Source organism: Hirundo rustica, chromosome 17, assembly GCF_015227805.2.
Source record: "Hirundo rustica isolate bHirRus1 chromosome 17, bHirRus1.pri.v3, whole genome shotgun sequence".
NCBI classification, from domain to species: Eukaryota; Metazoa; Chordata; class Aves; order Passeriformes; family Hirundinidae; genus Hirundo; species Hirundo rustica.
Window position 1 is genome coordinate 9477284 of NC_053466.1, and position 139984 is coordinate 9617267.

The window sequence follows — 139984 nt, forward strand, 5'->3', positions numbered from 1 at the left end:
GGGAATCCTGCGGCTGCTCTCTCACCGCTCTCGTCTCGACACCTCGTGGAGCTAATGAAGCCTTTATTTATTCGTGTGGTTTCTGTTTGTTTTGGAGGGTGTCGGAGCAGAGAAAAGCAGACAGGGGTTAACAGAGGAAAGCGTTATTTACTAATCCCCTCGCAGCGTCTGCTCGAGGTAGCTAAAACATCATAAAAGGAGTAATTAGGAGGGCACTGAAGTATTTGCTCAACTCTTGTCTTCAAGAGATTGGTGTGGGGATCTCAACCAGCCTGTCTGTTTTACCACAACGTGGCCGTGGTCCCCTCCTGCTCCTCGGGCTGTGAAATGGGGAGGAAGGCTGCCCACACCTCCGTCCCCTGTAAAACCAAGCCTTTCCTGGTTTTACAGTGCTGCTTATCAGTCCTCCCTCTCAATTTATGTCCTGCAAACTCATCTATGAGCCCAGCCGTCATTTTTCCTCCCTCCACCCCTTTTTTTGATTTTGATTGTAGCCGCTACATTAATTCAAGAGGAACACATGGACTGGGAAAGGGTCCTTAGGCAGCTTTGGAAGCAGCCCTCAGTGAGGGGAAGCTGAGACAGGTCTGGGTAGGAGAGACTGGAAGAGCAGCTGGATTTTACATAAGGATGTGGGAGAGCTGGGACTGAATAGTGGGAACGGGGAAAGAGGCCATGTCAGCAGGGAACAGGAGGAGAAACCTCCTCCATGAGCTCCATTCCTCCTCTAGGGAAGCCCTGCACAGATGCAGGAATTGCTGAGGGGGTTCTTCGCTCATTCAGTGAGGTTTGCTAGCTGAAATGCCTTTGAAGGACAAGCGGATTTGCAAATAAGGGACTGTCAAACCCCGCTCTTCGGTTCAGCTTCCCGTCCTCTTGACACGGGATGGGAGTCCAAAGAGGCTGGCTGCTGAACGGAAAAGTGCCTGATGTGATGCGGGGAGAGCTTATGCACTCAACAGTTGTACTCTCAGTGCAAAGAGGGGCCTTTTGTGCTGCTCGATATTTCAGCAAAAGCTGAAGAGGAAATGAAGCAAACCCGTCTGCGTTTCCAGAGGGAATTCTGCAGTGTGCAGGCTGGAAATATCTCCCTCTTTTCCCTTGGACTCCGTGGCTATTTTTATGTTACTTTAGATCATGATCCTGGGTTCTTGGACTGCTTCTTCTGGGGTGCTAGTCTTTCTAGAAATAGAAAGACATTTCTATCCCTAGAAGTATTTTCTTTCTATTTTTGGCTGTTGGCTTCTTATTTTTAATGAGGCTCTTTTTTTGGGTGGGGGGTTTTTTTTGTTGTTGTTGTTTCTTTGGGGTTTTTTAATTTTTTTTTTGAGGTAATGAGGTCACTTTTTCTCCTTTGCTGTGGGGAAGGAGACCTTTGCATAAACGCCTATACTTTGCCTCGGTGCTTATCTCAACCATACATAACTCTCCCTGCGCTGCCCTGATTTCATTCCTCGGCGGGGAGGACCAGGTCCGCGTGTTTGGAAACACCAGGACAGGCGGGCAGGCAGGAGCTATCAAGTGTGAGGGTGATTAACTGGATGGAGGCCTCCAGGCTGGAGCAGCACGAGTACAGGGCTGTGAGGACGGAAGAAGACAAGTGTCAAGCGCTGGCTCTCAGCTGTGCAGGGAGCTGGTGTTATTATTCCATGATCTAACGCCCGGCCACCCCCAGCGCTGGGCTTGCGTGTCCCCCGGCTAACCAACTAAACAAAGCCAAGGTGCCAGCTGAAGCCTCCAGCTAAAATTGTCCTGTTAGAGCCTTTACTGCACTGGTGTGGGGAATCTTCCTGACTGATGGGAAGAGTGCAAAAGGCAGGTTGTGCGAGGGAGGCAGCGATAAAACGGGATTTATCCAGAGGGAGGGAGATCCTGCCTTGCTACCGAGCAGCTCTGAGCTGCTGCTGCTGAATCCAGTGCCTTGGACTGTTGCCTGTGCTCTCTGCTTCCCTGGGCTGCTCCTTCTCCTGCAGACAGATCCGTCAGGCTCTGGCTGTTGCCACTCCTGGCCCATCCACCTCACGCTCCAGAAGAAGAAGAAGAAGGTCCCGTAGCTCAGGGATGGTTTCTCTCCTGTGCCCTCTGCCTTGGAAGCTGCTGCTCTGTGGTCACGTCGTTCACTTTTTCTGCCACGCTTGGTGGGTTCAGGGTGTCTCAGCCCCACGTCTGTTGCCACAGCAGAAGTTTTTTGCTTCCATGGTTCCTGCCCAGTTGAGGTGGGCGCGGAGGGATGTGAGATTTGCCATCCCAGAGCAAACCCAGTGTGGCCACTGACACAAACCAGCACGAGCGCTGTAAATACAAGTGTGTGTACACCAGTACAGGTATTCACCACATATTTTACCCCTAAAAATGCCTCAGCCTGTTGTACTGACCCTGATCTCGGTGGAAATGAGCAATGCATCTCTCTCCTGTCTGCTGCTGTGCCTCCGGTTCCTCTCGCAGCCACTTGGGACCCGACATCCATTTCAGACCCAAAGACAGAAAAGACTGAAGGGTTTTATTGTGTGATACATGAGGGACGGATTGAGAATTCCCAGCCAAGGATCAGCAGAGGTGAAAATGAAGGAAAACCGAAGCAGAGGAGGGATTGATACTGGTGGGATATCAGTGGCGGTGGAACTGGCTTTTCCATCTGAAAGGAAGAGCAAGGATGTGGGAAGGGAAGAGGTCCCCGAGTCCACCGAGGGAGAGCAGAGGCTGAAAGGAGGCCCCAGCACGAATTCTTCCCTTCCCACTAACTTGGAGCGTTCTCTCTATCCTGTACAGAACGTGATACTCTCTCAGGAGTGACCCTGCTGACCTCCCGCCTCCTGATAGGATGGCGAGTAAGTGAGCGCAAAATAAATGGCACCAAATAGACCTTTTCAAAGAGAATGAGGGAAATAAATCAGGTTATTCTGGTGCGGCATTGACAGCATGTCAAAACAACTCCCCAAAGCGTGAAACTTGGCTGGGGAACGGTAATTCCACTGCCATGATCCTCACATGCCAGATGTATGGCTTATCATCGTGTCTGTCTGTCTGTCTACCTGGCTGCCTACCTGCTGTTCCAGCAGGATCCAGTCTTGGAGCACGCTCGAGATTTTTATGAGCTTTTCTCCCATTCTGGAGCAGAAAGTGGGGTCTAAATGGGCGAGGATTACTCAGGGAGGAAGGTCTGTTGGGATGCAATAGCTGGGGACTCAGTGAGGCCGGATGAACCGCTGGGCAGTGCCACGTCAGATGGGTGGTTATATTTGATTTATATTTTATTTACAGAAGCCCCGTTGTCTTGCTGAGACCCATCGGGCAGGTGGGTGATCGCAAACCCTGATGGATGCTGTACTCCCAGCCTGGTGAATCACTGAATTGTCCAGGCTTGTGTTACCCAGAGCACCTTCCCAGCTTTGCAAAGAGCGGTGACAAACACATCTAGAGCCCAAAAAACCCCCACATTGCGTTGTGTTCTGGGGAGAGCCAGCCCTCAGGATGCACACAGAGAATCACGGCTTGCCAGTTCCACCAGGAAACCGGGACACGAAATCCAAAGGCGAGGAGCCCCTGGTAGGCCCTCACCATCGATCTGTGCTGATCAGGAAGAGCTGATGGACCAGGTGGAAGCACCAGGCAGAGAGCTCCACGTCCTCTCCTCTGTGCTTCTCGGGGCACACATCCCTGGGTTTGTACAGGAGTCTTTGAGAGGGAAGGCAGTTGTGGATTTCGTGCCTGCGAGCTTCACGGTTACCCCAGCAGGAGCAGAATAAAGGAGGCTTAGAAATGCTGCTGAAGTTAGTTAGTATATTGGAACATTCCTGGAGATTTCTGTAAGTCCAGAGAAACTGTAGAAAATTATCCTTCCCAGTAATTTCCAGGGCTAAAGGCTGAGCTCACTTCCAGTAGTGCAGCTGCTGTAAATTTCTACTAATTAGCAGAAGGCTGAGTAATTTGGGGAGTAGTTAACGTTTTGGCATTTGTGTGCTTGTTTGTTTTTCTCTTTGGAGGATTGGGGGAAATGGATCTGAGCAGCACGTTGGATCTGGTGGCAGGGGGCTCTTTCTGGTGCCCGTTTGGAGCAGATTCCTTGGCTCTGCAGAGCCTGTTCGAGCACCGGAGCTCAGGACACGGCCAAGGTCCTGAGCACGCAGCCTTTGATCCCAGGCAGACCCAGCAGCAATCCTGCCCAAAGTCCATCGGGAATTTTGTGTTTCTGGAGGTGATCTTGGAGCTGTAGCTTCCCGAGGTGAGGGACTGTAGGGATCTGAAGGAGCTTTAGACAGAATTGCTGCTGTTGGTGAGGTGTAAATGGAACACAACCAGCAGAAGGACTCAGAGCAGGCAGGTCTGAGCTTCAGAACGATGCCTCATCCCTAAAGTCTCCCCGATCCACCGGCATTGGTTTTGCCTGGGCTGAAACGTAGCGATTTAGGACCGAGCTATGCAGGATTATCTCTTCCAAAAGTAGATAAAAGCCCTTTATTCGGGCTTCAGGTGAGCTTGGAGTAACCAGTGTGGTCTGGCAGAGGAGGAGTGAAGAGGGAAGTGTCCTGCAAGGCAGGAGCAGAGCCCAGGTTCCGTAATCTCCCAGGACCTCCACCTTGTTTATGGTACCAACCCTCACCTTGGTGCATGAGCGTCACACTCAGCTGAGAGCAGGGGGAGATGTCCCACCTGACCGTGCTGGGGGTGCAATTCCTGCAGCCAGACGTCAGAGCCCCGCTGCTGCTGCGGGCCGGGGAGGGCTGACAGAGCCCACCTGCCTCGTGGAGCACAGGCTCTCGCAATTACAGGTGACCACGGAAGAGCTGCTTAATGCAGAGGGGTCCCCAGCACATCCACCGCATGCTGCAGGCTGTAAAACACTTCCCAACACCCTATAACAAATTTAAGACCCTTAGTACAAAAGACCAAAAGCCACAAAACCTTGAACACGCAGGAGAGATCAAGGGCGGTGCCAGTGTCCTGGGTCCCAGCAGTAGCAGGGAAATTGTGAGGTGAAAATGTCCAGACGATCTTAGGAAGTGGACCGTGGCCCACCCTACAGAGGAAAAGCAAGAAAACCCCATCAGCCCCTGCCAAATCTGACCCGAGGGGAAATTCTTTCCTGAATACAGGCCAAAACCCAAAGTAATTGCATATGTACTCTTTAAAAATGGATTTTATTTAGGAGAAACACATTGTCATCATCATCCTGTAAACTGCGCCAAATGTGTGCCGAGGACTTTCCGTAGAAGGAGAACTGGAAGGGCTGCGGAGCTGTGCCGAGGGGCTGGGATGAGCGAGGGACCCCCATCCCACAGAGCCCTGCTGGTGCCAGAGGGAGGAGCCCCTGGGACACCCCAGATTTCCCGGGAAACGAGGTTTGACTTGGCTGGAGCTGCTTTGCTTTCTCTTGCAGGAGTGCCCTGCTGGCTGTGGTGCATTGGATCGATGGCTTAGACCCAATGCCAGCCTTCTGAAAGCCAGACAAAGCTTTGTGACGGGGTTCCTCGAGGTCCTGGCCTGAGGAACCTCTCCCAGGGTTGGAGCATCCATCGTGGCTGGCTGAGCACAAAGCAGCCGCTCTGTGCCTCTGCTGAAACCCTCTCTGCTGCACAGGGCTTGTAAAAGTCCCAAGCACCACTCCAACCTGGCTGAGGAGAGTGAAGAGCTTGTTCTTAAGGGGAATTTGCTCCTGTTTCCTGCAGTCCCAGCCCCGTTTCTCTCTTTTCCTGTCTCTGTTCCCTTTGCTCCCACAGCAGTCGCAGTCAGAGCTCTCTCAGGCTGCAGTTCCGCCGTGTCTCTGGAAGCAGATGGATTTTAGAGCGCTTGCCAGAAAGATTTATCCAAATTAGAGCTTCCAGCCTTGCTAAAGCAGCCGGTTCTGTGCTCTGGATCAAATTCAGTCTGGACTGGGCGGGAATGAGTAGAGGTTGTTTTGCTCTCTTCCCATCCTTTTGCAGAGCTGTGTGATCCTGAAATTCCTTATTTTCGTAGAGGATGAGCCCACCACGAACTCTCACAGCACTGGTCCTGCCCGAATGGCATCACAAAAGACATCACACTGCTCTGTCGTTTCACAGAGGGGTTCACAAATGTTTAAAAAAGGGGCCAAAATCACACAGAGGTGTTGGAACTTTGTGTCAGAGACCCTGAAATTTGGCCTTTCCTAGGAGGGGATCAGGGCTCCCATGACTGGGTACTGATTTGGGAAACTCTGGAGGTGTGGGACGTGCTGCTGGCCCTGAGGGCACACGTGTAATAAGGACACTCATGCACTAGGGACTGCACAGACACCACCAATCCATCTGGGAATCTGCTGGCCAAGATGAGCAGCAGCTCTTCCACCCAAACTCTGAAACGTGGGGATTTGCATCCCACTGAAATTGAACCGGACACCAAATCCACTTGACGTTTCCTCACCGTTGTGTCGTGACACTGGTGACGCATGCAGAGAACTGATGCTTTCAGGTCTGTAGGTGAAGCCATGGATGAAAATTTGGGGCAGGATGATCCTGGCTGGAGAGTTCCTCGGGGCGAGGTCTTGTCCGTGGTGTTTGCCATGGGCAGATCTGTCCTTCCTGCTCCATCCCAGTGCCTGGGCTCTGCTGAGGAGCCCCTCTGGCCACAGGAGGTGTCTCACAGGCAGCTGGGGCAGCGGCTGCGCTCTGGAATCCCATCTCCACTGAAAGCTGGTGGCAGGAAAGCTTTGGCACAGGGAGGGCTGTGACCAGCACGGTGTTTCCGGCACCCCTGACCGTCCAGCAGTGACATCCAAGGCCTCAAGCAGCTGCAGCTTCACAGCCCTGCCTGGCCCCAGATGTGCCCCGGGTGGCCATCCCCGCGCTGAATCCCCCTCAGGCTGATCTCGGAGCGTGCTGAGCTGTCAGGCAGCTCGGCTTTGATGGGAACCTCGCTGCAGGCTCCCTTCTTGTGCCTGGAGAAACCCAGGAGGAGCAGCAGAGGGTCCGGCAGGCCCAGCTCTCACCGGGGATTCCCAAACGAGCCCTCTCCCGCCCAGCAGCTGCAGAAAATACAGCAGCAAGGTTTAATGCCAGCTCACCTGGTGAAGCTGGACAGCCGAGTGTTGTGGAGACGCTGCTGGAATCTATTTTTTTTTTTTTTTTTTTTTTTTTTTAATAGGAAGATTTCGTTTCTATATATTTGGAAAGAGCAGGTTAAAGAACGAGTCAGTGTTAAGTTAAAGCTTGCATGCAAAGAATAAAAATAGCCCGTGCTGGGCTTGGTGGAGGGAAGGGGAGCTTGCACCCTTTCCATTAAAGATGGCATTTAAATGGAAGGTGAACTCGAAAGTTTGACAGGACCACGTCCATGCCCTTTGGAGCCTGCTCCTGCAGAGCCAGGGTACAACAGCTTTCCCTGCTGATGAGCCCTCGCTGATTTTTGTGTCCCTTTTGGGTGTGGGTAAGGTCCACTGAAAAGAAAAATAACCAGATTTTTTTTTTTTTCCTGAAGTACCCCTGTCAAAATCAGCTCCTACAGACGAACCACTCTCCTGCTGGAGATCTCATTTAGGAATAATTGATGTGCTCTTCTTTCCTCCTTCCTGTGATGGGAAAAGGACATTATAGGGCATGCTCAGGTGCCATCCTGTGTCTGAAGATGACACGGGGCATTTGGACTTTAGTAGAGCTCAGTTCATGCATTTTCCAGCGCCTGCTGAGCCTCGAGGCTGGATGTGGAGACTTGGCTGGGATATGAGTCCCAAGTCCCCAGGGTGGGACTGAGCTTCTGGCCATTCCCCATGGGGCTGGGCTGTGCCGAGCTGCTCCTCCCAAACCTGCTGAAGGGAAATCAAACCAAAAAAGCCATGGAAAGGAAAAAGGCATGAGAAGAAAAACAAAGAAACAAAAAAACCCACCAAAATCACTGAAAAACCCCCAAAGCCCACTCCTCCCTTCCTCTTCTCCACGGCTTGGGGCGGATGGCTCCAGGGGGAGATCTGTTTTCACTCAACAGCGGGGCCATCCTGCCGTGGTGGGGCAGAGCTGGGTCTGTCCCCTCGGGCCCTGCACCCCGCCGGCCTGAGGTGGCTGCAAGCCCAAGCTGGGCCTGGCAGAGCCCTGGGCTGGCACCAATCACCCTGGGCAGGGTTCAGGCTGCCCTGGCCAGAACCGGCCCCGCCGAGCCCCGAGCCCGAGCCAGTTGTAGGGGTCAAGCTAATGCTGACACCGGGGCCTTTGATTGTGTTTGATTCATGTCCCAGCACCACCGGTAGGTCAGATGGGCCGTTAATCCCAGAGTCCCTTCCCCCTTCCACAGAGGAATTAAAAAAAAAAAAAAAAAAAAAAAGGAAAATGAGAAATAAGTTTAGTGGGCGACTTCTCGGCTCACTTCAAGGCTTGTGGTGCCAGTTGGCTGCAAGCTCTGGGTGTTCAGAAATACATTTCCTCCTTCTCGTTCTGATTTTTTGGGGAGTTTTTATCTCTCTCTCTTATTTTTGTTTGTTTGTTTGTTTGTTTGTTTGGAATTTTTATTTTTTATTTAAGTAGCCTGGCTACTAAGATGCACTGGAAGGGGGGGAAAAGATAAACCTCGGCTGCTGTGTGGAGCGGAGCGTGGCGGTGAGGTGGCTGTAGCCTGTTTCAGGGGGACCTGGGCTGCCAGGGAAGCTGTGCTGGAGAGGGGGAGTCTCTCCGCTTTGCCGTTTGCGTTTAATCCCAGGGATTCCATGTCCAGCTAATCTCGGCAGCCGGAGGCTGGAGGAGGAAGGTTCGGTGTAGAGCTCAGCATCACCACCCGCTTTTTGTCTGCTCCCATGTGCCTTTGCCTGCGATAGGGGATTTTTTTTCCCCCCCAGCTGATAAAATGTATTTGGTGTCGCTAAAAGGCCGAGCAATCAGATTGTGGCTGCGCTCAGAGGGTGGTCGGGGGGGACAAGCCACCCTCGGCGGGCACTCCCTGGGGAACGCCGCTGCCATCCCTCGGGATGCGGGACTTCCCCGGCTTGGGAAGTGAGTGGGAGAGAGGAGGAGCCGCCACCGTGGATTTGGGAAGGGAAGAGGCCGGGAAGCAGCAGCCGTGGGGGTCCCGGGGGCGCGACACCCCCTTTGGAGGCTGAAAATAGCGTCAGGCGGGCCCTGGGCTGGGGAAGGCTGCTGCGGGCAAATGACCAATTAGGGAATCTTTGTCAGATTCGGGAAAGCCGAGATAAGTCCCTTTTATCAGCCTATAAAAATACCACTTTCACTTATCTGGAGCTACCTACGCCGCCCAGCTGCGGGAGCCGGGAGGGGGGAGCGGAGCCGCTCCGCAGACAGAGGAGGAGTTTCGGACGGGCTTGACAGCCGGAGGGGTTTGGAAAACCCTTTTCTGCCCTGTCCCCTCAGCTCTCTTCCCCCCGGAGCCCACCAGCGCTCCTAGCCTCACTCTGCCCGCGTGGGGAAATCCAAATCTTCCCTTTTCCTCTCCTTTTCACCCGTTTTTTCCCCGTGTGACGCGGCGGGGGGCTCGGCCAGGAGGCAGAGAGGCCGAGTGGGGAAGGGGCACCCAGGGGCGCCGAGGGAGGCCCGGGCCGCAGGGTGGGAAGGAGCTGGCTCCTCTCCCCTTTGTGCGCCGACATTCCCGTATTTACACGGAAAAGCTCAGATCCACGCGGATCCATCCTCCCCCCCGAGGCCGCGGGCGGACCCGTGCGTGGGGCTGGGTGTTTTTTGGACACCCCAAAATCTCTTCCCGCCTCTGTGCCTGTGCATCTCAAGGCGTCTCCGCCCGCATCCCCACACGCGAACGGAGGATCAAGACGTGGAGAGAGTGCTAACACGAATTCCTACTGTGGGAAAACATGCTGCACTTTGATTATTTTTTCTGTGGTTTCCAGGCTGTTTGGGCTGTAGGAGAAGGAGCAGATAGAGCGCGGAGGGGGGAAAAGGAAGCCATCAGGCAACCCGAGTCACAGCCGCTGCTTTCTAGGTTTTCGAGAGGCTGTTGGGGAAGAGAAAAATGCGGGGGAAATATGGTTTTCGTTAAAAAAAAATATCGCCAAGCAGTTTTGTTGGGTTGGAAAGAGGGCAGAGAGGCAGCCGCTCCCCCCTCGCCCTTCAACCCCCGAGATCCAGGCCCACAGGACTCCCTCCTGCTATTATTATTATTATTATTATTATTATTATTATTATTATTATTTAGGGCAGAACAAGCAAATCTGGCTGGCACAAAGTGAGAGCCTCGGCTGGCGTGGGGTGAAGTCGCCTCTCTCGGGGCTTGGGCAGGCGAAGCTCGGAGCTGGGGGGTTTGTGGAGTCTCCTTTCTCTTTCGAGGAATAAACAGGAGGATGGAGAGGAGCAGGACGCTGCCAGCAGCGGTGCCACGGGCCGTGGGGCGACCCTCGTGGGGCTCGGGGAAGGGGCCCGGTACCTTTGGCACAGATTTGCTGGAAGGGCTTCCAAATTCTTTTCCAAATATAGCCCCGGGGCGGCCGCCCTGCTCGCGGCTCCTCCGGTGCCCTTCACGGAGCCCGGGGGGACGAGAGCGACCCCGGCAGCCGGGAGGAACCGGGGACCGGGTGGGTCCCACGGAAACACGCGTGGAAGCTGCAGGGCCGATCCGCGTCGCTCTGCGTTTTCCCTGGACTCCGAGCAGGCTCTTTTTTTGGGGGGAGGGGGAAGCGAACGGGTTATTTCGGTCCCTTCTGCCCCGCTGTCACCTCCGCTCCCTCCCCGAGGATGGCACCTCGGGCCAGCAGGGAGGGCTAAGGATTCCTTCTCCTATGCTAACCCAAACCTGGGGATTCTCACCCCAAAATGCCGCGGCAGGAGGGTGTGCGTGGGGAGAACACCGCTGAGAGCAGCAGCGCCTGCAGCTCCCGGGGGGACACGGAGCTTTGGGGACAGACACCCCCCTTCCCCTCCTGGAGTGAGACCTGGCCTGGGGGAAGGAGGCAGAGCCTGGGGGGCATCTGGGGTGAGGGGACCCCTCCCCGCCAGGCCTGGGAGCCTTCAAAGATCATTTCCCCGGCGATAAACGAGATTTCCACCCGCACCCCCCGGCCCACACCCCCCGGTTCCATTATTAAAGGCTCCGCTCGGGATATTTCTCCCCCATCACGTTTTTTATAGCGAGATCAAGGAAAAACTTGTTGCGGGTCTTTGGGATTTTTGTTTCCTGTAGTTTGGGGGTTTTTATTTTTTTTTTATTTTATTTTTTTTCCCTCCCCTCCAAATTCTTTACGGGGTAAAGCTCGGAGAAATTTGCGGTTCTCCCGCCGCAATTAAGAGGGAGAGGGAGCGCGATCTTGATTGCTCCTGCTCGTTCTGCTCGCTTCGGAGGTGGGGAAGGGGAGGGGGAGACGGGACGACGGGAGGGAATTGATTTTAGATTTCTCTTTTATGTCGGGTCTGGTTTCTGGTGATTAAATTTCTCTCTTCTGTGGACTGAACCTCGGGATAACTGATTAATAACATGCCACTTGGCGCCAACACGGGGTCTCGAGGCCTTTAATCGGCAAGATGCACAAGAGAACAGAGAGAAACACAGAGCAGGACAAAACTCCACCGACTATTTCAGCCTGCCGCTGCTCTCTGCCTCGGCGGATTTATTTTTTCTTTTTTTTTTTTTTTTTTTTCCTTTCCCTCCCCCTCATCTTTTCAGTATTTCCTGCTAAACTCGTAAACTTTATTTGATTTACAGCTATTTCATGAACCTGCTTAAACTAACATGTGTTCCGTCTTGTCCGACTGAATCATAAAAACAATCTTGGATCCAAACGAGATTTTTTTTTTTTTTTTTTTAAAGGAAGAAACGAGTTATTAATGACAGAAAATAGACATTGTCTTGAACGGCGGCTCCTCGGGCCCCCAGGGTGGGGAGGTTGGTGGCTCCTGTGCCCGCAGCTTTGTGGGGACCCGGGCTCTGCTCTGCAGGTCCCACCCGGAATCCGGGGGAGCTTTTTTTGGGCAGAGGTTCGAGCGCTTCTTTCCCCTCGGAAGAATTTTTCCTTGGAAATGAACGATTTTCAACCCAAAACGAGTTGGCAAAAGCACTAAGCCCCGGCCCCTGTGGTGGCAGCCGGGCAGACACGCGCGGGGCAGGTAAACACGGCTGGCTGGCCCCCAGAAATCCCAGACAGGAACGAAACGAGCTCCTAAAATTTTCTCCAGTGGGGTGAAAGCAGGATTTTTATTTATTTATTTATTCATTTATTTATTTTCCCCAAAACCTCAGGGCAGAGAAGCCCGTATCCAACGGGAGCTGCTGATATCCACGGAGCGTACAATCCATAGGATTGTACGGATGGAGGCACACGTGGGCTTATAAAAAATTCGGGTTTAGCACACCGAGTACCGACACCACCCAAATATTCAGCCCCGATCCCCAGCTCTGTTTGTGTGGAGATAACTCCCCAGGGAAGATACCCGCTCCCCTCAGAACGAAGCCTCTGACTCCTCGAGAAGCAGGATAGGGCATCCCGCTGCTCCCGAATATCGCTGATAACCCTCCAAAACCGATTTCTCTTCCGCACTCGGGTAGCTCAGGGCCCTGAAGTTACAGTTTGGGACCTCACCCAGGCCTGGAACGAGAGGGGAAATGCTCATTAATTTTTTTTCTTTTCTATCCCTCCTGTGATTTTTTTTTTTTTTTTAATTTGTATTTAACGTTTTCTGAAGACCCACGTGAAAGAAATCTCAAGAACTCTTTGGGTTATGGATGTAATCTGTATTTTTCCCGCACAGATAAAAATGGGGTTTTAGGATGCCCGTGACACCCGTCCAAAGCCGAGTTAACGCAGTTCCCGTGCTGGGGGCCCACAGCCGTTCCCCCGCCTCCCTGGGAGCGTCTCCTGCTCCCGAAATTCGTGGATAGCCGGGAATACAAAGGAAAATCTGGGTGTAAAAGAGCTGCCGAGCTGCGCTGTCGCTCGGCGTTATTCGGGCAGGGGAAGAAGAGCGACCGGGCGCGAGAAAACGGGGCGAGAAACGGAAAATGGGGAAGAAAAGAGGAGAGAGGGCTTGGAAAGGGAAAAGAAGGAAAGAAGAGTTGGAGAGAAATGTAGGATGAGAGCGGGCCGGGGTGACCCGGTGCGGGGTGCCCGGGTGACAGAGCTCCTGTCCCCGGGAGAGCCGGGGCTCCGGGCAGGAGCCAGGGAAGGGAGAACACCCGCAGGTGCTGCTGGTGAGGCCCTCGAGCAGCGCCCGATCCAAGCCCCGGGCATCGCGCTCCTCCTGCCAGCCCCGCTTCCCCTCCGGGGCGTCGGCAGGGTCTGTCGGAGGGGAGGCAGGGGCGCTGAGGATTTCCCCTCTCGCCCCCGGTGGGTTTCTTCCCAGGGAGAGGAGAGAGCGAAGGCTTTATCTGCTTTTATTTTCTCCTCGGGGCCCAGATAAGGCCCTGACGCCCCGGTGGGGAAGAGCGGATTAGCGCGGCCCCGCTTCTCCGCTAGGAGCCCCGGGATAGATGGGGAACGGAGCGGGGATCCCACGGGCACCCCGTGCCAAAAAATCACCCGCTGATCACGGAGAGAGAAATTCGGCCCAGGTCCCTCTTTTCCTGGGCAGCACCGGGGAAAAATTGGGGAGGGAGGGGATGTCTGTGTCCCTGGGCTCCCCCCCGAGAGATGCCTTGTGGAGGGAACAGGGAAAACAGAATGGATCCCTTTTCCTCCAGGGGTGCTCCGAGGTTAATTTTGGGCTCCTCACGCTCGGTTTGGCAGCCGGGAGGAAAAGGGATCTTCACCCCCACGCGTGGGAGGTGCGGCAGGGCAGCGCCGTGCCCGCGCCTCGCCAAGCCCTGCCTCCGCTCTGCCCGGCTCCTTCTTTTTCATTTTCGTCACTATTTTAGAGCCTGCAGTTCGCCTGGGAAATTAATGGGCTGCAGGGAGGGGGGAAAAGGGGTTTAATTGAGAACTTTTTTTTATTTCTTTTTTTTTTTTTTTTCCCTTAAGGTAGCCAGAAAGGCAGGGAAAAAAAACCCCAACAAACTAACAAAAACCAAATCTAAAACACTTAAACTTTAAAAGAAAAACGCTATTCACCTGTAATTAAAAAAAAATTAAAAAGAAAGAAAGAAAAAAAAAAAGAAAAAAGCTCGAGCCAGGTATCTACCCTCGAAGGTTCGTCTAAAGCAATTCTCCAGCACTGAGTGCAGGATTTTGTAATGGAAATAATGACAAGACAGGACTGTGTTGGCGGGAGTTTTATACAAATATTTTGTTGATATCAGCTCTCAGATCAATGCAGTCCGTCCCTGCCCCCAAGACTGAGGGGGGAAAAAAATAGGAAACAATTGGGAGAAAAAAAAAAACAACACACACACAAAAAAAACCCCCAATAAGTGAATGGACAAAAATGCTTCCAGAGAGGAGGATTATTTTAAACACTTGTTTGCTCCCAGGTGCGTATTTCGCCAAAGCGAAAAGCGGCCAACAAAAGGGAAATAAAAGCAAAGAGAGAACTGGTCCGAGAGGGGAAGTAAATTATCTAAAAATGGAAAGGAAAAATAATAATCCCTGCTAGGAGGGAGGTGATTTTCTCTGAAATTATGGGAAGGAGGAAGAAAAGAGCGTTGGGAAGCCACAAGTGCTGATGTATCTGTATTTTACAAGGCGGGCGGCCGCGCTGCCCCGGCCCTGGGCAGGGCGGCTGCCGAGGAGCCGCGAGACAAACGCAAAAACCTCCTCGGTTTGGTTAAGCCGACCCAAAAAGTGATTTTAAAGGGGTGTGGAGGGCGGGCCGGGGGAGAGCGAGTTCACGCTCGGCACTATTTCTTACTGCTGACACCTCGACCCCACTGCGAGCCGGCACCCCGGCCATCCCCCTCCCTGCCGCTCTCCCGGGGAAATCCCGCAAGGAGAAAGCTCCAGGGACACCCTGCACAGGCGGCGGGAGGGCAGCGGGGCAGCGCAGGGCTCCGGCCATGCGGGGCCCTAAAGCCGGGGCTCCCCGCGGCCGGGGCCGGGCGCTGCTCGGGCCGGGGGCTGCGCGCCGGGAGCCGCCGGCGAGGAGCTGAAAAACCGGGATGGAGCCCGGCAGGGAACTCGGGGAGGGGACACCACGCACCCGCCACCCCCACGGAGGTGAGTGCTCCACGGCGTGGCTGGCGGAGAAGGCGCGAGGGGGGGATTTATATTTATGTAGAATATATAAATATATGTATATATAGGGAGAGTGCGGGGCATAGGCGGTGCGTCCACGCTGATCCACTCGCCCGCCTTCTGCGGGTGCGCGGGTTTGCACCCGCTCCCACTGAGCTGCGAGGAGGGTGGGGGCACGCTACGGGTTGGGGGCACCCAAAAATCCGTCTCTGAACGGCGGGTAAAACGTAAATATCCAGATAAAACCTGCAGCGGATGTGGCAGCGATGGCTCGAGCTGCTGGGCGAGTGTTTGTGAAGATCTCACCACCTGCACAGCCACGCACACGCGATTTCTGTGCAGCGCCCGTGGGCATTTCCGTGCGCGCAGAGCCGCGTGTATTCACGTGGGTCTCAGCGGCTCCGCTGCGCGTTTAGCCTGAGGATATGGAATAAATAATACACGGGATACAGGGGATGTAAAAATTGCTTAAAGGCTCGAGCGAGGAGGCAGCGTGCGTGGGGGCGCGTTTGCAATCGGGGTGTCCGCGCTCCCGTGTGCACCTCTGGACCCAAATGTGTGTATTGACGTGTGTCCCCGGCTGCGTTCCTGCCCTCCCGTGCCGCTTCCCCGAGCCCCCGTCGCTGCCCGCTGCCGGGCTGCTCCCGCGTTCCCCGGAGCAGCAGCAGCAGCAGGATCCGCGCTGCTCCGGGCTCGGAGGCCGAGAGCTGGAGGTCCCCGAGCGGAGAGTGAGGAGCGATTCCCATCCCCTGGCTGGGGGGAGGACCTCGGGGGACACCAGGAGATGGTGCTGGGTGCGGGGGGGAATATTTTAGCTCTCATTTGGGGTGAGGTCCCATCCGGGCCCGGCAGCGCCAGCGCTTCGGGCGGTCGGTGCCAGCTGGAGAATCACCCTCGATGGGATTTTTCCTCTCTCTCGGGGTTTTTTCCCCTCCATCCCGGATATTTGGGAGGACTCCGAGCTGACAAGCCCGGCCAGATCCAGCTAATGGGGCGCATCAGGGTCCGGGGGGGTTTTCCCTCCCTAACCCCCTTCCATTTAATTTTTTTGCGCCATCATTGCTGGTGCTTTTCCTGCGGGCCTGGCTCCCCGGGAGCCCGCAGAGCTCAGCCCGGGAGGTCAGGGCAGTGCAGGCAGGCCCTGGGCTCTGGGCTTGCTGGCTCAGCCCCTCGGCCCGAGCAGGGGTTGGTGCCCGCTGGGAACACTCACCTCGGCAGCCTTCAGCTCCCGCACGGTCTCCTGGCTCTTCCTTAGGTGTTCCCCTTTATTTCCTCGCTCCCTCTTTCTGCTCCTCCTCTTTTTCTGTTGGAGGAAAAAAAAAAAACCGCTTTAACATCTTTTGGCCTCTGTGTGTATATTATTTCTTCCTTTTATTTCTTTTATTTTCTTTCCTTTTATTTGTCTTTGTCTTTATTTTTGCCTTTTTTTTTTTTTTTTTTTTTTTTTTTTTTTAAATTTGGGTGAAACCTTCCTGCAGTGACCGCGTGTGCATCCCAAAATTCCTCCAGATTAAGGGAGAGCTGGGGCACGGGGCAGCGCCAGCGGCATCTCTGCAGCCACTGTTGCATTTGGAGGGATCCGGAGGGTTTTGATTTATTTTTTTTTTTCCCTTTGTCAATCTCATTTGACAAATAATCGCCTGCACTCAGTAATTTTTCTTTCTTTCTTTTTTACCTTTTTTTTTTTTTTTTTTTTTTTTTTTAAATATAACCATGGCAAATAATTGGTTCCCGAAGCACGCTTGAATCCGTGCGAATAACCAGGTTATCATTTACTATATTTAGCCCGGCGTGTTTGCTTCCAGAGGCGCCTGAGCCTTCGTTGGACAAGCTTCCTTCTCACCCTCACAGAATTATTGCTTTAGAAAAAGAAATTCGGCTGAATAATGCCAATCCCGTTGGATTATTTAACTCGTGGCGAAGCGGGAGTTTTGCTTCTGCTTTCCCCTTTTCCTGCTCCGAGGATGAGCGGGTTCTCCTGAAGTTTCCTGCGGCTCCGTGCCTGCTCGTTTACGCTATAAACCCCCTCACACCCGCGTGTGTAACTCTGCCTTGCGAATATCTATATTTAAATGTATACACATACATCACACAGAGGCCGCGCACACCCAGCCACGGTTGCATTTCACCGAATGGATTTCTTTTGGGGGGAGAAAATAAAATAAAATAAAATAAAATTAAATAAAAAAAAAAAAAAGGCAGGAATCTCCCTGATAGAGCTTTAAAAAAAGGAGGAGAATAATACAAATTAACCTTCCATTACTGCTGCAGTCAACCATGACAGAGCAGGCCAGTTGCGTGGTTGGTGACGTCTCCGTGTCCTATAGGAGCAAAGCTCGTGAGATAGCAGCTATCGCCTTGAACTCTCTTTATTTTATCCGAGTATGGCTGGTAATAAACAGTAATATTTAATTTGTCTGAGACCACAAACGGGCTTGGAGCTGGAAGGCTCCTCGCCTCACCCTTCCAGTCCTGGGGGAGCCTGAATTTGCCATCTTTTTTTTTTTTTTTTTTTTAAGTGGTTTTTTTTTTTTTTTTCCTTTCCCTCCTTATCCACTCCTCCCCCCTCCCCAACCTGCAGACGGAAATAAATTCGATTTATTTGCATCGTTTTCAACTTGTCTTCAAGGTGTTTGAGAGCTAGTTTGGCACTGGAGAGGTGAGTGCTTTTCTAGGCAGCGGCCGTGCTCGCGTTCGCTCTTCCCAACTTCAGGGATTTTCACTTCTCCCTTTCTTTCCGCCGAGGGGAGGGAAGCTCCAGCTCTCTCTCGCTCGCGGCCGCCAGAAACCTTTCTCCTCGTCGCTTTTGCTTCTTTTTTTTAAGGACAAACGCGCTCTCCTTTCGGGGATGCTCGCGGCACACGTGCGGCCGCACCCCCCGCCCGCTCCATTTCCTTTTCCCCCCGCTTTTCCCCGCTTTTCCCCCCGGGTTTGCACCTTTCGGAGCGCAGCCCAGGCCAGGGGAAGGGCTCCGCGGAGCCGCCGCTGCCCGCTCGCCCCAGGCCGGGGCCGCTCCTGCGGCCGCCGCCTTCCCCGCGGGGGGATGGAGCGCCCGCTCCTCCGCCTCGTTTATTTGTGTTTGGAAAGGCTCCACGGCTCCTTTCCCCTCGAAAAATAATGAGATATGGCACAGGCTTCGCTCTGTTTGTTTAAGTAGCGTTCTCTGGCTTATTCTCCGCGGCTACAAGTGCAGATATTTTATTATTTTATTATTTTATTTGCGAGGGTTTACTGTTGGCTGTTTCTCCTCAAGTGGCTGTTGGGACTGGCGCGCACATGGGAAGGGTTTGGGAGATGCCGAGCTACACCCGCAGGCGCACCCCCCTCCCCGAGAGCCGCTGGCCCCCAGACTTTCCCCTTCCTCACCTCGAACTTTCAGAGGGCTCCGGTGTTATCGCGCCCTGCGAGAGCTGGGAGCGAGGGTGGATTTGCTGAAAACTTCCTCGAAAAGCCAAAAAAAAAAAAAAAAAAATTGACAGAGAGGCAGAAAAGAGTGAGGGGATTTTTTTTTTTTTTGATGGGTGGGGGGACGGGACAGAGCGGAGAGCAGAGGGTGGGGGCAGCGGCAGCAGCAGGAGGAGGAGGAGGGTGGGCAGAGCAGATCTGAACCATGCCATTTATTCCGAGTCTTATCAAAAATCCGCCTCGCCAATCTGGTTCTCTTCAGCCTGCAGAATGCGACAGGGAGGCTGTTTACCCTGCGCTGACCTATTCAACTTTACCCTCCCAATAATACATTAAAAAAAAAAAAAAAAAAAGGAAAAAAAGAAAAAAAGACAAAAAAAAAAAAAAAAAAAAAAAAAAAAGAGAGGGAGAGCGAAGGAAGATGCAGATAAACCCCCAGCCCCTCTCCTCGCTGACGGCTTGATTATTTGAGCTCCGGGGGGCTGCGGCCCTCGGCCGTGGCAGCGCGGCGAGGGGTGAGGAAGAGGATGGGAAAGGGCAGGGGAAGGAGCCTGGATGCGGGGACAAGGCCACAGCACCGCGCACACTCCCCGCGGGTTTCGGTCCCACTCCCCCGAGTGGGTTTTTTTTTTTTGGGGGGGGGGGGGGGGTTGTACTCATTAGGAAAATCTATTTTAGGGGAACATCTCCCACCCCCCAGTGAAAGGCCTCTGTGAGCAGCAGCAGATTTCGAGCTGGGTTTAAATCCACACCTCTGGGCTGCCTGTGAGGGCGGGAGGGGGAGACCGGGGGTGGTGCGAAGTTCGAGCAGCCAGCGATTTATTTTAGAGGGGGGGGGCAGGATATTCCCAGCCGCTGAATTTTCTCTTTGGCTGGGAGAGATGGATGGAGGAGGGAGGGAAGGAGGGAGGGAGGGAGCGGGGAAGGAGGTAAAGGAGAGGGGGAGGGTTGCTGGGGAGTTTGATGATTGTCTTTGTGCCTTGTTCTTGTTTGCCGGCCAGAAAAATAGGCTGGAAAAGGAGGTTTGGGGGGGAGGGGGCGGGAGGGAGGGCTGTGGGAGAGGGAGTCTCTCCGGAGCAGGATCCCAGCTGGTTGGACAGTGGGTCCCGGCACTTGGCGAACGGAGCTGGACGAGCCCACGTCACCTCCGCGCTCCGCTCGGCTCCTCCGCGCTGCGCGCCCGGCTCCGCGCACAGCGGCAGCGCCGCGAACCTGCCCGGAGGAGCGGGGCTTACCAGCCGGCCGAAACTTTTTTTTTTTCCCTTCTTCCTCTTTATTTTTTTTTCCAAGAGGGTGCTGTTTTCTTTTTCCTCTCTTTCGCCCTCTCGCTTTTTTTTTTTAATTGCTATTTTTAATTTTTATATTATTTTTAGGTGGGCAGCAGCGAGAGTGGGCTGGGGAAGAACTGCATCAGATCAGGCTGAGAAAAGGGTGGGGGTGGGGGCTTTATCTTGGTCTCAGGATCCTTTCTAGCGCGTCTGACAACCTGGAAGTGTTTGGAGAGAGCAGGAGAGAGAGACAGAGACAGAGAGACAGAGACAGAGAGAAGCAGGCTCGCATTGGATAGATTTTTTTCTTCCAGGCTGGGTTTTCACACGCTGATCCGCAAATATAAATAAATAAAAGGAAATATGCACACGAGAAGCCTGATCCCATTGTAATTTCCATTGCAAACGGGGGAAATAGAGCCACACATTTATATATGTGGAGATGCATTGATTGCATGGAATTCACCGAGCAAGGTAACGGCTCTTCCATTGCCATGTCTGTCCGTCGGGGTCTGTCCTCTCCGTGTGTGCGGGTGCGTGAGCGAGGCGGAGCGGGCGGCGCTGCCCGCGGCTCCGGGAGCTCCTCGGGGAGCGGGGCGAGGAGAGGCGGCCGCTCCGCCCGCCGCTCCCTCCGCGCTCTGCGGGGCCGCGCTGGGGGGGGAAAGCCGGAACAAAAGCAGAGGGTGGTGATTTTATTTGATTTTGTTTGATTTTCTTTCGTTTTTCCCCCCCGTGTGGGTTTTGGTGTTTTTTTTTTTTTTTTTTCCCCTCCCGCAAACCCACTCGGTGCTACTTTAGCAAAGCGAGATGCATTTCTCATCCAGCCACCGCGGCCTGGTTCTGTCAAGCTCCATTTCTTCTCAGAAGCTCTTTTAAGGGGAAAAAAAAAAAAAAAAAAAATGAAAAAGAAATTAGAAGCTACGGATCTCCAAATGCTCTTAGTTGCGGGGTTATTTTTTGTCGTCACACCCTCTGTTTTTAAAATTATAATTATTTTTATATCTGCTTAATTATGTCTGGGCGCAGAGAGCATCGAGGAGGCTTCGCTGGGCTGGGCTGGGCTGCGCTGCCATGGCTGGGTCCCTCTTTGTTTTAATAAACACGCTTTAGGGGTTTTTTTATTATTATTTTCCCTCCCTCTACCCCCTAATCTCGTCAGCTCCGGGGGAATCATAGCTCCAAGCTGGAGGGAAATCGATTAAAAAAAAAAAAGCATAAGCGGCACTTCCCAAGGAAAAAAAAAACAAACCCAAACAAACAAGACACCACAACAGTCCGGGGACCAAAAAAAAAAAAAAAAAAAAAAAAAAAAAAAAGGAGGAGGAGGAGGAGGGGAAGAGAAAAGCCTTAAATGGTCCCTGGAGCTGCGGCTCTGCCCCCACGGGCTGGGCCCGGGCCCGGCCCGGCGGCTCCCGCAGCGCCCCGCGCACTTTCCGCGCTCACAGCGCTCTCGCTCGGCCCTGGGCTCTGCGGGAAGAACCTTTGGGAAGGGAGGGAAGGAGGGAGAGATCGGGCACGGGCCGTGCCTGCGGGAGCTGCCGAGGTGCGGACCGGGAGTCCCCTCGCGTTTTGTACTTTTAAATTATATATCCGTCCGTGTGCGCCTTACCCACCACCGGCGGGGAAGGTCGTTTTCTCCCCACTCCTTTCCACTCACAATTTTCCTTCGTTTTTAAAGGAGAATTAAAGGAGAATTGTTTTTTTTTTTTTTTTTTTTTTTTTTTTTTTTTTTTTTTTTTCGCTCTCTCTGCTTGATTTTTAACGGCTTTCAAATATCATCGCGGGGCGAAGAACTCATTTAAAAACATTCTCATGTATTTAAATCCAATATTGCCTCCATATGGCTGGCCTTTCAAAACTGAATCCCCTTCTTTGAAACATGCAAGAACTATTTTGTTTTTAAAAAGCAGCTAGAACTCCGAACTCCTTAAGAACAATAAAAACATAACAGATAGTTCAATTGCTTTTATAATTTGGGATTTGGGTGTGTTGGTTTTTTTTTTTTAAACGTTGCTATGAAACTTTTACCATTCCTTATAGAGCCTTCAAAGCTAACTCAAAATACAGCTTTTAAAACTCGCTGCGGTTACTCGCATCAGATATAAACCGTGTAATTTTTAAGCTCGTTTTGTCTGCTGGTGCAGTCTCATCCTAAATGTTGTGGCTTAGTTCACCCCGGCCCTTACTCCAGCCCTTGTTCCCCGGCCCGAGCCCTCGTTACCTCGCACAGCGTTTGTCCGGTTGATTTATTTGCACTTTTATATTTTAATTTTCTCCTCCACCCTTTTGCTTCCCTTGTAACTGCCCAGATTGAGAGAAGAACAGGCTTTTAAAATCTTTCATTTTCTGTAAGAGGTGCAAGAAGTTGAATTTTCCTTGGGAGCCGGGTGCTAGAAGTGGCCTCGTGTGTCAGTGGTGTTTTCCTGCTCGAAACTGCGGCGGGGTGAACGCTTCCACTTCCCTGGGAGCAAAGTTGGGGCTTTAAACCCCCCGGGCTGCAGCGAGCCCGGAGGAATTGGATGTGGCCAAGCCTCTGGAGCCCCCACCTCGGATCCCCGCAGCTCCAAAGCCGTTTGAGCCATGAGCTGCTCGTCCCGCAGCCCCTCGGGTGCTGCCAGGCCGCCCTAGAACGCGCTGTTTACCTTTTCCAAAAGATGCATTCAATAATACCGCCTCCCCCCTTCCCCTCCCTCCCCCCCACCCCCCCCCCCAGCCCCCCCCCCAAATCCTATCATCCCTTGCGGGCTGCGATAATAAATAAAACTCTTTATTTCTCCCTCTCCCAAAGTTCCAGGGCCTCGCTCCCTCCCCGGGCGGCTGGAAGTGAGTGCGGGGATGGTCGGGGCAGCCCCGGCGGGCGCTGCGCTCGCTCGGAGCCGCCCCGCTCCGTGAATATCTTCGATTTTATTAAACACCGGCACTGACTCGTGCGTCTCTTATCTCTGCTCTCTCCCGACGTGCGCCTGCAGCGGGGGATTCGGCGAAGGAAGCGCGTAACATGGCGGATAGCGAGGAAGGCTTCGGGCTGCCCAGCACGCCGGCGGATCCGGAGGCCAAGGAGCTGCAGGCTGAGGCCAAGCAGGACGCGCAGCTGGGGGCCACCAGCAAGTCGCCCACCTCGCCCCAAGCAGCCTTCACCCAGCAGGTAAGCGCCCGAGCTCCTCTCCTTCGAGCCCGTCGCTCTTTCGCTCGCTCATTTCCCCCCTTTTCCTGCGGGCTTTGCCCCCACCCAGCTGCGTGGCCGGGTTGTTTCAGGCCCCACGCGAGGGCGAAGCCTCACCTGGCCGTGGGCGCCGCGCTGCTCTAGCGGTGTTTAAGGTGCGGGGATGTGCCCGCCAGAGTTTTGGGGCCGAGGAGGAGCAGGCAGGGCACAGGACCCGAGATAACAGCGAGGGGAACCCGCCCTGCAGCGGCACCCCCACACCCACGAGTGCCCGCGCCCGAGCACCCACGGAGTGGAGATACTTTTAGCTGTACATAAATGTATATATTTTATACATCCCCGCATCCAGCTGCGCCCCTCGGACACCCAGGCCGGGCACAGCTGCACCCCACACGCCCAGCGGGCACTCGGGGCTGTCACGCGTGGGCACCCCCAGGGCCACACGGGGAGCTTGGGGTGCCCCTCAGCCCCTCCCTCAGCCCTCGTCCCCCCGGCTCTGAGTGTGCAGGACACGCGTGGGCTCCGTGCGGGGCCTCCGAGCCATCCCTCGGCTCCTTGCCGTGCTGGGAGCGGAGGGGGAGGAATGCGGGGACAGGGGACTCCCACCGCGATCCCCGCCCTCTGTGGGGTCCCCCCACGCTTGTCCCCCGGCAGGTACCCCGCGATGGACCCTGCTGCCCAGGGGGTGCGGGCAAGGCTCGGCAGGGCCTCGGTGGGCACCGGGGGCTCGGGGCCACCGGGGATGTTTGGAAAGAGACCCCCACGGCTGACGGGGCGCTTCGGCTGCGTTTGTAGCGAGGGGGAGAAGCGCTCGGTTCGCCTGGGGGTGCCCCCCGTGCCTCCCGGCCCGGGTGGAGGGAGGTGGTGTCCCCACGGTGGCATCTGCCCCAAGCCTAGGGCTCGCAGCTCTTGGGTGCGAAAGAGAAAATCGGGCGGCGAGGGGAGCGGGGTGACGCCGCTCTCCTGTCCTGCCTGCAGAGCGCAGCCGGGGGGTGTAAATCACTCGTGGGAGGGTGTAAATCCCCTCCGGTCGGCTCTGGGAGCAGCCGGGCCGGAGCTCCGGAGGATTTCTCCGGGAGGATGCAGTCGGAGCCGCCTCCGGGGTTCCTTCCCATCGCCTCCGCGGCCGGCAGGACCCCGCTGCAGGCCTGCCCTGAGCAGCATCCCCGCGCTCCGGCCCTCAGAGCCCGGCCTGTCCCCTGCCGGCTTCTCGGCGGGGCCGTGAGGGGCCCGGCCGCCCCCCCGGGGCTGTCCGGGGTCTGTCCCCGCTCCCCCCGGGGCTGACGCTCTGTGCCTCCCCGCTCCGCAGGGCATGGAGGGCATCAAGGTGTTTTTGCACGAACGCGAGCTGTGGCTGAAGTTCCACGAGGTGGGCACGGAGATGATCATAACCAAGGCCGGGAGGTAAGAGCAGGGGGCTCTCCGTGTTTGCGGGGACGGGGGGACACACACCTGCCCGGACGGGGGGCAGTGGGCACCTCCCTGGCACGGGTTCGGTCACTCCTGTCTCGTGTGTGTGTATGTGTGTGTGTGTCACTGCCCGGCCGGGGAGAGCCCTCCCTGCCTGGACAGACCCGGCAGAAGTTGTTCCTGCTGGCTTCTTCCTTCACCAGAGCAGTCGGATCATTAATTCCGACTTCAGGCCTTTGGAAACTTTCCAGGCGAGAGCGAGTTGCGACCACTTGGCCAAAAAGCAAACCTTGTTTAGAGCAGCTCTGTGGGCCATTATTATTATTATTATTATTATTATTATTATTATTATTATTATTACTATTATTATAGCAGTTTGGCTCTTCTGCTTACCCCCCACCCCCCCAAAGTTTTGTGCCATTTTACAGAGATTTTTATTTACTTTTTGCTCACTCTGGGGCGAGTATTCCCAGCCCGGCCAGGTCACACCCTTTAAAAGTCTATGAGGTCCCAAGCTACCGTTTATAGAGAGATAACGAAGCTGTTTAGATGCAGAGAGATAGACGCGTCCGCAAATAAATATCATGTGGGTGTGCTTCCATGCGGGTGTTTATCAGCGTGGGCGTGCGGGGAAATGCGCAGCCTTGCAAATCCAACTTTATTGGGGTTCTAATCGATTCCATGACCGGCTGTGTAAACCTGATCCGCGGATATTTATATGCGGACGCGGGTATTTTCGAGGGGATTTAACATTATCCTGGATATTAATGCGGTGGAGGGTTGTTAAATTGAAGAGCGGCCAGCGAGACGCAGTAAAAGAGTCTCTCCAGTCCTATCAACAAATTGGGGGCAGCCCGAGGGAGGATTTTTCGTTGCGATTTTTGATTGGAATCCTCGGAGAAAAGGGGAAAATGCCTCCACGTGCAGGAATAGTTTTAGGTTCTGGGGACACAACCAACAAGGCAAACTTTCATTTTGCTCTGTCATCTGGTATTTGTTGTGGTCTTCCAAAATTTGCCTGAAGATGGAGGGGAAATATAAATACCGAGCTGGTTGGATAAAGTTTTAGCGAATGGATCTCGCCTTCCCCACGAACCTCGCTGCTGCAAAAATGGGTTTGAAAGGGGTTTGTGTCCAAGGGATGATGTGTGGGGGGTGAAGTCGGTGTTGGGATCTCCCGAAAAAAAAAACCCTGTTCACAGGGACAAAGGAAAAAAAAAAAAAAAATCCAACTCTCGAAGGGAGACAGAAACCACCTTGCAGAAATTTCAAACAAAAACCTCTGTGGACAGAGGTCTCATCTGGAGAGCAATAAAATGGACATTTACAGGGCAGGGGCTGGAGGGGATGTGCGGGCTAGGTTTCCTCATTTATGTCGCTGCCTGCGTTTATTGTTGGAGAAGTCCCTGCTCCTGCTGCTCAGGTGTTTTCCACGGACATACAGATTAATCTCCTGGTGGAATTTGGTTTCTTCTCCCTTAAAACCTGAAAGTTCAACGCCCGCTTCCTTCGCTGGGCGTTTTTCGCCCCCCCTTCAACTTTTTTTTCCGAATTAAAGCCCAGCCCAGGTGCCCCACGGCAGCGATAAGAGCCTCGGAGAAGAGCGCGGTATTTTTAGAGGTGTAGGGCTTTTTAATTTTTATACATATATATATATATATATATATATAAAATTTTTTTTTTTTCTGTTTATGCATGTTTGAAGTCCGGGGCTCCATTTTCATCTGCTTTATTTTTAAATATTTGGAAAGCTCGAACTAAAATAACAGCAGTGGTTTAAGTGCCTGCCTTGCAGTAATGGAAAATATTTCGAAAAGCCCCTGCCTTGTGCGATAGTATCCCGGGGTTTCCAAGGATTTGTCAGGTGTGTTTGCCGCGGTCTCGGGGTGATCGCTCGGCTCTTCGTGGATTTTCTCTCACACCTGAGTGCGTGCAGGGTTTTTTCCTCTGTGTCTGTCTCATGGAACCTCGAGGTGTTCATATAAATGCATTTTAAAACGTTTCTATTTCTATATATGTAATGTATGAGAACGTATTTCTATAAACATATACTTTTATAGAAAGATATATAAATATATATTTTTTATAGAAGTATCTATATTATAACTTTTAAAATAAAACTTTTTTTTTTTTTTTTTTTTTTTTGGCAAATTTCCTGTCCTGTTCCACGGGTTTATGGAGGGAGGGAAGTGAATTGCCCCCAAAAGTTCTCACGCTCAGATTTGTTCGAAAAATCGGAAACTCAAAACCTCGGTGAAAGAAATAATTAGTAAAAATACGAATAGACGAGCAGGCACCCGAGGAGGCAAATAAACAAACCCGCCAGCCTCGAAATTCCGATTTTGCATTGATAAATCCCCCGGTTCGCCTCGGATGGGACCCAGCACCGCCCGAACTTGTCCCGCATCCCAAAGGTTTCGGGAAGATCCATCTGGGAACGCGGCTTTATCCTTTTATTAAATGACCCCCCCCACGTCTCCTCGAAACCTCCCGGGCGAACTCCCTCTGCTTTTACACTTTTGTTTATATATTTGTTTATTCAACAGGCGAATGTTCCCCAGTTACAAAGTGAAGGTCACTGGGCTCAATCCCAAAACCAAGTACATCCTGTTGATGGATATTGTCCCGGCCGATGACCACAGATACAAATTCGCGGATAATAAATGGTAGGCACGCGTGGGGGAGAGGGACCAGACCTCTGCGCTGCCCGGGTGGGGGAAATCCTTCCGCCGGCGGCTCGTCCTTCTTCATCCGTGCAAAACGCCGGGCGGCAGGAGCCTCACCTGAGCGCAGTGGGATGTTCCCACAGCTCCTGGGAGAGAAACGCCTCCAAAAAGAGGGAAAAAGCACACAAATTCTGTCGCAATTAACGAGACCTTTTTGAGGATGAGATTATTTGTTATTGTCGAGCTGGTGGCTTAATTATATTGAGGAAGGGAATATCTCGGGGCAGGAAGAACTTTAAGGACCGGTCCTTTTGCTCCTGGCTCGAGGGCCGTTAATTAGGGAAAGGGGGAAGGATGGGGTTAAACGGAGAGCCATCTCCGACGGGAAGGGTGCCAAAGCTCGGGAACTCCCCGGGCCAGCGGCGCTGGAAATGCCTCTTCTGCCCAGCACGGGGTACCTGAGTGGGAGGGATGGACGGGCAGCAGGAGCCCACGGGAGGGGATGGCCGGGGGAGCAGGAGCCCACGGGAGGGGATGGAAGGATGGACGGGCAGTAGGAGCCCACGGGAGGGGATGGGAGAGGATCAGGAGCCCACGGGAGGGGATGGACGGGGGAGCAGGAGTCCACGGGAGGGGATGGGAGAGGATCAGGAGCCCACGGGAAGGGATGGAAGGGGAGCAGGAGCCCACGGGAGGGGATGGGAGAGGATCAGGAGCCCACGGGAGGGGATGGAAGGGGATCAGGAGCCCACGGGAGGGGATGGAAGGGGATCAGGAGCCCACGGGAGGGGATGGAAGGGGAGCAGGAGCCCACGGGAGGGGATTGAAGGGGATCAGGAGCCCACGGGCCGTCCCCAGCGGCCGGAGCTCAGCCCCGTGTCCCCACGCAGGTCGGTGACGGGCAAGGCAGAGCCGGCCATGCCCGGCAGGCTGTACGTGCACCCCGACTCCCCCGCTACCGGTGCCCACTGGATGAGGCAGCTGGTTTCCTTCCAGAAGCTCAAACTCACCAACAACCACCTCGATCCCTTCGGACATGTAAGTACCGGGGCTGGGACGGGCACCGCGCGTGTCCGGCACCCACGGGGGGTGTCCCCTGCCACCGGGGGGGTGCCGGTGTCACCCACCCTCAAATCCAGGGGTGCTGGGGCGTTATTTTCACTGCTGAGAGAGCGGGGTCAACCCCACTGAGGACTCCCCAAAGATAGAAGCATAAACCTTAAGGTGGGATTGTTTGGTGGGAGTGGATTACAGACCCCCGGGCCGGGAGTTCGCGAGTGGGTGAAACTCTCCTGGCCTGGCTGAGCGTTTGGTGCCTGGGTTTAATCGCGTGGGGAGTTAAAATCCGCCCGCTGCCTCTGGGAATTTGCCTAAGAGGTAAAATCAATCAGGCATAATTAGCGGAGGAAATAACGATGTGGATTCCTTGATAAGGAGAGGGGGAAAAAAAAAAAAAAAAAAGAAGTAATAATTAAAGACAATTAGAAAAAAATTGAGTCCCGCCAGAACTTCTTGGGCATTAAAAATGTCTTTGCGAGGCTCGTGGGGCAGTGAAAATTCGTGTGAATTCTGCAGCCAGGAACAGCCCTCCTTCGAAGGTCTCCAAAGATGCGAGTTCCTCTGAGCAAATATATATGTGCATGTATGAATAGTATATATATATATAAAAATATATATATAATTGAGCGAATTTGTGAACCCAAATCCCGCCAGCCCTTTCCAAGAGCGGATTTTTCTCAGTCTCGTTTCAACACTTCAGTTTCATTTTTTCCAAGCTGTTGTTTTTGTTTTTTGTTTTTTTTTTTTTCCCCCCCTTTTTTTCCCTTCGCTTTTTAATGATAAATTTAGTGCCATTAAATCCTCGCCCACGTGGTAGCCAAGAAGTGAGAGGGGTTTAGGGGAGAGCAGCCAGCAGAGTCCCGAGCCCACCCCAACGCTGAGCATCCTTCTACCACCTCTCCTTCGCACTTCCATTTGCGGGGGTTGATTTCCTTTTTCTTTTCAGAATTCGAGTTTTGTTTTAATTCCACCTTGAGCTGGCGGCAAAGGGCCGCTTCCCAGGGATCAGGAACTTTCCTGAAAGGAAGAGGGAGGGGAGCAGCGCCCATCCCACGCCCGGGGTGCTTTTGGGGAGAAGGGGGGGATCCGGCCCGGGGGGAAGGGGCCAGGCATCCCCGCTGGGAACAGGCGGCTCTGGGGAAAAAGTCCCTCCAAACAAACCGAAGACGCTGAGGGGACAATGAGGGACTTCAGAGGAGGAGCTGCGCCAGGAGCCTCTCAATTAGAGTCGCTGTAATGAAATTAAAAACCATTAGATCGTTCACCGTTGATGTCTACGACTTTCCTGGATGTCAAAGCAATTTGCTTAAACCCCCGGGACGGGGAAGGCGGCGGCGGGACGCGCTGCGTCTCTCTGTCGCCAGGGTCCGGCAGTCATTATCGGGCCCGAGCGGCCCCCCGCCGCCCCCCAGCTCCCCCCGAGATTAACCCGGTACCGAGCAGGGCAGGACCCGCTTTTTATCTGGAGCGCAGCGCGTCAGCCCCTCCCGGCTCCGCCACCGTCCTCTCCTTCCCGTGCGGCTGGCGGCAGGGATGGCCCTAAATCCCCAAATCCTTCCAGCTCTCTTCCATCGCCCTTTCTTCGCTCTTTACCCCCCGGGGATGGGATGGGGGTGTTGAGATGCTCGGGCCCTCCATTTTCCCCAGCAGCTCTTGCTCCTCAAGGGTTTGTGCGGGGAGGGGGGAGCAGGTGAGGAACCTCCTCTGACAGCTCCTCCCGGCCCTGCTGGGCTCCTGGCTGAGCTCCTGGCTGGGCTCCGTGCCCCTACCCCCTACCCCCCTACCCTCGATCTGCCCCTCGAGGGGAATCCTGAGTAGGGCGAGGATGTTGGGGAAGGGGCTGTGGGTTCCTGGTCGTCTCTGTCCTTCCCCTGCCCTGGGAAGCGGGGGGATGCGCCGTGCTGTGCCCCCTCCATTCCCACGGGACGTGCTCTCCTTCTCCCCTGGCCCAGATCATCCTGAACTCCATGCACAAATACCAGCCCCGGCTTCACATCGTGAAAGCGGACGAGAACAACGGCTTCGGCTCCAAGAACACCGCCTTCTGCACCCACGTCTTCCCGGAGACCGCCTTCATCGCCGTCACCTCCTACCAAAACCACAAGGTGAGGGGCTGGGCCGGCCCCGCCCGGCAAACCGCACCCCGCTCCTTCCCTCTTCCTGCTGCTCTTCCTGGGGGACTCAGCCCCACTTCCCGCCCTGCTTCTTCTTTCCTTCCTTCTCCTTTTTCTTTCCTTCCTTCTCCTTTCCCTCTCCTTTTTCCTCTGCTTTCCCCTTCCTTTCTCCTCTTCCTTCCCCCCTTTTTCTTTTCCTTGTCCCCTTCCTTCTCTTCTTTTCCCTTGTCCTTTCTTCTTTCCCCTCTTTCCCCTCTTCCCCCTCTTCCCCCTCTTTTCCCCTTCTTTTTCTTCTCCCTTCTCCCCCTCTCCTCTCCTCTCCTCCCCATCCCATCCCATCCCATCCCATCCCATCCCATCCCATCCCATCCCATCCCATCCCATCCCATCCCATCCCATCCCATCCCATCCCATCCCATCCCATCCCATCCCATCCCATCCCATCCCCTCTGTTATTCCTGGCCATACAAAGCACCCAGAGCCAGCTCGGGGCGAGCCGGGGAGGGGGAATGAGCTCACCAGGACTCTTTGCTCACACGGAGACGACCAACCGAGGAAGTTTGCTTTATCTTCCCCCGGTCCCCGCGGGTCAAAGGCTCCTAATCTGGAGGAGGGAGCCGGGCGCTCCCCTCCGCGGCCGGGCGCTGATAACCCGGCTGCCCACGGGGGGCTGCGGGCTCGGCAGCCGGGAGGCCCGGGCAGAAAAGGGAGGCTCGTCTCCCGACATCAGCAAACAAAGCTCGAAAATAACGGGACGGGTTTGTCTTCTGCTGGAATAGAAAAGGGCTGGGTGGAATAAGGGGTTTCTTGGCCGTCGCTGCCCCTCTGTGAGAGGAGCCCGCTGCTCCCGCTCCTTCCCCGCTTGGTTTTGGGCTTCCCCACGCGGCAGGGGAGGAAGAGGAGGGGGGAGGTTGAGGGTGGAGGTCAGGGTGGCTCTCCGCAGATGAATCAGGGATGTCTGTCACCAGCTGTCCCTTGCCACTGCCTACAGACCTTCTCTAGGGCACAGCCCCGTGAAAACTCAGTTTCGGAAAAGCAAATCCCTCTCTTAATGGCACAAAAAGCACTTTCTACAAACTTGTACTCACAGGCAGGTAGGATGGCTCCTTTGTACCCCATAGAATAACTGTTTCTCCAACGGAGAAAAGCCATTTAAGCACCCCAAAGAAATCCTGGATGCTTTCCTGGAAATGCAGGTTCCTAAACCTGTGTGAAACAATTGCATTTCCTCCACTCTTCAGCTGGCCAGCAAGATGCAGAGAGCAGAGCAGGGCTGGAGAAGAAAGAGTGTTCCACCATAACTAGGGAGAAAGGAAAATACTTCTCTGGCCTTTAAAATAGGAGCTGCTGGCACGGCCGGGAGAAGCAAACCGAATCCAAACTGAGTCCTTGCCAAATTATGCCTTAAATTATAACTCCACTGTGGATGCTATAAAATCAAGTTTAACTTCTGCTTGATGGATTTGGAGAAAGGATATAATATTAATAGAAGTGGGAGTTAATAAAACAGGACACACTGCCTGCTTTAAAGGCATTTCCCGAGGAGAAAGCACGTGAATGGAACTGCTCTCCTTTGAAGAGGAACGGGGCTGTTTTTATAGGAAAAGAAATGATCATGCAAATAAAATGAAAGCAAAGTAGGAACATGTAAGTACAGTAGTTTGGGAAAATTGCCATGCTAGGAGGAGCAGGAATATCTGATTGTAAATCAGCAACATCTGTGTGATAAGAAATGACATCTGCACGTCTGACACAGGCAGGAATCCCCACAGACACACACACTCCCAGCCCAGCAGACACTTGCACCCACCAGGACACATTTTACACACCCCTGACACGTTTTACAGGCTCTGACATCCCCTGCCCCCTGACACACACATTCTTCCCCTGCTGCTTGGGATCAGGGAGGAGGGAACGGAGGAAGAGTGGCTGCAGCCCCAAGACAAAATCTCAGTCGGGAAAGATAGAGTCATAAAAACAAACCAGGGGATGATCTTCCCTCAATGGCATCTCCCTGCAGGGAAGGGAATAAAATTTGCAGCTCACCCCAGTGCAGATGGGGAATGATGTTGGGGATGGGGTAAATGCATCAGCATTTCTCCTCAGCCAACGCTGAGGGGAAATATCCTCCAGCTGAGGTTGGTGAAACTGGGTTGGGGTCTTTGCCACCAGCAGAAACCTGAGCTCAGCTTTCACAGCTGAGAGTTTGCTCAGAACACCAGATTTTCCTCTTGCAGTGCAGGCTGCATTTCCCCCTGCCATAAAGGCTGGCAGCTCCCCGTGTGTGGGGCGTCCCCAGCTCTTCCTGCCCACGCACTTCTGATTTTCCCCCATTTTTCTCTCTCACCTTCACCCCTCACCTGTGGCTCACCCCTCATGCAGTCTTCCCATCCACCCCACCCAGCCTCTGACATATTTTACACAGAGTTTTACACACCCATGCATTTTACACACACACACACGCACAAATCCATCCCTGCATGGGGTTTAGGTTTCAAGAGCTCTGTAATAGCTGAATTCTGTGACAGAATTAATTGTGTGACTCAGCCCAAAATGCATTTGAGTCCACGCTTACGCAGCTTATAGAAATACCTGCCTGCTTCCAGATAGGGCAATTTATTTCAAGAGCACAGCTGCAATCCCAGTGTAGGGCTTGTGCTTATTTCCCCTGATATTTTAGGCAGCCTGAAAAGACATTTAAGCACCCTGGGCTCTCCCTCTCCTCTGCCCTACTCCCCAAAAAGAGGCTTAAGCTATGAGGAGAGTTTTGGTGAGGTTTTTCAGGGCGGTTGTCAGCAGCTCCATTGGTCACCTCCCCCCTCTCTGCTACCCTTAAAAACACCCCAGAAAAACCGAGGTGTTAAAAAAGGTCACATGCACATTTCATTTCCTCGCCATTTACACAATGGGTGCTTGCAAGCGGGTTGATTCCCAAATATTAACTTCCCCTGCAGTCAAGCACCGTTTTGCTGTAGCTTAAAGCATTGTGTTACTGGCTCGTATTTATTAGGTACGAGCTCTCTGCTTAGGACCAGGAAATGAACCTAATAGACAGAAATAATTAAGGTTCTGCCCTCATGAGGGTTCTTTCAAAAGCAAGAATTCACAACAATTATTCTCATTAATTTTTACAACCTACTTTCCCCCTTAGCTGGACTTGGGCTTTATATTGGTTCCCCCCCTCAGGATATCCGGTTTTATGATGATTTTTTTCCCCCCCATCCTAAATTATTTAACATTCTTGGTAGCCAAAATTCTTTTAAGGAAATGTTAGCCCCAGGTGGGATGCTACAGGCACCCAGAAATGCTGTGTGCACCAGAGGAGCATGGCTGAAGACTGGATTGACTCCCAGATATCTGGTGGGATTTCTGGATAGAGAAGCTCATCCTTCCCCTGAAAAGACCCAGTGCTAAAATCACGCTAGTGAGTCATTCTGGGGAATTCTGGAGAGCTGCTGTCCCCTCTGAGCCTCTGGACTCTTGTCACTGTGTTTGAGGGCTGGAGGTGGGCAGGTCCTTGGGCCTGGGCGTTTTCTCCTGAGAGCTCCATTCTCCTTGTTTTAGGTTGTAGGTGGCCACCTCTGCCACTTCAGTGGCCGCCGGTGCTGCGGCCGGGCTGGCATCTCACGGGATTCCCGTGTGCAGCCCTGCTCTCAGCCAGCCCTGAGCCCCTGGACCCCCAAAGCAGCCCCTCTCCTCAAGCTTGGCAAAGTCACCCTCTGGCTCCAGCGTCCTTCCCCCTGCACGCCCATCTCCTTCCCCCACAACTCCGTGCCAGGTCTCTCTTCCCATCCCTCGTCCTTGTGTCCTCGTGAGCCAGCAGCCTCCTCAATGAGCCCCTCTGTCTCACCCCAGTACCTCCAAGCAGCCTCCCAGTCCCTCCCATTTCCTTCACTGGCTTTGGGTCCGGCATCTTCTCTCCTCTGCCAGCAACTCCCCCCTCTCCTCCCTTCTCCTGGCCTTTGCCTCGGGCTCCGAGTCCCAGCTCCTCATCCAGCTGCTCCGCTTGGCCCAGATGTCCGTGGGCTCAGCAGGCACCTTGCCTTCATCTATTTCTCTCCTTCCCGCTCCTCTGGTTTGGCTTCCTCCTCCGTCCTGCCTTGGTTTCCACCTGGGCTACGCGAGAGCACGGAGATAAAAGTCTCTGCGCTCTCCACCCCTGGCCAGCCCCTCCTGGCTTCCAGCACTGCCAGCTCCAGCGGTGGCACAGCTGGTCCCGCTCCCTCTGTGCCACCCTGGGCAGGCCGGGGAGAGCACAGATCCCCACGGGGAGGTCCACGAGTGCTCTGCACCTCTCAAGGGTGGGCACCTGCACCTCTTCATCACTAAATGGTGATTTTTTTTTTTTTTTTCCCCCAGTCAGTTTTAAGTTCTCCAAGTGGCAGAGATCTGAGAAAGAACTCAGAAACTGAGGATCCGCATTCCCTTGCAGAGCATGAAGTCCTTTTGCAGAATGCGCAAACTTTTCTTAGTTTCAGAAGTGCCCAAAGGGATCAGGGTGTGGTGCTTTCCCTTAAACACTTAAAAAAACTATGCTGATAGCAAAATAAGTAAATAAAACAGGGCCCAGAGCACCTGGTGTGGAGCACATCACCCCTAACAAAGTTTTAACTTTGTTCCAAATTCTAAAGTGAGAAGCAATCGAGAAAAAGCTTACCATGGCAAGTTCTTGATAAAAAATAATACAAAATGGTAGTTTTGATTTCGGTCCTAGTGATATTCATGAGCCCTTGGGCACAAATCCCATATAAATACACGTCTGTGGAAAAGGAAAAAGAAGTAAAGCATCTTTCCTCGATGCAAAGCTGAATTTTGTCATGCTGCAGCTAATGATGCTGTTGGGAAGGTCTCAGCAGAAGGGCTTTGTGGCCAATTAGCCCAGAGAAAGGAGTGCAGGGGAGCAGCCCAGGGATTCCTTTGGGATTCCCAATTCCACTGGGAACTGTCACTCCCCGTTAAAGCGAGGATGAACCCATAGGTCAGACAAGCCCTGAGAAGTGGAAGCGTGGGAGGCTCCGTCCTACAAAGCTCTGGTCTCCGAGGGTCTGTGGCAGACTCAGGAACGGGTGAAGCTTTGCCGTCGGTTCCCCTCAGTAACAAATATGCCAACAAAGCCCTTCAGTTTTATTGAACCTGTGCTGTACAATTCAGCCCTGGGCACTCTGTCTTAATGACCTCGCAGGACGTTGTATTTTGGTTTATTTTTCATGAGGTAATTGTCATCTGACTTTCTGACAGCTTTTCTTTCCCCCGTGCCCCCCCCCCCCCCCCCATGGGTTGTAGTCAATTAAACTCAGTTTTGCTGTGGCAAAACTGATCCAGAAGAAGGTTATTTACCCCTGTGTTTGCTTTTCCACCTCTGAAAGAGTTTGGAAGTCAGGCAAAATGGTGGCCAAGCGAAATATCTTCCACAGGTTGTTTGCTAAAGCAGGGATTCACCAACTTTTTCTCTGTTTTCTGGTTTGTTGTGTACAGTTTTGTTCAGTCTGGCTTGGGCTCTCCTGGCTTTGTGGTGGCTGATGCCATGAGTTGTCTCCTAGGGAAACTTTGTTCTGGAAGCTCCAATCCATCTGAAGTACGGCAAAGGTCTGAGGATTAATTCTAATCCTGTAGTCCCTGTTTTTTAGGTGCCTTCAACCCAGCAGATCCTTAATTTTAAGGAGGTTGAAGTTTCTCTTCAGCCTGTGATTCTTTGGGGCTTTCGGCCACCAGCATCAACATCTTTGCTTGTAAGTGTGTTCCTCATGTGGGTTAGGGGACTCCTCTACTCCCAAATCAACGGATCTGCAATATTGAGGTCCCATTTTGATATTTTGGCTGCTATTTCGTGGGTGATTAAAAGCTTGAGGAATCAAACGGGGCATTCAGCTGAGGGGCTGGAGCACTGCTGGCTCCTCCTCCAGTGACCAGAGTGCTCTGGGGACCTGTGAAGGCCCTGCCACCCACCCCAGAGCCCTCTGGCAGTCCCCATCTCCCTCCCTTGATTCCAGCAGGGAGCCGAGGCTCCCAGAGCAGGCGCCTTGGTTAAAATGCCTTCGGTCAGGTTGGGATGAATCCGGCCCTTTGTGCCTTTGTGTGCCGGTGCCAATCCTGTAAATCCTCACTCACTGAAGGACTTCACTTATGCGAGCAAATATTGCCATTGGGGTCGGCGAGGGAGGACAACTCCTACATTTACAGGGCTTCAGGAACATTCAAATTGTTGAATAATGCCTATTATTCATTCTAGAAGAGTCACCACCTTCAAACCGATAGGCTTTGCGAAATACACAGCTGGTTCTGTAATAATTCGGGGCTTTTAATTACAAAATGCGCCTCTGTTTTATTGCTAGAGAATGGCTCAACCGGCAAACTGACCCCAAAAGATTGTTTGTTTGCCCTTCTGTTTGAAATATGAAATGAGGGACAAAAAAAAAAGTGTCAAGGGCTTGTTTATGTGCTGAAGTATGGTCCTGATTTAATGGGAATGCCTGTGGAGATAAGTGTAAGTGTGGTGGGGGGCTCTGTGAGAAATTTGGGGCTGAATGAGGCAAAAATGGCAAACACACAAACGGCCCTTGGAAAAAAAATATGCAAAGAAAGACAAGAAAAGAGCAAAATAATCTGGTTGTGCATACACCTGGCGAGGCTTGCTATTGACTCTGGGCGAGCCAGATTTTCCTCTTTGGATTTTGGCAGGGAGCTGGGCCCGGTTGTTTGTGCTCGACTCGGTGAACATGAACCTCTCTCTGTTCTCCCTCTGCTGATCCTGAGCTCTTTCCTTCCCCTTGGCCAGCTCGCAATAGGAAGGAAGGACGGGGTTTCCATAAAACGCGGTGAGAGCGTGAAGTTCCTCCCGTGGCAAACACGAGGTTGTCTTTGTTCCTGGGCAAGTGTCTCTGCTGATCCCTTGCTGAGAGCTCAGACTGCCAGGCAGTGATGGAGAAAAGAGAAAAAAGGGGACTTCTCCCACTTCTGCCCAAATTATGGGGCTTTGCAGCAGTAACACACCCGATCCAGGCTCAGTCCTGCTCTGCCAAGGCACCAAAACATTTGGTGCGTCAGATTCGGCATGGCAAAGTGAGTTCTTACAAATTCATGGGGCAGCTGAGGGTGCTGCTGGTCCACAATTAATATTGGCTTAAAAGACAAGCCCTGCTCACCAAAACCCTGAGGAAAAGTAGTGCAGGAGGGGATTGGACCTCTGGGAACAGCACAGTCCCTTTGGGTAAGGGCATGGTCTGTCCAGCAGCTGCTTTAAATGTTAAATGTAGATGTTTTAAGAGAGCCAGCGTTGAGTCTGAGGGGATTAATCCAGCTAAACTTTAGATTCTCAAGGTAGTGAGCAAACTGGGATTGATGGGGAGACAAAAAAAATCCTCCAGCGTTTGATGGTCACAGGTGAAGTTGTCCTCAAAGTAATTTAGGTAATTAGTCCCTGCAGTGCTGCCAGGTGTGGGGCAGAATGGCAAACGCAGGGCACCTGGAGCATATTTAGGTGGTCTGAAACAGCCAGAGGGTGAGGTTCACTGGGCTGGAGAGGGGGTGCAGGGTCTGAGAGATGAAGTTTTGGTCTTGCCTGTGTGCTGATGAGAAAATACTTGTTGGGATTTGTTCAGAGCCAACTTACATCCCTGGTCCTCTGAGCAGTGAAGCTTTTTCTGTCCCAACAGCAAAGTGAAAGTAAGAACTCTGAGAAAGCAGATTTTCTCCAGAGAAAAACGTGTGTGAGCAGTCCCACATGTTAGTTCTGGGACAAGGCTGGGAGAAGCGAGAGGCTGTTGACAGGAGATATTTCTCCTGTGGAGCATTCTAGGGAAAGGCCCATCTGGAGTGGTCAGTGCCTGAGCTGAGGGACGGCTGGAGTTCCTGCAAGCTGTATTTTCCCTCCCATCCCGCCTGCCCTGGGTTTAATAACAGCTATCCCCTCTCTCCCAGGCCATGCCTTGGACTGGCGATGACCCCGTTGCGTTTCCTCCCTTTCAGATCACCCAGCTGAAGATCGAGAACAACCCCTTCGCCAAGGGCTTCCGCGGCAGCGACGACATGGAGCTCCACAGGATGTCCAGGATGCAGAGGTAACGCGTGTCGCCCTCGTGGGGACCCTCCCAGGGCCACCAGAGCCACCTGGGCTGTGCTTGGCGCGTCCCTCGTGGCTTGGCCTGAGGCGGGACACGGCGCCGCTCCCTGCCTCGGCACTGCAGGGGTGTTCTACTTCAGGCTGTTGAAATATTCCCGGGATGTGGGGCCAAAATCCTGCACTTTCTGCTCCCAGGGGAATTCCTCAATTGCTGGGTGGCAGAGGCAGGCCCTCAGCTGAGGGGTGCTGTCTTGGCCACAGGGGCTTTGCGTTTCTCTCAATCTTTACCTTTGTACCAAGCTCTCACCTCTGAGGCTGCCCGTGGACTTAGCCTATTAAAAACTTGGACTAGCTGGGAGAAGCTCTGGCCACCAGGCTAGTGTGGAAGAATTCCCGAGTGTTCCCTTCTCCCAGGTGACAGCACTTGAGAGGCAAAGCTCCCATCCTTGTTTCGGGAGAAGTTTTTTGAAGCCCGCTCCGGCTGTCTCTGGAGATGGGGGTGGAGAGCCCTGTGCTCTGTTGCTGCTGGCTCTGGAGGGGCTTTGGCAGGAGGGGAGTGTTTGCCTGCTCCGTTCTGGATGTGCAGAGCAGGAGCAGAGGTGTGGCGGTTTCAGGCTGAAGAAGGAAAGGTTAGAAAATATTGGGATCTCCAGGGCCAGGTGGCTGAAGAGACCTTTTGGAATCTCGGTTTTGGCTGCAAGTACTTAAGCTGAAAAGCAAGCCTAAATCTTGTTTGAAAATCCTGTTTAATGTCCTTTTCTAAATGTCAGGTCCTGCTGGTAATTACCTTCATGCTTTCCCCTTCGCTTGGAGCTTTCTCCGTGTGTCAAGCTGCTTCCTGGTGCAAATGTTTTGCAGGAATGGTGCCATACCCACGATTCTGACTAAGACAGATGGAGATTCTCAACAGAGCATTCTCCAGGAGGGGAGGAGCCACTCGGATCCGAGATCCTCTGGCTCCTGCTGGAGGGACCTGCTTTGGGGCCTTCAGATGGGAGGGTTTTTCCCACTGCCCACCCAGGAGCCAGCTGTAGGTGGTCACTTCTGGTTGTTGTGGTTGATGCCCCGAGCGTGGCTCTCCGTAGCCAGGAAAGTTGTGCTGTCAGGCACCAAATAATTCCTGCAGCCCTGCAAACCCACCTCAAACCGGGCAAATGTCCTCCTGTGTACAAACATGCCCAGGCTCAGCCCCAGAAAAGCCAAGGCAGACGTATAAAAAAGGTATATGTATGTAACGCTCAGTCTGCTCCATCGAAATCATCCCCGTGGTCTCCTGAATGTGCCCTGTGTTCCCTGCCTGCCCTTTCCAGCAGATCCTGGCAGGATCTGTCAATATTTATTTATTTATGGTGGCAGTACCCCTTGAAATAGCTCCCCCCACCCCGTGCCAGCCTCCCAGCTTCTACTGGAACTTGAGTGATGATGTGTCCCCCCCACCAGTATTTTTTTTTTATTATTTTTTTTTTTTTGCTGCCAAACCACCCTTTCATTACAGCCACTGGAAAGATTTGAAGGTTTGGATTCACGGGGTTTTATTTTATTTTATTTTTTTGGAGCAGGAGGGAGGAGGTGGAACAGGGAGGACTCTTAGGAAGGGCTCGGTGCCATATGAAGAGCATGGCATCAAGCCACGCTGAGCCCGTGCTAAAAATTGATTGGCATTTTTATGCGGGGGCTGCGGTCGACGATCCGGGGAACAGAAACACTTGGAATATATAAATACACCCACTCAGGCCTGGCAGGGCTGGAAGGGTTAACATCGTTGCCTTTACTGGATAATTTCTGATGTTCATTTTAATAACTTAGCAGAGGAATGGCTGTGTGCTTTTACAAAGGTGGCATTTTTTTTAAGGGAGGGCAGGATGAGATGATTATAGTAAAATAAAGACCCATTCAAGGTTGCAAATATGTGCCCACCTTTGTGGGTTTTTTATGTAGATATATGAATATATCCAAAATTATATATGAAAATATATAAAACCATATATAAAATCAGTTATATATATAAATAAATGGTAGCTATAAAAAATAGGTTGTGTCTATGAGATAAAGAGCCATTCAGGATTGAGAATGTTGCAGAACTATGCCCTGCCTTTTGTGGGTTTATATAGATTTAACATATAAATACATATTAAAATGCAATTAAATTAATATATTTTATATTTTAATATATAAATGTATGTTTATGACGTTGTTTCCTAGTGATGGACCAGTCAGTCTATCCTGGTTTTAGGGGAGTGATGTCTATGTGTGCCCCTGGAGAATATATTGAGATGCATTTTTAGTTCTATTATTTTGTTAGGAAAAAAGTAGCTGGAAACCACCCCCCCACACACACATTTTTATAACAGTGCACAGCCTTTTGTGCCAGAAACTGCTGAGCTGACATTCACCATGGCTTTGAGTCCATCCCTCTCCATGGCTTCCTCCTTTCCAGGGCCTCCCATATTGCTGTTTTCCCCTCTTATTTCCCAGAAAAAAGAGTTTATAAGTCTGTCCAGGTAGAACTTTGTTCAGGAGTGATGTGAAGCCTTTCAGCAGCAGAGGATTTCACTGAAAAAGAGGAGCCACGAGCTCCACGAGATCCGAATTCCAGTGCGTGTTCCTTTTCCTCCCACTGCCTTTCTTCCCTGAAGCACAAGAGGTGCCTTCAGCAGCTTCTGTGGTAGGATGGACCCTCTGGTTTTTCAAAGAGGTTTTTCAAAGCTTTCAAGTCTGTGAGCTTGAGATTGAGCTTTTCACTTTATTGAATATGGCAAACCCCCCAAAAACCATTAAAAAGAAAGGAAAATGCATGGAGGGATGTGAGTTTTATTACATTTGTGGATCTGGAGCACTCTGAGGGAGCAATTCTGGTCAACCCTGTAACCAATTCTTGCCGCTCCTCTGCAGCTCCCATTGTCTGTGGTGGTTCTTGTGGGGGCTGAGGAGCTTCTGGAAGTCTGGAAGGCCATGGTTATTTTGTAATTTAATTAATTTTGTAAATTAATGCAGTTCAGCCCTCGGAGCTTCTGTTGGGAAGGCTTTTGAGGGGGATCATGATGCCATGAAATGGTGGCTCTTGGCTCCCTCGATGGGTACTCTGAGCCCTTGAAAAGTGACCAAAAAATCCAGAATGATCCCCGTGACAGGGGAGAGTGAGAGTGCAGTCTGACGCTGTGGCTGTGTTCTCTCCGTCAAGGATCACGAGCCAGTTTGCTGCCTTTGGCATTAATCCACAGCAATCTTCTTGGCTCCGAAGGAACTATTCCAAAGATTCCCATGTGTCATTGAGAACAGAGACAGGGCCAGATATAGGGGACACACAATCAGTTCCACGAGTCAGAGCCAGCGTGACAGAGATGACAGTGCATTCTGGGGTGCCAGCAGAAGAGATGGAAGAGCCTCTGGTGCTCCCTGGCATTCCCAGGTCCTGTTGGACTGATAGGCACCAGGCTGGCTCGTGCTCGTTGTTTTTAGTCTGCTGCAAACAACCTCGTTCTTGTGTCTTCTCACTGCATCTTTAATCCACTTCCATTTCCCAGGTTCTGTCACTGAAGTCTCGCAGTGTTTCTGTCTGAAACATTTTCAGTGTGAGATTTGACATTGTACCATCTGCTGCGGAGAGGATGCTTTCCTCCAGCACACATCCCCCAGGAAATTTTCCTGGTCCCGGTTGAAACTGCAGGCTTGAGATGTGTTCTGCAGAATTTGACAGCATTCAGATGAAATCCAAGAGGAAGCTGGGCAGACCTCACTTGTTCACAGCTTTTGTGAAGTGAGAAAGCCACTCAAGAAACACAGGGTAGCTGCAGTTTGTCATTGACCTTCCTTTGCGGGATCTGATTCTGAATCAGCAGGATTCCATCAGCAGAAGCTCAGCCCAGCACGAAGGGATGAGGGGCTGCCTCTGGCCCACATCCATTCTCCAGCTCCTCTTGTGTTCCTCTTACTCCAACACCTTTTTCTGGAGAAATTTATCTTTTTATTTGCCTGCTAATGAGATCTCTTGGTCTCTACCTGGTCCATTCCATTGCTGGCTCTTGGGCTGGTTGTGGTGATGGCTTTGGGCTGTGCTGCTCAGAGGAGCTGCTAACAGACCACAGGATCATCATGGAGCGGGTTGGGTGGAAGGGACCTTAAAGCCCATCTCATTCCACCCCCTGCCATGGCAGGGACACCTTCCACTGTCCCAGGCTGCTCCCAGCCCCACCCAGCCTGGCCTTGGGCACTGCCAGGGATCCAGGGACAGCTTCTCTGGACACCCTGTGCCAGGGCCTCACCACCTTCACAGGGATGGATTTTTTTTCTAATTTCCAATCTAAACCTGTTCTGTCAGTGTGAAGCCCTTTCCCCTTTTCCTGTCACTCCAGGCCTTTGTAAATTCTCTGTCCAACTTTCTTGTAGGTCACCCTGAGGCCTTCTCTTTTCAAGAGACAAATTCCAATCCCAGTTCTGTTAACCTTTCCTCCCAGCAGAGCTGCTCCACCTCTGACCATCCTGGTGCCTCCTCTGGGAGAGAGACAAATTCCAATCCCAGTTCTGTTAACCTTTCCTCCCAGCAGAGCTGCTCCACCTCTGACCATCCTGGTGCCTCCTCTGGGATGGCTCCAGCAGCTCCAGGTCCTTGCTGTGCTGGCCCAGGGCTGGGGCAGCTCTGCAGGTGGGGTCTCACCTGAGTGGGCAGAGAGGCAGAACCCTCCCTTGCCCTGCTGCCCATGATGCTGGAGAGGCAGCCCAGGACGTGGGAGGTTTTTTGGGTGCTGGGGCACGTCCTGTTCTCACCCAGCAGCACCCTCAATCCCTTCTCCCCAGGGCTCCTCCGTCATTTCATCCCCAGCCCGGATTGATCCTTATCCCAATGCAGCACCAGCACTTGGCCTTGTTCAACTGCCTGAGCTCCCTGTGCACGCACCCAATCCAGGGATTTTGGACCCCCTGGCAGGAAGGTCAGGACATTCTGTGTTGGAGGAGAACGGGGCAGTGAACAGACTCCCACACGCCTCAGTGGACATTTGGGTTTGTGTTGCTGCACATCCAGTCTCGGGTGTTACTCTCTGTGGGGCTGCTCCGCGGTCCCCACGCAGAGAGGGGTCGTGTTTAATCAGAGGCTGAGACTGCAGGAAGTACTCAGTAATTCCTCTCCTACCACCTCCTTTCCTGCTGTAGTTTATCCGCTTCCAGACAGCCTCTTGAGAGGGGTTCAACTTTATTTCAATATGCTGGAAATCAGCTGAAATGAATGCGCAATGACAATGGGGTTTGGTTTATTTATTTATTTATTTATTTTCTGGGAGATGATCTGTTTACTCCAGGCTCTTTTTAAAAAAAAAAATTTATTATTTTTTTTAAATGTATTCCTCCCCCCCGCCCTTCTTCCTTTTGTTGTGTCTGTTATGGCTGTCTTCCACTTCATCCCTCCCCCTGAGCCTCAGCAGGAAGGACAACAATTGGTGGCCTGGGAACTATAAACCCCAAAGCCACAGGGTTGTGTTTGCACATCTGGAACAGGGGGTTGATTCTGCGCTGGGTAGAGGGGACAGCACTGATAGGGTGACAAATTTTTGTCCTTTCGTTGGGACTGCCCAAGGAGGAGTTAAAATTGCCTGGAAATTTGGAAAGAGTGGAGTGGAATCCCTGTGTTTAACCTTGGCTCAGGTTAGACTGAGATTTGCTATTGTGAACGAAATTGAGGCAGTTCAGAGATTTCCAAGGCTGCTGTGAAAATATGGAAAGGAAATCCTTTCCCATGTCATGCTTCACCTTGGCCTCCAACAGATCCTTGGGATCTGATATTTAATGAGTCTTCTGAAGCCTTGTTGCCATGAGCTACAGCAGCTCTGGAAAGCCTCAAGTTATCCCAAGTTTTGTTGCAGAAATATCAGGAACATCTTCTAAAGTGACTTGTTTAGGGCCAGTAGGGGTTGAGTGCTCCAATGCAGGAGCTTCCTGATTCTAAACTGTGGAGTTTTGAAGAGGTTTTCAAGCAGGTTTTTGTCTGGCAGCTGCATTTAATATGCCTTGGCTGGTACATCAGGAAAAGTCAGGTCTGCACATGAAAATATATGGAAAATTATTTTCTTAGAGTGTAGTAATAAGCAAGAACCTGAAGTAGATGCTGCTCTGTGCATGTCTCTATTTATTATTCTCCCAGTTATTATTAATTTGCAGTGGCCAACAAGGTTTCTGGTTCTGAGACTGCAAAATCCTCCTGAATTTGCTCCTTTGAATTCTTTGCTGGCCACGAGTTTGTGGCAGAAGCGATCTTAGAAAACTCTTGAGTCTGTTGTGGTGAGAGTATCACTTGGCCAGGAGAAGGGGGAGTTGTCATGAGAGAAAATGAGACTGAGATTCCAATCCCACCTGGCAGAGGTGGGAGCTGGGATCTGGAATTGCAGGAGGGAGTCACTTGCCAGGCCGGATCTGTAGGGTGGGAGTTGTGTGATGAATTTGCAGTGGAATGTGGGTGCTGTTGGGAAAGTTCTGCAGAGCTGCTGTCCAGCCCTGTGGATTTGGGAAACCTCTGGCCAGGTGGGAGGCAAGAGCAGAGTCCAGACTTCAGCACCGATGGTCTTGGACATCATCCATGATTTCTTTTCCCAAGTTTTAAAAAAAATCACAATATTACACAGCTCCTTGTGCTGCTCCTCCCTGTCCTCCTCTGCTACTTTAATACAGGAATTAAATATTCGTTATTAGGCTCCAACAGATTTTAAACAGACCAGGGACAGGTTTTTCCTTGTAAATTCTTTTCCCAATCAACTTCTTAACAATATTTCTTTTACTTTTGCAGTTTTTAATGCAAAAATGAAAGTAGCCTATTGTCACCCCACATAAAACTAATGTTCTGGCCCAGAAGCATCAATAACCTTGTCCTTGCTATGAGGACAATTTCCTACATTGCTTGCGTCTAGCTTTAACACATTTTTTCCCCTTCTTACTTTGCTACAGGAGTTTTTTGGAAAACAGAATTTCTGGATATGACAGAAACCTTTCATCCTATTAAACTATAGCCCAGGATTACAACCACTACTTTGGGAATAGCGACTTAGAGGGGGGAAAAAAAAAATAACTTGATCCATTTTAGTTTGTCCTTCAGTCTTTAAAAATGATAGGTGTGCACTTTATATATTGAGTGGGCTCAGGAAAAAATAGAAATATTTTGAGATGATTGTTGTTTTAGAAGGTACCAAACATTTATTTCAGCTCGGCTCCTACAAGGAGGAATATGTAGAATTACAGAGATTTGTGAACTGAAAAACATCAAAGTGAAAGAAAGAGAACATTTTAGGTATTTAGTGAGAAAATACTTTTCTTCATTTCCCTCCTCCAAGAGCTGATTTTTTGGCAAAAATAGCACCCACCATGTTTTGACTGAAATGGAAATATTTCAGTCTGGAGAGAAGTTACTGCGGTACCTCCGGGAATTGCTGTTTGGAAACTTGGTGACTCCAACCTGTTCCCTCTCCTGCGTGATTCCCAGTTCCTGCTGTGTCCCCCAGAGCACCACAGTCCTCTCTTACGGCCATGGAGATCGTCATATTCCATGGGAAATGCAGTCTGGAAGGAATTTGGAACGCAACACCCCTGCGCTCTGTCACTTGGGGTGAAAGCATTGCTGTTGCAGACAAACAGCTCCTTCTTGGCCAGAAAGGAGCTGAGCTTCCCTTTGGCCACCAGGAGGAATTCCTTCACTGGAATGATGGTCAGGCACTGGAATGGGCTGCCCGCGGGGGTGGTGGAGTCTCCATCCCTGGAGGTGTCCGAGGAATGACTGGACGTGGCACTCAGCGCTCTGGTTTAGTTGGCAATGTGTTGATCGAAGGTTGGGCTCGACCTTGGAGGTCTCTTCTCATCCTTCATGATTCTAGGAGGATATTTTTTCATCAAGACATAAAGTCCCTAATCAGGTTGTTCATTCTTTCCTGCTCTCAGCTCTCTGTTGAAAGAGAGAAAAGTGCTGGTTTGGGTGAGAAGTACCTGGGGTGGGGATGGCCCCTCAGTGTTTGCGTGGGGCTTGGCACAGCGAGGGTCTGACCTTTGTGGGGTCCCACTGAGGATTCATGGTAAGAAACCCCCACGGAGATCATGTTCCAAAGAGACATTCTTTGAAAAGGGTCATGGAATCACTGAGGTTGGAAAACACCTCTGGGATTTCATCCAAGGTTTACCCACTATGGCCACATCTACCAGTGACAGGCGTGTCACGTGGCCTGGCATCGTGCCACGAGCTGTCCCTCTTCCTCCTCCACCACAGCTCCCAGGTACCCACTGGGAAACAAAACGAGGCTTTGCCATTTGGGGGGAGTTGGATGTTGGTTGATTGGATGAACCCAGCCGATCCATGCAGCCCCTCTCTCCTCAGGAAGGAGAGCTAAGGGCACACCCAGGAGTCACCTGCTGGCAGATGTTCTCCTTGGAAGGGAAACAAGGTGGGCACGCAGCTTAGGGCTGTCGTGTTGGTACAATTGTCATTGAGGATCGCGGCGTGGAGGTGGAACAGGCAGCTCAAAACGATGACCTGGGGGGCTGGGAGATCCCACAGAACCCAGAAGCTTTGAGGGTCATCCCTGAGGTTTGATGGCCACAGCTCTTGACCTCCCCCAGAATCCACCAAAGCTCCAGCTAAATCTTCTGGTGGACTTAATTGCTGGGTGTCCACAGACAGGTCCTCTGAGTCCCACCACACAGCCTGGCATCCCTGCTGCCCCGAATATCCAGTATTATATTTGATATATATCCAATATCATGAACATCCAATATGTTTCCTCCTGGTCCATCTATCTTTTGTTCCTCATGAACAGCCTGGATTTCAGTTCTGAGCAAATGCTGCTCCCAGGGGATGAAACCCCACCTTTGGAACAGGCTTTCCTTGGCAAGCCCCCAGTTCCCGGGGTTGGGAAAACTTTCATGGCCCAACCAGAGCCACATTTCTTTGGGTTTTAGCTCCTGGGTGAATTTCCCTACCATTCCAGCTCGGTTGCTGATGTTTCTGGCAGCCACCACCGCAGTGGTTGGGATGAAAGCTCCCTGCTGGGGTAGGTTATATGATTGCTATTGTTAAATTTTGTAAATAAGTTCTGAGTTCCACGGTGATTGGTCTTCCCTGAGGGGTGTCACTGAAGGTTTAGGGCTCCTCCTCTGCATGGAACTGGCCAGGTGAGCCTGGGGATGGCATTTAAGGAGCTGTCCTTGCTCCAGCACGATGATTTTGGACAGGTCAGGGGGGTACCCCAAAGCCAGCCTGGTCCAATGGTTACAGACTCAGAGGAGAAAACTTGTGTTGGAATCCACACTTTGTGGCTGCTCTGAGCCTGGGGACACTTTGGGGTGCTGTACTACCTGATCTTTATGCATTTTAACAAGTCTTTGGGTCCAGGAGGAGACTTTTGCCTCACCTGAAGGGCCTGAGACCCCCTATTCAGCTTCAGCTCTCCCTGCAGAGCAGGAATCATCTTTGTGGTTGCCACATTGCCAATGTGTTTGGAGAAACTTCTCCAAAAAACACCATAGGGTCTTTGAGGAGAGGGGATTTCCAGCCCGTGTCAGCAAAGTGTCCCGGCTTCAAACCAGATTTGGGGCAAGGGAACGACCCAGGCTTTCCTTCCCATCCTGGCTCTGCTGAGGCTCTGGAGTGCATCAAATCTCGGTGATTTATTTATTTCTCTATTCTGAGCTTGGTCTGTGGGGCAAGGATCCCCCATCCAGGACAAACAGGCTGACAGACTCCAGGCAAAAGGAATGAGGACAACTCCTATAAGGGAAAAACAAGTAGAGCTAAATATTTAATTAATTTCCAAGTCAGCTTGGCAGTAATGATGTTTTTATTTACATGCATGTGCATATTGCAAATACATTACAAACAGTATACAGCCTATAAATGCTACAATATGTAAAAGAAATCTTGTTTATTTTGCTGAAACTATTTTATGGGTGGGTATAAAATAATGGTGGTGGAAAAGGCATTAATTTAAGGGGACCAAAGGAAAGGGAATAATGAATTCTGCATGGACAAAGTGTGTCAGGGCTGCAGCCTCCTGGGAGGGATATCTCCATTTCCCTGAAAGCCTAAACAAACTCCACGACACTAATGTGCTGCCTTCATTTATTAACCCTCTGATCTATTTATTAATTGATTGCTTTGCTGACTTGTTTCCCTTCTGTTTCTCTGCCTGTAGTAAAGAGTACCCGGTTGTTCCCAGGAGCACAGTGAGACAAAAAGTGTCCTCGAACCACAGCCCCTTCAGCGGCGAGACCAGGGTCCTTTCTGCCTCCTCCAACCTGGGCTCCCAGTACCAGTGTGAGAACGGGGTGTCCAGCACCTCCCAGGACCTGCTGCCTCCTGCCAACCCCTACCCCATCTCCCAGGAGCACGGCCAGATCTACCACTGCACCAAGAGAAAAGGTCAGAGCTCGGCTGCTCCCCGTGTTGTGTTTTCCCCCTCCTAACGTGACTGTCAGCATTGTTTCCTGATGTTCCCCCTTGGACAGCTCCAAGGATAATGGCCCTTGTGGACAGAAAAACATCAAAGTGAAAGAAAGAGTATATTTTAGATAGTCAGTGAGAAAATACTTTTCTTTGTCTCCCTCCTCCAACAGTTGTTTTTTTGGCTAAAATAGCACACAACACGTGATGCTGGAGGATGAGCGAGGCATGAGGGTTGTGGGAAGCTCCCCCAGGCTGGGCTGGGAAACTCTAAAATCCCATTTCTGCTGGGTTGGGAATGAGCTCTTTGGAGGGCTGGCAGTGCCTTTCACCCACCGTGAATCCACATTTGGAAAGATAGCTGGTGCTGGAGATAAAGATGACTTATCTGCAGCCCCTCAGACAGGGTTAATCTCCAAGTGGAGATACCTTGACAGTTTGCATTTTGCCCAGTTTTCAGCTCCAGGCTGTCTCACAGCTGGGAGACAGTTTTCTGTCTGCAGAAATGCTCGGGCTAATGAAGGGTGCCTGGGATTGAAACCCATGATATCCATGTTCTTTCCCTTCTGCTTCCACTGACTTGCTTTGACAGAGCTTTAGGAATCAAGCTGAGAGGGCTTTCCACCGACTGCTCAGCTCGTCCTGGCGTGAAGAGCCCCCTGATAGCCATGGGATAATTGTTTTGGGCAGGAGCGAGGGGTTTGTGGGCTCTGCCCTCTTCTCCCAAAGCAACGGGAATGCTCCAATGCAGCACCGCTTGTAGGACTGAGAGAACAAAAGTTTTAGATCAGTTTTACTTGGAAAAAAGTAGGGGATTTCTAGGGCTGGATGCAAGAAGGGGTGGGCAGGGGCTGGTTTCTGCCAAGCCTGTTGCCTTTCTCGGGATTTACTCTATGGAAAAGCTACCGGAAAGCAGCAAGCACCACGGCATTGAGTGCAGCAGGAATTTCTCCCCACAGCAGATCCCTTCCCGCTTCCCTGCACGGCCCTATCAGTCAGACACATGTCATTATTTTTAGCAACATAACCCCTGGAGCACTGGGATGTGCAGACACACAGTCTAAGGTAGGGAAGTGCTGGCAGAGGAGGCAAGAGGGCAGTGGAAATCTCTCCCACGTCCTTGGTGAATCCCCCGGATATTGCAGGAGCATGTGGGTTGTGTGCAGGCATGCAAAGGAAAATAACCTGAGACATCCTAATATTTTCCTGAGATTGAGGTAAACAGTGGAGAACAGGTGGCATTTTCTGTCCCCTCCAGCTGGCCAGGTGGCTGTGCTCATGTAGGATGTGTCAGAGCAGGGATTGGAAATGGGGGTGCTGGCTGTGAGGCAGGGAATAAGGAGATGCCCAAAGTGTCCCCCAGGGCAGAGGTGGGGTGCGCGGCGTGTTTTACCCCCGTGCTGCTGTGGGTGTGAGGTGCTGGTGATGGAAGGTCCCAGCCTGTGATCCCTCCTCAGCGCTGGGAGCTACAGCTCCTCCGTCCTGGGAGCTGTGCTCTCACCTCTCCTCTTCCCCCTTTTCCAGAGCTAACTGAAACAAGCCGGCCCAAATGGCAACCAGGCCTTGGGACAACCCCCGACTGCTGCGTGTCCCTGCCCCGCGGGGCAATTCATCATTCTCCTCCGCATTGTAACGCGATAAGGAATCAGCAGAGGTTTCCTTCCAGTTTTGGGATTCCCGCTAAGTGGTGTCTCCATGGGTGGTTTCCCTCAATCCCCCAATTATCTCACTTCCTCTTATTGTCACAAAAGACACGGCTATCTGCCCTGGAATAAAGCTCCCCGGCCCCTCTTGGCCTGCGTGGCCCTGGCCGCGGCGCAGGGGACGGGCCGAGGGAGCCTGGTCTGCAGGGCCCATGGCCCCTCCTTATCTCTGCCGTGGCTTGAGTGGCACAAGCAGTTAAGGGCCTTTTATCAAAGCCGCCAAACGCTTTAATCAAAGAGGAGCGGCGTCCTGCCCGATACCACCGGCTTCTTCCGCGAGGTTGGGGTGTCCCGGCAGCCTGAGCCTCCGCTCTCCTCCCTGCGCCTTTTTCTCTCCCCTCCCCGCGCCTTTGGTAAATCGAAAACAGCCACCAGGGTTTAGAGGAAAGAAACACAAAGTTAATGGGAACCAGAGAGCCAGCCTGAGCTGCCAAGCAGCTCTTTGCGAAGTGAAATTAATTAAAAGGGGGAAAAAAAAAATTTCGCTAGAGATGAGCGAATCGGGTCGGATAAATCGGAGCGTGATCCATGGTTTCTTGTCGCTGAGCATGGAACTTCCCTCCAGCACCAGCAAGGGTCTTTGTTGGACATGGGGAAATAATCCTATGTGTGATATTCCTCTTTTTTTTGCTGTCCCAGCCTCTCATTTCTGAGTCTTCCCTCATAGTTCTCCTGCTTTCCTACATTTCTGCTTAACAGTTATCAAGCCTCACCACCTCAGAAAACTCAAAAGCAAGTGTTTGTTCGCCCCTACTGTCCCTCTGTCCATTTTCTGGACTGGAAATCTTATTGATTGTATTGGATTATCGACTCCCCAAGCACTGACTCCTCCTCAGGCAGTTTAGGATTTATCTCAAGCGGATTATTTCCTTTCCCAAGGCTGTGGTTACGGGTAAGTGCTCTCAGGGGCAGAGGACAGTTCGGCTGAGTTTGAGACCAGCTGCGGTCTGCATCTTCTGGGGTGAATTCCACCACTCTTTTACAAGCCTGTCTCCTTGCAACTTTGACATCTCCTGATGTTTCTCTGCATCCTTCTCGATCAGAGCCAAGCCTTGGCTTAGGCTCAGCTGGGGACAGGTCTGTGTTCACCCAACTCAAAGGAACCTTGTTCGACTTCTGCTTTCCTGGTGACCTAAAACAGGGATTATTCTCTGTGGTTGGCAGTGTTGTTCTTAGCTGTCAAGGCAAGATGGATTCACTGTGGGGATCTGATATGGAATTACATTAGGGGGGGAGCAGCAGGGCTGCCAGGGGATGTTATCTCCCCTGCTTCAGGGAGGTGATGCTCTCCTGGCTGAGGAAGGAAGGAAGGACACATCCCAGAGCTCCTAATCTGGCAATTCCTGGTGTGCAGGTGGGAGGGCAGGGTCACAGCATTGGGAGTGACCCCGCTGTGCTGCAATGGGGTCGCTGGTCCAGGAATGGGGAATGGCAAGGATCATCCCGCCTTGTGTCTCACTCCACACTGGGATTGCTGATGGCACGTGGCAAAGTCACTGGTCTTGAGAGCTGAACTTCCTCCAGCCCTGTATCTCATCAAGGAATGGCCTCAGCTCTTGGTGGGGATTTTTAGGCTGACACAAAGAGCAGTTGGAGCTTTGTCTTTTTTCTGGTTGCTCTCCACCTCTCCCTCTCCCATTGTTGTGCTTGGAGAAGCCCAAAAGGCCTCACCAGCAGGCAGTTCGCCTTGTGTCTTTCACTTAGCCCCACGTCTCAGTTAGGATACTGGGCCTTGTTTTCCCTTGTATTATCTTTCCTCTCAGATATCCTGTGGACTAAACAGCCATCCCTCTAAACCTCTGCTCCCTCCCAGCCTTACACAATCCCAACCACTTGGCAGATTTCTGGGATGCTTGCGATGCTGAACAGGAGGCAACTGGAACAGCCTCTCCCTGGGGAGGTTATAAAAGTTGTCAAGTTGGCACTCTGAGGGAGAAGAGGGATGTGGCAGAATCCACTGGCTCCAACCAGCAAGGACCGTGTCCTTCAGCCCCTGAACTTGGACATAACCCTGGGGAAGGATTTCTCTTTCATCTCCTTCCTGCTCCGATGAGGTCGGTGCTGGTACAGCAATGCCTTTCCACATTCTCCTCAGGAACTGCACTGTCTGTGTGGACAGGCCTCTGTTGACTGAACCAACTTCTCCCACATCCCACCCAAAGAATCTGTAGGACAAAAAAAATCCAGGGACAGGACGTCCTGTCTCCCTTGGAGAACACGCTGCTCATCTTGCTGATGTCTGGAGGTGCGATGGGCTGGCCAAGGCTTGGGCTGTGCTGCAGCTGGAGAGGTGCAGGGGAGGGCAGAGCAGGGTGGCGGTGGGACACTGGGGATGAGGAAGGGACTCCCTGCGTGGGGAGGAGGTGTTCAGGGAGCTGGGGTGCACCCAGCTCTTGCTGTGCAGCCACACTCTTGTGGCATTGTAGTTTCATATCCCTGATGAGGAAAGGCTGAGGGAGCTGGGCCAGCCTTGACTGAGAGGGGACCCCGTAGGTGTCTGTTGGTCTGCAGGGTGGTCCAGGGGATGGACCAGGATCTGCTCTGTGGTGTCCAGCAACAGCACAACAGGCAGGAACTGATGCTTGGGAGATTCCACCTGAACACAAGGAAGGATTTCTTTCCTGTGGCCAAGCACCAGTCAGGCTGCCCAGGAGGGTGTGGAGTCTCCTCACTAGAGATATTCCAGAATTTTCTGGACACAATTCTGTGCCCTGTGCTCTGGGATGGCCCTGCTGGAGCAGGGAGTTTGGAGCAGACACCCCACTGTGCTCCCTTCCATCCTGACCCATTCTCTGACCCCCCTGTCCTGTCAGAGGTGCCTCCTGTGCCTCTGCAGCGAGTGCTGGCAGCTTGCTGCCTCTGGAGAAGATTCCAGCTTTTGGGAGTTGGATTGTCCCTGTCCCACAACCAACCCCGTGGTGTTCAGTACAACACAGCCGTATCACAAGGTGTGCAATCTCTGGAACGACTGGTGTGTCTCAGGTTCCTAGGATTTAGGACTTATTTGCCCTTTAGAGATGTTCATTATGATCAAATCTGCCTCGTTCTTTGCTCCTTGGACAACCTTTGTCACTCTTGCACCCTGGCTCTTCAGGCTCATGCCAGCTCCATGCTGGAATCCAGACTGGATAAAACAACAGTCAGTGGTAATCACTCATTGTGTGTCCCTCACAAAGCCAGGATGAACCTCCTGTAACACCCTGGAAGTGTGGGTGAGCTCTGAAAACCAAATGAGTTGTGTCCCATTCTTCATTGTCTTCCATCCTGGGGGGCTGAGTGTCATGTATAAGGCAGGAGCTCTCCTGATTTACACCAGCGGGGAGAGGGAGGCCCAGTGCACCCTGAAGCCCAAAGGCTTTCCATGTTTGCATTTCGTTCTACGTGGCCCGAATCTTGGAATTGGGAAAATTCCGTTTAAAAAGCCATTTGCGTGGTATTTACAACCCAGCTGGAAGTAGTAAATACCGGAAATCTTGGAAGCGCTCACGCTCTCGCTCAAGCTCCTTCATTAGATAGATCATCAAATTCCTTGTGAGGGAGCCAGTTTCCACCCCATTCTCCAGGCTCCGCTTTCCTTGGATTGGCTTCGGAGCAGCTTCTCCCTGGCGCTGGCAGCTCCCCCCGCTTGGCAGCTCCTCCTGCTTTTTGAGGTTTGTGCAGCATCGAGGGGCTGCTCCCTAGAGCTGATCACCACCCCTGGCTTCCAAGAACAGCAACAACAGCGGGGGATGGCTGGGGTATCTCCCAGGACAGCCAACAACTCCTCCGAGGGCTCGGGGGCACCTGGAAAAGGACAAGGAGCTGCTATCAGGGAACAAACATCAGGAGTCAAACCCTGAGCAGGCAGCTCCGTATCTCCCATGTCCTGCTTACATTGATAGAGGAGTTAAGAGGACCTTCAGGGACAGGATTATGGCCTTGGGCTGTGCTGCCCAGGCTCCAGAGGCCACGAGGATGAATTGAAACTGCAGCCTTTGGCGTTGCATTGGTGACCTGTTTGTCTTGTGCTCCTTTTGTCATTGAAGGTGGTGTCCCTTTCCACCATAAAGCTGCTCCACACACCCCGGGGATGCCCTCCAGCTGCTCTGTGCTGGCTCTGATCTCCTCTGTGAGGGGCAGTGGGACAAGACCAGAGAGCCTGGGCAGCTGTAAATCCCTCAGGCAGCACTGGCTGGGGCTCTCTGGTCTGCACCATCCCACATCAGGATGCATGTGGACCATTCTCTTTCCTCTCTAGCCCCTTGAGTCTCCGTAGATGGGAAAATCACTGGGAAGTGGGGCAGGAGGACAGGCAGAAACTGTTAGGGCAGGCTGGAATCTTTTGTTTGTACCTAGGTCCTGTTTGGAGATGGGAACAAGGTCCTTACACACCTTAAAATCCCTTTACATATAAAACATCAGCGAACCTGGTTCAGGAGGGACCAGCAGAGTGATCCTGAGATCTTACAGAAGGACAGAGGGCACGTATGGGGTTTCCACTGAAATCCTGGTTGGCTTTGTTTTTTCCTCTTCACCTGTGATGGATTCTGGAAGTGGTTCTGTGACGCTGTGGCTCTGCCCAGCTGGGCTGTGGCGGGCAGTGAAATGTCCGGGCTAAATGGAAAAATCAGCAAGCTCAGGTTTAAGTCAGGCAGTTTCACACCACGGAAAAACAGAGTTTGACTGGTTTGTGTTGTATATTTAAAAAAATCAAAATAAAATAAACAGTCAAACCCCAAGCCAATGATTTCTGGTGCCAGCAGAGTGATGCGGTTTAATGCTGAAAACTTTATTAGCAGAACAATGCTGCATTTTACAAGACATTGTTTTTCCACCCCAGTGTTCTTATTACTCAGCGGTGGGTCAGGAATCCAAACTTTTTACACTGTCCATAAAAGCTCCAGCTCTGGCTGTTCCTCCTCCTGTCATGGAGCTGGGATCAGGAGAGAGGTTAGACCTGTGCCTCCAGCTTTTGGCTTTCAGGGGACTCCGTCCTTTCCCCTGCTCCTACAGAAACTGGACCTGAGCTGGGTGAAGGAGGATCACACATTCCTGCATCTCCCTGCTCATTGTTTCAGCTGGTTTTAAAAATGGGGTGGAATTGCTCATTTATCTCATCCTGCTTTCCACCCCAATTCACAGGGAAGGCAGAGGAGAAACTTGATTATCAGGGCACTGCACTGCTGAGGTGAAGGAGCCAGGCTTTGATGTTGTCAGGAAGAAGGAAATGGGACTGTGGCTTTGCAGCTGAATTTGTGCTATTACAGAGCCAAAGGCCCCTGTGGGGAATGTCCCCACCATGTCCCTCAGTACCTGCTCCTTGTGGGACTGTTGGATCAAGATGAACAGCAGTAGTTGTTGGAAAACCCCTGGGTGGGAAAAAGGGGTTATTTTTCATGAAAAGAGGGCGCAGCTTCCAGGAGAGCCCTCATGGCTGTTTGGAGCAATAAGGATTACATGTATGGGTGTGTTTAGAGGAAACAAAAGATGCCTGCACTGCCCACCTGCCCCTCCTGGAGGTGTGACACGAGCATTCCCCTCGGAGCATTCCCTCTTGTGGGGCAGATGCTCTCAGTCCTCCTTTCTGTGCAACTGGTTGGGGTTTGTTTCCCCACTGCATTTTGGGGGTGAAAAAAAATTACAGCTCAAACCATGTTGGTTGAGAAAAATTGTAAAGGGAAACTCATTCCAAATTTCTTTCAAATCTGACCCCTGTTCAAAGGGTGCAGCCAGGAGAGCTCTAACCAAGTGGGATGTTTTCCTGCCTGCACCAGAAATCTTATTTTTGAAGCAGCAGCAAAGTTAATCCATGTCAGAACAGCTCCCCTTCCCTTGCCACGCTGTCCTTAAAATCTCTTGGTGGAATGCTCATCCCTGGGAATTTTGCCATCCATTCCAGTGGAGCTGGATTTCATTTGGTGACCCTGTGAATGAATAAATAACTGCACATTCATTTATTCATTTGGCCTCACCCTGGAGATTTCACCTAAATTGTTTATCTCCTTCCTTCTGCTGGCTTGGGATGCTGCAGGAAACAAAGGGCTCTGCAAGATGTGCCTTGTTGTTTCTAGCTGTGAAATTTACTTTTCTCCTTTGTTCCCTTGGCTCCAGCACACGGCCCTGTGTGGATTTATGTGCCCAGCTGCCTTGGCACAGCTGAAGGCCGGGGCTGTCAAACTCCAAATCTGATTGTCCCAACTGTGCCGTCGCTGGTGCTCTCTTGGGAGGCTTTTTATTGTGATCTCCTTTTTTTGTCTCTTTTCATCATGGGAATGTTTTTTTGTAAAGGATTTGAGTTGACAGCATCAGCTCTGAGCCTCCTGCAGGGGAGTGGGGACCCTGGTAGGTGCAGAGGTCACAGGCAGATGTTATTCCTCAGGTAAAAGCGGCAGCAGGAAGGGGATGGGGAGCATGTGGGGGGATCACCAAGCAAGATAAACCTCAGGATCCCTCCAGCATCTCGATTTTCCTCCCAGAGCTGCCCGGCTAATCCCTTCCCCTGCTCCAGCAGAGAGGGCCAAGTATAAGGCTCAGTTTCCAGGGGATGGATTGAGATCAGTTCCAGGGCAATGACAGGGATTTACACCGAGGGAAGTGTCAGATCTCCCTCGGTAAAACCAGCAGCGCAGAGGGGGCCGTTCAGCTGCCGGGCGCATTATCGTTGGTGGCTACCGGCGCTTTTCTCTCCCAACAGATGAGGAATGTTCCACCACCGAGCATCCCTACAAGAAGCCCTACATGGAAACCTCTCCAGCAGACGAGGACCCTTTCTACAGGTCCAGCTACCCGCAGCAGCAGGGACTGAACACGTCGTACAGGACTGAGTCGGCGCAGCGCCAGGCCTGCATGTACGCCAGCTCGGCGCCGCCCACGGAGCCCGTGCCCAGCCTGGAGGACATCAGCTGTAACACGTGGCCCAGCGTGCCCTCGTACAGCAGTTGCACAGTGTCTGCCATGCAGCCCATGGACAGGTTACCCTACCAGCATTTCTCCGCCCACTTCACCTCGGGGCCGCTCATGCCCCGCCTGGGCAGCGTGGCCAACCACACGTCGCCCCAAATCGCCGACACCCACAGCATGTTCCAGCACCAAAGCTCTCACCAGCCCATCGTGAGGCAGTGTGGACCTCAAACGGGCATCCAGTCCCCTCCCAGCAGCCTCCAGCCGGCGGAATTCCTGTATTCCCACGGCGTGCCTCGAACCCTGTCGCCCCACCAGTACCACTCAGTGCACGGCGTGGGGATGGTGCCAGAGTGGAGCGAGAACAGCTAACCAGGGGGGCAGGGAAGCGCCAGAGCCATGGGGAATTCCGAGGAAACGGGAGAAGGAAAAGGAAAATAACCCCCCTGTTGATAACAAAGCGTTTTTGCGAGACTCCTTGAAGCGAATGTTCACCGCTAGCACTCGAGAGGGACGGACACTGACTGAAACCACGGCTGGAAGTCATCGGCCTCGGTGTGACTTGCCCTGACCCCCCTTTTGTTTTCTTTGGTTTCAAAAGAAAAGCCAACAGCCCAGCACACTTCTGTCCCTCCACGGTCCCACCCAGTTTGTGTTGCTGCCACCACCCTCGTCCCCCCCCTGCCCTTCTGCTCTTTTTTCTTCTCCAAGGGACACCAAACTCCTGCTGCCTTTCTCACCACGGTCAGAATGCTTGAACGAGAACAATTAGGATGTTACTTCTTTTTTTTTTTTTTTTTTTTTTTTTGGTGGTGTTGATGTTGACAATGTTATATAATAAATAATAATATATATTTTTTTCTTTCCTTTTTCTCAGAAAAAAAAAAAAAAGAAAAAGAAAAAGACACCGGCCCTTTATACCAAGGGTGGATTTTGGAGTGGTGTTGTTTCATTTTTGTTTTTTTTCATTAGTGTTATCTTTTCTTTTCAACAGAAGGAGGTACTGAGAACCCCCAAATAAATAAATCCAGTACCTACCGCACTCAGGCATTGTACCAAGAGTGAAATTACTCCCACAGGGAGCTGTGTTTCCTTACAAATTCCCCAAAATTCTCTCCAGGAACCATTCCATAAACCATCCCCTCATCTCCTTTTCCACTTGTAATTCTCTCACTCCTCTTCCCTTCCCATCTCCTGGTCCTTCCCGGTCCCTCAGCCGTCTCTGACGGAAGCGTGGGGTTATTTCCAAGCTTGCAAACATCCCCAGCTTGAGTCCTGCTGGATTTTTAGCAGCGTGCGGAAAGCCAGGCTCTGAGCCAGCTGCCACAGGGGGAGAGGGGGGAGAGGATGCAGACACTGAAGGGAAAATGTTTGCTCACCAAAATGATGATGACGCTTGTTTGCAATCCCGGGCTTTCATTTTCTCCCGTGTTCCTTCGCTTCCTCTCCAAAAGAAAGAGAAAGGAAAAAAAAAAAAAAAAAAACAAACCACAAAGGGATATCAGTCTGGGTGCGTGAAGTGAGATATTAAATAAATGTGTTTAAAAGGGGCAGAAAGTGATCACGAAAGGCTGGGAGTGGTGGAGGCAAAAAGAGAAGGAAAAGCAAATATGTGCAAGGAAAAATGTCTACTGCAGAATATTTCAGGTGTAAAATTTCCTGGTCCTATTTATTTATACGTGGGAGTTCCAACAACTCCAAGGATGTCACAAAAGCAGCTGATTCCAAGAGGTTCAAATTTTTATTGAAATGGAAGTTTGCTTTCTTTTCTTCTTTTTTTTTTTTTTTTTCCTCTCCAAGCTGTGCACACTCTATATAATTTACATATATTTTTAATTAAAAGTAATTCTAATTAACTGAAGAGGTATAACTGCGTGTCAGCCACTGGGAACGTGGGTGGGAATGTGTGGGAATTCTGATGTGGGAGGGGATATAAACAAATATATAAAAAAGCCATGGAGCTAAGGGAAAAAAAAATCCCTACCTAGCTCTGATCTCTCATTTTTGTGTTCCAATTTATGGCTGATAAATACCACACACTCTCAATGGCAAGGGAGCGCCCGCCTATTTTTAATGTATTTTTGGGGTTGGGGTGGTTTTACTCGATTTTTTTTTTTTTTTTCCCCTTCTACTTGATGCCTACAACTGAATTTTTTATTCATTTTTGCTGCAGCAGAGGAGGTGCAACATCACAGGGATGGGCTGAGCTTGAGCTGAGTTTGGGGCCGTGGCACAGCTGCCTGGCTCCCCCAGGGCCGTGCTCTCCTGGCGTCACTTTCCCATCGAGGCAGATTTAAAAGTGACCTTGGTGGGTGCTGGGGTGGCATTGGGAGGCCCCAGTGAGGTGGAACTCCACCCTGTTCCCAGGGAAGAGAGGTTGGTGGGAAGTGTTGGGCCTAGGGGATGTGTGGCGTTGTGTCCCAGCCTCGGTGAAGGAGGGGAGCTGGAAACCAGGTGGGAAAATCAGCCACAGAGCAACGGAGAGGTGGCAGTTGGGAAGCCCAAGAGAAAGGTTGGCTCTGCGGGGCTGCCGAGGCAGGATCACCTCAGGAAGAGCACGGAGGGAGCCAAGGAGGTGTCCCCAGCCTGTCCCACACGGCAGGGACACCGAGGGACGCCCTGCAAAGGCACAGGAAGGATCACTAGGGCCACTCCACAGAGATATTCCCACCTTGGGATGTGGGGCACGGGGCCTTCCGGGCCTCTCCCAGCACTGCCTCCGATAAAACTTTCTTCTTTGGGATGTCTGCTTTTACTGCCTCACGCTTACAAAACATTTCGTGATTCACAGCCAAAATGTGATGCCGGAGCTCACTCTGGGCATCAACAACGTTTGTGGGCAGAAGGAGACGCGGGCACCGCATGTGGGGCAGGGCTGGGACCTCAATTCTTGTACAGCTTTTTGTCTGCATGGAGCCACCCCCAGGGAGCCACCCAAACGTTGCATTAAATCACACAGAACATGCAGCGCTCCGAGATTGATGAGTACATTGCATTCTGAGTTAAAGGAGCACAACAATTACACTCTGTTTAGCTGTCATCCGCGTTGTGCTTTCCCAGCTTCGTTATCCCACTGTCACAATCCAACCCCCGGCGGGTGATTCCCACGTAATTACGTGGGCAGTGGTTACCCTGTGAGTAAAGAGGTCTCCCCAGAAACGCCTGCCAGGCAGCTCAAAGAGGATTAAGGAAAACTAAACTCCCACGGAAAATTACTTCTTAAGCGTTGGGAGGGAAGCCTCAAGCTTCCAACTCCTCCCATTTCCTCAGAGCTCCTCGGGTTTGGTTTTTGGCTCTTTGGGGTTATGCTGAGATTCTGTGATGGGTTTTGGGGCTGGAAAAGCAGGCAGATCCCTGAGGATACAGCCTTGTGGAGCCACACTGGTATGAGGAGCAGGGAGGCCAGCAGTGGCAGAATCATCATTTGTCACAGCAGTAAAATCTGGGATGAAGGCGGTGGAGGATCCAATACAGCCTTTTCCTCCTCTTTCGAAGGAGTTTGTCAGCGTGGCATTTCCATATGGCAATTCCATTTCCATGGGTAGGACTGGGAGGAGTCAGGATGCGGAAGGAAAACGTGATCCCAGGCTGGATGTGGATGTGCATGTTCTACCTCGAGCTACTTTTCCCCTAATGGTGCAAAACAACACCAGGAGCTGTCAAGAAGAAGATTTTTCTCTCCCTCTGGTTGTGATTTTACGTTCCAAAGAGCCTGATGTGATTTCTTTGATTTCCTTTCTTATGGATTCATTTCTTAGCCAAGAATAATAATGCTGACAGTAAAAATAAACAGAAAAATTAGGGGAAAAATTACATTTGTCAGTGAAGGAAATGGACAAAAGAGGTTGCAAAATCCACCTTATTCAGAGCTAAACTGGCAATTCTTCCCTGTGAGGGTGAGGAGGCCCTGGCACAAGATTCCCAGAGCAGCTGTGGCTGCCCCATGATCCCTGGAAGAGTTCCAGGGCAGATTGGATGGGGCTGGGGGCAGCCTGGGACAGTGGAAGGTGTCCCTGCCATGGCAGGGGTGGCACTGGATGGGCTTTAAGGTCCCTTCCTACACAAACCATGATTCTTTAATAAGAAACCTTGAAACTTGAGGAAGACTATCCCAAAACAATCCTCTGGTGATTTTCTATAGACCCCACTGAGGGTGTTGGTGGTTGGCTGGGCACAGGGGTGATGGAACGAGAGTCCCGGAGAGCTGTGCCCCGGGGTGAGGAGGGAGCTGGGCTCCAAAGGGAGCCCCAGAGGAGGAGGAGGGCTGCTGAGGTCGGGGAGAAGGCAGTGGAGGCCTGTCCTCGCCATGAGCAGGGCATTTGGTGAGGAAAGGAGCCGTGGAACATCACCAGGCAGAAGGTAAACAGGCCTTTAGGGACGAAGCAGAACAAACAAGCACAGGCTGAGCGATTCCTCGGAGCGCGAAACCCAACCTGTGCTGGGAACACCTTTGAAAGAGTGAGCAGCAATTCCCAGGCTGTGGTCACAGCGCTGTTTCTCCAGCTGCCTCCCTGGGCTGCAAAAACACTCCCTGCACTCCCTGCCTGGTACCTAGGGAGGGTTGTGATGCCCTGAGAGGCACAGAGAGCTCTTTGTGTGCCCCTATCAACCGCTCCACATTTCAAGTTTCACCAGCCACGATGCTGGCTGGGTTTGGGAGATGACTTCTCCCCACCAGCAGCCCCCAAACCCGCGCTGCTGAAGCTTTTCCTACAGGCAGGAATGCTTGGAAGGGGCAAAGTCACCCCTCTACTGCTCAGGCTGCTCCCACGGCAGAGCAAACCTCCCAAAAATTGCTGTTGTGCCTCGAGGGCTGAGGGAAAAAAATATCCCAAAGCCTCAGGATTCTTGTCCATAAATCCAGCCCACAATATCATAGATTTTACAGTGCTGCCAACTCTGACAATTTTATGATGGGTCTCATGTGATTTGCAAAAGTGTGGTTTAGTTTTTTTCTCTTAAAATTTCCAGCTCCTGGAGACCAGTGAATATTTGAGGCCCTCAAAGGATTCTGAGTCTTTTGCCCACTGCCCTGTTTTTGATTTTTTTTTTTTTTTTTTTTTTTTTTTTTTTTTTTTTGTTTGATTTTAGAACATACTGTAAAGTTGAAATTTTACTGGAGAGAAAAGTGAGGCTGAGAAAACATGACTTGGGGAGGTGGGGCTGGAACACATCATGGGTCAAAAAATATTTAGTTTTGGGGTTTTTTTAATTTGCTTGTTTGCTTTTTAAATTTATTTTTCTCTGTTAAAGTCAATGCCTTTGCTGCATTATTTTTGAGTAATAAAAATGACAAAGTTTGACGTGAATGGCAAATGTTCAGAGAGTGGTTTGAGCAAATTCCTACCCCTAAAGAAGAACAATACTTTGTTCACATTTGGATTTTACTCCTTCAAAATTTCCAAGGAAATTTTTCAACCTGAAGACATTTCAGAGGGACATGTTTCACTTGAACCCATCACACCCAGGGGCTCCAGCATCTCCTACTTCCTTTTTTTGGTTGAAACAAATCCTTCAGACTCAGTTCCTGGTTCTGGCTGTGGGGTTTGGAGATTTTGCCCTGGTCCTGTAAGGACTCAGCTACAGAAAAGTGGATTTCAAAGCGTTCCTGAGACAAATAAAGGCAAGAAATAGAGGTACAACAGCTTCCCTGGTCAATCAGAAGGGCTGGTTTGAACATCCTGGCTCAAGATTCTCCTGGGAACACCTGGGAAAAGCCTCTCACTGCCTCAGAGACAATCCCAAGGTTTTCCACCAGCACCATTTGCACCTGGATGAGCCCTCCCACCACAGGGATTAAAGGCAGAGGGAAGAGGAGGGCGGAGTTTGGGGGAGGTTTGCATCAGCTTCCTGAAGCGGTTCTGCTGGGAGCACATTTGAGAACAAGTGAGTAAAAGGCAAATAAAGGGATGTGGGGAGAAAATGGGAATTGGTCAGTGTGGATGTCACCTGTGCACTGCCCTCACTCAGGGGTGTTTGCTTCTACTAGAGGCTGAAGAAAGGAGTTGTAATCTGCCTCAGGGCAAAAATTGTAGCTTGAATTATGAACAGAAAGTTCTAAACTGGGAGGGGGAAAGAGGCAAACACCTGCAGCAGTGCACGGTGAGCCCTTTAACAGGAAGGGGCTGCGGGCTCGGGGGGTTCCTGTGTCCATAAATGTGGTTTTACTGTGTAAGGTCAAACCAGATGATGATGATTATTATTACTATTATTAATTATTATTATTATTATTTATTGCCATTGTTGTTGTAATAACAATCTGCTGCTGCTGCTGTTTTTTGTGGGAGGTGCCATGTGTGGAATGCCTCTACCAGTGTGTGCCTGTGTGCTGTGGTGATAGCCCTGTCACTGACTCCTAAATGCAGGAGTATTTCCCTTTAGCTTTTCCTCAGACCTGCACTGCTAGGAGTCAGGAGTTTGTTTGCTGTCCCTGGGTCTTCCCATTCTCCTGGAAAAGCAATGAGATGGAATCCCAGTCCCTCTTTTCCTGCTCTCAGTATGTGGAATTCTAACACCCCCTTTCAAATCCCACTCCTGGCTGGGTTTGTGCTCCTCCAGCTCAGGGTGCAGCTGATCTTTGCTCCGTGGTTGGCTCCTGCTCCACTTGTTCACCAGATCCCGTTCTGCAGAGCTTCTCTCCAGCCCCAGCCTGAGCTGGTTTGTGGGATTGGCCATGCCAGAGCTAGGGCTTTGCCTTCGAGCTTTGGGGAGTTCTCCAGTTCTTTGGGATCCATCTGAGCAGCAGCTCTGCCTTCCAGTGTTTTGCTCCCTGAACTGGGAGTCCTGTCCCATCATCCCAGTCTTTAACAAATGAAGTTATTCCAAACCATTGGTGCCAGTACTGATGGTTGAGGGATGCCGCTTGTAGCCAGCCACCACCTGGAATTCTGGCTGCTACAGATTCCCCTTGGCATCTGATGGCCCAGCCAGCTTTCTGTTGTCTGTTTACCCAGTCCTTACCTCATCAGCTTGGACATCAGCTTGCCTCTGTTAAAGGCAGTTTCGGGTCCTGATGTTCAGCAGAAACTCAGACTGGGGAGCGCCCCAGCATTTCCCGTCTCTGGATCACTGCACACTTGAGATGTCTGGGTGCAATTTCTTCATCAGAGCTTTTAATTAGAAAAAGAGTGGTCCACAAACACCCGGGGTGGCTTTTGTGGGGCACAGCCTGGAGAAAGCAAGCCTGGCTGAAGCCTGGTTGTAAAGATGAGTAGAGTGATGAATTTGGGGCTGTTCCAGCAGTACTGGCTCCCCTGCCTGAGCTTGGTGCTGCCTGGGCGGGGAAGGGGAGGTAAATTCAGACTTGGAGAGTGTTTAATTGAAGGCAGGGAATCCTGTGGATGGTCTGTGCTGCTGGGGCAGTCTGGAGCTGCTCAGGGAGTCAGGAGAGAGAGTGGCTCTGCACAGACCCTTTGCAGCCTGAGCCAGTGCCAGGCACCAATATTGATATTGGGGTGGTGCCAGTCGAGGTGACGATGACAAACCCGGGCTGGCAGCGACTGCAGCCCTTGCCTACGTGGGGAGAAAATAATAAAACTCTGGTTTGGGGCATTTCCAAGTGTCCTGTGCTGGGGTTTTGTAGCAAAGCAGGGAGGCAGCACCACCTCGTAGCTCCAGGTTGAGGCAACCTTGCACTGCTGGGTGACCTTTAAAGCTTCCATGAACACTTGCAAAGGAGAGAAAATACCACTGCTGGGCCCATGTGGGTATCTGAGCTTTCTGGGTGTGTTTAACCAGCACGAAAACACGGCTTTTAGGCTTGCATGACATTTCTTCACTTACAAAGGAGCAGTTGTACTTTTCCCTCCATTTTTAAGCCAGTCATCTGAAACCATAAATGGTTTTGTTTGTTTGTTTGTTTTTTATGTAAAACATCTCCTAGAAGAGGAAGCATCAGAGCTGCTTAAATTTTGGCATAAAATCTTGCTGCTGGCCACCTCAGCATCCCAACTTGTTACTCAGCTGTAAAGAGTATTCAAAGAAGGAATAACGCATGGGGAATTCAGGAACCAAAATGGGTCAACTCATTCTTAGCTGTGCTATAATAAATAATTATGCCATTACTTGAAGGTTTTTACCCATAAGGAAGGGAACTCTGAGTCTGAGCAGGATTATTTTATCATCCCAGGGCATTTCTGAGGTTGATATGGGATTATTTTTAAGGTTGGTTTGCTTGGACTTTTTGTTCAATGGACACAGCTGTTAATAAAGTACAGGAAACTGAGATGTCCTTCCTCACCTGGTCGTGGCAGCTTTTAGGGTTTTTTAATAACTTATTGATCAGTTATTGATGGATGGGGAAGATCCCTCTTGGATCATTAGCTGAATCCTGCTCTTTCCAGCAGGACAGAATTCCAGGAGAATTTCAGGACAGGTAACTCTTTGCCTGAGAGGTGCAGCAGGCTGGGATGGGACAGCAACTAAATATAACCTAAATTAGGGTTTCATCTGGAGCCAGAGCTGGAGAGTTTGGGAGCCAGGAGAAGTTGAACAGGCACTATTTAAAGAATGAACTGGCTGGAGAAACTCTCCAAGCTCGATGACATTTCACTGCGGACCCTCAACATTCAACCTAAAATTATTCTGGTTTTTTATTGAAGGTGGTTGAATTTTGCTTGTGAAGGTCCCAAAAGACAACTGTGGTGGCCCATTTCTATAGGAAATTAATTCTTCCTAACTCCCTGCACCAATTATTCCTTAGCCAGAGGGATTTATCCATCAGTCTTGTCCATAGTGGGGCTGCTACTGGAATTCCAGCAGGAATATTCTTTTAGGTTATGCGCCCGTGCAGAGAGTTAGGTCGGAGAAAAAAGTCATGCGGGGTTTTTTAAATTTATTTTTTGCTTCATCCATCCTGATGAAGTTCAGTGTAGCAGAAATGTATTAATTGAATGCTGTGCTGTAGCAATCTGTTCTCCTTCAGGACAGAAGAGTGGGACAACGGGGGAATGAGTGATTTGTACATTAGGGATAATAGGAGGCACAGCCGTTGTCCAGACCTGGCTTGTGCAACTCACTTGGGATTCCATCAAGGACATGATCTTTGCCTGGAGGAGAGGGATTAAATGGTAGGATAAAAGGAATAAAATGGCAAGGCCAGGAAAAAAAAACCCCCAGACTCCAGGAAAAGACAAGCAAACGCTGCTCTCTCCTCACACTTCGGAGTGACCCCGGCAGGGAGATGCTCCCTTGAATCCCAACCTTTCCAAAGCACTCGTGGCAAGGAGCAGCTCTGTGGTGCCACGACCCTGAGCTGTCCCCTGCTCCCATGGCTCGTGCTGGTGCTGAAGGGGCTCTTTCTCAGTGTCACTGATGGCCCTGACCTTTATGTTCAGTCTATGTCGGAGTTCACCGAGCTCCCCCTCACCGGGGAGGAATCAGCCTGGGAGACCTGGCACTGCTTCCTCCCGATCCGCCTCCCGGCTTTCCATGGGATGGAAAAATCCTCAAGCTACCTGCCTGCCTTCCTTGAAGCCAAGGGGACGAGAGGAAATGGCAGAAAATCCCTTACATGGCTGTGATTTTTGGAGACATAAAAGCTTCTCTTTGAGAGAAAATACTTCCCCCCCCCCCCCCTTCTCATGGCATTAGGGCTCAAGAAATTCCTTGGAAAATAATTTGTCAAGGCCCTGCCTGATCAAAGACATATATAAAAGGACCCTTTTTTTTCAAGGGGAAAAACTCCCCCTCCGAGCTCAGAATGAATTGGCAATTCATTTACCAACTGTCAGATAAAGTAGCTCAATCCCTATCACGTCTTTAGCTGGAGTTGTGGCCAGAAGGAAGCAATTCCCGGCCCACTGTGCGTCCATGTTTGGGGTATGTTAGTGATTAGAGTATTCCTGCCTGGGGGATGCAGAAAGATATGACTCAGATTCACAAAAGAGCCATAAATCTCCCTCCTTTTATTCAAAATGTGTGTTTTATAGCCATTTCCTGGCCAATTTCTGCCTCGGATAAATATGTAACATATCTGTGTGTGTATAGTTTTTTAGGGCTGAGTGTTGGGCTTCCTCTCAAGAGCCAACTGGCCGCTCAGAATAGCGGAGAGCCACACTCAAACTTTTCCTTTCATTCCCAGAAAATTCCCTCCTTGAGCCTCAATTGCCTGTCCCGGCGGCACCTGCTCCTGTTCTCCTTGAGCTGTGGTCCCTGGAAAAGGGCTGGGTGGGAGATAAGATCTGGAGGACCCAAGACAGGATCAACCAGATGGAAAGGATGATGTAGAGCTGAAGGAAAAGGCAGGAGGAGATGGACAGCAGAGTCAAGGCAGGGATATTCCTCTGGTTAACCCACATCCCAGGCTGCGCAGGCAGCAATGCCCGGTATCTTTAATTGTGTCATCTTTTGGCACCGATGGGCTGCAACCCTTCACTGGAACCAGCTGAAGTAGCTGAGAAATGCTTCCCAAGACCCATTTGCTCTTCATGTTTAGCCAGAAGATGAGTTCCAGGAAGAAGGAAGAACAACAGGAACAACCGTGCTCCTGGAGAGCAACAGCACTCAGCTTTCCGTCGGTGTCCTGCTCTTCCAAGTCACGCAGAAAGCTGATTCCCCTCACTAAAACAACAGGAAAACCCATCCTCTTTGCAGGAAAGCAGTAAATTTGGGGGTCTGGCATTGCTGGTACTTTATTTTTAGCTCTTCCTTCTAATCCTTTAAGCCTGTAGTTCCTTTCTGTTTCCTTTTCCCCTAAACCAGGAGCTGCAATCGCTTGGCCCCAGTTCAAAGTCTCAAAGCCAAGGGCAAAGCTCCCAGATCCCAGAGCAGTCTGCGAGGGGCCTAAGGTTTATCTCCAGGAGGGTTTGATCTGAAAGCCGCTGGAGTTGGTGGGAATCTCACCCCCAACCTTCAGGAGCTTTTTTTTACCGTGCCCTCAAACATACCCAGCCTATCTGGCAGCACCCTGGGTGCACGTGGTGTTTAAAAATAACACGTGTGGCTGCAGCAAACAGCCTCAAAATGTTTCCTAAACTTTGGCCTGGGGCTAGAATTGATCTCAGATACCCAGTGTGATGCCTTGAGTGAAAGATAAAGCAAGAAAAATGTGGATTAATGACTAGGGATGATGGGAATTTCTCCTACAGGCAGGTGGCAGAGGAAAATACCACTCCCTGGAGTGAGATTTGTGTTATAGCTATGCTTTGGGTGCTCTTCAGAGGGGAGGCACGGCCAGGCTGCTCTTCTTCTACTCTTTGCTACTTTTCAGTGATTTCTGGAGGATTCACATTGCAGGTTTATCTCCTTCCAGGAGCCATTCCCACCAGGTGAATAATCCCGTGGCTCTCAGTGCTCCCAGGAGATGTCAGTTCTTTGGAGTTACCTCCCTCTGCATCAGGCACTGCTGGTCCTGGGGTCATTTATCAGCAGGGGAAAGAATTTCTGGAGATCCCCCAAATGCTGGGTTTAGTAATTCTCTACCTGAGGTGACCCTTTGATTTCACACAAGGAGCCAGCAGATCTGAAACCTTCCACACAAGTGCCCTTCAGCTCTGCCCACAGCTTTCAGCTGGATTTATTTTTTTTCTCCTCATGGTATCTCCATTTCAGGCCCCCTCATGTAAACATTTCGAAGCACATGCTGGTTTTAACAATGATTCATCCTATTAAAGTCCAAGTGGCTCCTCACAGGATGCTTTCCAGAACTAGGCAATGGATATAAAAAGGGCAGGGACCATGACTTCCCTGGGCTATCTCAAGTGCCTGATACTTCAGACACAACAGGCTCAGTTGCAGGAGAGCTGGGCTCTCTATTAAAGCTGCTTAGAAATAGGATTTATAGGTTTGGGGTTTTTTTTCCTCTAGGAAATCCTCTTTGTTCAAACATCCTCAACAGGCTCAGATTGTTGGGGTTTCAGGCAGCTCCAGTGATGGTTCAGAGCAGGGGTCTCGTGTGAGAGAAGGGCAGTGGCATGGGACTTTGTGCACAGCAGGGTTTTATTATCAGCCAGAAAACAAAATAGTCAAGTTGAAAAACGACAATTTTCCAGCTTTTGACCCAAACATTTGGTTCTTCAATAGACACAGCACAGAAAAGGGCTTCCCCCCCCAATTTGTGCCACTTACTGTGTTTTACAAGGCTGGGGAGGGACGTGGCTGGTCCCAGCTCGGCACAGGAATTTGGGAAGCTCCTGGCTCTGCCTGGGCACCACGTGCAGCCCTGGAGAAGGTTCCTGGCTGTGTTCAAGCACTTCAAATGTCACTGGAAAGTGGCCTCTGTGTCCAGAGGGCTCTGTGACCCTGGCTGGGACAGCTCAGGTGCTGCCACAGGGATGTCCCGGCACATCCCAGAGCTGTGAGGCTTCTTCAGGAGCCACCAGAGACAGGGAAAAGCCAGGGAGGATGGACAAGGAGCATCCTTGGATTATATCTTGATTTGTTTTTGTGAAAGACTCTCAAAGCTCTCTCAGGAATGGAGTTTTCTTGATATCATCTTGTGCCTTTAGGCAGAGAAGGCCAGGGAATTTTGGGGGATGTCTCTGGGAAGTTTTCCAAGCATCCACGACCTTCGTTGCCCGTCCCCTCAGCTGGCTGGACCTCGGCCAGCCCTGCATGGCTTTGTCAGGCTGCTGCTATGCCTGAGCTCTTCCCAAAAATAGAAATTAAAAATGCTTTCATTGATTTAAAATGATTTTTTAGAAGCTGAAATGGAGCAGGCGTTTTACAAACAGTGTGTTTTTCATGAGACACTTAAAAGCCAAACAAAAAAAGAAAAAATTGTCCAGGAATGAAGCTATGACAAAATTAATCTTTCTCATTACAAGATGATTCAATGCAGAGAAGTGTTTTACTTCTTTAGTGATTTATCAACTGTCTTCAAATAGACCAGGTAATTTAAGTTTAAAAAATTATCATTCTGTTGAAAAATCACTTTTTTTTTTTTTTTTTTCCTGGAGGGAAGAAAAACCCTGTTTCAAGAAGAAAAGCTTTCCCTGAGTACCAGGGAAGTGCTCCTGGAGATGTTGTGGAGACAGGGAAAAGAAGGGAAGTGAGCTAACTTTGTATATTTATATAAAGTATTTTAAGGTGTCTATAAAATATTTTTCAATCCTTTTGATTGGTGGGCAACCAAACACAGAGGTAGAGGTACCAGCATGATATTTTTGAGGGGAGTTTCCAACCCATCAGATATTTGTAGAAGGGATCTATCCATCTTTAAGGCTTCTGCAAAAAGAAAAATTGATAGCAGGACATTACCAGGGAGAAAAGAGAAAATCCAAAAGCCCTGAGCATGGCCAGGCAGTTACTTTAGGGGGAAAAAAAAAACCAACCCAACAAAATAATAGAATTTCCAGCAAAACCCTCAAGATGCTCGTGGTGAGCTTGAGTGAGGGAACACCTGGGGAAGATTGATTAAGAGACAGCCAATGTGTGCCTGTGATTTATGAGGAGTGGGCCTGGCTTTAGTAGGAGTTTTTGGGAGATATTGCTGCTATGGTGCAGGACAGAAAGCTCCTGGATGCAATCGAGTTCCCAGACTGTCAAACATCACTTGATAAGGTTCCATCAGGGAGATTATTCACTCAGAGAGGGGGAAACAGAGTAAGAGGTCAAAGAAGCTGTGGGGCAGAAACCTGCTTGGAGAATTCTCTCTGTGCATCCAACTCAATATAAACATGTGTGTAAAAATATATTTATATCTATACCTATCTCCATCTGTCTGTCCATCTAATTATTTACCTAAAACAGTCACTCCTGCTCTTCCTTCCTGGCAGCAGGGAACGATTCCCTGTGCTTGAATCCTTCCTGCTTCAGCTAGAAGATGATGATTTTAGGGATCCACTCCCAGGAGACCCCTTTGAACTTGAGTTTTGGGTGGGTTTTTTGTTTGTTTGGGATTTTTTGTTCCCCTGTGTGTTGGATAATGGAGCTGGGATCAGAGGATGCAGAGATCCATCCCTGCTCTTTTAAGTGCTTTACGCTGTGGCCAAGGCACCGAATTCCCCTTTTTAAGATGTGATGAATAACCAGACGGTGCCTGAAGGATGGTTAAATGAGTATACAGTGTTTCCCAGCTGGATAAAGACAGGCAGCAGATAAGAGAAGTCGATAACTTTGGCTTTTGGGAGTGATCAATGGCCTCGAGATATGCCTTATAAATGTTGGCAAAATGAAGGATTTTGAGCATCCCTGGAGCTTGCAGTCCCTGAGAGTCTGGAATGTGCAGCCCTGAATCCGCTGCCTTTCGAATGGATCCGTGGAATTTTCTGTAATGTAATCTCTGGCTTTATTTGTTTTCATGCCATTTGGAATTCTCTGGGGAATCAGAACGGCTGGGCTGCGTTCCCTGTCCTTTGATAAGGTTGTATCTTTTGGAATTTCACTTTTGGAGGTGGAAGCTTGAGAGATGTGTCCAGAAGGGGGTGAGGCAGAGATTGATGGCTTTAGGGACTCTGCTTCTGCTCTTACTCCACACCAGGTACCTGCTGCTCCTTTCTGCTCTGCTCCCCAGAGCCTGAACAATGAGAGCTCTTTAATCCCTGATAAATAATCACTCCTTTTGGCTCAAAAATGGGCACTTCTGAAGCCATCCAGTGAGATCAGAATGGTTTGATTTTATTTTAAAAACCGTCAGAATGGTTTTTAGGTCATACTGACAAGCCAGGCAGTTAGGACAAAAGAGAAAGGAGGAAGGCCTAAAGCTGCCTCATAAATCCCAGAAATCTTTTGATGCCTTCAGCTCTAAAGCTACAATGGGATAAAAAGCACAGCCAGCAGAAGAATATGGGACATTGCTTCCCTGGAGCGAGGAATCAGCTGGGAACTTAGGCCAGACACAGTTATGGCATCACCTTGGCCGGCCAAAAAAAGCCTGAGCCTGCCTTGGTGTGTGAGGGAGGATTTCAGTGCCCCATGAACTGGGGTAAGTCCACTTCCAAACTGATCTCTTTGATGGGGGTACCTAAACCCCTAAATTGAAGTTTCTTCATTTCCATTGAAGAGACTCCACAAGGTCAATAGCCCATACTCACATTGGGAAGGTCCAAAGTGTGTGAGGCCGTTAGAAAAAAAAGGGAATTCCAGACAAAACTCTTCCCTGGCAGCACAGTCAGATGGTGGAGGCAGCTGTCAAGAAGGCCACAAAGGTCTTGTGCTTTTAGACACAATTAGATGTTTTTATGGGAAAAGAACTGCAAGCGGGAATCTCACAGGGAGAGGAGGGAAATGCAATGCAGTATATGGGAACAGGGATGTGTTTTGGGGCTCACAGCTCTTTTTGAGAACTGCCGCCTGTGATCTGTGTCCTGACGTCTTCATTCCAGCAAATGGTTTTTCCAGCAAATTCCCACTCTGGTTTGGTTCAGGTGAAGCTGCCTTGGACCAGTTCCTGGGAAGAGCAGGCCCAAATGGAGCTCAGGCCATGAGCTTTTCTGGGGGAACATCCCTGGCAGCTGCATCCTGTACTTGCATCCAGCTCCTGCATTTTCCTACAAGCACCATAATCCTGAACCTGTAGGAGAAGAGTCTAAACCCTCAATATATACCTGGGAGCCTTTACCTTGTGATTCCCAGGATTTGCCATGTTCTCCCAGGGCAGGGTGGGATGGCTGCAGTGTGACCCCATCCCCACACATGCTCTCCTTGAAAACTAACTTTATCTGAGCCAAAAACCCAAGGAGAGAACTTTGCTCTGAGAGGGATCTGGGGCTCTTGCACTCAGGGCTGTGGGACTCCTTGGCATCTAATTTAAGCAATTTAAAATGTAGGCCTCAAATTTAAGCAACTCATCCAGGCTTTTTTTTTTTTTTTTTTTTTTTTTAATAAACCTGTGTCCTTCAGCTCCTGGAGGCTCCACAGGTCAGCAGAAAACACAGAGGGAGCATGTGGTGCTTGTAGGGATACCCCAGCAGTGCAAAACAATGCTCTGGCTCTGGGTGAGGACAGGGAGCTGGCACAGGCTCAGATTTCTGCTCATAGGCCGAGACAGAAAGATAAACAGAAATGGGAAACAGTGGCTGGAGCGACACAAACCCAGCTTCTCCTCTGATACTTGCTCTCGGGGGTGGTTGCATTCCTTCAAAGCAGAGAGCAAGTCAACAACAAGACAACAACAATGGCAGCAACAATAAAAAGCCGTGTCGGCTCGGCCTGTTTCCTAAACCCCGCTCTGGCAGGGGCTGTGTGCCGCCTGCTCCTGGTGCTGCAGCCCTGCTGGGAAGCGATAAGGAGACACAACCTCCTGCACTTGAAAGTGCACTCGAAATAGAAAGAGAGATAGAGCTCTACAAGAGGAGCCTGAGCGGTCTCAGGCTTCCCCCAGGCCTGGCTGGGGCCTTCAGGAGCTGGGAGCCCCTTGGAGCAAGCTGAGAGCAAATTCTCTGCTGTCTTTGGTGGACAGAGGGTCAAGGTGCTCCTCAAAAGTGGGACAGCTCTGCTCTTACCAAACGGGCTGGGATTGAGGCCTCAGGGAGAGGAACAGCACAGGTTCCATTGGCACAGCCAGGCTTTGGAGCCCTTTGGGCCGGGCCTCCCTTTCATTCTAGGTGTAAGGAAGCTCTGGACTTAGCAGTGTTAGAAAAATTATAGTCATTGTAGAGAATGTACAGAAGAAATCATTCCCTGTGAGGGTGCTGGGGGCCTGGCGCAGGGTGCCCAGAGAGGCTGTGGCTGCCCCTGGATCCCTGGCAGTGCCCAAGGCCAGGCTGGACACTGGGGCTTGGAGCAGCCTGGGACAGTGAAAGGTGTCCCTGCCATGGCAGGGGATGGAATGGGATGGGATTTAAGGTCCTTGCCAACCCGAATCATTCCATGGATTCTTTAACAGAATGTTCTGTGGATCATCCAGGTGTGATGCTAGAGACAAACTCCTCTTTCTGTTTGGAAAGCAGGAGCTTTGGGTGGCTTTTGTGTCATCACGTGTGGCCCCTTTCGGGCTGTGTTGCTTTTTCTTACTGTTCATTCCAGCTGACAAACCCCTTCCAAAGCAGCACCTAGAGAGACTGGCCATCTGCATGATGGAGCAGGGAACTTTTCCAGCAGATGTGGCTTTCCAGACTCTTTGCTTTCCCTGTACTTGGTGAGGTACTCAGGAGAGGGAAAGAGTCTCAGTGAAGCCAAAACCTTTGCCCACAGACCAGCAAAACCCCGTAATACTGAACATCAAACATTTGCTTTGACCTCAAGGGAACATCCAGACCTTGGCCATGAGATAGGATGAAATCATGGTGTCTGCAACAAATTCCAAACCATCTGTGCTGTTGGGCATGTGCTGAGCATCAAATTTAGCTTGATGTTCTGAGAGATGCCTTACCCAGAACTGCTCCCGAGCTGGGTGTGGCTTGTTCTCCCTGTGCTTTTTCATTTTCCAGCAGTGAAATCAGTTCTGCACCTGCTCAGCTGTTTTCCAGAGGTGAATCCAGGAGCTCAGCAGCTACGTGAGGATATCTAATTCCCTTTTTCCACCCTGCTCCCACATGTGCTCCTGCCCTCCAAAGCAAACAGCAGCAGGCAACAGCAGCACTGCTTTCCATGAATTGTTTTGCTCTGTTTTCGAAGAAGAGACTGGGGAAAATCTGTGGAAACTTTCTCGCTGGCCCAGGCAAGTCGAGAGAAAGAAAAACATTGCTCCAGAGTCAAAATTGAAATGGTTTTGGTTTTTCTTGTGTTCAAAGATGAACAGGAAAGGCAGTTCATGAGGGAAAAGGGAACGGCTGCTGTAGAAACCACAAAAAAGCTTTCGAGGACCTGGCTCCAATCCTGCTGTGCTTGGATGAGCTGCTGGTTCACAACCTGGATGTCACCAAGAGTCAGGCACGATCAGCTACTCTGCAACAACAGAAAACTGTGGGACCTGGAAGGGGTTCTATAGGTAAAATTCACTGTTGGATGGGGCAGCAAAGAGGCAGCTGCTGTTTGATCAGAATTACTTCAGTGTGGATCTGAGCTTCCTGAATCTCTGCTACAATTCCAAGCCTTGTTCTTCCTCTTGCACCCCACCCAGGATCAAAGACAGGAGAATAAAATAAAAGGAAGTGGTTGAAATGGTCTTGAAAGAGGAAATTCTTGTCTAATTCCAGGACATGGCAGAGGCTGTGTGTTCTGCATGGGGAGACTCTCTCATCTCCCAGGCCTGGAAAAGCCATTGGCAGTTCTGAATCTAGAACTAAAGATTTCCTCCCCTCTGGCCTCAGAAAGGAAGAAAAAAGAGGAGTGTTTTTGTGCCTGCAAAGGGTGGCTGGTTCCATGGGAGGAACCCTGTCCTGGCTGTTTGGGAGGCAGGACGTCAGCCTCGGAAGGCCAAGAGTTTATTTTGGAAAAGCAAGCTTCACATTTCTCATCTGCAGCACATGGATGCGCTTCACCTCCTTCTCTGCCTCCTCCTCTTCTGTGCCTTTCCTGCCAGGATGCTCTCAGCCCTCCTGGTGGCCCTGTCCCCAGCCCTGGGGGACACACCCCCACAGTGTCACTGCATCCCTGTTGGCAGCAAAGCTCCTGGCACAGGAGGGGAAAGCTGGAGGCAGCTTTCCTCTTCCCAACCTCACTGTGGAGCTTCCCCGCTGGAAAACTTTGGCTTCTCCAGTTTCCCACACTTCAGCTCATCCACTCCTTCCCTGAGATTCCGAAGTGCTTTGTGGGAAGCCAAAACACCTGCTCTGTGAACTCAGATCCTGGAGGAAAGTTGGCAGAGATGTCCTTCCTGGACTGGAATGAAGATTTTGTTTTTGTATTGCAGGTAGATAAGATTCCTTCTGTCTCTCCTGGAGCACCTGGCACTCTGCTCCAGGAATTATCTCGGATGTGCCAGCTTGTGCCCTGGCTCCCTGAACGTGCCATCTCCCAGCCAGCATTCCCATCCTGCTTGCAGGAGGTGCCAGTGTCACTCCCAGAGCTCTGCTCTTCCTGCTGGGTGAAGAACGGCATCACTCGGCTCTGCCAGCTCTTATTCCCACCTCATCCAGCTGTGTGAAGTCAGGCCAGGAGTCTGATCTGGAATTAGGGAATGACAGTGAGGACTTAATCCCGTGTACAATTAGTGGTCAAGACTCAGCTCCCGAGACACAAGGGAAGAGACGCAGCTCCTGCTGTTTTCCTTTTCAGCAACAGCCCAGTAATTCCCTAAATCCAAACTTTGGATCGCTCTGCTATCCTTTTGGAAAGGGGAACAAAAATAACATCACTAAGCCCACTGCAGCCCCTTGAAGTGGACTCAAATGGAAATAAAAGTCCTTTGAGGAGTGAGCTTTGGATGGATTTTTCACTGAGCGTCCAAAAATTCCTTGGAAAGACCATGTCGGCCAAAGGCCAGGGTCTGGGCTGTGTACCTGTGCTCTGTCCAGATGGAGGAGAAATAGAACAGATGCACCAAGATGAAGAGAAGGCTTCAGAGTGTTTGCAGAGCCTCCTGTTCGCTGAAAGGGCTGGAAAGTGATTTAGAAAATGATTCCTTTGAACATGAGGAAAAAATTGTCTTGGACAGAGCTACCGGTGCCCTTCCAAGCTTCCAGAGGTGGGGAAATGTCATTTGCCTGCAAGAACTCAACCCAACCCCTCCCTTGGGTCAGCTGCCTCTGTGTGAGAGGCTGGAGGGGGAGGAGACAAACACATGGGAAGTCAAATGAGGCTCTTAAAATATTTGGCCTTCCTCTGATTGAGGTTAAAGTTGGCGATGCTTTGGTGGAGGTTTTTTTTTGCTATGACTTTGCCCAAATGTCCAAGGAGATCTGAGATTGCACTGCTCTCCCAGGTTCAGGAGTGAGGGGCAAAAGGAAAGAAAATTCTTTGGCGAACATAGATGGATAAAGAAAACTCTGCACTTCCTGTCCCATCTTACACAAGGCAAGGAATCCAGCACCTCTCTGGCCACGGCTTCAGTGGGGCTTCAGCTCCTGAAAAGCAGCTGATGTGGGCTCTGGATGGGAAAATCAGACTCCATTCCTCTTCTCTATATTTTAGACATCATTGTCTTTCCACTGCAAATAGAGAAATTTAAAAAAACAGGGATTGGAGTAGGGTTTTTTCTACTCTATTAACTGTGGGCACAGAAAAAGGAAAACCAGGCATGCAGACAAGTATTGGCAATGATTTCCATGGAAACCTGGGGTTTTTAACAACTCTGGAGACTGATGGTGATGTATGTTCACTAAAGGTGAAGCTCTGGCAGCTGGAGTTAGGGCTGAAACCACTGGATCGAACACGGAAATCAACGTGGGACTAATGTTGAGCCTGATGGAAAAACATGGGGCTCACAGTGAAATACTCACAGGCCAGACAAGCAAATCAGGTAATTTAATAATAATAATAACAATAATATGGAAGGAATTTGACCAAGAATAACCAATCTCAGATCTATGGACACCAGAGCCTGCTTTCTGTTTATAATATTGCTTTACAACCTCCTGGCAGCATTCCTGAGCCTAAAAGTGGTGTTCAATTCCCTTCCCGCTGAAGGCCTGTGTATTCCACTACTGTGGGCTGGTTTGGGACAGCAGGGAACTGGCCAGGAACCGCATAGGATGAGAAAAGCAGAACTGACAAGTGTAAAAATCTGGATGTGCTGAGTCCAGTGATGTATTTGAGCTGCAGCAAGGCGTCAAATGCAACAAGGACGGAACTGATCCAGCCCCAGGCCTTTGTTGTGGAAGATGGAGAAGTTCCTCACTTCCATGAAGGAGACCCTGAGGAAGAGACACTGAGGTTTAAGATCTTGTGTCACATTTAGTCTCTCATTTTTGCTGTGATTTGTCTCTGTGGATTTAGGGACTTTATCCTTCATTTTCAGCTCACTTTAAATGTGTAAATTGGCATACAGCTGAACCCGTGAAAAGAAGTGCACACATCTGTCACCGCTGATATTACCCAAGGGTTTCTGACGAGGAAAGATCTGGATGTGTTGCTGGAAGCAGCAGTTAAACAGAAAAAGGAGCTGCTGCCATGGAGAAAGGGCACAGGGAAGAGCAGGAGAGATCTTGCTGCTGTTCACTGGGGCAGAGCCGTGGATTTGTAAATCAGGGCTTGGTGCAGCCAGTCCTGGTCTCTGCCCTCGGGCTGGGTTTGGTTGCAGCATCCCCTGAAGTCTCTGGAACATCATCCTGCAGTGGAAATAAGTTGCCTTCCGATATTGTTACTGGTTTGTGGATGTGACCGGATTGACGAAGCTGGAGCTGCAGTTCAACCCTGTCTCACCTTCTCCTGGACTTTCCAGGCCAGCAGTGAACCTGAGGACTGCACTTCTGCCCCCATGGATCCAGAGAGCCTGGCTCGGGTCGGCTCACCTCCTCTTACCCCAACTGGGCTGACTGGCGCCCTGTGCTGAAGAAAAAGACTGGAACTAACCCTGAGTGTGATGTGACTTCACAGGGAACAGAGAGGAAACCCCCCAGTAGATGGGTAGCAGTGGGAGATTCATGCATGGAAGTTCTGTGCCTGAAAGATTGTCTGTCTTCAGCTGTCATCCACTTTAATAAAGGCAGGATGGAGTGGGAGCTGCTTTCCTTACCTTCACTGCTGCAACAGCGCTGCAGCAAAACTGGCTCAGTGTGCAGAGCGGGAGAGAAAGTTGTCTTTTCAAAGAGACAAGCAGACAGACAGACAGTGAGCCAGCTTCTCCCCTGTTCTGTGCACGGAACTCCAGAACTATTAAAGGAGCTGTTTGTAACCAGGAGCAGAATCAAACCGCTGGCGGAGCTCCCCGCAAGAGATTCCCAGTTCAATCCTGGCTGGCATTTTAACAGGAACAGCTCCTCAGCAGCAGCATCAGGGTTAAACATGTGTGCAATTGCAGAAATGCCCCAAGAAGAACCAAGGAAATATTTCCATCTTAAACTCCGATAAGGAGTGAAAATGTGCAACTCGTTCCATATGGTGGCTGCAAGGCCCGAGCCAAGCGGAAAAGCCGTGGAGTCTGCCAATCCCTAAGAACTTGCAAGCCTGATAAATGAGTGCCTTGCTTTGGGAAAGCCAGAGACAGAGTCACACTAGAAAGGAGAAAACAGAAGAAAAGTGAGGAGTCTTTAAAAAAAAAAAAAAAATAAAGCCAAGTCTTCCCCATTCGTCTTGTCGGCTGGCAGCAAGAATTTCTGGAAATGTTTTACATGTCAAAGATTTAACCAAGCTGGGATGTTTGTGGACAAGCTGTTATAGGCAATGAATAAATAAATCAGGAAAAGAGTCTATCTCCTGCTTTACAACAACGATCCTGCCCTGAGACAGCTGCATTCTTCTGGGATACTCTGTGCAAGCCAGGGTGGAAGTGCTCGAAGCCGGAGCGTTCTCGGGTTTCTCCAGCACTGACATGGAAGAGAGCACTGTGCTTGGTCATGCAGCAGAGAGGGAAAAGCTGGAGGGGCAGCTCTGGCCGGAGAAGCACCTGGGCATCCTCCAGAGGGATGCAGATCCCAGGGCTGTGAGCACCCCCAGCAGCAGGAATGGGTGCTCAGTAAACAGCAGTGGCACCGTCTGGCACAGGGGTCAGGGATCAGGGAGAGCTCCAGCGGAGCTGGGAGGGAGCAGAGGGTCAGGGCAGATCAGCCTCTCCTGCTCAGGGCCTGAGATTTGACAGGGCTGCATTCCTGGCTGAGGGGATCTGGCTGTGCCATGGATTTCTGGAGAGGAGTGGGCAAATCCACAGCTTGGCTGCCTGGAGGGAAGGCCGTGCCTTTGGAAAAGTCTTTTGGCCTCCTCCAGCCAAACACGCTCCCATGTTAAATCAGAAATAGAGGAGGAAATCAAGCGTACAAACAAAATCCCCTCCCATTTCTTCTCCAAATAGGGATTTTTTTCTAAATCCAGGAGCTGCTTTGAAGCTCCGAGGTCCCCTGCTATAGGAAATCTTAGCTGGCTCCTTTGCCTAAGCAAATTTGTTGTAATGAGGTTTTTCTGTTACATCAGGACTTCAGCAGTGTCACCTGTGCCAGCTCGCTGACTTCTCCCCAGCCAAGAGTGTTTTGCTGGGCTAAAAGGAGCAACAAAAAGAGCAAACCCTGCAGGCTGTAAATTGCTGGGCAAGGTGATAAATGCTACGTGAAATGGCCACTATAATCTGTCTGGAAAGTTGAAAGGAATCCTGCCTTCTCGGGAGCCTAAAATACTTCTTTTACTAGAATACCTTATTTTCCAGCTGTGTGCCACATTAGTCACTTGCCAAAATATTTGTTCTCTGGTCTGTGCTTCTGTCTTGCAGCTGCTGACAAAACTGGACGCTCAAAATTTCCCTGGCAGAAGCGAAATAAGAATTTCCTGTATTTTGTGTGCGGTTCTAGAGCAGCTGGGTTATTATGGTGGCACCTGGGGACATCCAGGTTACTCCTGGATTTATTTACTGGAGAAGGCTCAGATGGAAGGAGGTACCTGAGCACTGGCAAGATGCTTTGCTCTGGCTGTTGCCCACCTCCAGTCCAGTCTCTCCCGTCACCCTACTGTGGCTTTTCCAGGGCTGTCACCTCCCCTCTGTGTTGCCCAATGTGCTGTTCACTGTCCCAGGCTCATGGCAGGGAGGTGCTGCGCAATCCCACCCCTCTGTGCCCTCAAGCCTGGCATTTATTATGTGCTGAGGCTTTCTTGAGCCAGCCCAAGCCATTGGAGGGAAGTCCTCTCTAGATCTGGGCCGGCCAAAAATTAAGTGGGTGGGAAGACTTCAGAGATGAAATGATGAGACTTCTCAGATGATGGGCCCTTTGATTTCCATTTAAAAACAAGTTAAAGAGCGAGCTTTGGTTATGACATCTGTGTCCTTGCAAAACACCCTCCCACTGAAGGTCTGTGTATGAATTATAGGGTCAGATTTTCCTTTGTGTTTTATTTTTTGCCATCATTTACAGCTCTGAAAAATTCCTGTAAATACGCTCAGCTTTACACCCTGTTTTCCCACGGAGCCTCTGCGTGGATGAACGGATTCTGTCAAAGATTTCATAAACATGAATAATAAACCCAGTTTGCCTCCCTTCAGCTCTTTTTTTATTACGTAAGAGAGGATCTGGAGCATCTGAAGAAGACCCTGAGCTGAGGTCTGGGAAATTTTGAGTGTGTTCTCCAGCTGAATGTTTGCCACATTTTGGGTTTGTGCCATGCCAAGGAGCCAGCAAAAAAACTCATCCGCAGGGGTTGATGTCCATGTTCTCCCTGGGTATTGTTCCTTCTAAAGCATTGCCGACTTGGGCAATCATAAATCTGTACCAAACATTGCAACATTTGTTTATCAAGGTTTTCTACCGCAGAAAATCCCTTTAATGAAAACACACTTTTGAGGGACTTCTTGAGGCTGAAGCTTGGAAGAGATCCCAATCTCCTGACCTGAGGTTCTGGCTCAATCTCCCAGATGGAGAAGATGCAGCTTTTGAGACAGGTCTGTATCTTGCAGCCCTAAATCACAATCTTTTGGAAAGAGTAAATCTGTTAAAGGTCATGTTTTGGAGACTTTGGAATGGCTCAGATCAAAGACGCATCTCACCCCACTTCCTGTCTCTAAATGCGGCAGCAGCAAATGTTCAGGGCAAAACCATGGCAAGTCCCTTGTTATTCTTCCTGTGGTCCTTCCAACTCCTGGCAATTTTCAGCTGAAGGGCTTCCTGAGCTAGAGGTCATATCCACATCCTTGTGTGGAATTAATTGCCCAGGTTGGATCTTTCAATGTTTTTAATTGTTATTTGAACCCATTGATGCTCTTGGCTTCCATGGCCTCCTCTGACAACGAGTTCTATCACTGAATTAAGTGCTGTTTAAAAAACATAAATCAGAGTAGCCCTCAATTATAATAAAATCCTTGAATTTGGATGCGATTGCCAGCATGGATCAAGTCCCTTAATCACATCCATGTATTTTACCCACAGCAATGGAGCCCCATCCTGAAGCAGGGGGAATACACAAAATGAGTTTATGGTAAGATCTTGGAAATCCTGGAAATTCAGGAGCCCTCATCTCCCAGCTGCCTCATGGCCTGTGCCTTGCCAGGGTCTGCTCAGCCTGGAAGGGTTTCCTTGGGAAAACTTCAGGCTGATGAATTGTGGCCATGCAGGAAAGCCTGGCTCTGCTGGGAAATTCATTCCTGCGTAAGTCCTTAGTGTAAGGGAAGGGAGAGCTTGCACCTGCTTGGAGCAAGGACCAGCCTCACTCCCTGTCCTTCTGCGTCTGTGCAGACCTGGACTAACAAGTGCTGCTGGAAGAGGGAAGCCTGGGAAAGCTGGGATGATCCCAGATTTATCCAGCTGAGGTGTGGCAGGCAGACTGAGACGTTCCTCTGCTTTCTCACCCCCTAGATGGCTCCCAGAGGGTTTTTCCATCTATCAGAGCAAAGCTTGACTTTCATTTGGAGTGTGTCCTTAAAACAGCTCTGAGAGCTAGATCTGATCTCCCTGACGTTTTTACTTTCTTTTCCCCAAGACTGATTTTTTGGGAGGGTGAGAGTGGCAAAACCCACATAATTCTGCAATGTTTTCTGGCTGGGAAAACCCCAACCTTCTGTTTTTCCTCAGTGCTGGTCAACTTGGCACCACCAGCTCCTCAGAATTTCTCATTTCAGAGCATGAATTTGAACATTCAAATTTTACAGCTTGGGATGCATCAAGATGATCTGATGTGTGGGGGTTTTGGTTCTTTTTGCTGATGTTTTGTAGGTTCACGTTGTTCCAACCTCCCCAAGCAGTGCTATGGGAGCCATTTCCCATTCCTGATATTTCTTTTTTATTTGAAGTTGGGCTGTGCTGTAATTACGCAACTCTAGGAGCTGGGGTTGGAGGAAAAACAAAAAAAAATTGCTGTCACCAAGTTCGGGAAAGGCTCAGGGTTTTTTTTCTAGGACCTGCCTGGCTCCTTCAGAGCCCTTCTTCCTTTTCTTCAAAATTCTATTGAGTTTTTCCATCCTTGGGGAGCCCTTGCCTCCCCTGGAGCTTGGCCGAGAGTACAAACCATCGAAGCCATCATTACTCTTTAGCCAGGGTGGAAAATACTCATCTCCAGAGCAAGGGGAGTGACCCAGGGGCAGTTCCACACCTTCCCAAGGTGATCAGTGACCCAGACATGAATTGCTTCCTTAAAGCTGAATAATCCTGGTCCATCACATGATTATAAAAGACCCAGGAAATGCTCCAGCTGGGCGGGACAGAGATGTTCCTCCTCCCTCTGAGAGCGGCATCTTCCTCTCCAAAACTCAGTGACCTTCTGCTTCTTCTGCTTTCTCCTGCTGCTTTTTGATGCATGGGGGGGAAGGATTTGATCCCTCCTTCCCTCCACGGGGGATCCAGCACTCTGAATCCATCCCTGCCTGCTCCGAAAAGGACTTGCAGCAAAATGAAGTGACAAGAGAACGGTGTCACGCAACAGCTCCTGCTGGGCATTGGGATTTGGGGATGAGCAGCCAGGGATTCTGTCTTGGGAAGAGTGGGACAGCAGTGCCAGCTGAGCTGAGCTAAAACCAGGCTTGGTTTTGTATCTTTTGTCTATATAATGCAGATGAAAACCTCAATGCAAAGTCACTCTGCGTTGTCATGGCACTGCAATACTGTTGTATCTCTCTATAGATTGCCAAAAAGTGAAGGTTCTGCATATAAATAATAATGATTCCAGGGGGTTTTTTGGCTTGCTCAGAGCTCAGTGGTTCCCCAGACATTCCACCTTGGCTTCTTCCACTCAGCCTCTCGTTACAGCTCATCCTTGTTGCCGCTCCTGGGTGCCATGAGGATCTTGGCTTCATGCTCTGCCCCCCCAAGAAAGCCCTGCCCTGAGTTCTTTTTTGGTCCCAGCTCCTTAAAACCTCTTTGCAAATCCTAGAAAATTCCATCTGTAAAAAATCCAGGAGGAGTTTTGCCTGAACAGAACCTGCTGGTCTGGGATGAAAATTGGGTTGAAACAGAGTCAGGTGCTTGGCAAATGTCCCTTTCCTCTCCATATTCCAGCTCTAACATCAATGGATTCCTGTCTGTTGGTTCAGCCTGTGTTTGCTATGTGAAGGTTTTCATGCTGTTATTAATTGCAGAGCAAATGAACCTCCTTCAAGCCAATGCTGCTGCTATAATTTATGCAAATATGTTGTTGGTGACTATAAAAAAATAAAGATAAACCATAGCTGGACCGGAGTTACTGCCAAGAGATTAAATGCCGATGTTTAAAACCTTGGCAGTACTTCCTCAACGTGACTTTTGTCATCTAATGCTGCATCTACTGGGATTATCCTTTTAAAAAATTGGCAGTGGCCTCAGAAAACACAACCTCTGGCTTATTTTTTTTTTCTTTTATCTCTATTTTTTTGGCAGCTCTTGAAGAAATCCCTCTGCCATTTCCATCCCTTCTGCATTCACCCAGCGAAACCCCGGCTCTGCAAGGACCGGCTTCCTCCACTCAGCATCTTTGGGACACCCATCGATCAGTGACAGGGAATTGGAGTGAGAGAAGGAAAAGAAACTCTTCAGATCCAGGAAACATCCGCTGCTGGCCCATCTCCACTGGTTTTGGTGGAGCTGTGCCAGGGTGGAGCTTGGCCCCGGCGTTTTTCAAGTTATTATTCTTTCATTGATTATTTGCTGGAGTGCATTAAAAGCCTGACTTTTCCATCTGCTTCCTCATGGATTTTCTTGCCTTCTGTGATGAGCACAGTTTGTTTTTGTGCTTGGCTTTCACTCTGCAAACGCTGGGCTAATGATGAAGAGGGGTTTTTTTTGGGAATCGTGGGCCACGTGCACAGGTTTATACAGGGTTTGTTATTCCAGACACAAGCTAACACCAAGGTATGTGTATGTAGCTGGAGGAAAAAAAAAAATCAAAGGCAGAAAAATTAGTTGTGAAGGCAAACCAGCATGTTTGAAATACTGAACTATCTTTTTCTCCAGTTTATTGAAGTTTTAATAAATAGTCCCATATTTAAAAGCAGAAATAGTTGCAAAGACGAGGACATTTTAATCGCAGCCTAACCTGCCTGTAGTTTAGATGACAATTTAGATGAGCACTTAAATAGAAACAATCAATGTTAATTAGAACAATTAAGTTAATCATAAAGGTGATTGTAAACAAGTCGAATGTTTAGATAACAATTCATTATCTCGATGCCCTCCGTAAGGCCCCATTTCCCAACCCAGCTTCCTCTGCCAAGTTCACCCTTTCCACGGGAGGATGTGGGAATGGAGAGCTCAACAATGCTTTTAAAAACCAGAGATCAAGGACAGCTGCTGAAAGGTTAGTAATTAAAAAGTCTATAAAACTGCCTATTAAAATAATAATAATAATAAATGCTTATCAACATTTGCAATCCTAAAATTGTAGCTGGGTATCCGGTTGATGCCAGAAGGTGGATTTGGGATATAAAATTCCTTGCTCAGGTGAGATCCCAAAGAAGTCCCAAATGAAGCAGAGATTTGAGTTCCAGCCATATTTGGTTTTTAGGACATGCGAAGAAGAACCCACCCAAGCCTCTGCAACAGGAGGAGACTCTGGAAAATTCTCCAGCAGAAAATGGGTCTGGAGTGCAGCAAGAGATTCCCCAGGATGGAGTTTGAAGGGAGGGGACAGAACCTGTTCTGTCAGCACTTTCAGAAAGATGCCGACTTCCAGCTCATCTAAATTTCATCAAGGTTCTTTCCAAGGGGTGGCTGCTGGAAAAGCAGCATCCCAGTGCCCTGGTGGGAAAGCTCCTCCAATGGATTCCACAGGAAGCAGGCTCCCCAGGAGCCCTTGGTGGGCAGCAATAACGGGGCTCCAAAGGCCCCTGGTCCTCTGATAACGACTGTGGCTTGTGAGCACGGCTGGGGAGAGCTCATCCCTCCTCTGCACCACCACTGGGCCTCGGGCTGTAAATGTCTTCCAGCTGGAACGTCCGGGAAAACACTGATAAGCCCTGGCTGTCCCCCCAGCTGGGAATGATGGATTTTCCAGAGCTAACTCGATGTACCCAGCTCCCTTCTCCTCCACAGTGGGAGCATATGGAATGTATTGTGGTCTGAGGGAAACGCATCCTAAGAATTCCTCCTGCGTCTCTTCGGGAGCGTTCCAGGGTGGATCCCAGCAGGTGTCATGGAATCGCCAACTCGAAGCGGGGTAAGTGATGAGCACCCAAAATCTCAGCAGAGCTTTGCAGCCAAAAGTTTTGCTGTTCCTTGGGTTTGGGGGAGACTTGCAATGGAAGCTTCGAAAAGACTTTCCAAGGAGAGGGGACAATGAGGAAATATCCAAGATGTGCCTGGAATAAAGCTGCTCCTGCCAAGGGTCTGATAAGCAGTTTCCAGAATATGGTTTTTATCCTCTGCTGCCCGAGGAATCCAATCAAACACCCTTGACACTCCTCTGCAGGGAATGCCTGGAAGATGCCCACTGACTACTGGGGTATTTCAGCTCTCAAGGTGTCCTCAATTGAAATTTTTCTTTGAAATAAATAGAAATCCAAGTTTTATCTGTGGTTACTTTTTCGACCAAAAGCAATCGGCCAAATCCTGTGGTTTTGCAGCACCAGAGAGGACAGTCATTCCCACAGGGTAAATCCATTCTGTTTTTCATTTGTGCTACAATCTACTCCGGGTAAAACACGGGATCAAGCTGAAAGCCCAGCACAGGCGCATCCACTACAGTCAGAGCTGAGATAAAAATCTGTGCGTTGATCCACGAGGCTGAATTATGCTCTATGGAAAACCACTGCCCGAGTCCTCTTCCAGGAAAAGGCACGGCATGCTGGAAATATAGAGAGGCTGGAGGAGAGAGCCGGGCACATCGGAGCATTCCCCTCCCTGGAAGGGCTGTGTCCTGCTGTGGGCTCGGCGTGGCTCTTTCCAGAGTGCTTTCACATGTTGGAAGAGTTTTCCCCTGTGAAATTTTCCCCACAGCACCGAGTGAGCCCTGATTTAGTGCCCTTGGAGCATCCAGGACAACGGAATTGTGTTTGGTGTTGTGTCAACCCTGGATATAAACATAGGCCTTAACTTAGGCCAGACCTGTGCCAGTCAGGCCTTTCTGCTGCCTCAGTCTCTCCTTGCTGATCTGCAGAATTTTTTATGTTTTTGCCCCAATCCAGGAACATTCCTTGCTGCTCCTGTTGCAGGGAGTGTAGGAAGCTGGACACCTGTTAATGTCAGTGGGCTCAGCTATCATTGGGCTTTTCCCTACATCTTTCCTTTGGTTTCTCCCATGTTTTGCCCACAACCTTCTCGCCCAGGATCCTGGAATCCAGAACACCTGGGTAAGATGAGAAAACAGCTCTGAAAAAGTGTCTGGGCAAATCAATCCATGGTTTTCCCTGGAAAGGACTTTCCTGTGAGGCTTTGCTCTGTGAGGAAAGGCTGTGTCATGAACCTGTTGTGTGTCCCAATAAATTTTGGGAGCGTGTCTGGAGCCCACCACTGAAGGACATGAGGTGGAGGAGAGGGATTCTCCTCAAGGAGCTCTCCACATCTCCAAACCAGATTTCCAGGTGTCCAGACTCCATCCACAGTCCATGGAAGGTGATAGGCATCCCAAGAGAGCATTTTTCAAACCAGCTGCTGTTTTTAGGGGGAAGGAAAGAGCTTTGAGGTGTCAGCCCCTTCCCATATTCCAGAAGTGACCTTTGGGGGCTAATTTGGGTAAATGATCCCGACCAGCATCACCCCAGGGGAGTGATGCCAGACTGGGAGGAGTTCCTACAAACTGGGTTATGAACAAATTCCTCTCACTTGGAGGCTTATGGGAATTTGCTGCTAAACCAAGGAAATGTAAAAGCTGAGGAGGTGTCCAACCCCTCCTGGCACTGGGGATGCCCGAGGTTGTAACAAAGTGCCACTGGAATATCTGACACCTTGCCAGTGAGCCGTGTTTAATAGGTCAGGCGGCAGAGGTGTCACAAAATCAATAACGTCGGAGTGGAGATCTTTGCAGGTCCGACAGCTGAGTGGTTTAGGTTTGTTTGGGGTTCATTTTTTGTGGGTCACTGTTGCTGCTGGGTTTTTTCCCCCTCCCTTCCACCAAAGTTTTCAGTTCCCTCGTGAGTTTTTCAGGTTTAACCCTCAGCCAGACCGGGATTTGATTTGCCAGAGAATCCAGGTCTATTAGGACCCACAGAGCACTTGGCAGGATTTGTGCTGAGAAATATCTGGGAGAGTAGAAAATAGGAGCCGTGTCCAATCCCGTGGGGAAGGAGCTGAGCCTCGCAGACAGAGCTCCAGGCTCCAGCCCCAACCCCAGCCTGACAATTGAGACAGACAAATCCAGTGGCTGCTGGATTACAGCACCAACGAGGAACGTGTGTTCTGCGCTGATCAAAAGTCCCAAGCCCAGGCTGCTCTGCCTCTGATCTGTAAATACATCACTGGTTTTTATCACTCATTTTTGCTTTATCGCAGCGGGGCTGGTCTCAAGCGCTACAACCTGATTATCTGGCAGGAGGCTGCCAAAAGCATGTCAGGGATCGTTAGAGGGAATAATAAAGGAAGCAGGAGGAATCAAGTGGTTTGAGGAGGAAATCAGAGGGAATTCCTGGCTGGGGTTGCCAGGCTGGGACTTGCAGTGAAAGAGGAGAGGACAGCTCAGGATTCAGAAGCCTCCTCAAATTAGTGATGTGTTCAATGGAAGTTCTGGGCAGGGCTGGGCTCCCTCAGCCTCATTAAAAATATTCACACACATGCCTGAAATCTAGAGGAAAAACAGCATTTAAAGCTGAATTTCAACACCCCCCCCAAAAAAAAAAAAAAAAAATTTTTAGCCTGTGGCTTTGAGTTTGTTAAAGCTCAGAAAGAAATGGTGTCAGTTCAGTTTGTAGGAGAATGAACAGCGGCACAGCTACATTTTATTTTGATGAATTAGATAACAAGCAGCAATATTCTCGTGCCAAAAATCCCACTTCTAGTCAATTTTAAAAGAACATCATTTTATATTCAAGAAAACTTGAGGATTACTATGGAAGTAAACAGATATTTTTAGCTTGAAGCGGTCTGTAACTAAACACTTTGCTTTAAAATAATCAAACAAAGTGTTGGAGTTTCCTCCCTCCTTGAGCTTTGCCAATTTATTTGTGGTTAAAAAATGTATTATGGAGTGGTTTGATTGGATTTCTACTTATTTGGTGTAAATGTAAAATGTAACTGCGGCCAACAAAAAGTCCTTTAGCAATAATCCAATTACTCAAACCTTGTTTGCTACTGGTTTGTGATTACTACACGAGCAAAGGGGATCTTCTCTAGTCAGAGAAAAGGACTCGGATGTGAACTCAAGGTCTTGTAAGGAGGTCTTTCTATTGCTCTCTTAACAACGTTCATAGGAATAGGATAAAACCAGAATAAAACCAAATTTGGGCAAGGATTGATGCTAAACCCAAGCTGTCTTGAAGAAGGTAGAGTTATACAAAATTTTTAGCTCTTCAGAGTTGTTGAAGTGTGTTTTGTACCTGCATCCCTCCCTAAAGCTGGATAGAAATCCTCTTTGGTTTTTTGGCGTCTCTGTTTTAGCAACAGTGTTGGCATTTCCTCACAACCCCAATCTTCTTTATGTCATGGAGACTCCAGAAATCTCTGCTTCTTTATGAAAGGCTTTTCCTTGGTTTTTTGGGTTTTTTTGCTTGGGTGGGTTGGTTTGTTTGTTTGTTTCGGATTTTTTGGTGTGTTGTGGTGTGTTGTGGTTTTGGGTGCTTTTTTTTTGTTTGTTTGTTTTTTTAAGTTGAAGCTGATCCACAGGGCTCAGGGCTTATGGAAGATTTGTTTCCTGTGGCTCCATGTCTCAGGGCTGGATTAGCAGGTGCCAAATAAAGTGTAAGCTGTGATTGAAACATTTCAACATTTCCTGTGCTTGGGGCCTTTGGAAGAGCTCTCTCCCATGTGCCTCTCCCAGCATCTACCAGCCTGGCTGAGCTCCTGCCCCCAGGAATTCGGGGTTCCCCCTCTCTCCAGCAAACTGAGCCTATTCCGAACGCTTCTGGGGCTTTTTCCATTTGAGCTGAGATGGACCCATGGATTTCCAAAGTTATTCCAGCAGGGAGCCAGGTGACACCCACGGATGGTGCAATTCCTTAGGGAGGACTGAAGAGCTGAGCTCCAGGCAGGTCCCAGCTGGGGCAGGGTCACGTCTTTACTGAAATAATTCAGGATGGGTTTGAGATGAAAATGGACTTTCTGAAAGACATGGAGTGGGGGAGGATGGGGTCAGACTGGCAGAGGGCAGGGCTGGATGGGAGATTGGGCAGGAATTGTTCCCTGGCACGGTGGGCAGGGCCTGGCACAGGGTGCCCAGAGCAGCTGTGGCTGCCCCTGGATCCCTGGCAGTGCCCAAGGGCAGGTTGGACAGGACTTTGAGCAAACTGGGACAGTGGAAGGTGCCTCGTGTCCCTGCCGTGGCAGGAGGGTGGCACTGGGTGGGCTTTAAGGTCCCTTCCAGCCCAAACCCCTCTGTGATTCTGTGGTGATGCAGCTGCAGCCCTGTTAGGAAACTCTGACTCAGGTGTTGCAGTTGGGTTGCCAAGCCCATAAACCCAACAAAATCCTTTCTAGGATTGAGGAGGAGCTTGAGTTTGCATGTGTCACCTCCAGGCTGGGATAAATAATAATAATGAGGACAATGAGTGATTGAGAGGATTTTCCCAGTATAATTAATGCTGATTTATGGTGCAGGGTGGAAGAGAGAGACAGGCTGTGATAGAACGAGTGGGTGAAGTTTCTGAATGAGAGAGGGAAGGGGATGACAGTGGGGAGTGAAAAATGAAATGTGCTTTGCTAAAAAAAGCAAGTGGGGCTGGCTGGAGCCCCGTGTGGAGCAAAGCAGGTGACATAAATAACGCCAGGGGATCTGCCATTCCCAAAGCTGGGATGACTGTAATTAGATGGAATTCTTGGTGTCTCCACTGCTGTGAGACAGAATGGGAGTTCTTCATTCCGTGGAGCCAATTAAGTGGCAGTGAGGGAGAAAATGAGTTTAGCCTGAGTAAAAAACTGACTGAGTTATGTGACTTTGAGGGTGGCCTTCAGAGGAGTGGAGTGAAATGACCCAAGCTCAGCTCATTCCTCAGACCTTCCCCAGCCACAGGGAGCTGCTGGAATCCCTGGGCTCCTCTGTGGTGTCCCAAGGGAGCCAGAACCCCATCACTGCTGCTCGCACCACATCCTGAGCCCAACACCCTTCCCTAGAGCCAGGCTGAGCACAAAAACAGCGCAGAGGGAGGGCTGGGATCCTCCAGGCTCATCCTGCCCTGGTGTGGCCACGGGATCTTGGCCATGGACTGCACCATTATGTCCCATTAATTAGCTCAAGGCAGCGCTGATCAGCACCAGCAGTGCCACCGTGAGAAGCAGGGATGAAGCAGAGCTGTGCCCCTGCCCCCTGGGCTGGCAGGGAAAAGGGAATCCTTCCTCTGCTGTGGTGCCAGGGACTGCTCCTCAGGAGCTGCAGCACATCTGAAAGAAACATTTTTTTGAATATATACTTCATGTGAATTTCATCTGGCAACAACCCCATTCTGGCCACAATGGGCTGGATCAATGCAGGGTCAATCCCAAACTCTCTCTGCTGGGAAGGGGGGCAGAGGGAAATCAGTGGGGAGCTGATTGTCCTGGCAGCTGGAATAATCACTGGGATGGGCTGTCCCCACTTCCCTGAGGTGGATTGCAGCATGGATTTGGGGAGCTGGATGCTCAGGGCAGGCTCTGCTGCTCTCCCAGGACATCCCACCCTCCGGCTCCCTGCCTGCCTCTGTTTTTCTCTTCCCACACACCCCATCTCCAGCCAGGGGCTTTTCCCTGCCTCCCCTCCCAGTGCTGACACCCAAATGAGAGCTCCAGAGGCTTCCTGCTGCCAGCTGGGCATCCCCTGCGTGTTGCAGTGAGACAGGGGCTGGTTCTTCCCTCCAGACACAGGGGATGACCTTCCTCTGGATGCTTCCTACGGCATGGGAAGGACAGAGGTGTTCCTCTGACTCTCAGGGACTCATTTTGAAAAATTAATCGAACTAAAATTCTCCGAGCCCGGGGACACAGGCAAGACAAAGCTGCCATGGAGGTGGCAGCCTGGAAGGACATCAGGTACAAGAAAAACAACAAACCAGCTGTGGGACTGCTGAGATATTGATTGGATTCTTCCAGCAGTGCTGAACATGTCCCTGCTCCCACTGGGCCCTCTGGGTTTGAGGGCTTGATCCTCCCTCTGCCCTTTTCTGCTGGCACTAGGCAGGAAAAGGAATGAGAAGGACCAGTTGTTTCCAAGTCTTTGCCCAGGAAATGAGGGATTTTACCTCTCTGCAGGGCTCACAGCTGCTGGTTCACAATGAATCCCTCCACTGTGCCTCCAAGTCCAGGGACTCCCCGTTCTCATCTCCCTTTTCCCCCCGATTGCCACATTCCTGTCCCTCGTGCAGCCCAGGTGGGTGGCTGGGGGCACACTGGGCTCTCCATGCCTGCTCCCAGCTCCCCCAGCATCCCTGGATTCTGTGCTGGGGAGGTGGCCAGCGGGCCCCCAGCCACACGAGCCGTGCTGGTCTCCTTCCCCCACACACGAGTCCAAAAGGACACCGTGACTCACTCCTTTTCCACAGGCAGCACTGCCAGCTCTCGAAATACTCCGTGTTTTTCTTAGAGTCTTGGCTCCTGGAGCCCTGTAATTACTTGAACTTTCATTTTCTTTAAATAAAGCCAATTTCTGTCACTCGCAGAGAATCGCCGGAATATGTGACCTCCTACAAGCTCAGGAGCCACAGAGTGAAACCCCCACGTTTACTCTTTTTTTTTTTTTTTAATTTGTTTTCTTTCGTGTCACATTTTTTTACAAATTTTCCTGCAGATTGGGTTGTTGGAAGTTGTCTTTCTCTGCCTTGAATCCTGCAACGTTGCAAATGATCTGGAGTTTGTGCCTTGGTGGTGCTGACATCTCAGGTCCATTGGCTTCAAGCATTTGCTTTTGAGTGTAAAAGTCATGAATAATTCTCTTCAACATGTCCTGGGCTCTGTGCAGCTCTGGACAGCCCAAATTTGGCTCTGAATTTTGTGATCCCAGAGAGCTGGTGTATTTAAAGTGCTGTTTCAAGCTTAGAGGAGAAAGAGAAACACATTCCTTGGGGGATTCAGTCCATCCCTGCCTGAGGTGGGATGGATGAACAGCATGGGACAAGAGCTGCCTTTTTCCCCCTTTATTTTGAGGATGTTTGGACAGGTTTGGTGTGTACCCTTCAGCCTTGATGTTCAGCACCAGGTGGGATGGAAAAGCTCATTTTCTGCTGGGGTAACATCTGGAGAAATGGTGTTACCCGGGGAGGAGGATCCCACATCCGCGCTGTGCAGGATGGAGACGCCACAAAATGATCCCGCCCCAGGCCGCTCTCCAGTGGGACATCAAAGGCACAGAAAAGCACGGAACTCCTCGTGTTTTCCTTGCTCTGTTCAAGCTCTGAAAATTTGTCTCCTCTCCTCAAAAAGGCAGCCAGCGTGCACGGCCAGGGGGCCAGGGAATTGCCTTGGAGGTTGATTTCAACAACAAACCCCAGTGATCTCCAGAAGCTCCCTCTGAAAAGTAATCCAGAGACATTCCAAAACACATTTTTTCCAGAGGAGTAGGAGGGGGCAGCGTGCATTTTTAGCAACATCAATCAGCCCACTGGCCCAAGTCACACGTTCGAATCGAGGCCTAGAAAATATGGAAAAGTTGAAATAATCCTTGGAAGCGATCCAGGGACTGGTCATTGAGACTGCAGGACCTGTAATGAATAACTCTGTAACACAAACCTAATGGAAGCACCAAGAGCCAGCCCATTGGTTTTCCAGACCCAGTTTCCCATTCCAAGATAATGGCCTGGGTTTTGGGGAGGGAAAGGAGCAGGACCAGTTTGTCTCCTGGCTGGGAGAGTTTGGCTTTGAAGAGCTCAGCTTGCAGGAACAGGCAGCGCTTCCTCACCTCGGGGTTTCTCTTGGCCTGGATCCCCTTTTTATTCCCTATTATTTCCAGTTCTGTTACATGGTCGGGAAGTTGCCTCCATTCCACATCAGGACGTGCTCTGCTCCCTCCACTGAGTGCCGTGGGAGAGCCAAACCCTTGGAGATCCTGGAGACCTGCAGGTCTTTGTCTCTCACCTATTTTCTTCCTCTCTCTCATCACAGACATCTGAAGCTTTTCATTCTTGAGGCTGTGGGACAGAGGGAGAGGGGTAATTTGAAATTACTGACAGAAAGGCCACCAAATGAGCTCCCCTTAGCACAGGGGTCCTTTCTGCAGCTCTGTGACCTCACTTTCTCAAAAGCAGCTGGCAGTGGGTGGGAGAAGGGAGAGGGACTTAGTGCAGTGAGCTGCTCCTCTGTTCTTAATTAAAGCTGACTTAATTCAGATTTTCACTGGAAAAACCTCCAGTTTTCCCTATTTGCCAGCAACAATCCTAAGCAGAATCCCCTTGCTCAAAGGGGATGAAGAAATAGAAGTGGGAGGTTGTGTTTCCCAACCACCCCATGAGTCAAAATCTCTGGAAAGGATGGGAGAGGCTGGGTGGGGGCAGAGAGCTCACAGGGAGTGGGTTATTGCTGTGTCCCAATCCCGGGCAGCCTTTGGCCCTGCAGAGCATCTCAGAATCACTGAGGCTGGAAAAGCCTCCAAAGATCATCGAGTCCTTTTCGCACCAAAGCATCTCCACACTGGCACCTGGCAGCTGCTCTGTGGCCTCTCTTGCTAAGCCCAGACATCACCTGTGGGCTCACCTGCCACCCACATCCAGCCAATGCAGAACATTCCTGAATCTTCGCTCCTGATGTTAGGAATGAAAAAAGTACCTTGAATCCAGAGATTCCTTCACTGACCTGCCATTCCTGCCGAAGCAGTGGAGCACCTTCCCCTTGGTTCTGTGGTTTAAGTGTTTTTTAGAAGTATCTGTTTATTACAACTCTATAAAGTTTTATTTTGCAAAAAACCGTGATTGATTTCCTCTGCTTGAAACAACAAGCAGGCACCCTCCTCAGCCAGCACCTCCTCCTCCATTCATAAAAACGTGTTAACAATTTGTTTAAAATTCATAGACAAGCCAAGCGCAGTTTATTCCTGAAGTTACACAAATTAATACAAAGCAGCACACGGCCTAGGCCTGGCATAAAGTCAAAGCCTGCTCCAAAGGCCTCCCTCTGCTGTACAGTGCATCGATGTGCTCTTGGAAAGTCCAGGAATCAGCAGATAGTGCTTGGAGCTCCCTCCTCCCCTGCCTGCTTCCCTCTGCTCTCCTGGCGGATATGAAACGATCTTTAAGCTCCTAAACCATTCTGTGATTTGCAATTCCCTGAACACAATGCAGAGCATTGATTACATCTGAGGCTGTACAATTCCGTGCCCCTTCAAGGTCTGGTCGTGCTCCAAAAGTTGTGTTTGGGCGTTATCCTAAATCCTGGCTTACCCTGAATTTTTCTCCTTTCTGTTGTGCAGGTGCCCAGAGCTGAGAGCTGTGAGCAGAGGTGGTTTGGCGAGCAGGAGAGTTACCCAGCTTTGGGAGAGTGTGGGATGGGAAGGAGAACTCCAAGGGAAGACTTTCATCCAGGGAAAGTGCAGGTGGAGCATCCTACACAACTCCCATGTGAGGCAGTGAGAAATGACGTTTCCCTGCTGTCACCTGTCACACCTGTCCCATCCGCCACCGCCCAGCCACTGCTGGCTCCCACCAGCCTGGCCAGCTGTGGGCAGGGAGCTGAGCCCTGCTGCCCCTGGAAGGTTTCTCCAGATGGATTTTCCCCCAGGGGACTCTCCCCTGTCACAGCTGATGCCACAGCAGGAGCAGGTGCAAGGCATTAATTTGTCTTAATTACCCTGATGAGCCCCGCCCTGTGCCTCCACCCACGGCCCCGGGTGTAAATAGAGTTCAAGGGCCGCTCTGAGACTTTGCTCATGGCTTGGGCTGTCCCTGCTCCCCTGGATGGGCTGCAGGTCGTCTGTCACCTGGAGTGCCTGCCGTGGGCAGTTTGTCTCTGCAAGGACTGCAGCCCTGTGAGTAACTTCTCCCGTGTCCTGGAGGGACAGAATTGCTCCTTTCTCTGTCCCCACACCTGTGCAGAGTTCCTGCACCACAGCCAGGTGCCTTTCCTCGGTGGCACAACGTCCTGCCATCAGCTTTCCCTTCACAAGGACAGGGATTATGCAGCTTTAACATCCCAACAGTGATGGTTTGGGGGGAACAAATGATACAGTTAAATATTCTGCCTGGTGTTTAGCACTGGGTTCTCTGTTAGTGCCAACACCACTCTGCTGGGCTGCAGCTCAGGGGGAACTAGAGCAATAAACTGATCTGCTGGGGGTGTGTGTTTGTTTAGTCACCTATTCAGCTCCATCTGCCTTCTTTTTGCCTTTTTATTCTGGAAAGTCAATTCTGAAAGTCTCCTCTGAGCAGGCAGCCTGGGCTTTCTCCCCCTCGCTGCCCTGTCAGCACAACCCCTGCTCTTGACCCTGAGCAAAGCTCTGAAGTTCTCATTTGTCAGCAAAGCAAGGGAGAGCTGGGACACATCAATTGTCTTTGCTGAAAGCACCTGGAAGAGGCAGGGAGGGAAGTGTGAGGCCAGCTGGGACGTAGGGAAGCATCCCTTGCTCCCCCACCTGTGTCACGCGGAGCAGGCAGCGCTCAGGTGCTGGTTGATGTCACCAATAAATTGTCAGCCTGGATTTCCCTCTGTGAGGGTCACTGGCTGTGGGGTTGGGGGCACCTTCCCCTGGGAGGGTCCTGATGTGCAGCAGGGCCACCTGAGCTGTGCCACCTGCAGGGACTGTGCTGCTCCTGCCCTCTGAATTCCAGCCTTTCCCACAGGGACCGGGGAGATGTGTGATTGACAGCGTCAAATATCCCCCAGCCCTGCTCCTTCTTTCCCCTCTGCTGACCTCTTATCTAAAGTGCTTTCTCCTGCCCTCAGCAGCTGAGTTTCATCACACCAGGGAGGTCCAGCAGCCTGTAACCCCTTGGCAAATCCTGCTGCTCCCAGGATCCATCCAGGTGGCCACAAAATGTCCCCTTTAGGCTCTAAGCTCGGAATTCTCTGCCCCAAACCCGGCTGTTGGGACGTTACTTTGTGGTGCGATTCCCCCAGGGCTACCAAGATGGCAGGGAACGATCCTGGGTCTTGCCTGTGGTGAAATACAGTTGGAGTTTGGCCCTAGCCTGGAATCAGCTGCAAAGCCGAGGGAAATCCTTGGCACCAGTTCCAAAACCTCCCGTGCTTCTGGGCAAGGCAGGACCTGAGCACGGCTCGGCTTTGTGTGCTGGAGAGCAGACCAGCCCCGCAAGGTCCCTGTGGGAATATTTAGGTGGTTTCTAGCAAGATAAATTTAGTGCACGTGGGAGAGATGTGGGGATGAGGAGGCAGACGTTTCATCAGCTTTGGCTGGGTAAAAAAAAAAATAATCAAGTTTAGCCTGGCTGTTCTCAGTCTTTGTCTGAGCTGCTGATCCCTTGTGAGACTTGCTCGGAGATTTTGAAGCTTCTGATTACAGAGTTGCTTTCCCTGGTTATCTCATGGATCCTCCATGGTTCTGGGAGTGTTTGATCATCGTGGGCTGAGAGTTTGGCTCTGCAGGGTGGCACAGGAAAGCTCTGCCTGTGCCACGATGCTCTGTGAGTGCCGACGGGCACTTGGGGCCTAAAAGAGCTGAGGTTTGGGAGGTTTTGTTGAGAACTGCTCATTTTCCAGGCTCATTCCAGAAATTATTTGCTGCACCAGCACTCAGTAACTGGGAGTTGTATTTGCTGAGGTCACACAGGAGTGGATTTAAGACCTTTTCATTACAGCGAAGAGGCCGGGAAATATTGCAGTGACGGAGGCCAGTCCCAGCTCCCCGTTTTCCAGGGCTGGTGCGAGTCCAAAACTGCACTCCAAGGAAAGAAATGATGTGCCATGCGTCTCAGCAAGCTGAAGCTCGCCAAGACTGATATCCAAGTGCCCTTTCCAGCCCCTGGAGCGATGTGGTGGGGATCAATCCCCGCAGATCCACCTCCTGTTGGCAGCGGGACGCGGCCACACAGTCGGCGTGGAGGAGACACTTCCCGGCAGATGGTTAAGCTTAAGCGAAATGCAGCTATATTACAGTCTCCTGAATTAAATTCCCAATTGCTTTGGGAACCTATTTCAGGGAGGAAAAAGTAGATCATGTTTCACCAGACAATGCCTGGGCTGAACAACTGGAGCTGGTTTTATAGAAGGCACAGTTGATTTTTCTCCCAACTCTTTTTTTTTTTTTTTTTTTTTTTTTTTTGGCAGGAGAGGGAGAGAGAAATCCTGGCAGATGAATCCTTGCTGGAGAAAGGGAACGTGGGTGGAGGCAGGATGGCAGAAGGTGGTCACTTATGGCTGACACTGAGGATTCCTGCTCCTGAGTGCCACTGGCTGGACCCTGGGAGAAATCTTGGGAATACAGACATGAGCAGGGATGTCCAAGGTAAGCACTTCCCATCTGCTGGTACCCAAGTTGCTTGTGGTTGTTTTTTGGTTTTTTTTTTTTTTTTTTCTGAAGGGTCTGATGTTAACTCAGGACTGGGAGAAGAAAACCTGGAATAAAGACAGTGCTAGAGCTGAAAATGCAGGGAGCAGTCACTCCAGGATGAGCAAGAAATGAAATTCAGGTGTGAGCGTGGCAGGGGCTGGGCGGACAACGAATCGTTAACTGAAGAAAAAAAAAAAAAACCAAGAAAGGTTGTTTTATTCATTTCCTGAATTGGGAAAAGCCAATATCCCAGGTTGGATGGGGATTGGAGCAACCTGGTCTAGTGGAAGATGTCCCTGCCCATGGCAGGGAGTGGGAAAGAGATGATCCGTAAGGTCTCTTCCAACCAAAACCATTCCGTGAAATTCTGCACATTTCAATTCCAAAAGGAAAAAGTCTCTTAGAGAAGTCAACAAATTCCATTCTGGTAGCAAGGCTGATTTGTTTTGAGCTGAATGTAGAAAATGAATGTCAAGGAAAAGTCATTTCCAAGCAAGAAAGCCCATCCTTTGCGTTGGGGAAAATGTCAAAAGGGCACGCTGACATTTACATTTTTTTTTTCTCTCTCCACTTAGTTCCTGAACAAAAATTTGCCAAAGCCAACAGGGTGTCACTTTGTGATGGAAATCTGTTTTGACAAAAAATTTTCCAACCAGCTTTCCCTGCTACACACAAACATTTCCGCTCTCGATTCCAATCCGGATTTGGCAGGGAGCAGGGTAAGGATGAAGAGGGGCTATTCCTTTCAGGCCCTGTCAGTGATGTATCACCCTGTCAAAGGCCCCAAGATTGCTATGAAAGCATCCTGATTCCAGGGAGATTCAGCCCAAAATTCCCTCTCTTTGCCTGCCTGGCTGACCTGGGCAGGGATTAAAACGCTCCCTTGCTATGAAATGCTCACCTGGGAGCTGAACTTGGGCTGGAGAGCTGCTGATCCAGAGTCAGAGCCTGCCTAGGCCTCTCACGGGTTGTTCTGCTGAGTTACAGATATCCCTTACAGACTTTTGGGGTTTTTTTCTTATTTAGGATGCAGTTCCTGGATCACTGTTTGGACAGAGTCTTGTTTACAAAAGCCTGGAGTGACAGGACAAGGGGGAGCGGCCTCGAACTGCCAGAGCTGGTTTAGATGGGAGATTGGGAAGGAATTGTTCCCTGGGAGGGTGGGCAGAAGATGTGACTGTCCCTGGATCCCTGGAAGTGTCCCAGGCCGGGCTGGATGGGGCTTGGAACAACCTGGCATAGTGGAAGATGTTCCTGCCCATGGCAGTGTTGGGATGAGATGAACTTTAAGGTCCCTTCCAACCCAAATCATTCCATGATTTATGCTATGGAATAAAGGCAGGAGTCCAGTTATCTGCTTACTTTTTACTTACAGACCAAAATTTCTATATGTTCACTGCAATTTACCTGTACTGTAATAATTACAATACAACGTTTACAATCTCCGATACAATGATTACAATCCGCAATATTGAAATGCGGTGCACGGGATGGAAGAGGTTTGAAAGCCTCTCGTTACCTTGTTGGGATCACATCAGGAGAAACATCCTGAAGGGGATGAGCATGGCCCAAGCCGTGCTGGCTCTCTCCTGGGAGGAGGACAGCCCAATTTGTACTCCAACTCTGAACACAAGGGGCTTGCCAAAAAAAAAAAAAAAAATCTGAGCACAAGTGCTTGGATGTTACTGGCAGGGAAAAAAAAAAAAAAAAAAAGAAAGCCACAGCGGCAATAAAATTAATTTCCTTCTCTAATATATACAAGACTTTCTCCTAGAGAATTATGAGGCAAGCTGATCAAAGTCTGTAAGTGGTACTTATGCTATCAGTTTCACCCCCTTAATGCCCTGCTGTCAAAACAAAATCCCCTCGAAAGGCTTTGAGGAAAATCACATGAGCATAATGGCTTTGAGAAAAATGGCCCTAAGTACTCAGTAACATATACAGAGAGGACTATTAGATGGGCTGGTGTAATTGGACTTATTTTCAAATGTAAACACTCTTCTAGGAGCAAGTTACTGCTCAGCCACGGAGCAGAGCAGGGGCTGGGTTATCGAGGGAGAGGGGAGCACTGGGAACTTTGCCCTGAGACACGACGGTGACTTCAGGCAGGATTAGATGAAAGGAGGAGGGAAGAAGCAGGATGAGGATGGGATCTTTAATGAAGATCCATTTTCAGCCATATAAAGGGTGAAATTCGGGTGGGGAGCGATGGTGCTGCTCTCAGGTAGGAGGCGGTGAGGGTGAGCTCTGGGAGCCTTTATCTGCTGTGTTGGTCTGAAGATCTGAAGGTGTTCCTGCTGGGGTGGGTGCTGCCCTGACAGCCCTGGGAGCAGGAGGCCTTGGAGGGTTCCCAGCTCCAGCAGAGCTGTGCTGGGGCCCACCTGCCACCATCCTGCCCTGGTGGGGACAATAAAGGTGACACCCCAAGTGCCCAGTCAGCAGCACTGGGAGGGAGCACAGCCAGCTCTGATTAAGGGATGATTTACCCCGATTAATCTGCTTCCTCCTCTGGAGGATTTGTCAGTGCACCTGTAGGGAAACACCTATTTTCCTGTTTTGGTCCGTGACTCTTCCCCAGGGTATTCCATCACCTCTGGAGCAGTGCCTGCTCCGTGTGCAGCTCCCACTGGCACCTCCTGCTATCAGCTCTGCCCTTTTCCATCCCTTTTTGGGGAGCTGCCAGCCCCTCAGGCCTCCTTTGCTGCAGCAGCAGCGCCCCAGGGATGTGCAGTGACTGGGAGGGGGTGAACAGATCAGTGTTTGGAGAGAACCTGGTGTAAAGGCAGGAAAACTGAGCATCCCTCACCGTTTGGATGCTTCTGGGTGAAAAATCTGCTGCTGAGGGTTAGTATCAATTCTCCCCTGTGTGAATAGTGTCCAGTGCAGACCCCAGGGCCATTTCTTCAGTCCTTGCTTCCCCTCCTCCCTCTTCCCTTTAGCACTGCAGCCCTCTCTGTCTGAGGCCAAAAAGCCCTTGGAAGTCCCTTTCCCAGACCACTGAACCTCTTTGCCACGTGATTTTCTCCCTGGGAACACCAGTTCAGCCCATCAAAAAGCAGGATCGGGGAATTTTTTGACAAAATCCTGATCTACTTCAAAAAAAACAACCCAACAAAATCATACCAATAAACCCACACGCTTTCTACTACCTGGTTCTTTCAGCTGGTGAGCGTCAAACAAGTCTTCCCTGAGCACCCTTTTGGGCTGGGGCACAGACAGAGTCTGCTGGAGTCAATGAAAAGATATTCCTAGGCCAGGCTCATCCAGGTTTCTGACATCTCATAGAGCTATTTCCCTATCTGTTCCTCTTTCCTGGCCTTACTGTCTTGCTCTCCCTTTGGAGGAAATTCCTTTCCTGGTGATAACCATGTCTGTAGCTCATATTTCCTCTTTCTTGTTGACAGTTTTAAACCAATAGATTTATGAACTTTGAAGTAATAGAAATATTTCAGGCATACCTACCCTTGCCCTTATCTAGGCCAGGCAGGGATTTTTCTTTTTCTGGACACTGCACTTGTAACAGGAGACATTTGCCTTTCAACCCATCCTTTGGAAAGCCAAGCCTGGTTTGCTTAATGAGGGCTTTGGTAACCTCTGATTACTCACGTGTGAGTCCCACAGCTGTTCTGCCAGCTTTTACCTCGGCTGGGACCAAGGAGGTGAATCTGCTCTTGAGGTGGTGCCCTCTGAGGGGTGAGTGAGCCTGGGGGTGATGGATGGGTGCTCAATGAAGAAAATGGCAATTATTCCCCATCAAGGCTGGCTGGGACACCAGGGTGAGTGAACAGCTCCATGCTCTGCTCCCCTTTTGCAGTCCCTGGCCCAAATTTTCTGCTCCAGCCGAGAATCCCACGTCCCTTCTCACAGTTCAGCTCCTCTATGCTTTCACCCTCCAAAATGGGAATAACCTGGTTTAAAGCGCTGCAGGCAGGGTCAGAGCCAGCCACAGCGGTGACAGGGGACATCAGCTGCCCCCGTGCCTGGCCTAAGGCAGGCGGGGAGGATTTTGCACCTCCCAGCCCATCCCAGGCTGTCTGTCCTGGGGGGACACAGCTGGGGCTGCACTGAGCACCCCAGAGCTTTGCCGGGTGTAAATTCCTCCTCCAAGGACTTCACGGACGGAAATCCTTCACTTATTAACTCTGCAGGATCCTTAATTAACAAAAAAAAAAAAAAAAAAAAAAAAAAAAAAAGGGGGGCGTGAAGGGAGTAGATGTTTCCTCTAGGAGGTGTTTCTCTCTGTCAGGGATGACAGGACAGCCCGAGTGCTGATTTACCGCAGCCCGACCCACGAGTGACACCACTCAGAGATAATTCCACAGGCAGCATCCCACCTGAATGGGAGTGCCGAGCCCTGGGGGTGTAAAATGATTGGCACTAATTGCTGACACCTCCCTAAACTCCCCAGGGGCAGAGGAGAAATGCTGCAGGTGGGACAGTTTGGTGTTAATTGAGAATTTGCGTGGTTGTGACCTCCAGGGAGGTAAATTTGGAGAAATCCTGTGGCAAAAGCATCTCTAGGCAGGGCTGGATTTTAGGGGAGGCTGAGCCTTCGTTCCAAGGGTTCCAGACCCCAAAATGATGCTGTGGATGAAGAAATGCCAGCCCTGCTGTCAGGTGGGAGGGTGGCACCCCAAAACCTCCTCCTTGGCAGGACTGGGGACAGGATTTCCTGCTGGGATGGGGAGGGTGCAATGGGTGGGTGCAGGGGCTGTGGGAGGGGAGAGGCAGGTCCACCCCAAGCAGCGCATTGCCCAGGGAAAAACAGGATCAAAGGAATGATCCTGGAAGACCTGGGACAGCTTTGAGAGCCAGAAGGCAGCTGCTGGCTGTGTGCTGAGGGTGTGCTTCTGGGACGAGAGGCTGTTGATCCCCAGGCTGCCTGTGTTCATCCAGGAAGGACTGGCTGGGTCTGTGCCCAAGTGAATCCTAGAATCATGGAATGGTTTGGGTGGGAGGGAACCTTAAAGCTCCTCCTGCCCCACCCCTGCCAAGGGCTGGGATGCCTTCCACCAGCCCAGGTGGCTCCAAGCCGGCCTTGGACACTGCCAGGGATCTGCGTGGGCACACGCAATATTTACCACCATGGTGAGCAGAAGCTTTTGTGGCTTTTTATTATTTTATTTTTTGTTTGTCTCATCATTCCCCCCCTTCCTTACAGGGTTCTGGTGGCTCTGATGCAGCGCTCCGGCGAGCAGCAGTGCAGGGAGATCCCACACTGGTGTTTCCCCAGCTGTATCAGCTGTGGGCTTAACAAAATAAATCATTTTCCAGGGCTATAAATCCCCAGCCTTTCAGCAGCTCCTACAGTAACTCCCATGTGCAGAACAACAGCAGGCTGTTTATCCAAACTCACCAAAGCATCTGCAGCCGAGTTAATGATTTCCCAGCCACTCACACCCCGGCTGTGGGCTGGGAGCTGCTGCCCAGAGCATGGGAGAGGAAAGCAGAGGCTTCAGGGTAGGAGAAAACTGCATTTCCCCTCCCAAAGCCCGAGCTGGCATGTTTGTGAAAAGTATTTTCTTCCAGCTCCGCTCCGTGCCGGGATTTCTTTCCAGAGGCACAGAAATTGGCACTGTAAGGGTTAAACCGACGTGCTGGGATGTTCCTCTCTCCTCTTGATCCCCAGGTCTTGTCTCTGTTAAACATCTCCCCCTCTCTTTCCCGTTCAGCTCCTCTTTTACAAGGCTGTGCTCGGGAATTTCGGCGCAGCCAAGAGCCGTCTCCCATCCATTAGGGCCCGGTGACAGCAGGTACGGGCATCACTTCAAAAGGACCACGCTCCCCGTCCCCCCCGCCCCGGCTCTGACAGCCGCCCCCGAGCCCGGCACAGGAAGGAGCGGCTGCCCCGTGTCTTTGCGAGGCTCATCCGCACCCAAACGAGCCCATTTTGGGGGTCCAAAGCGGAGCTGAGCCCAAGGGCCGCTGAATGTTTTTCGGGGTGCAATGCCTTTTGCCCCGAGCCCCTGCAGCGCAGCCTGAGCTGTCTCACCCCCGAGAGGAGCCGCGGATGCTCTGTTTTATCAGCCTTGGCTGACCTCTTACCCTGCACCAGCCCAGCCAAGGCTGGATCGTGTCTCGGCTAATCACCGGGGCTGCCGAGCCCTCGGGGGCTGCACCCACCCTGGCATGCGGGACCTCGCTTTCTCAGCCTGCCTTCCCTTTGGTTTTTTTGTAATTATTTATTCTTTTTTCTTCTTCTTTCTGCCCTTTCCCTCCCCTCCTCTCTGCTGACTCAGCCCCACGTTTCTCACATCCTCGCCGGCTGCCGCCTCTCACGCACCCCGCGCATCCTTCCCGTGGGGCAGGACAGGTTTGTGTGTGGTCCTCACCTGGGCCAGGCTCTCCTGCCCGGGCACCGATAACAACGGCCGCAGGAAATTCTGCAGATCAAACGGGAGGTGAATGTTGGCGCTGGGAGGGCGGCCCAGGGGGTGCCAGTGCACTGCCTGGCCAGGGAAAGAGGCCATCTCTTTCTTTCCAGAAATCCATTTATTCTGCCAAAAAAATAAATATATATATATATATCTATATATATCCAGAGTAATAAATAACCCTGCTCTTTTTTTTTTTTTTTTTTTTTTTTTTTTTTTTTTTTTTTTTCTTCCCCTTTTTTTTTTTTTTTAAGTTGCTGAGAAGTAGTTAGAAAGAAACCTGGGACATAGAAGCTACCGGGCTCTGCCTGCAATTTCTTTCAATTTCTTAATTTCTTTAAATATTAATGTAAAACACTGCCCTTCCTCATAATTCTTCTGCCAAACCCATTTCTGTACAGAGCTGGATTCAGCTGCTGCAAAGCCCCAACACAAAGCCCTCACCTGAGCACATTTGTTAAACTTCCCCTGGGTTTCCAATGCAATCCTGTCCCGGGTGATGGCTGCAGGAGCTGCAGGTGCCTGCCCAGGAATGCTCAGTGAATCCTCCTGGGATGAGGAGCTCTGGTTTAATTTGCATTAATGAGTTATGTTTGCATTAACGAGTTTCAGGGGCACTGTGGGGCACTGCCACGCTGCCCAACGCTGTGCTGCTGCTCCCTCTGCAATTCCAGAGCTCGGGTTTATGGCCTGCCCTTGCAAATCAGCACAAAACCAGTCCCAAACGTCCAGGGAAACATTCCTGGAGGGCAGGAAAGGCCAGGCTGAGGGATGGAGAGGCACCTGTGGCGGTGCTCTACCAGCTGCACCTGCTGGGGACATCTTGGGGACATCTTGTGGCTTCTGCTCCGTGACCCTCGGCCCTGCTGAAGCCCCTCTATCCCGGAGGACCCTGCTGCTGGGAATTTCTCATCCAGGAATAGCTGCTGTGGAGCTGCTCTGGCAGAATGGCTCCTAATGCGGGGATAATTACAGCTTTTTAAAGGCAGAAATAGATTTGGACCCATGCAAGCCCCTGGGGTGCTCTTCCAGTCTCCCCCAAGGTCCGCTGATATTTTTTTTTCGGTGCTTTTAAGGGGAATTATCCAAAGGAGGCCACTCTCCTTTCAATTTATGGGATCAGCATTTAAATGCGGCTTGACTGATAATTCAATTAATTGATTCAGTTTGTGGCTGGTTTGAAAATGGCTCTTTCAGGGCTCTCCCCGAAGCTGTGATTTCTCCTCTGCGCTGATGGCTCTGAGCACCCCAAAACGCAGCACCCTACAGCGCCCCAGTCAGCACCAGGTGTGTGGGGGGTGTCAGGAGGAAAGGTGAGCAGCACTCCCAGCTCCAAATCCCTGCCCCAGCGCCTGCTGGGTCTTTTTCACCCTGCTGATCCCCAAATACTCCCCATGGAATGCCAGTGGCAGCGTCCTCCCTCCCCACAAATCGTATTTTCAGGCAGGGAAACTGAGGCACTTGAGAACGAAATGAGCCCCCCTGATCACACCCAGGGCACTGCAGGCAAAGGCAGAATTTAGCCATTAAAACAACTCTGATTTCTGCCATCCAGGTTTTTAGGATGTTGGAGAAGACACAGGTCCCTCCACAAAATGAAACAGCGTTGACAACGAGTTCCTTGCTCTGTCAACACTTCTGCCAGCTAAACAGCAAGAAATCCAAATTTTGGCAATTAACCCATCCAAAAACTGAGTGTTAAGGAGGCAAAAGGGCAAAATCAGGGTTTGGATCTCAGAGTGCTGAGCCTACATTTTGCTGAGCAGGGGCTGCTGCCACATCAGGCATCCCAGAGAATCCCTGTCCGTCTCCATCTGCCCGGGAGTGACAGAGATGGATGATGGTGCTGCCGGGAACGTGCTCTCAGGCTGGGGCTGTCCTCCCAGGAGAAAGCTGGAGGCTTTAGGAGCCCCTGATGAAGATGTAAGAGCCGTGTTTGACACGCCAGCTCTTTTGTTGGGGCATTGGCGGCTCGTGCCACCCGCCTGCCCCCCGGGAGCCACCGCGCTCCTGCCCTAAAGGGTCACTGGCACTTGTGGCCCTTCCTCTGCCTACAAAAAAAAGCTGGGCCAGTAGGAAATCTGCCCGGAGAAACGCTGCAAGAAGTATTTTTTGGGGGGGGTACATGGGGTAAAAAGACCAGAAACAACCAGGATGTGTAACAGCAGGGAGAGATCAGGGAGAGATGAGGGAGAAATGTTTGCTCACCCTGCCAAAGTGGGGAAGGATGAGTGAGGAGCAGATAAACCTCCAGTCCAAACTTTTATAACCATCCTGTGGAGGAAGCTGGCCTGAGGTTCCCCTCCCTCCGTCCCACTCCAAGCTGTCCAGCTCTTCCAAGGCAGTTTCCCGTGTCTGTGTGCATGAACTTACAGGGAATTGGGAGAATAACATCCTAAAAATCATTCTTCCAACCTCCCCTTATTCCTCCCCACACCCTTTTCCTGCTGCTCTGTGCGGGCAGGGCCTTTCCACACCACCTGTCCCAGCTTCCCACTGCTCGTGCTCCAAATATCTTCCTGTTTGGTGGGGTTTTTTTCGTTTGGTTTGGTTTTTTGGTTTGGTTTGGTTTTTTGGTTGTTTGCTTGGGGGTTTGTTTGTTTGTTTGTTTGTTTGGGGGGGTTGTTTGTTTGGTTTTTTTGGTTGGGTTTTTTTAAATCTGTTTGTTTGTTTTGTTGGGGGTTTTTTTGTGTGTATGTGTTTTTAGGATTTTTTGGTGTTTTTTTGGGGGGGGTTGTTTTTTGGTTTTGGGTTTTTGTTTGTTTGTTTTCTGAATGGAAACGAATGGAAATGAAGACGTTCCCCCCCCCACTCCTTTCTTTTAAAACGCTTCCCACTAAAACTGCCCTGAGTGGCGGAACCCCGGGCCGCGACGCCCGGCAGCCCCCGAAGGAGTTAACTCCCCGAGGAGTGCACTAAGTGGTCAGCAGCCCAATAAATTACGGCCTGGAAAGACAAACCCCAATCATCATTAGTCACGGCTCATTGGCCTGTTAAGGCTCCTCAGCGGAGTTTATCTCTTCCCTCCTGTCCGGCCGCTGCCATATTTCACGCTCCGAACACAGCTGACCCCGGGGGTCAGCCCAATGAAAGCCCCATTCAACAGGTCCTCCAAGGCCTGGCCACGGAAAAAAACGGCCGAGGTCAGGAGAACGCGGAGCTGCCGGCGGCCCTGGGCCCGAGCAGCCGCGCACCGCGCGCCCAAGCGCCCAGGACTTGTTAATCCGCTCCAGGATCGCGCGGGGTCAGGCCGGGGCTGGGAGGAACAGTGGCATAATTAGGTGAGGGTGACCTCCATAAAACAGTAATGGGCTTCCAGAGGCCGGCACGGAGCGGCCCGTGGCGCTCGGCACCCGCGGCCCGGCTCCTTGGGAGCTGGGGAGGGATGGAGGGAGTCCCAAAACGTTGGCCTTGCTCCTGCTGCGGGGCGTCACAGCCCAGGGTTTCACCACTCAGGGAAATTTTAGTTCTTTTTTACTTCCTTTAAGAGAAAGGAGTGGGGGGAATCTCTTCATTTCCATTAATTTCCATTAAGGGGAAAAAAAAAAAAAAAAAAAAAAAAAAAGCCAACAGGAAGATATTTGGAGCACGAGCAGTTGGGAAGCTGGGACAGGTGGTGTGGAAAGGCCCTGCCCGCACAGAGCAGCAGGAAAAGGGTGCGGGGAGGAATAAGGGGAGGTTGGAAGAACGATTTTTAGGATGTTATTCTCCCAATTCCCTGTAAGTTCATGCACACAGGCAGGGGAAACTGCCTTGGAAGAGCTGGACAGCTTGGAGTGGGACGGAGGGAGGGGAACCTCAGGCCAGCTTCCTCCACAGGATGGTTATAAAAGTTTCTACTAGAGGGCACACAGTGGCTCAGGGGAGCTCATGGCTTTCATTCTGAAGCCACATGGCCAACTGAAAACTCCAAAAAGGGTCTTAAGATAAAATTGAATGCCGTGGAATGGAAATCCTGAAGGTGAGCATCAAGTGAAAACACTCACTCTTCACCAGCACGGCAGGGCAGGGTTTTGATTCTAGAGAATGTTTTCTCCCTGGTGGGAAGAATAAGAAAGATGGTGAGGAAAATCTCAAACATTCACATTTTGGATATACTGGTTTTCAGCCAGATTGGTGTTCAGTTTCTGGCTACAAAAGGGCTTCTGAAATCACAACGCAAAGCTGTAAATATTTCAGAAATAATCTTAATTTAAGTTGGTTGATTGAAACTCAAGGATTTGATTGAGGAACAACAGAGATCAAGTCAAACTCCTGTTTTAGCAGCCCTTTAGAAGTCGAATTCCTGCTTTCCAGCCCTTTGGCTGACAAAGCAGCATCGCTTCTAGGAATTCAAAGCTGTGCCAATGTCTGGGGCCAGGGAAAAACCCTCGTGGAGGCAGCACAGGTGTTTGTTTCTGGGGGCTGCAGGTTTTCCTGCAGCAGCAGGAGATGCTGGTTCCTCTTTATCCCACTCCATGAGCAACCCGTGTGTGTCCAGGCGCTAACGGGTTCTTAGGCTCTGGAAGAAGACCTGTTGTAGCCTGGAATATCATTTTCCTGGAGCTGGAGGTCGAACCTGGGGCTGAGCCCGCCTTGCCATGCGTGTCTCAGACCAGCTCCCCTAAGGACTGTGATCTCTGTCACTGAGCACCGCAGATCAGGAGGCGCTGGCTCAGGGTTTCCCTTTTCTTCCAGGGAAGCAGAGGGAGGGGTGAGTATCAGGGAGAGCTCTGCTGAGATCGTTCCTGCCCCAAGCAGCTCGCGGGGATCACGTTTTCACCCAGCTGCTTGTCTGTGTTTACTGCAGCGTGTCCTGGGGTGTTTTAACACAAAGCAATAGGGATGGTGTGATTTGGGACGTCCCCTCTCCCTGCTCCCTCCCTAATTACGGGCAGGATAATGATGGGAGGGTGCCGGAGGCACGTGTGGAGCATCCCAGCCCTGGAGCTCTGCCACGGCTGCGGGGGAGCTGGGATGGGGGAAAGGAGCTGGAAAGGGGAGAGGAGGAGGACGGCTGTGATTCCTCCTCTTCCTGGGCTGGAGATGGAGCAGCTCCTGGCTCTGAGCACCATTTGCAGCCAGGGATTTGCAGGATTTGGGTAAGCCACGGCAGGAGTCTGAGCTCTGGAGCCGGCACTGGAGGGTGAGGAGGGAGGGCAGGAGAGGGAGAGTGTTCCCCTCCTCTGGCAGACCGGGGTTGGTTCTGGCTCCTCTGGCTCCCAGGGGTGCAGGATGGGTCCCTGGGAGAGGAGGCTGCCTGGGAAGTTCTGCCTGTGGGATTTCAGGCAGCACAAGGAGGGCAGGGAGCTATTGGGGAGCTGGGAAGGAGTGCCCGTGCAGCGGAGCTCTGGAGTCTCTGTCTCTCCCTGCTTTACCCACCCAGGGTCCCCCAGCCCTGAACCCCTCTGCTGAGTAACTGAGGTGACAGAACTGGGCAGTGTCATCCTCATCCCCTTTCCCTGGTGGGTCTGCCAGGGAAACTTTGAACAACCAAAACCAAAATCCGTTCTAGATAAAAATCCCAGGGTTTTCCACAAGACTTTTTTTTTTTTTTCCCCTTTACTTGGAGATGAAACTCTTTGCTGCAACAACTCATTTTGGGAGAGTTTGCTGCAAAACCTGCATCCCACCTGGAACTGCAGCCTCTATTCCCAACGGAGGAGCCTTTTTCTCCCATCCTGGATGCTGAGACGGCCCAGAGCCTCCAGCCATGGAGCTGGGCTGTCCCTCCATGGATGCCATCCCCATCCTGGAGCTGCTGGAGCAGGCCTGGCCCTCCCAACCTCAGCAGGCGTTTGTGGGAGCCCAGGGAGCTGAGCTGGGATATCCCAAAACCTGGCTGAGCGCCCCAGAGCTCCCTCCCTGCTGGCCACCGGCGGCTTCTGAGCTGGGACGGATTTGGTCCGGGACAAGGGAGGTGAAGATGGAGAATGGAAGTGAAGGACGAGCTTGGAGCTGGCAGCAGGTAAGGCTTGGAATGCAGAAACTGCTGGAAAACCGCCCTGGGAGCGAGACAGGAGCTGGGACAGCGTGTGACGCGTCTGGCTCTTTATCCCCTGGTATATAACGAAGCCGTTCGTTAAGCTGAAATCATTAGCTGCTTCTGGTGGCGCTTCCCATGCTGTTCCAAGGCAGGGCCGGGAGCTGCCAGGCTCTCCCCTCCTCTCTCGGTATCGAACATCCATCCCTCCCTCCCTTTTTCTCGGGCAAAAGCAAAGACGATCCTATTTCCCCCGCCTTTCCCTCCAGCCATCTCGCCCTTGCCAGACTATCTGCGGGATTAAAGCTCGTTAAATCAGCTCCTCCGGAACGGCTGGCTCGGCGAGGCGCAGTGACAGCCCGGTCCCAGCGGCGGGAGCCGGCAGGGCAGGGGAGGGATGCGGGAGGGATGCCTGAGCAGGCTCGGTGCTGGCGGAATATTTACAGCCTCAGGCTCGGGCTCTGGGCCCCCTTTTTATTACATTTGACACCAAGCAAGCGAGATTGATTTAGCCCCGCGTTTCCATCTGCTCCAGCAGGGCTTTTCCAGCTCCAAAGACCACGGGGTTGGGAAGAGGAGCCACGGAGATGCCGGCTCTGGCCGTCAGCAAATCCAGCAGATCCAGGCATAAAGGGCAGGTGATATTTCATAAGCTTAGGATGGGATTTAGCTGTCCTGCAGAGCCCGGGAGAAGGGAGCACAGCCAGCATTTCCCCAGGACTGGGGGAGTTAGCTGGATCTCCACTTTTGTCCTCAGGTAACAGAGGCATTTTTAAGCTGTGTTTGCTGGCTCCTCCATCCATCCATCCTGCCTTTACCAGCTCTGCCAGCATGGAATCATGCAATATCCTAAATGGGAAGGGACCCACGAGGATCTCTGCAATCCAACTCCTGGCTCTGCACAGGACAAGCCAGCAATCCCACCGTGTCCCTGAGAGTGTTGTCCCAGCTCTTCCTGGCCTCTGCCAGACGTGGGGCTGTGACCATTCCCTGGACAGGGAGACTTTAACAGCTGGCTCCAGAATCACCCTGGAGTTTGGAAAGAGGGTTAATCTGGGCTCAGGACTTGGTGTGATGATGCAGAAATGAAGATGCAGAAGAGGATATTTCCCTTTGAGCTCCTCACAGGTGAATTTCCTCCTCCTGAGGCTCTCTGGGTGGATGAAATGGGGATGTTGGAAGCTGGCAGGTGTTGGACTAGAGATCTCCAGAGGTCCCTCCCAGCCTACGTGCTTCTCCAGGTGCTGGAATTAAATGTCCCGAGAGATGCAGCTGCCTGCAGTCACCAGGACTGGTGTTGGGATGTTTCCTTTTGCCTGAATGATTTCACACCTGGCACTTCACCCCTGCCCTCTCTCCTGCTCTGCCCCCAGCTTGCCCACTCTTCTTCCAGAGCAGAACTGTGAGAAGTTTTGTTGCTCCCAGGCTGCCTTCCCACCCCTTATCCTCTCTCTGAGGAGAAGCTTCCTCTGGTGTCTCATCCCTTCTCCCCTCCCCATGCTCGGGCTGTCATTCATTGTCCCATTCCGGTCCCCTTGTTCCCTTCCTGAGCACACTCACATTGGATATTAGGAAATATTTCTGCCCTGAAAGGGTGGTCAGGCACTGGCCAGGCTGCCCAGGGCAGTGCTGGGGTGGCAGGGATTTAAAAGCTGTGTGGATGTGGCTCTTGGGGACAAGGATTAGTGGCGGCCTTAGTGCTGGGGAATGGTTGGACGTGATGACCCCCGAGCGCTTTAGGATCACAAAAATCCCGGGATTCTGTGGGTCACCTGGAATGTTCCTTAGACCCCTTAAAAGCAGGATGGGGCTTACAAAGCTCAGCTGGGCCTTGTGGTGTCCCCAGGCCCACCCTGGCAGGGCTGACAGTGAGAGCTGCCTGGAGCATCCCTTCCCGACATTTCCAAAGGCGGGAGCTCCACAGCTCCATCGTGATGCCCACCCTGCCCAAACAGGGAGCTTCTCCTGGGGCTTGCCTGCCCTGCTGATGAGACCCTGTGCTCTCAGTGTGCTCATATCCCAGATGCCAGAGTAGGAACCAGGACATCCCCTCACCCAAGTCCTGTGTTTAATCTCCAGCTCTCAGCTCTGAGTGGCAATATTTGCCTGGGCTCTGAGCCATCTCTCCTGCCCTCTCCACCGTGGGGCACGTGGAGGTGGCAGCTGCTTTAGCAGAGCTGCTGCTGGGGCCCTTTCCTGCCCTGCATCCCATCATTGGTCATGTTTCATGTGGCTCCTCCGCTTGCAATTTGTCAGGGCTTTATCTGAACATCTGCATCCCGGCCTCTTATTAAGCCCTTAGAAAAATAGAAGTGTCTGATGCCGGAATAGCTTTAAATTTGGAAGCAGAGTGGGAGTAGATGGGAGAAAATGCATTGCCCTTGATGTAATCATCAGAGGAGGACAGTTCTGAACAATGACCAGATCGTCCTCGCCCCGATGATGACAGCAATTTCTGACTTATCACCCCCCAGCACTATATTAAGGCACTGAGATTACAGTGTTATTCATTAGCACCACATCTGCTGGAAATCAGCGTGGGGAAGGCTGCTGAGGGTGCTAAAGCGCTTCAGGATGGCACAGAGAGCGTACTCCCCCCAAAAGGGAGAATCATGTCCTTCCCCTGCCGGGGGTGGCTCGGCGCTGATGGGCCGTGACCCCGCGGGCAGCCCTGGATGGAGCTGCCGGGGACAGGGGCCGCTGAGAGCAGCAGGTGCCAGCCCTGCCCACCCAGGGGGCTTGGCTGAGGCTCTTCCTTTGTTCCTGCCTGTTCCAAGGGGTCTCTTCCTGTCCTGGCACAGCTCTTTGCATGGCACATCAGGTTTAACCCATGTCACAGCTTCACTTCCGTGCCATGGAATGAAGATCCCGTTTCCTGCATTTTGAGGCTCTCAAAGATTCTCGGTCTCCATGCAGCCATGGTCTCGGTCTCCATGCAGAAAAATCTTCGATTCATAACCAATCCAGAGAGATGAAGGAACTCTCCGCCTTTTGTCCTGCCTTACACCGGGACCTGCCCTGCGCCAGCTGCCCCCAAAAGCCCTCAACTTTCTTCTCATCTTCCTCGGGCAGGTGAACTAAACTCGTGGATAACTTCAGGAGTGATTTCCTGATTTTGTTTCCTGCCTGACCTGCTGAGCAGCCAAACTCCATGGCCCTCCTGGTTTACAGGCTGGAGGAAAACCTCCTTGCAGCAGAATTTGCTGATTCTGAGGTGCAGCAGTTACAGCAAGGTTTAGACCCTTCTTTAGGACCATCCCTTGACTTTTCCCAGCAATTTCAGTCACCCAGAGAACAAGGGATCAGGAACATCAGGGCTCCAAAGGTATCTCATGGCCTTGGGGCTAAAAACGCAGAACAGGCTCTGAACTGTGAGGATCTCCTGGACCTGCCATGGTGGGGTTTTGTCTATCCAAAGTCTGAAGGTGATTTCTGAGCCTCCCCAGCCACCGCGACCCGTGGCAGCCGCGCTTTGATTTCCCAAGGATGAGGTGGAGGATGAGGAGCGTTGCTGGCAGGCGTCGTGCTGATGTGCGGCTCTGCACGAGGGTTCAGAAATCCCATCCAGCCTTCCTGGAGCTGCCCTGCTTCCCTCAGGAGCCAGGCCTGCTGATCTGCAGAACCTCAGCTCGAGGAGCTTTCAAAGGACCGTTTCAGCAGCTGGTGTGAACCATCCATCAGTGCTCCTGTCTTCGCTCTAACCCGCTCCGTTCTGGGCTGCCTTAATTCAGTTATGATGAAATTTCGAGCAACTGCTCCTGACAAATGAGACTTCCTCTAGTGGGTTGCTTCTTTAAACTGTTAACACATGCTTAAATATTGTCAGAGCTCAGAAGGAGAACATTTAAGTTCCCAAAGATCCTTCATTATCAAAGGCAGCTGCTGGATCCCTGCTGCCCAACTGTGCGTCCGTGGGAGAGTATCCTGGCAGGGATCCTTCAGTTACAGGAGCGAAGGCTACTGCCCTGGAAAAGGGGCTGGGGGTTATAACAGCAGGGGTGGAGAATTTTCACAGGCAGAAGGGGAAAGTGGTGGAAATGCACAGTGGACAATGCTGACTTCCAGGACTTGAAGGGAGTCTACAAAGAAAAGGTGGGGAGGGACTTTTTACCAGAGCCTGGAGTGACAGGACACAGGGAACGGCTTCCCAGAGCCAGAGGGCAGGGCTGGATGGGAGATTGGGCAGGAATTGTTCCCTGGCAGGGTGGGCAGGGCCTGGCACAGGGTGCCCAGAGAGGCTGTGGCTGCCCCTGGATCCCTGGCAGTGTCCAAGGCCAGGCTGGACACTGGGGCTTGGAGCAGCCTGGGACAGTGGAAGGTGTCCCTGCCACGGCAGGGAGTGGGATGAGTTCCCTTTGAGATCCCTCCCATCCCAAACCATTCTGGGATTGCGTGACTTCAGACTTCTCCCCATTCCACAAGGATCTCCAGGAGCTCCAGTTTTCAAGGAGAGGTCTTGCAGTGAGGACAAAGGTTTTGTGCAGCGCTCTCCCAGCTCAGCTGCCTGCCACCACGGCCCTCAGCCGGTCCTGCAAGGAAAGGAGCCCCAGGAGATTTCCCTTCCGCTCCTCCCAACCTTCCCCGCCCCAGTTCCCACTGGTGCTGCTGTGTCAAGCCCCTCTGGAGGGCACCAGGAGCTCTGGTGGCAAACCCTCATTAATTGATTCAGCGGGACCAAGGAAGAATCCAATCCAATTAGAGATAAATAATTGATGCCATCGAACGCCGAGATTGGGGCGTTATCGATCAAGGGCACGAGAGCGGCCGACAGCTGTTGCTGGTGTCAGCGTCACGGAGCCTGAACTGAGACAATGACCCCTCGGCAGCCCCTGCCAGTGCCAGGGGACTCCAGCCCCACATGGGCCAGCTGAGCTCTCCACACAGCGCAGAGGAAACCACTTCAATTCCTTAATTCTCGGCCTCACCGAGGGCCCTGAAACCCCCAGAGCTCCTGGAGATTTCAAAGGATACCTGTGGTAACAACAGGCGGAAAATTTTATCCCTGGGACCTCAGCCATCATTTTTGAACAGGCATTGGTCATCCTCCTAAACCCCGGAGAGAAATGAAGTGTTCCCTCCAGAAGCACCAGGGAGGAGCTTGGTTGGACAGGGAGGAGAGGAGAAGAAATAATTCTGCTGCAGCTTTGTGGTTTGGTGGCTCCAGACAACATGGAAAGGAGCAAGAGGGAAAATCCTAATGAGAACGTGGCCCCAAAGGTATCCTACCATGGGAGGAAGAGGAGGGAGAGGTTGGGGGCTGGTGTGTGAGGATTGCTTTCCTGGGGATTGCTCCTCTGTGTGCTCCTAAATGGAGGAGCATTTCAGGAACTGGGCCTGGAATGTGGACGAGGATTTTCCTGAGGAGGATCAGAAAGGTTCGGGCTCTGCCCACCCCATCCCTCCCAGCATTTTAATGGCTGAGGAATTGTTGAAAATTCGTGAACCAGACGGAGGTTACCCCCAGCTTTGGTGGAATTTGGATTAGGCCCAACGGGAATGGGTCCCCACGGAACTCAGGGAGAAGAGTGGGATGCTGTAAGGGGTCCAGAGAAGCCAGGGTTGCTCACTGATATCCCCTTGGAAAGAGCACATGGTGATTTCAGTCAAAGGCAGTCTGTTATTTCCACTCCAGGACATTTATTTGGGTCAGGGTAGGGAAATTTGATTTACTTACCAAAGTCCCACCGGGCTGGTAAATTAAAATTCCCACGCATTATTCTGTGTGTATCCTGACCAGTGCTTGGCAACTGTGTTTATCACACTTGGGAGATTTCTCTCTGTCCTCTCCCCCAAATTCACTGGAGTGAGTTTGCCCTGAGTGCTGCCAGGACCCGTGAAAGCACGGAGAGGGGCTGGAGCCTGTGGGATCTGTCCCCTGCTCATTCTCCCTCCTGCACAGAGGAAACCCCAAAGCTCTGTCCTCTCTTCAGGGGCTCCTTTCCTGCCTCATCTGCCATGATGGGAGCTGTTCACAGCATCCCAGAATGGCTTGGGAGGGACCTTAAAGCCATCCAGTGCCACCCTGCCATGGCAGGGACACGTCCCACTGTCCCAGGCTGCTCCCAGCCCCATCCAGCCTGGCCTTGGGCACTGCCAGGGATCCAGGGGCAGCCACAGGTTCTGTGTGCCAGGGCCTGCCCACCCTGCCAGGGAACAATTCCTGCCCAATCTCCCACCTCACCCTGTTCTGTCCGTGTGAAGCCATTCCCTGTGTCCTGTCACTCCAGATCCCGACCAACAGCCCCTCTCTGGCTTCCTTGCAGATCCTGGAAGGCTGTTCTGAGATCTCCACCAAACTTTCCCCTCTCCAGCCCCAGCTGCCAGCCTGTCCCTGTCCTGGGAGCCGTACCTCCGACAGAAGCAGGGCATGGACTCCCCCAGGCAGGGCTGAGCTCGCCCTGTGACCATCCAGAAAGGTGGAGGGCAAAGAGGACGAGCATTATGAAGATGCACTTCATTGACAGGAGGACAAATCCACATTTCTCAGGCTGGATGAAAGCAGAGCCCGTGGGTTGGAGCCTGTCAGGCACTGCTCACCACCGACAGCACACAAAGGAGCGGCTGCAGCTGTGTCAGGGCAGTGTTAGGACGGAGATCAGCAAAGGTTCTTCCCCAGAGGGTGCTGGCACTGCCCAGGCTCCCCAGGGAATGAGCACAGCCCAAAGGCTGAGCTCCAGAGGGTTTGGACAACACCCTCCCAGGAGCAGGGTGGGGTTGCTGGGCTGTCTGTGCAGGGCCAGGATCGGGATCAATGATCCGTGTGGGTCCCGTCCAGCTCAGGATGTTCTATAACCCAAAGGGTGTTTTCCAGCCCTACATTCCCACCTCCGGGCCGCAGCCCTTCAGAGCTGGCTTCCCAAACCCCAGAACTGCCGTGTAACTTACTCACTCGGACCTGTGCCACCCCTGCTCTCAGTCACCACTGCCTGGGGGCTTTGCTCCTTCCTGGGTGTGTCAGCACCAGGGTGCTGGGAGTTCAGGGCTCCTGCCTCACACCGGCTGAACTCCACTGCCTCTGCATATTAGGACTGGCCTGGCTTTGTGTTTTGTTTTGGTTGGTTTATATATATATATATATATATATATATTTTTTTTTTTTTTTTTTTTTTTTTTTCAGGCAGGAAAAATGTTGTTCTGCTGCTCTGGCACCATCATTGTAACAACCCCTGAGAATGCTGCTGGGTTAAACCCGCCAGCACGAGCGGCTCTGAGCATGCAAGCTCCTGCTCCTAAGGAAGGAGAGTTTTTCTTTGTGTTTATCCCCCAAAGTGGCCCGAAGCACCAGCGTGCTCCTCGTGCATTGCGCCAGCACAGCAGCAACCCGAGGGGAAAGAGGTGCTGTGATGCCTTGGGAGGGCTGAGCTGGAACAGAGACTGGACAGAGCTGGGGAATAAAGGAGATATTTATTGAAAGGCCTTTAGGGTTCACCTTGGGCAGGACAGTGCCTGGCCAGGGCTGCACTCAAGGTGGACTGAAAATGGTCACAAAATGGCTGAGCAGTCACAAAGTCTTACATTTTAATGTTTTGGTCCATTTGCATATTGGGGTTTAATTGTCCAGGTTGTGAGGTCTCATCGTTCTCATTCCTCCCTTCATTCCACTGTTGTTTGTGCTTTTGGGCCTGAACACTTGTACCAGTTGTCCTTGGTGTGCAGCAGGAAAAGGATTTGTTTTGTGTCCCTGCTGTGTGCAGAGAGCTGAGTGACCCTGAGTGTGAGCTCAGAGCTGCGCCCTGGGCAGCGCAGAACCTGAAAAACATCAAAGATAAAACTTAAGGCATCACCAGGATCCCAACAGAAACCCCGGCCCCAGCATCCACACTGGCTGCGTGCGAGCTCCGGGAGCCAAACCCGGCCCCAAAGGCGCTCCCTGCCCTGCCCGTGCTGCAGATGCTGCATTAACTCACGTCCGGGGCGCTCTGCAAAGCACTGAGAGGGATAAAAGCAGAGGGGAGCCATCTCCCAGCCTGACCTGGGGCTCGCAGGACCCCGCGGGCTTGCTCCCTTTTCTGCCGCAGCGAAGGCTGGCGCGCACGCCTCCAGGTAACAGCTTCTTCCAAGGAAATCCGGCGTCTCTAGGAGGAGCAGGTGCTGTGCGGAGAGAGCAGCAGAGCCCGCAAATGGAAAACTCCCTCGCAGGCAGATGGGAAACGGGTCCTGCTCCTTGGGAAGAGACCCGGGGGAGCTTTGCTCCCACCGAGGAGGCGCTGGCTGCAGAGATTTGCATATTTAGTGACTTCATGCACATCCACTCGCCCACTTCCTTCCCCAGCCTCGCAGGGATTGCTCGTTATTTGTTTTCACAGCTAATTAAAACCTCCCCGAGCTCAGCCCCCTGATTAGGGAGAGAAGGCTGAGCCCAGAGCGGAGGATGCCCCAGCCCGCAGCCTGACCCCAGGCCACTCTGCGGACCCCACGCTGCAGTTGGGACATTATTTACCCTGATATTGCAGCCTTCTCTTAAAATATATTGAAGGAGAGATTGGGAAAATGAAGTGTATAAGATTTATCCCGCACTAGAGGATTTCAGCATCCAAGAAAGCCAAGAGAGTCCAGTCCCTCAGACTTAATAGAAACCTCCTGCTTTATTAATGTTGCCTGTATTTTTTTTTTTCCCCCTTGTCCACAGGTCCTGGGCAGAAAGTCAAAGCCGTATTTGAGGAGCTTTCCTGGAGGTTTTCATTAATAACAGGGCCAGGGAATCCGCTGCAAATGTAAAAATAATAGATTTGAGAGCCCTAAAAGGATGGAGATTTACTCACTGTGGAAATATTAGGGAGAAAGTGGGAGTGGGAGGTTCCCAGGCTCGGCGCTGCCTGGCTGTGAGCTCTGGAAGCTGCTGGGAACGGGAGAGGGGGGAAGGTTGCCTCCGAGCGGCTCTGGAAGGCAGCTGCCACTGCTCTGCCGAGCTCCCAGGGCTGTGGAGATGCCCGGGGAACGGAGAACTTCCTCCTCGGGGTGACGGGAAAAGGAGGATGGAGAGCTTTCATCAGCCCAGGTGTTCACCCTTGGAGCTGGAGGTGCAGGGTGATGCCGAGCGGGTCAGGAGGGACACGCAGGAGTGGGGGTAGGAGAAGAGAGGGATTGCTGCTCCCAGCTGTGCCCAGTTCCCGTGGGAATGCTGGAACCACGTCCCCTGCTCCCGAGGGACTGCTCCTGCAGCCCACGGCGGTCGCCAGGCCGGGCATCACCCCTGCTGCCGAACCTCCCTGAGCGGAGCCGCTCCGAGGAGCCCCGGCATCTCCGGCCCTGACTCCTGACGCCTCTGGGGGGTGGCAGGGTCCCAGCTCCAGCTGAGCCCCTGCACAGGAGCTCCTGCGAGGAAAGAGCCCCTTTGCCTCGAGGAGAGCGGCTGGAGGCGTTTGCACTCCTCGCTCCGCTCCAAACCAGAGGAGATAATCTTCCGAAGCTTCTCGGGTGGGTTGGTTTTACTGGCGGGAGATGGGTTTAGAACGGGTCCAGGTGACTTTAACTCAGCCTTTAACCCTGTGCCATCCTCCAGGGATGTGAGACCCCCCAGGCAGAGCTTCCAGCCAGCTGAGACCTCCGGGTCCCAGCAGCCCGGGGGATGGAGGGAGGGAGGGAGAAGCGAGCTCCCCTTCCATCTGCACAAAAAAGGCAGCGAAGCCCACGGACGCAGACGGAGCTGAGCGCAGGCTCGGATGCCAAATCAGCCCTCCTAGGAACCCTGGGGAGGCCCTGCCAAGCCCTGCTTCCCTGGGAGGCAGCACCCAGCCTGCCCTGGAGCACTTCATCTCCTCCACAGCTGCTCCCTGGGCTCTTTCCAGCCGCCCCCAGCCCCGGCCGGCCGCGCTGGTGGCCCGGGGGGCTGCGGGCATTTTCCCAGCGCTCTAATCTAACAGCACCAGTGGGAATGTTTACAGCACGCTGCCACTTGAGGGCTTATCAGCCCGGCCGCCTATCTCCCACCGCCCCAGCCTGATTACGGGAGGGGCTGCTGGCACCCGGGGGAAGCGCCCGGAGCAGGGGACGGAGCTGGGGAGCGGCCAAGCAAAGCCAGCAGGGCTGCGGGACTCTTCCAGGGAGCCCCTCTGTGTCACCGAGGATGCGGCGGAGAGGAGGAGCAGAGCAGATCCTTTCCCGAAGGATCCCTCGGGGCGGTTTGGGAACAGCGGAGCGCAGGCCTGGGGCGGAGGGGACATCCCGTGGAGGGGCGAGGGGGTGTGGGGGCACGGAAATGCATCCCTGGGAAAATTAGAGGCCATGGAATCGCGGGTAATTTATGTGGGATCAGCAAGTTATCCCAGCGCTGCCAGGGCCACCGCGAGCCCATGTCCCCAAGTGCCACATGCACAGGGCTGTTAAATCCCTCCAGGGACCGGGACTCTGCCACCACTGCCTGGGCTCGACAGCCCTTGGTGAGGAAATTTACGCTTTTATCCGGTCTAAACCTCGCCCGGTGCGGCCTGAGGATGTTTCCTCTAGTCCCGTTCCTCGGGGGCAGGGTCTGACCTCACCATAGTGGGCGGCTCCGATATTTCTGCCAAGGAAACCAGCTGCTGGCACCTGCCTGCCTTAGGAACAGGTTTGCCCTGGATTAGCTTCATCAGCTAACGATGGGCCCCCACTCTCTGCTCTGGGTCGGGGCTGCGCTGCACCAACCCGCGAGTGTCTGCAGGAATGCTAAAGGTACACCCCCCTTATCCACCGGCAGCCTTTAAACCGAGCACAGTTACAACGTACCCAATTTTTATTTTTAGCTTTAGGATACACAGGTGCCCTGCGGCCCTTGCGGCTCCCCCGTGCATCCCTGGCTCCGGGGCCGCTCCGGGCGTGGCACACTCCACGATTGCCCTCTAGTGGCCCCCGGCCCGGGGAAGGGGCGCTCCGGGCCCGGGGGCTGCGGGGTCCCGCTGCCAACCCCCCCTGTCCCCCCAGCCGGGACCCCCGCCCGGCTCAGCGCGGCCTCGCCCGGCACGGCAGTGCCCGGTCCCTGTCCCCTGCGTGTGACCTGGGCAGTGCCAGGAGCACACACCTTGTCCCTGTCCCCTGCATGTCCCTGGGCTGTACCAGGAGCACACACCCGGTCCCTGTCCCCTGCGTGTCCCCTGGGCTGTGCCAGGAGCACACACTCGGTCCCTGTCCCCTGCGTGTCCCCTGGGCTGTGCCAGGAGCACACACTCGGTCCCTGTCCCCTGCGTGTCCCCTGGGCTGTGCCAGGAGCACACACTCGGTCCCTGTCCCCTGCGTGTCCCCTGGGCTGTGCCAGGAGCACACACTCGGTCCGTGTCTCTGGGCTGTACCAGGAGCCCACACCATGTCCCTGTCCCCTGCGTGTCCCCTGGGCAGTGCCAGGAGCAGAGCACTCGGGTCCCTGTCCCCTGCGTGTCCCCTGGGCTGTGCCAGGAGCACACACCCGGTCCCTGTCCCCTGCGTGTCCCCTGGGCTGTGCCAGGAGCACACACCCGGTCCCTGTCCCCTGCGTGTCCCTGGGCTGTGCCAGGAGCACACACCCGGTCCCTGTCCCTGTCCCCTGGGCTGTACCAGGAGCACACACCATGTCCCTGTCCCCTGTGTGTCCCCTGGGCTGTGCCAGGAGCACACACCCGGTCCCTGTCCCCTGCATGTCCCCTGGGCTGTACCAGGAGCCCACACCATGTCCCTGTCCCCTGCATGTCCCCTGGGCTGTACCAGGAGCACACACCTGGTCCCTGTCCCCTGCGTGTCCCCTGGGCAGTGCCAGGAGCACACACTCGGTCCGTGTCCCTGGGCTGTGCCAGGAGCCCACACCATGTCCCTGTCCCCTGCGTGTCCCTGGGCTGTACCAGGAGCACACACCATGTCCCTGTCCCCTGCGTGTCCCCTGGGCTGTGCCAGGAGCAGCTGCTTTCGGGATTTGGGGTTTCCCCAGGACTCGGTGTGCAGCACACCTGGCTGCAGCCCCCGGCACGGCCGCGGTGCCACCACCCCGCCCTTTGGGATGTTTCCCAGCCGGGGTGGTTCCTCCACGCGGGGAATGTCAGAGTTGAGGTTTTGGAGGGTGGTTGGAGCAGGGAATTCAGCCTGGACTCCTCCCCAGCTCTATTTTAAATGCATTTTGGTAGACTCACGGAATCATTCAGGCTGGGAAAACTCTTTGGGGTCCTTGAGCCCAACCATTCCCCCAGCACTGCCCAGGCCACCACAACCCTCCAGGGATGGTGACCCCACAGCTTCCCTGGGCAAGGCTCGATAATCCTTCTGGTGAAGAAATTTTCCTTCATATCCAACCTGAACCTCCCCTGGCACAGCCTGAGGCTGTTTCCTCTCCTCCTGATGGCTGTTAGCTGGGAGAAGGGAGCGATATTTTAATTAATGTAAGGTAAGAAAGCGGCTGCTGCTCCTGACAGCGCGGCCAAGGGGGATCCCCAGCTCCCACACGGGATCCAGCAGAGCCTCCCAGCACCAGAAACGGAGGGAATGGAGAGGTAACCTCAGGGCAGGAGGGAGGTTTGTGAGGGGAATGGACTTGGTGCAACTCCTGGGATTGATGGAGGGCCCTGTGGACACAGGGAGTGAGGCTGGAGAGTCCCCACGGACTTTCCAGAGCGCTGGAAGAACCACGCACGGCACATTTTGCCCGTGCTCACCCTCCCCCTTTATCTGAATACGTAAGGACCTTTTGGAGAGCAAAAATACCCTGCTCTTCCCAGAGCTGTGTTCCCGAAGTGTTGTTCTGTAAATCCATCCTCCAGTGGAGCTGCGTGTTGCTATTCTGGTCCCTGCGGTAACAGGAACCCTTAGCGTGACTTGTCAGGACCTGCTTCACCCCAGACATGAGATCACAGCCTCATCTCTCATTTATAAATAAATACGGTCCTGGCAGGGCTGGAAACGTGAGGGAAGTCCAAAGGAACGTTTCCTCTCTGGTGCTGTCCCAAAGGCTGGGCAAGGGGAGAAGGTGCTGCGGGAGAGGGTGAAATGTGGCGTCGTCCCATCCTCAGATGGAACAGATGTTTCTGGAGAGGTTTGAGATTTTGGGCTCCTCCTCCAGCCCTGGTTTGTGCAGCACTGGGAGCATCATCCTGCTGTGTCCCGCTGCCTGATGTGGAAAACTGAAAGGGCATTACATGAGATTTTAAAGTGTGGGATTTTTAATATGAAGGTGCCACCAAGGAACATCATAGATAATTAATTTTTTTTTTCTCCACAAAACAAGGGCAGGGAAGATATGGGAACACATCACCAATGCATGCAAACCACAGCCTAGAGTGTGACACCGTGCACAAACTGCAGCCACAGGTGAGGGATAAATCAAATGTGAGCTGTGGATTGCAGAGAAAAACACAAGGACAGGGGGGAATAAAAACAAAAGGAGAGACTGAGAAAGTGATGAAGAAAGACCACGTGTGGGGGGAAAAAATCAACCCCAGAGCAATAATGGGGGAGAGGAAATAGCTGGGAGAAAGCAAGAGGAAGTGAAGCCATGGCAGAGGGTTTATTGTTCTCACCTGGTGTGTTTTATGTCCCCCATTACCTGGATCTCTCCCTGGGTGACTTTAACTCACGGTGTGACCCCCTCAAGAGTTTTATGGCTCAGGACAGACCCCAGTGGCCATCCCCGTTCAGAGCCACAGATGTCCCCAAGCCACCCCGGTGTCTCTCCAGGCTGCAGGGCCAGAGCTGGGCTTGCTCAGATGTCCTTGCAGGGTCCTGGGTGGTGTTTCTGTTCCCTGGAAGCTGCTGCCCCTTCAGAGCAGAATAAGAGCACAGGAAGATCCCTTAGAGCTGCTTTTGCCCTGCAGGAATCTCCTGTGTCCCTTCCCATGGGCAGAGGGGAGGGAATGAGGTGTTGGTGAGGTACTGAGGAGCTGGGACAGGGACATCTCCAGCTGAGTCCTGTCCACACCCTGTGTCTGCATTGGAATTCTTCTCTCCCAGGGAGAGCAGGGGTGAGGAATTCTCACTCCTGAAGCAGCAGGCTCTGACTTTTGTCCCTCGCTGCACCCAGTGATGCTCAGTGTTGCGTTTTGTGCCTTCTGAACCGAAATTTGGATGACCTAGCCATGCTCTCTGAGGCTGATCCCTTATTCCCTGACCAGCACCGTACCCCTGGAGGCTTCCAGCCCCCAAACCCAGATCCCCCATGCTCCTGGGGAGCTTCACTTCCTTTTGCTTCCCCTCAACTATTTCCTCTCCCTCATCATTATTGCTCTGGGGTTGATTTTTTTTTCCCCCTCATGGTCTTCTGACTTTCTACATCACTTTCTCAGTCTCTCATTCTTGGGTTTTTTTGGGTTTTTTAGGTTTTGTTTTGTTTTTGTGGGGGTTTTTTTGGTTGGGTTTTTTTTTTCCCTCCCCTTGTCCTTGTGTTTTTTCTCTGCAATCCACAGCTCACATTTGATTTATCCCTCACCCGTGGCTGCAGTTTGTGCACGGTGTCACACTCTAGGCTGTGGTTTGCATGTGTTGGTGATGTGCTCCCATATCTTCCCTGCCCTTGTTTTTCGGAGGAAAAAAAAAATAAGATCTATGATTTTTGATGTTCCTTGGTGGTACCTTCATATTAAAAATTCCACACATTTAAAGTCTCAGGTAATGCCCTTTCAGTTTTCCACATCAGGCAGCGGGACACAGCAGGATGATGCTCCCAGTGCTGCACAAACCAGGGCTGGAGGAGGAGCCCAAACCCTGCTCTCCGGTGCTGGGTGAGGTGCCCTTGCACGGGCGGCACAGCTGCTGTGCCAGCCTCCGGGCGTGCCTCGGGGCACCTCTGCTGCCCACCGGCCTGGGAGCCGAGCCCTGGAGCACAAAAGGGGCTGTGTGGCTGCTGTTTGCCCTCCAAGAGCTGGAGGGAACTTGGCAGGGAGAAAAAAGCCTTTAGAAGCTCCTGGGATGGCCGGGATTCACGTTAAGCTGCTCTCAGGGATAAAGGGAATTTCGAGCGGGAGCAGGTAGGGCAGGAGGGATGTGGGCAAAGGGGATTTGTCTCCACGTAGCCAAGAGGAGCAATTCACCGTGCACAGCTGCAGTTTGTCCTCCTTTGTCACCTGCTCAACTCTGCCTTTGATCCTGCTCCTCTGAGAAAATCCCTTTGGCTTCTGAGGGGGTCTGGATAAAACCACCTCAGCCACGTATCTTTAACCTGGATGTCTTTAACTTCAGTTCATGGAGAAGAGCAGGAAGGATGAAAAATCCCAAAATTCTCTGTGCAAGAGGGCGTGGTGCGGGTATCTGAGCTGCAGAGCTGGAGAACAAGAAGGTGGCTGTTTGGAAAGAGGGGCAGAAGCAGAGTGAGCTTAAAGGCACAGGCCATGGAAAAGCCTCTCCTTGGAGAAAGGGAGGCTCTGTCCCCGTGGCATTGTCCCAGGACTCAGGTAAGATGAACTTCCCTGGGGATGAAAAGCCTTGCTGTGAATTTATTCCGTGCAAAGGGCCGGGCCCTGGGTTCCTTCAGGCTTTGTGGTTAAGGGCAGGCTGTCCCCAGCCAAAGAACAAAATCACTCTCCACCCTGGCCTGCCCGACGGGGCCTGAGCTGTGGGGCTGGGGCATGGCCAGGAGGGTGGTGCTGTGAGCTGGCCAGGCCAGCACAGAGCTGGCTTTGAGAGCCAGGAGCCTGCCAGGCAATCCCTGGATCCCAGCTCCCCCCTGGGGAACGCCTGTCCTGGTGGTCCGGCTCTCAGAGCCTCACTGTGAGCGCTCCCGGGCAGACAAAGGCACTTGCAGTGGTACAGGAGAGGCTGAGGGGGGTTTCCTACAGCACCTCGTAACTCCTCTGACAGAGCTGTGTGAGGGGGCTCTCCTGCTTGCTTGGGCTTTTTACCTTTCAATTTGGGGCTGTTTTGCCCTTAGGGTGTTTCTTCTCCCACTCCTGATCTCAGCTCATGAGCCCTTCATTCATTTTCCCCCTCTCCTCCGCCCAGCCATAGCAGGGAAGGGAAAATGAACGGCGTTTGGCCAGTGTCACACCGCCACAGCCTCTCACAGTGAAGATCCCCGTCCTGCTGTCTCTCCATGGTCTTCAGCTCCATCCTGGTGGTTCTCCAAGGTGCTGGCTCGGGAACCTCTGGCCTGAAGAGCGTCAGTGTGTTGGAGCTGCACAACAGTGCTCCTCTTCTGCCTCATTCCCTGCCTGGCCGAGTGCTGACGTTCTCCAGCTGTAACCTCAGCCCAGGGCTCCGTGGCAGGAAGAATCCCAGCCTGTCCCTCCTCAGCCCTGCCAGTGACACAGCTCTGGGAGCCACAGCCAGCCCAGCAGCTGGGAATGACGGGACCCCCCATGAAAGGTCTCCTGTCCGAACCCCTGGGAGCTCCAGGGAAAAGCTGGGAACCACCAGCTGTCCTGGCCATGGTGGACCAGCTCTGGTTAAACACCCTGGAGTGCTGGGGGTACTCTGTGGGGCTGCTCTGGACGTGGGTCCTGCCCATCTCCCCACCCTTGAGGGCCGAGAACATTCCCCGGGTGTCCCCAACTCCCTGCTGCTCTCCTGGCCCTCGGCTGCTGCCCAAATTCCCTTTGGCCCCAAAACCCAGGGTGTCCCTTTGCCCCTTGCTTTCAGACATTTGGCTTCCTGTGCCAGCTGCCCAGACTGCCTGGAGCTGTAAAATAAACCCAGAACGACACCATTCCCTGGAGGAAAGCAGCCCACTGCCCACGGCCCGGGCTCTCCCTTTTCCCTCCTCCTCCTCACCGCTCTCCAGGAAGCCTCCTGACTGGTGATCTATGGGCAGCAAAAGGGAGAAGGAGCCTGACTTGGGACTTGCTTTGGCAAGGCCTCAGGGGAGTTTAGCAAGGCTCAGCTCGCCTGGAAGGCGTTCCTTGTTGCAGGTGGGTGAGCCTCGCCAAGCTAAGAGGGGCAGCAGAGGAGTGTGGAATTAGCTCAGGCACCTTCTGGGGGCAGAGCAAAACCAGCTCGTGGGAGCTCTGAAGTGGGGATGGCTCCGAGCACAGCTGGCCCAGCTGCAAGCCATTCTCAGGACAAACTCACTCTTGCCACCAAAGGTCCGCATAATTTCACGGCTCTGGCCTATCCATCGCGCCTAATACACGGCTGTATAAGCCGGGCTTACGTAATGAGTTGTGACAGGCTGTACATTTCTCGGCGATTATGGCATGTGTCGTAAAGCAGAGGGCTGGAGGCAATCATCCCCTGGAAACACATTGCCCCGGGGTGTCTTGTTACCATCCTGAGCTGAAATCGCAAATGAAAAAATAATGAAAACAGTCAAGAGCTCGAGCCGCAGGTAGGGCAGGACTGTCAGGGGATCAATCCTCCAGCCCCAAACTGTGGGGATCATTTAGATCCAGTGTCAGCACCCACGGGTGTCGCTGACAGCCAGGCCTTGGACGCTGCTCTTTCTGCCCCCAGGATCCTGGGAAATGCAGCTTTTCCTTGGTGTGAGGGGTTTGCCTGCACTCTGCTCACCCCCAGCTCACCTGGGAAATGTTGGAGAGGTCTGCACCCTAAACCCGATCAGTAAAAGCTTCTTATTGAATGAGCTGGGGTTTGATGGTCTGATTGGGTCCCTTCCAGCTCAGGATATTCCATGATCCCTCTTTTATTCCCTCCATTTAAGGTGGGGCGTCTTGTGAATTGTTTGGGATAACGATCTCTCCTTTCCTAACTGGGCTCCAGGAACTGGAGCCTGGGAGATGTGGAATCTCAGAATGGAGAGGCTGGAGAGGCTGGCACTGGACTTCTCCTTGGTTCTCCTTCTCCTGGCTTCCACACCTTCATCTTCTCCTTTTCCAGGGAGCTGGAAGGGGGATGTGACTGTCCTGCCTTTTGGATGAAGCCAGGAGTGACCCAGTTTGAACTCCATGTGGACCTTGAGCACGAGGCTGGGCTTGAAACCTCCCAAGAATCCTTCTGAACTGGTATTTCGGTGATTCCATAGGAATTCTGTGTCTTTTGGGGTGTTTAGGAGCACAAGTTTCCCCTCTTTTCCATGAAATCTCATCCACGAGGAAACCACTCCCAGCAGAACAAGGCAGCAGTTGTTCCGTGGGGTTTTCTCTCTTTTCTCAGCACCAAATAAGGGATTGATCCAGCACCACAGTCCTGAGGTTTGCGGGAGGACTTTCACCACCTCGTGTGTGACAGCAACAATAATTCCTGCGGCTGTGCGGAGAATTCCAGCTATCCGTGATGTGCCCAGGAACGTCACCTGCCCCTGCTCTTCCCCCAGCAGAAACAGAAGAAGGAAAATTACAGCACAACTCTATTTCTTTCCTCTTTTTCCTCGTTTTGTTTTCCCCAAGCTGAAGAAAAACGCCCAACAAAGAAAAACTCTCTTTTTCCCTTCTCACATCAAGAGGATTTGCCAAGTAACGAGGGAGGACCAAGATGTGTCAAATGCCATCCCCCAAAGGTAAAATGGCTTTGTTATCCCACAGGATCCAGGTCTCTTTGCAAATTTGGGGCTTTTCAGGAGAAAATCTTTGTCACCATTCGAGTTCCTTGGCTTGCCAGGAGCAGAGTCTTTTCTATCAGGTTTTTGTTTAAGAGAGAACTCAAAAATGTTGGTGGAAATGGGGGTCTTTTCCTCCTCTTTTCCTTCTGTGGGAAAAATACAAGCTGAGGAATTCCAGTGCCTCGAGAGCTGACTGAAAACTGCAGGTTTTTTTAGTTTGAAGACAACAAAATGAATTTTTCCCCTTCTGCAAAGCAATTAGAAACCAGCATTTTTCATGCAGGAAAATTGGAGAAAAGCAGTTAAGCGTGGAGGAAGTCTAAAATGCTTCCTGACTCTGGGATTTTTTAGAAAAGAATTAATTTGTTTCAATAAAAATCTGACATTTTAATAGGAGAAAATGTTTTGTTTGGACTTTTGTATGCATAGTTGAAATTTACCAGCATCAAAATGCATTATGACATTTAATATATAATAATATGTCATCACGTATTTTAATATCTTTTTAAAAAAATGCTCCAGGGAAATAATGCCCAAAGTGAAATAAAATATTCCAGCAGTGCCTCTGGAAAACTGAGGAAAAGCTTTGTCCCTCTTCAAAAATTTCAGAGAATTGGAGAAGTTCTTGCAAAATATTCTGATTTTGATCCAAACGTGGGTTTGGAAGGAGCAAGAACTTCACCTCCAGACACTCTTTGATCAACTCCTTTGGATCCACGGCTCACTCGTTACACTTGGAACTCCAATATGTGCTCTTTTTTTTTTTTTTTTTGTCATTTCCTAAAATAAAATTATCTCATCCCTCCAGAAGGAAAGGCAAAATTGTTCATTATCCTCGTTTTACTGCCCAGGAAGCCAAGTTTTAGGGAGAGAACTTGGAGGGAGAGCTGGAGGGGGGGAGGCCAAGATTTAGCGTCCAACTCGGCGCTTCCCACAGCGTGGATGTTCCTCCAAGCCCAAAGGAGGCACGTTCTGGATTAGGGATTGTGGGGAGGACGGTGGGGATCCGCCTCCCTGTTAAATCCACTCTTGGGGGGGTTTGCTGTATCCCAAATAAACTGGGATTTTTACACACTGCAGCTGGGCTCGTTACTTCAGCTTATTGCCATTTCCCCGTTGGATTTTGCCATTTCCTGGTTTAATTTTGCCATTTCCCCGTTGGATTTTGCCACTTCCCAGCTGAATTTTTGCCATTTCGCACTTGATTTTTGCCATTTCCCAATTTAATTTTGCCATTTCCCAGTTGAATTTTTGCCATTTCCCAGTTGGATTTTGCCATTTCCCGATTTAGTTTTGCCATTTCCCAGTTTGATTTTGCCATTTCCTGGTTTAATTTTGCCATTTCCCAGTTGGATTTTGCCATTTTCCAGTTGAATGTTGCCATTTCCTGATTTAATTTTGCCGCTTCCCAGTTGAATTTTTGCCATTTCCCGGTTTAATTTTGCTACTTCCCAGTTGAATTTTTGGCATTTCCCAGTTGGATTTTGCCATTTCCCGATTTAATTTTGCCGTTTTCCAGCTGGATTTTTGCCATTTCCTGATTTAATTTTGCCATTTTCCAGCTGGATTTTGCTATTTCCCGACTTAATTTTGCCACTTCCCAGTCTAACCTCCCTGGCAAGGAGCTGCCCCCACCGAGAATTCCCTGAATATTTCCCAGTTTTCTGTTTACTTGCTGCAAACTGGAAGCGTGGCTGAGCCAGGGGAGGGTTGCTCAGGGTTGAATGAAGGTTGTGTCCTGTTTCCTCAGGCTCTCCTTGATCCTGATTTTAGGAGAAGCTTCCTGAGAACAACATGACAAGTGTCGTTTGTCCCGTCACAGTCAGGCTTTGTCCCATCAAGTCACCCTCAACTGATCTGCAACCAGATTTGAGAGCTAAAACCTGTTTCTTTTTTATTTTTAAAGTGCCTGGTTTGCCCTGAAGGAGACCTCTGGAGTCCTTGGGAAGACTCAAGAGTGACTGAATAAACTGTTAGGGGTTTTTTGGGGTTTTTTTTAAGTGTTAAAAACCGGTTTAAGCTGAAAAGGAACATTGGGAACTATGATTAATTTCCTTTTTTTTCTTTTTTTTTTTTTTTTCCAAATTCCTGTGGAAAACAAATAAATAACCTTATGGGTTGGCATCCATCAGGGTTTTTTTCATGGAAACAAGTTTTAATAACCAAGATATCGTTGTGTGGGTTCTCTGCACTCTAAATGAAGGTCTCTAATGAGCCAGCTTTAGTTTGAAATTGATAATAAATATAATTCCAAGTTCCAGTTAATCACAGCAGCTTTGCCCTTGCTGCACGAGGCCCTTTGACCCATAACTTTGGTGGAGGTTTGTGATGAGCTGGGATCAAGGGCCCTGGAGCAGGATTAGGTCCCACCTTCTGGATTGCAGGTGTTCCTCTCCTTGGAGAAGCCAACAGGAGGAAGAGTCCACGAGGTCAGGTGAGTTCAAATATTTCTGCATTTTTTTTTTTTGTATTTTTCCAAGCGCCCTTCCTGCTGCTGGATGTGCAGCTGGAGCTGTGCTCCCGTTCCATGCGGTGGGAATCCGTCCATTCCCAAACCCTCAACATCCCAGCGCTGTCCTCAGGAGGATCTGACCCCACAGCTCCCAGAAATGGGAACAACCGGGGCGGCTCTGAGGTCTCACCCAGCTGGAATGACAGCAAAACCCTGGAAAGGCGAACCTCCAGAGAAATCCCTGATCTCCTGCGGCAGGGACAGCCCTCACAGCCCTCATTTCCAACCTGTTTCCAAAGGTACTGACAGTGCGGGAGTCGGGAGTGAGGGAAGCAATAAACCGGGGCCTCGGCCACAAATGAGGAATTAATTGAACACTTGCTTTTCATTTCCCCCCCTCCTTGCCCAAGACCGAGCCAAACTCAGATCCCTTTGACAACGGGCTTCCCACCGGAGGAAAGGGCCACGGTGACAATTTTTCCCTCCTGTTGGGATCCTAAAAACCTAAAATTTGAGGTTTTAGTGTATAGTAGTAGGTATGAGTCAAGATAAAAATGTTGAGTGTTGTGTAAGTCCTTCTTCTTAACCTCCTTCTTCTTCAAAAGTTTAAGTAGTTTTCTGTAATTAAGTAAAAAAGCCCACATTACAAGCCTTAGACAGTCATTATTAAGTCAAAAGTATAAATAAGTATCATCTCATTAATAAGAGATTATCGCTTAACCTTAAAAAGAGTTAAAAGCACTCCATTTTACCTTCGTTTTCTAAGAGCTCACAGTGCGTAAGCCCGTAAATTTTGTATATAGGTAAACTATTATAAACATTCCAAATCCAAACTCAGTTTAATGTTTCCCTGGGATTATTCATCCTAACCTTAACAAAAAAAAAAAAAAAAAAAAAAAAAAAAAAAAACCAAACCCCCAAAACCCAAATTTACACCCTCCTGGTTGGTGTTTCCATCGTTTTCTGCTTGATTCAGGCAGGTTTTTTTGCCAGTTCTTTTTCCTCTTTTCCCACCAGCTCGTCTCTTTTCCTGAGCGTGGTGAGCTGGGAGGAAGAATTTGGGACGCTGCCCTTAGCAGCGGCGCCCGTGGTAACCATGTCAATGGCACCAGGCAGCGGCAATATTTAGCCAATCCCAGAATTCCAGGATGGAATCTGGGCGGGAAGGGAGCTCAGAACTCATCTTGTTCCAACGCCCTGCTGGTTTTCACTGTCCCAGGGTGCTCCAAGCCTGGTCCAGCCTGGCCTTGGACACTTGCAGGGATCCAGGGGCAGGCGCAGCTCCTGGCGGTCAGCTCAGTTCCCTGGTATCACACCCTGTGCAGCACCCGCAGGCCACGGGCTGGAGCACGGGTTTGGGAGCGTTTCCCATCGCATCCCTGCTTCCACCTGTGGATACTCCAGGTCTGCAGTGAATTCAGAGAGGTGCAGGCCATGGGCTGGAGCACGGATTTGGGAGTGTTTCCCACCACATCCCTGCTTCCACCTGTGGATACTCCAGGTCTGCAGTGAATTCAGAGAGGTGCCGTGATCCCTGAGAGCAGGCAAACTGCGAGTGCACCTCCTTTTCCCAAGGGATGTTTCCCAGCTACAGGAAAATATCTGCTGCTGTGGAAAAACGAGCTTTTTTCCTCGCCTTTTGGTGTTCCTGGCACTGGGAATTCCTCAGTCATGTTCCTCCCTGGTTTGCAGTACCTCTGTCACCTGCAAATATGGGAAATCTCCTGAAAATGATGAGAATAATATTTCTGTGTCTGAGGAGAAACAGGAACGCTGCACTCAGTTAGGGGCCGGTTTTCCCTCCCAATTTCCTGGTAGGAAGGACCCATGGACACCTCTGGGTCCCTCCCATGGATCTCCCCTTCCAGCTCTGATACTTTAAGCTGAATTAATCTCTTTTCCCTCAGGACTGGCCCTTCCTCAGCCCTCCTCCCAGAGCAGCGGGACCATCCCTGCACGGGGCAGGATGTGAGCTTCCCCAAGGCCTGATGGTCCCCACATTGCTCCTGATTCCAGGGATCACCTTTTGCAGAGGAATATGGAATTGCAGAGGAGATCTGACGCTTTCCTTGCCCTTTTTTTGTCTCTCCCCCTCTTCCCCCAGCAGGGCGCGGCCCCAATTACAGCGCGGGGCGCTCTCGGAGGGGACACTCAAACCCAACAAAGCCCCGTCCCCCGCCCTACAAAGGCGACATCTCCTGGGCTTGTGCCCTAATGAGAGCAAATTTTTTGTCCAAACATTTGAAGCGAGGAGGTGCCTTCTCCTGCCACCCCCCGCCGGGGTTAATATCATTATCCCGTTGGCTCTGGTTGGGAATTAAACCAAGGGCATCCCCTTCTTTTAATGAGAGCTGACAGTGGCTCCAGCACTTCAGAAGGGAATTAGGGAAGGAGGGATGGCCGCGGAGTCTGTCTCCCTGGAGTCTTATCCACCAGCCCTGCTGCCCCGCGGGATCAAAGGCCGCTTACCTGCTGCTCAGCACCAAATCCCTCGGGACACCGCGCCGGAATAACGGCGTTACCCCGCTGGAAATAACCACTTGAGCGGGCAGAGCCATCCAAGGATCCGCCTCGACAGGGCAGGAAGGCAGAGAGGAGCCCCCCGAGGGTCTGGGCATGGATCGGAAACGGGATTTGGGGATGTTGAACCTGGCCAGGTTTTGGTTAAAGCTTGGTGGGAACAGAAATTTTTTTGGTGTAGCCAGTCTGGTGAAAATGCAGCGTGTGAAATGTTGCAGAGAAAATGATGCACAAACATCTATCTTTTAATTTTTGTTTTTTAATTGAAAACTCCTAAGTTTTTCAACGCACGTTTTGGACTTGAGATAAATGCTTCAGAGAAGAGGTTTTATTTTTGGAAATTAAAAAAGGGGGGGAAAAAAGAGCTGATTGGAGCTGCCCACCAAAAGCTCCCTGTGTCTTATCACTGAAAAACAGCGAGTTCAGCCCGTCCTCCCCTCTGTCTCAGGATAGGTTTGATTAGAAACATCAAAAAAAAAAAAAGCGGGACAAAAATGTGAATTTTTAATCCCATTTTAAAGGACCTTTACCCATGCATGAACTCTCCTTTTGAAGAGCGCGGTGGCTCTTGCCCAGTCTGCTCCGAGGGAGAGACGCCCAAACAAAGGGAACCATTTGCAGTGAAGGTTACTTGTGGCAGGATTCCAGGATTCCAGCGCTGGGGCAGGAACAGGAAATCCATTTCCTGGGATGCCAGGGGAGTTGCTGCTGCTCTGGAGGTGGGGAGGAGACGCTGAGCCACACGAAACAGCTCCCAAGGGTGTGAAAATGCATTGAATGGGCTGATTGCGATGGTTGCAGGGAATATTCTTGGAGTTTTTTTGCGTGCTGGAACAGTTTATAGCTGCCCTGTGAAAGGATTGGGAGGAAAACTAATTCCTCTTTCGTGGATCACAGAGAAGGGTGCTCCTCTGCCATGGAGCTTCAGGTGTAGCTGAATGATCGCAGGAGCTGATACAGGACAACTTCAGCCCAGATCCCACCATTTCATGGAATGGTGTCCTCCTTAGGAGCATCCCAGCCTAAAAGTCGAGCTCTAGGATAAATTTTGTCTGGGAATCACTAGCTGAGGAGACAAGATGCTTGCTGGAAGAAAATGGGAGAGTTGATGTCTCTGGGGATGTTTCCTTTCTCAAAAGGCCAGGGTGCTGCTGGGGACCTGGTGATTCCTGCTGTGCCCTTGGTAGCACCCGGGGACAAGGGACAGCAAATAACAGCTTTGGGGCACTCACAACACCGGGAAAACCTGGATAAAATCACAGCTTTGGGGCACTCACAATACCGGGAAAACCCGGATAAAATAACAGCTTTGGGGCACTCACAACACTGGGAAAACTTGGATAAAATCACAGCTTTGGGGCACTCACAACACCGGGAAAACCCAGATAAAATAACAGCTTTGGGGCACTCACAACACCAGGAAAACCCGGATAAAATAACAGCTTTGGGGCACTCACAACACCAGGAAAATCTGGATAAAATAACAGCTTTGGGGCACTTAAAACACCAGGAAAACCTGGACAAATGTGTTGCGGTTACAGCTGTGGTAGGGGGAAATAATTCCTTTCCCTGATGTCCATCACAGAGGAAACATTCTGCTTTTTTCTTTTAATTGGAAAGCTGAAAATTAATAATTAATCTGAAAACGAATGCACTCTCAGGCTTCTGGATGAGAGATTTCCAGTTTCCAGTGGACAGGTGACAGAGCTCAGGGAAAACCATCACTCCTAGGGGTGAATCCGCCTGCTTTGGCGCTCAGCCCCGGAGCGGGGCAGGGCAGGACCACGTGGGAGCTGCAGGGAAAAGCAGCATTAACCACCTGAAGGCACTCATCCGTCTCCAGCAGGGTACAAATGGAAGTGGCTGGGGCCATCCCAGCCCGTTCCCTGCAGGCTGGGAGCGGGGAGCCAGGCAGGAACCCCCGGGAGCAGAAACGCCGCACTGCAGGTAACGCTCGATAAACAGCGAGCGAGAACCCAGCCCTCTCCGTCAGGAAATCAATTCGATGAGGGGCCTCGAGGTTGGCTTTTTCCCTGCTTTCCCTCCTCTTTTCCATTTTCCAGGCAGGTGAGGGTTGTGGGAGCAGTGAGGCAGCCGCTTCGCAGTTCCCTCTGCTCGCAGCTGAAGTGCAGCACAGCCCGTGGCTCCGGGGCTTTGTGCTTCTCCCCGTGCCCCCATCCACAGGGAAGCTGGGGCTGGAGCTGGGAAGGTCGCCAGGGTCACACGTTTGAGCTGTTTGCATCCCAAAGGAGGTGCATTAGCCTTGAGCTGGTCCTAACCAGCAAAACCCAGAGCAGGGCGTGGAGGTTTTCAGGAGGGGAAGGTCTGGAAGGATGTGCTGGCTCTGGGTTTGGTTTCTGAGCTTGATCAGAGGTGAGGAGAGGCTGGGAAGGGGCTTAAATCCAGCTCTGGTCAGGGAAAACCACCGGAAGGGAAGGGGCAGCACGAGGGGTTCGGCAACAGCAGAGCAGAAAACTGCTGGGTCGGGTGATGGATCCGGCAGGGCTGGCTGTATTCGGGAGCAGGCCTAGCCAGGGCTCTGGATCCGGGCTTTGAGGGTGACCCAGCTTTGAGACCAAATCTCTCATCTTTATCTCCTCTTTGTCACTTGCCCTTGGCGGTTTGGGACCCTGCTTGCCCTGCTCCTCCCTTAATGCCCCAAAGATCAGAACTGCCCAACCCTTTCCACCAGCAAATCAGAGAGAACAAAGGTAAAATGGAGCACCTCTAACTCTTCCCAAGGTTATTTAAGCAATAATCCCCCAATAATGAGGTGACACCAATATTATTTATATTTCTGACCCAATAATGACCACCCAAGGCCTGCAATGAGGACCCTTCTCAATTACAGAAAACCACCCAAACCCATGAAGAAGGTGAAGAAAAAGGACTTAGATGATATCCAAAGTCCTCCAGATTGCTTCACATATGCCCCTATATGCTAAACCCCTAAAATCTAAGTTTCCAGAGTTCCAACCCTTTCCACTGCTGGCCGCACAGAGACCTGAGCCTGGGAAGAAGAGATGGTGTTGGCTTAATCAGGAAGGGCCAAATGCAAAGACAGAGATGAGTTTAAAAGATCAAACCCCGCCAAGAAATTGGATTACAAAAAGCTTTCTACTTGGAAAATATCAGAATATCCAGGTTGTAATGTCATGTTTGCATAGAGCAAAAAGCGACTGACCCAAAATATCAGCTCTTGAGTGGCTACTTCAGTCAGCAAACACAGACATTCAGCCCAAATACTGAGGAAGGGAAATGCCAGCGTGGGCAGGAAAGGGGACAGAGCAGGGAACCGATGGCTTTGAGACCAGGTCTGTGTCCCTACACAGGTGCTGGCACAGGGAGAGACCCTGCTGTATCATCTGTCCCTTTGAACACCCCCAGGTCAGCCAGGCAGCTTCATTCATCTCCTTCAGGCAAGGACAGGAGCAGATTCTCTGCCTGGTCTGGATTCCAGATGTGTGGCAGTACCCGGGATGCCGAGTCCTAGCAGAACCCTTGGATCTGGGGAGCACCTGATAGCAGCAGCACGGCCCTGGGGACAGCCTGGGCTGCTCCGTGCTCTGGGGCATCCTGCTGCATCTCCTGGTGGAGTTACCACCCCTCACCCTGTGGATACAACCCTCTGCAAACACAAACTGTTGTTTAAATTCTTTCTCTGACCGAAAGCTGAAGGAGAGAACTTCACACCGTGGACATTAAGACCCAGCTACCAAATCTACCTCAGCTGCTTCTAATCATCTGGACATCTCCCCGAGCTCCCAGATGCCAGGCTTGGGTTTATTGCCCTGCAGGAACTTGTTAGGCTGTCAGCCCTAAATGTTCCAATATCCCAGGTGAGGCACCTCCCATCTTCATTCAATTATCTATCTCCACTCCTACACATCTTTCCAGTCTCCCAGCTTGCAGGGTAAAATGGATGGCTTGGAAAGGAATGGATTGAGGAGCGTTTGCTTTGCCTTTTGTTCTCCAGCCATCAGGTCTGGATGTGAAACCACGAGCTGACAAAAAGGCTGACGCTCAGGACGGGGGGCTCGTACATCTGCTGCTTGCATGTCTGATCTGTCCAGGGCTGTGTTGGGCCACTTAAACCTGAGGTTTTCTGCCCTGTTAACAAGTCTGATGTTGGGAAAGGAAATGTCATCCTGGTTCATCATTTCAGGGAGGGGATAGAAGGGAATCGGGGCACAGAACATCACCTGGCTTGGCCAAAGGGGCAATTTTCTCCCTATTTTCCTGGACTTCATTGAATTCTGCAGAAGGAAACTGCAGTTTTGTTCAAGCCAAACCTAAATGGAAATATTATCTATGGAAGGCTTCAGAATGCTGTGGATTGGGTTTTTTTTTTGTCTGCCTGCAGATGATGTCACCTTTTAACACTTGTCAGCGTCAGGCACCGTGTCTGCCCTCGGTGAGCCCGGTGTGGCCCCAGCGCTGTTCTGCAGCTCACGTTCAGCTCGTTGTGTCCCCAGATCAGTCCCTGGGAAGGAAAGATAAGGCCCTAAGTTATGTCTTTACCTCTTGGCCGTGTTTCCTGCTCCCCCCAAACTAGCTGGAAACAGGGAGGAGGATCCTCCAGGGGTTTTTCTCCGGTTGCCAGCGAGCAGAGACTCTGCCAGGCCGGAGCATCCTCGCTCCCTGCTGCAAAGTCCGGGAGGTGCCAGTGGCTCTGGCAGGGAGAAGGAGGCTTTGGAACACAAGCACCTTTCTTGCGAGGCCTCTGCTGTGTGTCGCTGCCTGCAGTCCTGTTCCAGCCCCCCGCCCGCCGCTCTCATTTCAGCAATCAGCTGCAAGACAAACCAGCTGGCCCCTGCCGAGGTGTGGAAAGTCCACCGGGGGATTAGGCTGGTCTTACCATCAGTCCTCACTTGTGAAAATACAACCTACTAAGTTTTCCTAGATGATGCAGTTTTCAATTGCTTTTGTTTGCTTTTCAGGCAGGTCTTAAATCAGGCTGTCAGTCAGGCTCCCTCCCTCCCCCCGCCGGGGCGGCTTCCAGGCGCTGCTGCGGGACCTGCGATCTCTTCCCCGCTGCCCTTTATTTATGGGGCTTTCCATCCTCCCCGAGGAAGGGAGGGGCTGTGTGTGTCCCGCACAGCGCAGCCCGAGCTCTGCAGCTCATCCTCCGCGGCTCCCAGCGCGGGGCTCCGGGCGGTGACACCGCCAGGGATGCCGCGGGGACACCGTGGTGGCGCCGCGCATCTCCGGCCGTCTCCTTCACCTTCGGCGATGCTACGGGCCCTGAAGGGAGGGTGTGGAGATCGTCATCGGCGTCCTGCAGACCTCTCAGGCCTCTCGTCGCACCTGCGAGGAGGATTTCCCGTGAAAAGCTGAGGGAGAGGTTTTATCTGCTTTCCCTCCCCTCCCTCTCTGCCCTGGGCTGCTGCATCCCTCTCCTGGCTGTAAAACGAGTTTGTGCCGTGTCCCCCGCCTAGAGAAGAGCTGGAGCTTCTTAGAGCTCGTTGTTAGAGTTTCAAAAAAGGGTGCCACGGGGGTTTTTTTGGAGAATGGAGCAGTGGCTGAGAGGTGCAGGGAGCAGCTCTGGAAGGTGCAAGCTGCGAGTTCGGGAGGAGCGGGCTCGGCCCAGCGGGCACATTTTATGTGTCTTTAGGTGCTCGAGTACGGCCCTGTCAACACACGGGAAAGGAGGTGGTCCTGCCTGAGCGTGTGCAGCAGATCCAGCACATCCCAGGCAGAGATTGACCCTGCCTGACACCGGGAGCAGGTCGGGGATGCCGCGGAGCTGCTCAGGGAGGATGCTCCAGGATTTCCGGCCATCCAGAGCAAGCTCTGACCCAGATCCCAGGACGGTGTGGATGAATGTAGAAGAGAGATCTCTGAGGTTGTGTTTTAGAAGATGAGGTTTATAGTAAGGGATGTGAGGCCCTGCTCTGAGCTGCCAG

The 139984-nt window shown here is 51.5% G+C and overlaps 1 protein-coding gene and 3 long non-coding RNA genes across 10 annotated transcripts; all 4 read left to right on the forward strand.

The window, feature by feature from the left end:
- The first annotated feature begins 20106 nt into the window (after positions 1 to 20106).
- TBX5 (T-box transcription factor 5) lies at positions 20107 to 57993 on the forward strand. The gene is made up of 9 exons (XM_040080974.2): positions 20107 to 20148; positions 22644 to 22819; positions 24147 to 24241; positions 26794 to 26913; positions 27804 to 27951; positions 29925 to 30077; positions 38052 to 38143; positions 48303 to 48529; positions 56927 to 57993. Exons 1-9 carry the CDS (start codon positions 20109 to 20111, stop codon positions 57502 to 57504), a joined length of 1629 nt encoding a protein of 542 aa, XP_039936908.1. The 5' UTR covers positions 20107 to 20108; the 3' UTR covers positions 57505 to 57993.
- A 4960-nt stretch (positions 57994 to 62953) lies between these two features.
- On the forward strand, positions 62954 to 89235 carry LOC120760631 (uncharacterized). 6 transcript variants are annotated; one of them, XR_009208399.1, is made up of 5 exons: positions 62954 to 63018; positions 74442 to 77766; positions 77852 to 81412; positions 84315 to 85230; positions 85318 to 89235. It is a non-coding gene; the product is annotated as an uncharacterized LOC120760631 (long non-coding RNA). The 6 variants fall into 6 exon arrangements; XR_009208400.1 differs by having other exon boundaries at positions 62957 to 63018; positions 74442 to 77353; XR_009208398.1 differs by having other exon boundaries at positions 62957 to 63018; positions 74442 to 76579; positions 76817 to 81412.
- A 6612-nt stretch (positions 89236 to 95847) lies between these two features.
- LOC120760729 (uncharacterized) lies at positions 95848 to 99803 on the forward strand. Of its 2 annotated transcripts, none has more exons than XR_005703454.2 (3): positions 95848 to 95937; positions 98193 to 98370; positions 99442 to 99803. It is a non-coding gene; the product is annotated as an uncharacterized LOC120760729 (long non-coding RNA). The 2 variants fall into 2 exon arrangements; XR_009208406.1 differs by lacking the exon at positions 99442 to 99803 and adding an exon at positions 98464 to 98589.
- A 9949-nt stretch (positions 99804 to 109752) lies between these two features.
- LOC120760566 (uncharacterized) lies at positions 109753 to 113663 on the forward strand. The gene is made up of 4 exons (XR_005703402.2): positions 109753 to 109870; positions 110341 to 110736; positions 111287 to 111389; positions 111509 to 113663. It is a non-coding gene; the product is annotated as an uncharacterized LOC120760566 (long non-coding RNA).
- Positions 113664 to 139984: the final 26321 nt, after the last annotated feature.

Coding starts and splice junctions, on each gene's coding strand:
- TBX5 (XM_040080974.2), top strand. CDS start 20,109: ATGTGGAGATGCATTGATTGCATGGAATTCACCGAGCAAG. Junction 22,820..24,146: donor AAGCAGCCTTCACCCAGCAG/GTAAGCGCCCGA, acceptor CCCGCTCCGCAG/GGCATGGAGGGCATCAAGGT. Junction 38,144..48,302: donor AGGATGTCCAGGATGCAGAG/GTAACGCGTGTC, acceptor CTCTGCCTGTAG/TAAAGAGTACCCGGTTGTTC.